General features: G+C 37.5%; 1 protein-coding gene and 1 long non-coding RNA gene across 3 annotated transcripts; both read right to left on the reverse strand.

The window, feature by feature from the left end:
• Positions 1 to 18,062: 18,062 nt before the first annotated feature.
• Positions 18,063 to 110,139, reverse strand: RUNX1 (RUNX family transcription factor 1). Of its 2 annotated transcripts, XM_087721638.1 has the most exons (7): positions 107,739 to 110,139; positions 106,261 to 106,389; positions 100,295 to 100,451; positions 78,244 to 78,348; positions 54,323 to 54,514; positions 23,033 to 23,194; positions 18,063 to 19,162 (listed from the first exon to the last, which is right to left on the reverse strand). In XM_087721638.1, the coding sequence occupies exons 1-7, from the start codon at positions 108,009 to 108,011 to the stop codon at positions 18,669 to 18,671; spliced, it is 1,512 nt and encodes a 503-aa protein (XP_087577764.1). In that variant the 5' UTR covers positions 108,012 to 110,139; the 3' UTR covers positions 18,063 to 18,668. The 2 variants fall into 2 exon arrangements, with proteins under 2 accessions (XP_087577764.1, XP_013922795.1); XM_014067320.2 differs by lacking the exon at positions 106,261 to 106,389 and having other exon boundaries at positions 107,739 to 109,851.
• Positions 93,296 to 94,913, reverse strand: LOC148044398 (uncharacterized). The gene is made up of 2 exons (XR_015697584.1): positions 94,882 to 94,913; positions 93,296 to 93,841 (listed from the first exon to the last, which is right to left on the reverse strand). It is a non-coding gene; the product is annotated as an uncharacterized LOC148044398 (long non-coding RNA).
• Positions 110,140 to 144,179: the final 34,040 nt, after the last annotated feature.

Here is a 144,179-nt window from a genome sequence, read left to right on the forward strand (position 1 = left end):
TTGAAAGAGTGCAGAGAAGAGCAACAAAGATGATTAGGGGACTGAAGGATAAAACATAGAAGCTATTGCTGGAATAGGGTATTTTCAGGTTAATGAAAAGAAGGACTAGGGGTGACATGATAGCAGTATTCCAATATTTAAGGGGCTAACAAAGAAGAGGGAGTCAAGCTATTCTCCAAAGATCTGCGTATAGAACAAGAAGCAATGGGTGGAAACTAATCAAGGAGAGAAGCAACTTAGAACTAAGGAGAAATTTCCTGATAGAACAATTTACCAATGGAATGACTTGCCTCCAGAAGTTGTGGGTGCTCCAACACTGGAAGTTTTTAAGAAGAGATTGGACAACAATTTGTCTGAAATGGTATAGGCCTAGATGATTTCCTCAGGTGAAATCAGAGGTGGATTGCTGCTGGTTTGGCCCAGATCGGGCAAACCGGTAGTAGCGGTGGCAAGAGGCTCCACCCACCCATCCAGACACTTCTGCGCATGTGCAGAAGTGTCGTGCATGCGCAGGAGCAAGCCCGAAGTGGTAATAAAAAAATTAGCAACCCACCTCTGGGTGAAATGATGGTTTACAAAAATATGTCTGGCAGTGCACAGTCACACTTGCAATATTGTTATTATAGCTGTTCTCATAAAAACAGCTTTAGATCTACACGCTATTTCTTAATCTGAAGTATTTTATAGAGTTAACATGGTATAGTTGGCTATACCTGAACAAGATTCAGACATGCTAACCTTCAACGAGCCATATTTTGGCTATAACAACATCAGAGAATCAAAAAGAGAAAAAAAATGAAAGCGTGGGGACTGCCTGGACAAGTTCCTGCAGTTTTCTTTTTTCAGAAATGGTTTACCATTAATTGGTATACTAAATCTATTCTTCCTGGCAGGGCTAAGGCAAAATGACTGGTCCAAGATCACTCAGCTGACTCCAGGCCCAGAGTGGAGCTGGAACTCATGTCTCCAGTTTCTTGCCTGATGCTTTAAGACTACACCAATCTCTCATATTTTCTGGGCTTACAATACTCCTTTGTCGAAAGGAACAAACATCAAGGTAAAAAATAGCTATAGGTCTCTTCAGTCCAGGGATGAGTATCTGCCCATGTTACTGCCAGTTCGGTGAGTGCATGTGCGTTTACATGTGTTGCCTGTAAATAGGTCTGCGCATACACAGAACATTAAGAATGTCAAAAAACCATGCCAGCGTGACCAGGGAACTGGTTTGGGGGCGTGGTGAGCCTGCTGTCCCTACCGGTTTGGCGACCCAGTCGCAATTTCCACTACCGGTTCACCCAAACCGATGCGAACCGCTAGCAACCCACCTCTGCTTCAGTCATAATGGCTATTAGGAAGAAGTAGATGGAAGCACTCTGCAAGAATGCACTTCCTGATGACCAAGAGTTAGGACTGAAGACCTGTAGGGTTCAACAGGCCGCTAATGGTTAAGTTAGAAAGAATAGTCCAACTAAAAGTGTACATGTATGAAATGGAAGTGAAAACACTTGAAAAGATCTGTTACCCATATTTTGCTCAATGTACAAAATTAAGGAGATCAATAGAGAGAGTTCACTGTATGTTTCTCAGAATCTGCACATAGGCTACCACATAACTTTCTAATAATATCTTCTACCATCTAATAAAGATTTATTTTTTTAATAAGACAGGCCTTTGGTCTGTTTACCTGATTTTCATTACCCCCCCCCCCCAGGGCTCTAATATGACTTTTAATGGCAGACTTGACTCTGGGATGGGGTCATTAGATTTCTATTTTTTTAAAAAAAAATCCTATGCTTAGTTTAATGTTGATTTATCTTTGCTGAAGGCAGCAAAGCACTGTGGCATTCCTATAATTTTGTATTTAGTTATTTAATAATATCCTCTTCGGCACAAGTACATCACTCTTAACTTTCCAAGAACGCTCCATCTTTATTAAAATAGCTTTATGGCACTTGTTTTCTTCAGCTTTCTCCAGGCATTATGTTTAGCTTGATTTGTGTTCCAGTCCTGTCCATGACTTCCCTCTAGAGGTAAAGCAGCAAACTACTTACAGTACTTCTAATAATGAATGATTTAAAAAGACAAGAACTTGGGATGATGAGCAAAATAGGACTTCAAAGTCATCTACATGCCACCTCTTGTTTTTTTAGAGGTAGCAAAGTCATGTGCATTTCAGATACAAAGAAATCATAGTCTGCAAGTATACTAGATTACTTCCAAAGGATCTCCCTGAGCAAGCAAAGATGGTTGCTTTCAAAATGCTAATGGTGTGTACATGTGTCTTTCTGTTTATGGGGGCTGTACCCAGCCCTTTATCTTTAATTGTATGCATTTATCATAAATCAAAAGGACTGTAAAGGAACACAGCAGATTTCCTCTATATTTCCAAGATTGAACCGAATGAAGGAGAATAGAAACTATTATCAAAAAGGAGCTGAAAGTCACTTGAAAGATTAAAATTATAGAGAGAAATGGAATAGGGATATATATATATATATATATATATATATATATATATATATATATATATATATATATATATATATATATATATATATATATATATATATACAAACACACACACACACACACACACACACACATATACAGTGGTTAACACATCTGCCTAATATGTAATACAACCCAGGTTCGGGTATGGCTAGCTGATGAGAGCTAAATAGCTTGAAATAGATCTATACTAGTCTCCCTTTATTTATTTATCAGCACAAATACAACAAAATGTAACAAAAAGGCAAGAGTAAAAATATTGGGTTTCTGCCTGGATGGTCTCTTGTGACGAGCCAAAGGACAGAGAATGGTAGTAGTGATCTTCCTCCCATATTTGGGCATACCGGGGGTTGTAAAAAATCTCTCTCTATATATATATATTACTTTTTAAAAATTTACATGAAATATTATAGCAACTTCCTACATTTTGTTTTGCATACTTTCATTTAGTCTTGTCTATTCATAGTTGTTGTTACTACGTTTTTAAAATAAGTTGGTAACAATCAGAAGCCAAGGCAAGAACTGGCTATAGTCATATGACAAGATATACGGAGTGGATGGGAAATGTCGGACAGACCTGGCTCCATCTCTGAGTCCAATGCAGAACATCCATCATAGCCTTCCCCAGACTTCAGCACTGACCCAAGTTCAATGGTTCAAGGCCCTCCTCATCGTCTGAGTCTGCCTCCAGCTCTACTGGCAGCTGGTGGCCATAACAATAGCTTTCTCTCAACCTCAGTACCTTATCACTCCCAGAGTAACATTAATTTACAAATAATGACTTCTTTAAGATGGATATAACAATGACAGATAATGTATGTGAGTCTGCATACAAATAATCTATATTATTATAGAACAATAACACTGCAGAAGTGAGACTCCTTTAACTGTAAATCTGAAGCAGTAATATGAAGGTTATAGCTTAAATATTTAACTTATTTGCAGTTAACTGAATCCATTCTTTGCATTGATTTCATATAAAAACAAGAATCTTTTCATTTAGTGCTCTGATAGAAAGTGAAAGAAGACGGTTTGGCATATAGCCACCCCAACCTTTCATAGTTGTGCCAAATCTAAATGCAATCCTGCATATTTATCAGCTTCAATAGGCGAATCTGCAAATGTAGAATGGCAGGTTATTTTTCATATTTTATTTATTTATAAGATTTATTGACCAGTTCAGTTGAAAGTGACAGCACTTGATATATAATGTAAAATGTAGAGATAAATGATAGATAGATGATAGCTAGCCAGCTATCTATCTATCTATCTATCTATCTATCTATCTATCTATCTATCTATCTATCTATCTATCTATCATCTATCTATCTATCTATCTATCTATCTATCTATCTATCTTCTATCTATGGTAAATAGGTAGGTAGAGGCAGAGATAGTGATAGAGATAATGATAATATAACAGTAAAACCAACTGTTCTAGTACAAGTGTACAATTAACTTCCAAAGACCTTCTGAAACATAAAGACATGGACCTTCATCCTTATGGCATGTTGCTCCAGATAAGGCCTCTGAGCAGATGGTAGGGCTCAGTCTTTCAAAGCTGATGGATTGGAACTGTCCCCTCCCTCAGAGAGGCACTGACCATTCCTGAATCTAATTTCCTATTCCCTCTCTGGCTGTCCTTGTTCATGGTCAGGAATCCATGTTCATGTGAGGCCAATCTTACCTCACTTCCTTACGACATTCTCAGAAACTTCTCAGGTAGCATTACAAGATTACCTATGTCATCTCTTCATATTCTGTCCACTCAGTTTCCACTTTTAGCAAATATGATCAATTTTACCATTAAATGCTTGTCTGTTAATCATTATCTTGATAACCCCATAGTAATGGCAGTAATGGCAAATAATCCCATTTCTTAATCTTTATCATCAGGAAATATGTGAAATTTGACCAGTGTTCAACAGAATTCGTTTCCAGATTTCTGAGAAAATTCTCAAGGTAAAGGCCAAATTCAATATTTGGCCAGCTTTTTGAGTCAGATCCACGATGACCTAGATTAAGACCAGAGTTGTCATGAGGACCATGATTTCTCAAACCACACCAAGCTCAGATAGCAAACGTTAAAATCCCCCAGGATGATAAATTTATACAAGTAAAACTCAAAAAATTAGAATATCGTGCAAAAGTTCATTTATTTCAGTAATGCAACTTAAAAGGTGAAACTAATATATGAGATAAGACTCATTATATGCAAAGCAAGATAGTTCAAGCCATGATTTGTCATAATTGTGATGATTATGGTGTACAGCTCATGAAAACCCCAAATCCACAATCTCAGAAAATTAGAATATTACATGCAATCAATAAAACAAGGATTGTACATAGAACAATATCAGACCTCTGAAAAGTATAAGCATGAATATGTACTTAGTATTTGGTTTGGGCCCCTTTTGCAGCAGTTACTGCCTCAATGCAGCATGGCATGGAAGCTATCAGCCTGTGGCACTGCTGAGGTGTTATGGAAGACCAGGATGCTTCAATAGCGGCCTTCAACTCTTCTGCATTGTTCGGTGTCATGTCTCTCATCTTTCTCTTGGCAATGCCCCATAGAGTCTCTATGGGGTTCAGGTCAGGCGAGTTTGCTGGCCAATCAAGCACAGTAATCCCACGGTCATTGAACCAGGTTTTGGTGCTTTTGGCAGTGTGGGCAGGTGCCAAGTCCTGCTGGAAAATGAAGTCAGCATCCCCATAAAGCTCATCTGCAGAAGGAAGTATGAAGTGCTCCAAAATCTACTGGTAGATGGCTGCATTGACCCTGGACTTAATGAAGCACAGTGAACCAACACCAGTAGATGACCTGGCTCCCCAAATCAACACAGACTGTGGAAACTTCACACTGGACTTCAAGCATCTTGCTGTGTGTGCCTCTCCATTCTTCCTCCATCCTCTGGGTCCTTGGTTTCCAAATGAGATGCAAAAGTTGCTCTCATCAGAAAAGAGGACTTTGGACCACTGTGCAACAGACCATGTCCGTTTTAGCCCAGGTAAGATGCTTCTGATGTTGTTTGTTGTTCAGAAGTGGCTTGACAAGAGGAGTATGACATTTGAAGCCCATGTCCATGATTTGTCTGTGTGTGGCGGCTCTTGATGCACTGACTCCAGCCTTAGTCCACTGCTTGTGAAAGTCCCCAACACTTTTGAATGGCCTTTTCCTGACAATCCTCTCCAGGCTGCGGTCATCCCTGCTGCTTGTGCACCTTTTTCTTCCACACTTTTCCCTTCCACATAACTTTCTATTAATGTGCTTTGATACAGCACTTTGGGAACATGAAACTTCTTTTGCAATTACCTTTTGAGGCTTTCCCTCCTTATGGAGGGTGTCAATGATGGTCTTCTGCACAACTATTAGGTCAGTAGTCTTTTCCATGATTGTGAGTCCTACTGAACCAGACTGAGACCATTTAAAGGCTCAGGAACCCTTTGCAGGTCTTATGGCTTAATTAGCTGATTAGAGTGGGACACTTTGAGCCTAGAATATTGCACCTTTTCACAATATTCTAATTTTCTGAGATTGTGGATTTGGGGTTAATAAAAATAATTTTATGGTGGAGTTCAAATATTAAACGAGAGGAAAAATTGCACATTACCATTCCATGCATTAAATCTCTCCTCTACTATCTATATGTGTCTGAACTGGGCCAAGGTTCTCAACTGAGAATGAACTTTGTTTAATTCCTAAGTGCCTTATCTACCAATCGTGAAATGCTGTTCAGATTCTAAGACAACGACCATTATTTTTTATTAATATGGCATTTTGTCAATATAAAAATTAAGGGAAAGCTTTCCTGAGAGACTGAAATTAAATTTATCATGAAAAACTGGCATTCAGAAGGGAAAATGCTGACATGTTGAGAAAGAGATGAGTTTTATTGCATGTTAAATCAATGATACCATGATTCTAAAGTCGGAAACCAAACATTTTTTGTCAGATTAAAAAAAAACCTTTATTTTAAAGTCTGTGTTTTATCCCTTTATTTTACCTTTTTTCTTATAATTTTTGCCATTCCCAGACAATGACTCGAACTGATTAATAGTAGTCTGAGAAACTCTTGGTCTCTGCAGTTTTAAAGAAGAGAGCAAACTTGTGAGGTCATGAATAAAACATTTCCAAAGCTAAACTGCTTATTTAAATATGGCAAATGCTTCAAATGCAAGTAAGCATTTTTCTGCTCACTGATTTCAATGAGAGTTAAGTACAGACACCAAAGTGAGAAATGTAACAATATAGTTAGATGGAGAAATGCTTAAAAGATTCCAATATATAATTCTCAACCAACCACAAACTGACTACGTAATGTGGACAATCATTAATTTTTTTGCCTAAACTACCTCACTAGCTTGTTCTGAAGATAAATTGGGATGCAAAATTGTTGCAGAAATTGCTCATCATAAAGTGAGATATTTCTCTCTTCTCCAGGATTTTCAATATGAGCATTATTATTATACAATTGTATCACAGCGGCCAGTTGTTTCGCCGGATTTGGCATTGGTTACTAGTCGGGCCCCACCCAGGGGCCTAGGACGTCGTAACGTATTTTCGTAATATGCGTGCAGATCCAAGCAGTGCGGCTTTTTGCATTTGACTGATGGTGATTTTGTCAATTTTTAACTGTTTTAAATGTAATTCCAGTGCTTTTGGAATAGCACCCAGTGTGCCAATTACCACTGGAATTACCACTGCTGGTTTGTGCCATAGTCGTTGAATTTCGATTTTTAAGTCCTGGTATCTTGCGATTTTTTCATGTTCCTTCTCGGCGACCCTGCTATCACCTGGTATTGCGATGTCTATGATTGTGACCTTATTTTTCTCAACCAGTGTGATGTCTGGTGTATTATGCGCCAGTATTTTGTCGGTTTGTATACGGAAATCCCACAAGATCTTGACCATCTGATTTTCGGTGACTTTTTCAGGCTGATGTTCCCACCAGTTTGTTGCTGTTTTAATATTATAATTTTTGCACAAATTCCAATGGATCATTTGTGCTACTGAATTGTGCCGCAATTTATAATCAGTCTGTGCGATTTTTTTACAGCAGCTGAGTATGTGATCAACAGTTTCATCAGCTTCTTTGCAAAGTCTGCATTTGGCATCATCAGAGGATTTTTCGATTTTGGCCTTAATGGCATTTGTGCGGATAGCTTGTTCTTGCGCAGCCAGGATTAGTGACTCTGTTTCTTTCTTTAATGTACCTGTTTTTAACCATAACCAAGTTTGTTCCCTGTCCACTTTATCTTTTATTTTTTCCAGAAATTGACCATGCAGTGCTTTGTTCTGCCAACTCTCCATTCTTGATTTTATCACATCTTTTCTGTATTCTTGTTTTGTCTGTTGGGCCTTCAGTAGATTTTTGTTCTTTACTTCGATTAATAGATGTTCTTGACTTTCTTTTAAATAATCAGCCAGTGCATGTTTTTCCTCTTCAACTGTTTGCTTCACTTGTAATAATCCTCTGCCACCTGATTTTCGGGGCAGATATAGTCTATCAGTATCACCACGTGGATGTAAACTGTAGTGCATTGTCATTAGTTTCCTGGTTTTTCGGTCCAAAAGGTCCAAATCAGCTTGTGTCCAGTTAACTATGCCAGCTGTGTATCTTATAACTGGTATTGCCCAGGTATTTATGGCCTTGATTGTATTTCCACCATTCAATTTAGATTTCAAAATTTTCCTAACTCTGTTGGTGTACTCTCGCCTGACAATAGTTTTTACTTCTCCATGCTTGATGTTATCCAACTGCAGAATGCCTAAGTATTTGTAGGCTTCATTTTCTTTGCATTTAATTAGTTGGCCATTGGGCATTTCAATTCCCTCAGATGCAGTGATTTTGCCCCTTTTTATGGATACAGTGGCACATTTTTCCATGCCAAACTGCATTGAAATATCGGTGCTGAATACTCGGACTGTATTTGTCAATGATTGGATTTCTATTTCTGACTTTCCATAGAGTTTCAAATCATCCATATATAGTAAATGCGAAATTTTTTCAGCTTTTTTGGCTGTTTGGTAGCCTAATTTCATTTTTTTTAAGATTACTGATAGTGGGATCATTGCGATGATGAAGAGAAGAGGTGAAAGTGAATCACCCTGGAAAATTCCTCGCTTGATATTAACCATTCCGTAGCTCTCATTCCCTACTGCCAACTCAGTTCTCCTTTGTTTCATTGCCTTTTCAGTAAAGGATGTAATATTTTTGCTAATGCCAGTTGTTTCTAAGCATTTTATGATCCAACTATGTGGCAGTGAGTCAAATGCCTTTTTGTAATCAATCCAGACCATATTCAAGTTCGTTTTTCTGTTCTTACAATTTTCTAATATCATTTTATCAATTAGAAGCTGATCTTTTGTGCCCCTGCTCCTTCTTTTGTTGCCTTTTTGCTCTACTGGCAAGATGTTGTTTGTTTCCAAATAATCCATCATGTTATCTGCAATAATGCCTGTGAGTAATTTGAAGGTTGTTGGCAAGCATGTTATTGGTCTATAGTTTTCAGGTGTTGTTCCTTTAGTTGGATCTTTCTGAATCAAGTATGTTTTTCCAGTTGTCAACCATTCATCAATTTGGCCCTTTTGTAAAATTTCATTCAGTTGCCTGGCTAATATTGCATGTAAACTGGTCAGATATTTGAGCCAGAAACCATGTAATTGGTCCTTTCCAGGTGATGTCCAATTCTTTACCTTTTTAACTCGATTTTTGTATCTAAACTACCTCACTAGCTTGTTCTGAAGATAAATTGGGATGCAAAATTGTTGCAGAAATTGCTCATCATAAAGTGAGATATTTCTCTCTTCTCCAGGATTTTCAATATGAGCATTATTATTATTATTATTATTATTATTATTATTATTATTATTATTATTAAATACTATCACAGCGGCCAGTTGTTTCGCCGGATTTGGCATTGGTTACTAGTCGGGCCCCACCCAGGGGCCTAGGACGTCGTAACATATTTTCGTAATATGCGTGCAAATCCAAGCAGTGCGGCTTTTTGCATTTGACTGATGGTGATTTTGTCAATTTTTAACTGTTTTAAATGTAATTCCAGTGCTTTTGGAATAGCACCCAGTGTTCCAATTACCACTGGAATTACCACTGCTCGCTTGTGCCATAGTCATTGAATTTCAATTTTTAAGTCCTTGTATTTTTTTATGTTCCTTCTCGGCGACCCTGCTATCACCTGGTATTCTTTGTATACGGAAATCCCACAAGATCTTGACCATCTGATTTTCGGTGACTTTTTCAGGCTGATGTTCCCACCAGTTTGTTGCTGTTTATTATTATTATTATACAATTGTATCACAGCGGCCAGTTGTTTCGCCGGATTTGGCATTGGTTACTAGTCGGGCCCCACCCAGGGGCCTAGGACGTCGTAACGTATTTTCGTAATATGCGTGCAGATCCAAGCAGTGCGGCTTTTTGCATTTGACTGATGGTGATTTTGTCAATTTTTAACTGTTTTAAATGTAATTCCAGTGCTTTTGGAATAGCACCCAGTGTGCCAATTACCACTGGAATTACCACTGCTGGTTTGTGCCATAGTCGTTGAATTTCGATTTTTAAGTCCTGGTATCTTGCGATTTTTTCATGTTCCTTCTCGGCGACCCTGCTATCACCTGGTATTGCGATGTCTATGATTGTGACCTTATTTTTCTCAACCAGTGTGATGTCTGGTGTATTATGCGCCAGTATTTTGTCGGTTTGTATACGGAAATCCCACAAGATCTTGACCATCTGATTTTCGGTGACTTTTTCAGGCTGATGTTCCCACCAGTTTGTTGCTGTTTTAATATTATAATTTTTGCACAAATTCCAATGGATCATTTGTGCTACTGAATTGTGCCGCAATTTATAATCAGTCTGTGCGATTTTTTTACAGCAGCTGAGTATGTGATCAACAGTTTCATCAGCTTCTTTGCAAAGTCTGCATTTGGCATCATCAGAGGATTTTTCGATTTTGGCCTTAATGGCATTTGTGCGGATAGCTTGTTCTTGCGCAGCCAGGATTAGTGACTCTGTTTCTTTCTTTAATGTACCTGTTTTTAACCATAACCAAGTTTGTTCCCTGTCCACTTTATCTTTTATTTTTTCCAGAAATTGACCATGCAGTGCTTTGTTCTGCCAACTCTCCATTCTTGATTTTATCACATCTTTTCTGTATTCTTGTTTTGTCTGTTGGGCCTTCAGTAGATTTTTGTTCTTTACTTCGATTAATAGATGTTCTTGACTTTCTTTTAAATAATCAGCCAGTGCATGTTTTTCTTCTTCAACTGTTTGCTTCACTTGTAATAATCCTCTGCCACCTGATTTTCGGGGCAGATATAGTCTATCAGTATCACCACGTGGATGTAAACTGTAGTGCATTGTCATTAGTTTCCTGGTTTTTCGGTCCAAAAGGTCCAAATCAGCTTGTGTCCAGTTAACTATGCCAGCTGTGTATCTTATAACTGGTATTGCCCAGGTATTTATGGCCTTGATTGTATTTCCACCATTCAATTTAGATTTCAAAATTTTCCTAACTCTGTTGGTGTACTCTCGTCTGACAATAGTTTTTACTTCTCCATGCTTGATGTTATCCAACATTATTATTATTATTATTATTATTATTATTATTTTATATAATAATTATTATATAATTATAAAACCAGCAGTGGTAATTCCAGTGGTAATTGGCACACTGAGTACTATTCCAAAAGCACTGGAATTACATTTAAAACAGTTAAAAATTGACAAAATCACCACCAGTCAAATGCAAAAAGCGCACTGCTTGGATCTGCACGCATATTATGAAAATACGTTACCACGTCCTAAGCCCCTGGGTGGGGCCCGACTAGTAACCAATGCCAAATCCGGCAAAACAACTGGCCGCTGTGATACAATTGTATAACAACAACAACAACAACAACAAATAATCCCATCTAAACATCTGTTTAACTGTGTGAGCAACCAAAATAATACAAATATGCTGCCTGATATCCAGAAACTGTGTATAGTTTACAAATTACAAGTTATAAATTACAAGATAAAACATTAAAAATAAAAAAATAGCAAAAGACAAAAATGAAGAGTAAAGATGGCAAAAATGACAAAACCTGTATGGAACAAAGAAAAGCAACTCACACAATCTAAAGGGGGCTTCAATCACTTTCACCAAAGGCCTGGGGTAAGAACCAGGTCTCCAAGGCACTTCAAAACATAAATTGAATGGGGAGTCACCTGGATCTTGGGGGGAACCTCATACCAAACAGCATTCCAAGTGTGTTGCAGAGAAGGTGTGCTTCCAGTGTCCTGATATATGGCATTGGTTAATCCAGGGGTCGGCAAGCTTAAACACTCAGAGAGCCATTTGGACCCATTTCCCAAAGAAAAGAAAACACCAGGAGCCACAAAACCCTTCCTGCGCCTGACTATTTCCTGAGTGCCACAAAACTAGCATATGTAGTTGAATTAAACGTGTTTTCTGTTTTCTTCTGAAACATTTCTTTTCTTGGATTTATCCATGGTTGACCTACTGGGAGTTGAAAAGCTCAATAAATTACATGCTGGTAGGTGTCACACATTGGTGGTTATGACACATATTTTGAGTGACAGGGAGCCACAGCAGAGGGATGACAGAGCCACATGTGGGTCCAGAGCCATGGGTTGCTGACCCCTGGATTAATCAAAGCTCCTACACTGGTGTGCCAACTTTCACAGTATATACCAGAGGAGACAGACAATCCCTCAAGTAACCAATGCCATGCAAGACAATGTTTATAGACAATGATCAGCAGCTTCAATTTCATCTGGAAGCAAACTGTCAACCATGTCTCACAGGGCTGGGAAAGGCAGAGCATAACCCATCACTTGAGGATACAAGGGCAGCCCAGCTATTGGTAGAATGTAGCAAATGTGCAAAGTTGAGTTGAGATACTGGGAAGTCAAGAAAAAGTATTCATGGATATGTATTCCCATAGAAAGATACTTGTGGATTTTTCTGTTTCAGGTGTCAAATCTTGGGAACTATAGGCAAATTCTGGACTGATATGAATCTGGTTATTAAGAGCACATCCTGAAAAAAAATTACAAGAAACTTTAGGAAAGGGATATTTGAGCTTTTTTTCTAAATGGAAATTTAAACATTCTTTGGACAGCAAGATTTTCATTTTTCTGGGAGTTTCCAAACTTACGATGAATAAGAGATTGACCTTCTCTGTTGTTCTGGGGCTCTTGAAAGTGCCAGAACAATTAGCAGAAATTGGTTTACCAGTGAAATAAATTCCCTAGAGAGATAGTGAACTTCCTTCATTGGCTGTGTTCCAGTAGAGGCTAGACACCATATACGTATGACACTCTAGTGTGCACTGCAATCAAAGTACCAACCTAGCGTTCACAAAGTTCAGTGAAATAATGAAGCAATTTGATACATATACTTCTCAAACAGTTTATTTGTCATTGATACTAACTGTAATATTGAATGTACAGAACAGTTATGGTACAAAGAAAGCAAGTTTCCAGTAGAAGTAATGCAACAGTCCAGCTGCTCTGCATGCTACTCACAATAAATTCTTCTGGACACATTGACCTTGTTATGTGGAAGGGCCTATGCAACTAGAGACTTAGTTGAGTGGGTAAAAATGGACTGTTCTCCCCCATGGAAGAAAACACTATTGTTTGGGGAGAACTCCTTCTAAAAGTGACCCATATAACCAGATCAGGAAAAGGTGTGGCAATTCTTGTACATGGTATAAGCTGATCATAAATACACTCAGGAAAAGTTGAATTCATGTGTTCTAACAAAAGCAGCCCAATTTGCTATTTATGTTGTTCACTCATCAAATTTACCACTTTACATCTCCTGAAACATTTCACTTTTATAACTTGGGTCTGCTACTTTTCAAATACCACAAATAACCCACAGTTGCTTGCACATTCTCCTACAACAAAAAAGCAAAGATATTTCAGTGTGCCACATAAAACCATGCTTTAACTGTTTACAAAGTAACTAAAAGAGTTCATCTCAAAAACCTAAAATAATTAAGCTGGAAGAAAGTTCTCTACAGTATTTAAGAAAAGTGAATTCAGAAAAAGGTGTTGTAAAGGAGGAAAATGTCAAATACTTACAAGCATTACCAATATGTTCTATAAAGCTTTTAAAACTTATTTACATACATAAATACAATTAAGTCTCATGACAACCTTTTTATGACAAGTAAAACAAAATAATTAGTGGATAGTATTGTCCAAGGGAAATCAACAAAAGGTTGACAGAATGGCAAAATGTTAGAAACAAAGGTTGGATTCTTTTTAAAGCAATTGTATCAAAATCTTCTGGAGACAGTAATGAGTACTTTAGTTATAATTATGTGTCATCTGTTGGAAATCAGCTTGGCCTTTTAATAGAAATCTTAATATGCAGAAATAAATGAGAACCATTTGCTCCACTGAATTATGACATAGGAAAAATGTTATTTCAACAGCAGTATCATAGGGTTTTTAACCCCAAACATGCAGTGATTAGAAATAAATCTTACTTTTTCTTTTTACAGATAAGTATGTTTATAATCTCAGTTATGGAACTTGATAGCCCAGCAGGTTTTTTTTTTTAATCAGTTCAATTCAATTTCAATAAAGCAATCACTATTTGCTATTAAGCCAGGTACTTCATGATCTGTTTTACAAGATGATAATATTGTTGAACTGGAGGGGAAAAAATTGTCAGACAGAAAAATAAAGCAAATTGCTGTAAAAGGAATAGCTGTTTTTCGGGTTCAAAAGGAATTCCAATGTATAATTGATTTGTATAGAATATAGAAAAGCTGATGCTCTCCAATTTTTTTTTTACTTTGATGCCCAGCACTTCTGATCATTATTGAAATCAAGCACATCTTCAAAACCCCTGATTGAGAAAGGCAGTGTTAAAATATACCTTTCACAGGTCTCCAAATGAGTTTTACTCTAATATATAATCAGCTTTACCAAGTTTGATTCTATGTTTTAGGAAAACAAAGCCCTTCAAGCTTGGGACCAATAAGTCCTAAATTAAGTCTACTCAACTATGTTTCATTAAAACAGGGATATTCCTCTGAGGTGGCCACTTTGACAGATTAAGTATAATCTGGTGTCCTTCAGCTATTACATATAATCTCCCCAAATGCTAGGTTAGGGAGGGCTGCCATATAACATTAGGGAAGGTTATTCACCAAAGAGTGCTTCCATATTTTTTCGCAGAATACAGTCATAAGGACCATTGCCCCCAAAGTGGAAACATTACAGTGGTTGCAAACTATTTAAAGGCAGGCAAAAACACTGCATTATAAGTACATCACCTTGCAATTGTTCTTTCTGAATGAGATCCAACAGAAACTCAACAAATTTATTATCATGTTATGTCTGTATATTTGTAAAGCTCTACCTTTAGGAGTAGCTTTGTTATAGCATTTCTAATTACACAGCAATATAAAATCAAATGTGATCAACGTCTCATAAAATTAAAGTCCAATGAAGTGCTCCCCCCCAACTACTGAAAATATTTATGAAACCATTACAGTTTTTCAAAGTGGATGGGGATGATGACAGATGAAATCCAACACATCTGGAAGATATCAAGTTAAAAAAATGTAGATTCTCTGTGCCTTGTGGTCAAGTTCATACTTGAAATCTTGAATATACACTTTTAAAAGTTCATTGGCATTCATTTGTGACTAAATTGCCTTTCAAATTCTAATACTGACAATGTCATGAGAAAGACAGTTTGGAAAAGCAAATCTGGTTAGTTTTCAAAGGGGGGAGGAGGTGGAAGGCAATGAATTAAATATTAGGTAAAGAGCCCACCAGGGATAATAAAGGATAAATATAATAAAGTAAGAAATAAGTAATTGTTAGTACTGTTACATTTTAATCTAGGGAGTGCTATATGAGTTTACTTCCAGGAAGATATTGAAAGGTATGAAAAGATAATAGGTGAAACATTAGATGTAGTGCTCTCAACCTAAAACCTTCCTGCATTACTGCACTGTATTCTGAATGTTTACGATAAACAGTACAAAAAAAGGATAGAATGGAACGCATGTAAGTGGAAACCAGCACACCTGCAAAAACTGAGTCATAGCTCACTGGTGAAGCACATACTTTGCATACAGAAGGACCTTGGTTTAAATCGCTTGCCAACTGAAAGGATGGTTAGCAACTATTGTGAAAAAACATCTGATTGTTATTGATAGCCCATCAGGCATCAGCAACAAGCTGTCTATAAGTAACATGGTATCTTCTAGACCCTCACAAAGTAATTTTTGTTCAAATTAAAGCAATATTTAAAATTGTTGAAAACTTCATGAGAACCCTGTGAAATTATAATAACATCATAGGAGAGTGTTAAGATTTTGCCAATGGTGCTCAATGCCAGAAATATTGGCTGATTATGAAGTAGATAATACCAGGCTATGTGAACAACTAGCCTGGTATAAGGCAGCTTCCCTGATTCTTGTGAGTTTAGTGCATTCTGAATACATGCAAAGTGCTTACACATGGCCTTTTGCAACTTTTCATCTGAACCTGGCTGACATCTATAACAATGCATATGCCAACCAAGCACTTAAAGCTTATTGGCTTCTCCAGAATCTTACCCAACTCAAGCTCAGTGCTTTTTACTGTACATTCGCATAACATAGAGTGCTAAAATGGATTTAATCCAGTCTGTTTCTGGAAGAAGCTAGTGAATTGTGTTTATTGGGGCTTATTCTCAAGTAAGTATAGAGAGTACTTATTTCTGCATAAATTGGAAGAGAATTGTGCTATTCATTATTCATGGATGTACCTAGATATGAATTCTTCTGATAGAGATTGAGAGCATTGGGTGGTCTTAAGGAGTACAACTGTACCTAGATCCCACATAAACTAGTGCTGCTTAATTTAAAGTGACATCTTGTATGTTTGAGATTAGAAAACAATGGCATTTTTATATAAGCTATTTTATAAAATCCAAATAAAACCAAACAAAAAAGCACACTGAGTTACAGGGTGGGATACACAAACATAATCACACATACAGATGTGAGGTCCACATTCCAGTTGTTCTTCAAGGGTTTGTTTCTGGACTGTAAGCATACTTGGAAGCCTGCAAGTTTGAATATTGGAAAGATGTCAGGGTGGGGATGCTTAGGACTTAGAATAGAATAACAGAGTTGGAAGGGACCTTGGAGGTCTTCTAGTCTAAGCTGCTGCTTAGGCAGGAAACCCTATACCATTTCAGACAAATGGTTATCCAAACTCTTTTTTAAAACATTATTACTTTATGCTGTGCCTCTATCTACTTATAGAAAGTGGAAGAGTGGGGTGCTTTTCCTAGAGAGAGAAAAAGTATCTACATTTTTCTTTCTATGTTATGAACATACATTTGTGTGTCCAAAAATTATACTTTAGTTCCCAGGTGGTTGTGAAATTGCTTCTCTGCAGTGGTAAATGAGGTTTCTTGCTCTTATTTTACCCATTTGGATTGTTCTCGCTTCCCCCAATGCACTTTAAATATAGCATATTTTTATTAATTTTCCTCTGAAAATCAGAATATCTAAATATTCTGAATATAGGAATTTTAGTGGAGACTTTGGGAGTTACTCGGGTGACCAAAAACAGGTTCAGTAGTCTCAACGTTGCCCACACCTCTCTTTTATAAGGGTGCAAAATAGCTAAGGATGAATCAGTGAATATATGCCTAGAATGAAGAATCCCACACTTAAGTTATTATTTGTTTGAACTTCAATTATGTAAGATTGCTAGAAAATCCTTTGGATTGTGTGTCATGTGGGAGGGAGGGACCACAATGAACTTGGTTCTTCAAAATTATGGTTAGGATACAGCCTTAAATGAATTTTTGAATCTCTTATTAGGGCAAGGGAGAAAACTGGGATGTATTGTATTTTGACCATAATGTGGAACTTAATAGTCATTTAGAATGCTAATATTTAGTTGTATTGTTTGATTTTTCCCCCTTATGTTGTTTTTAAGAAAGTTGATGGAATATAAATATCATACTGTACTAGGAATTCCAAAATATATACTTTGAGACAAATCTTTGCTTCCAGTGCCCAAGTCAGCATCCAAATGCAGCAAATACAACCTAAACTTATTCAAAGAATAACATGATATTCATCATAACATTTTCAAAGAAACCTGGCTTTTCAATTGGACAAAGTGACTTTGTTTAAATTATTGATGAGAATGAAATGGAGCGAAATGTAAACAATATTTCTAAATAATTAAAAGTCACATTATCCATAATTATTCCAGCCATTTTATATGTAATAATTTTAAACTTTGGTTGCTACAAAATGTATATGCTTATTTTCAAAGCAATATTTAAATAAGTGCATCACACACAAAAGTTCAATGCAGAGTATAAATATTGAGCAACTCATCATGTACTTTTTCAGTAGTTGAGAAGGACTGTAGGTTGTCACTCCTTTATAATAAAAAATTAAATTACTTTTCTAAAAAAGAGGCTTTTGTAGATGCACTTAGCTGACAAAGTACAAGAAAAGCGAGCACATTATAAAAAAAGGATTAAATCTTTCTGCAGATTTTAAGGTGCCAATAAAGGAAGATGATACACAAAGAAGGATGAGTTGCAAGCTGAAAAACATAATAAAAATAAAAACAATTCCTGTATTCTTTGGGATATACAACTTGATTAAAAAATTATTTCCAGAATATAAAAACTCTTATTCACAGCATTGCTAAATTAGAAGCATTCACAGTTTCTCTCTGAGAATCGTTGTATACTTCCTTTTAACTTACAGGTCAAAATGATTGATTAAATTATTTAAGATTGTGTAAGACTAAATCCCTCAGCACCAAATGTCAAACAAAATACTTTAAATTTCAAGGTCTGAAACTCTGGACACATACTGAGTATCTATCCTTCTCCATATTTATAGCCAACATGAGTGAACAAAACTACAATCTTAAAATGTTGTTATTTTCTGAAGTTCAAACTTGGAAAAAGTCTATGGGAATGTAATCACTTCATTGAGCAAAATCATAGCAATATTTCCAGAAATACTGACTTCAGAACTGATTGTTATTCTGTGTGAAAGATAAACATGGCAGTGCTCTCATTTGTCATATAAAAGCATGGATATTGCCAGAATAGACACCTGTAGTAATAATTCAATATGGTCGCCACACTGCTTCTTCTAATCTTGCTGTGGTTCCCATATTGGTGGGGGAGTTGCTATGACTGCCTTCAGTGTCCACAACATCATTTTGGTTTGGAAGGTTGGGATTGAGTAAAGTAGATCCGGTGGAAGCATTAGTGCAAGGAGGCAGAATACGTGGGGGAGACCGATCACCACCAGTCATCATGGAGAATTGGTAAGATCCTGCTGATGTTCCATAGTAGAGATGATACGAAGGAGAACTGGTCTGAAATGGGCTACCTTGAGCCTGAGAAGAACCTGGATAGGGAGGTGGTAGGTATGTGTGATATCTGGTGGCGGTGGTCATGGCAGACATGCCAATTCCTATTCCTGAGCTGACTGGGGTTGGAGTATAGGTGAATGCTCCAGGATAGTGCATACGAGGATCAGAAATGGAAGGAATGGCAGAAAATGGACGATCAATTCCTACTCTTGGATCACTGAATGCTGTTAGGTCTGAAGCACCTGGTTTGGGAGAAAGGATATAAATAGAAAATTAGATTTGACAAACGTAAAATAGCAAAACAAAATATTGGCTATTAACAGTTAAGCCTTTGTAATGCTCTTGAATGCTTTTGAAATGTATGCCTTAAGTAAAAATAAATTAGCCATGTTCTCTAGGGTACAGGATTATTCTCCATAGTGTGTTTCAGTATACACAGTATAGAAAATTAAGTATATATGTCGTTATCATTGGAAATATGAATAACGTTTTACCAATCTTGTAATAGTTGTACTACAGAGGTGTTCTGTTTCTAAACCTAAAGTTAAAGTCTTTCATCTAACCACCCAAACCATAAATTTAACCTTAGATCTCTATTCAATAATCCTGCTTAAGATCCAATTAGTGAGAAAACTGTGACTTTGTTCCATGAATGTGACAGCTGCTTTTGCTTTGTCCCACTATTCACAAGTCCTGTGTCAAATAGCCATTTCTTTGCTACAATCATCAATTGGGTTCAATAATCAACATTTTGCTTGATATAAAATCAAATATATTCCCTTAGCAGCAAAAGAAAAGACCAAGAATGACATTTGATTCTCTTTAGGAATTTTTATTTATTTATTTGCATAACATTATTCAGATACAATAACCCTTGGAGATCCTGCTTGGAGAACCTCCATTTATCATGTAAAATGTGGTAAACCCAGAACTCAGAGTTGGATTTTGAGCTTTAAGTGAAAATAAAGAATGATAAATAGATTATGGAGTGATAGCAGCAAGTGATAGAGCACTGTGATTGTCATATATTTAGTAAGAAAGAAGCAACTACGAAAAAGATTTCAGTGTTAAGGTTTGCAGGTCATGTCTGCTTTGTGAAAACAAAGAAAAGTTTTATCTTGAACAGTTGACTAAAATGTTTGAGCAGTTATTTAGGAAACTGCTGACTATTCATTTCCGTCAGTATTCCAAGCATGGATAGAGTGTTGTTGGGAATGTATAGCTTGAAATATTTCACCTCGGTCCCTGTCACAAAACCACCACTGAGAATTTATCTTATTTTTGCTTTCAAAATAATGATAAAAAAGGAAAAAGAAACAAAACAAAAATCTATACATTGTAAAAAAAAAACCAGTGGCTTTTAAAGTGAAAAAATTAAACTTAAAAGAAAGTATATTACTTAGCAGTCTATAGCTATTTAAAGAATTATTTGAATGCATATATTTTCTAATATAATACATCTAATATAGCATGGTTTTTTTACCTTCTGTTATTTTCTAAAAGTTAATTCCTTATTTCATTAAATTTGTCTATATGAAGTCTATCTCTGTAAGCAATCTACTCATAAGTGGCAAATGCAATCAGGTCTCTAATCCAGTGAAAGGGGCCATATTATCTTTTCAATGCTGCAATATCAGCCTTTTGGCCCACTAAAAACATAGTTGCTTGGAACTACCATTTCTTGATTTCTTTTCCTTTAGTATATTTCAATCCCGATGCATTTTGTAAATCGGGTAGTTAATGGGAAGTATGGAAATATTTAATTAGTAGGAGATGAATCGGGTTTCTCTGACAGTTTGGTCACACTGAAAAACAAGTGAGGCTGAACCTTTCCACACATCCACCTTTCACCTCAGTAACCCTAATCATGAAATGTAGGAGAAGAGAAGCCAAGCTAGTCCCAAACAAGCAGACACTTTGCAGGGATCATTTAAAGATTGTTAGCTATATGTATGTGCATGTGAGAATGAGAAAGAGAAGTGGGGAAGGGGGAATCTCTCTCTCTCTCTCTCTCCCTCTCTCTCTCCCTCTCTCTCTCTCTCACACACACGCGCGCGCACACACACACACAATTTGTGAACTTCATTCCTTTACTCCTTTCATCTGGACTACATAGAGTACTGGCTGCTTGGTCAACATAAATTCACAAAGTTTATAAATTTAGGAACTACTAAAAGCATTTTGAATAGCTTGTTCCCCATTTGAAATAATGAACTTCAGCTCCCTTCCTCTGCTGATTGAGGAACTCTCATTTCCCCTCCAAAGCCTCCCCCCTCCCACAGATGAAAGATAATGGCCTCTTAAAAGAGAGCTAGGAGACAGGCTCCAGTTAACAGAGACTTTGGCTCCCATTCCTTGCCAGCTATTACAAGGCATTAAAATAACAATAAAGCAACCTTTCCTCATGGCAAGCCCTCCTCAGACACAGTGTGGAGTCTGCCTAAAAGGAATGTGTGCCTACAGAAGGGAAAGAGTCAGAAAGGTGGAAGAAAGAAAATAAAAACAGTCTGTTCTGCGACTGGATTAAAAGGGTGCTGCAAATATAGTGTCAGATTCTGAAAGCTTGTCAGCCGGCAAACCAGACTTCTTTGATATCCTTCAACAAGTTTCTCAGAAGGTTTCTGTGACAGCCTATAGTCGAAATTTTGGATGTGCCATATATAATCACCATCTGCCTTTCTTCTAAACAATGCTACTGAACACCTGGAAATGCCTCCCTTGCAGATCAGATTTCAAGCCTAAATGCCAGTTGTAAAGAGGACTGCCACTTTTTCCCTGAGAAGGTTTCTGCTTGTGGTAGCTGTGAGAAGCAGAAATTCAATTGGTGAGGCTGTAATGCAGCAGGGAAATATAGTAATAGAAATGTCATGTGCTGAACATCTGATTGCCTCACGTATCTGTACCAAGGAGCTATGATGTCAGTAATGTCATTGTTTTGCATCCAGATGCACCTCTCAACAATTGCAACTGTGGCTATAGGTTGCCTTGTAGAAGGGAAAGAGGAGATGACAATGCTTGAGCCCAGAGGATAGAAGATGGGGAAGGCAGAATTTCAGGCGTTTTATTCATAAGTGCGGGGGGGGGGGAAATGATATGCATTTTTAGGGACTGAAAAGTGGGTTGAAAGATTACAATGGTGTGGATGAAATCTATAAAATAAACCAAGCCTTAAATTTTAAGTAACAGAGGGCAGGGTAAGGAATGCGAAAATAGCCAGCCTCCAAGCCATACAGAACTGCTGCATTGGAAATCACAAAATGGAACTTTTGCAATTTGAGCTGAGCTGTATCTAAGCCAAAAGAGAATTGGTTGTGAGGTACACAGGGTCGTGGGAAAATAGTGCCCATGACTGGGATATATCAGGATGGGAATTTCCCATCATGCTGATGAAATGATGGTGAAACAAGCCGCTGGCAAGCTTATATATTCTTATATCATGCAACAACAATAATTAACAACTCTTATCCAGGTGTGATTTATTCAAGCTGAAGCTACTAAAAGTGCTCCAAGCTAGCATCTAATTTTAGGATTTTTGGGAAAACAGACAAAGTTTTAGGTCATATTTTCAAAATATTGAAAATTCGAAAGGATTCACAAACATTTAAGAACCACTGTATATCCCACTTTTCAGGAATTCAAGGCAGCATGCATATCATTCTTTTTTCACAACAACCATTTGTGAGGTAAGTTGGGCTAAGAGAAAGTGATTGGCCCAAAGTTACCCAATCAACTTCTGTTCTTGAGAGTTGACTATAACTTCCACCACTACCCCCAGTGGTGCAATATCTTAAACTTGCTGGTTTCCTAACTTAGTGTTTTAAAAATGGGACTAAAGTATTATTCTTCTAATATTACATTTCTGACTAGCTACACTAATGTCTTGGATCTGAATTCTTTTCTATACATTAATTTGTTCATTATATATTTATCCCAATCAAAACACAATGTTTTTTTGTTCTGGAAACTATCAGAAGAATTGTTATGGATGGAACAGGAAATCCAATAGGGTAAAACCACATTTCTGGAATTATATTAAAGCTTGACACCGTAATTTATGCAAAAAGCTGCAGCATTTTACTTGTTCAAGGGACAAGATTCTCCAAGTCACTTACTTGTTAGCCGGCTTGAAAGCTCTGCAGAAAGGGAGGTCATTCCACTAGCCCTTCCAGGTGAAATTGGTGTAGCTGGATGAACAGAAGAAGTTGCAATTGATCCCAGGTATTGGTAAGATGGGTCATAAGGCCAGGGAGGAGATGGCTGAAGTTGCCTTGTATCTGAAATAGGGAAAATAGATGTGAAGAATAGTAAAATACATTTCTTAATCTAACATTAACCATAGAGCATCAGTTCATGGTAAATCATCCAGATGTGATTTATTGCAGATTCTTGCAAGGATGGTTGCAAAATGTATGCCCTCTGGTTGTTGTGTTACTATAGGATACAGCAAGGCAGTTCTTTTATAAATGTCACTTAGTATAGTATAAATACTTTAAATTCCATGAGTAATAGATCACAAAACGCTAAAATCAAATTGGCTGAATGGAACACAATAGCATTTGTTCTCTTTGTCAGAATAAGGATTAGGGCCTCAGCATTATGTCTCCCTCTATGAACCTGCCTACTGGTTTATATAAGCAGTAAAGGCCCCTTCAAGAGGGGTAGGAAAAGATTAGGGTAATGAAAAGACATAGAGTGCAATGCTGGGATGCAAACTTTACCTACATGAGACATGCATCATGATATACAATTACAAAAAAGTGCAGCTTGCTCAATGGCACCACAAAGCACATCTTATTATTTTGGAATCTTCAACAATGACCAAAGATAAGTATATTTCTCAAGTATCCTGTGGTCAGAAGGTTAGCTTTGTGACCCACAAAAAAGTTTCTCCTCCTCCTCAATGGTCCCCAGACTCTAGAATGCTTTACCAAGGGACACATGTTTGGTTCCAGCTTGCCCAACATTTAGGCAAAGGGAAAATGTAGCCCCTTTTGCCTAGCTTTGAATTAATTAATTACAATGACCTTAATTTTAATTTCCTTGGTTTTCTGCCTTTTATTTTTTGCATTTTGTTTTGCTTTTGTAAGCTAAAACTCTATTTGCAGACAAACTGATGGTTTTGAGGAAGCAAGGAAAGATTACAAGAGTTAAATATCTGTATATTAAATTATTATTTGCTAATTTAGGACATCATTTCAAATTACAAATGATCTTCATGGTCAGACTGCCAAATAAGTATTTATACTTAATTTATGTATTTAGTGCAGGCATGTCCAAAGTCCAAAGTCCAGCCTAGGGGCCAATTGTGGCCCGTTTTCAAATTTCGAGTGGCCCTCAGCCTCTTCTCCCTGCCTGAGTTATTTGTTCAGTCCAGTGGTAGTCAACCTGGTCCCTACCGCCCACTAGTGGGCGTTCCAGCTTTCATGGTGGACGGTAGGGGTTTGCTATAACTCTGCTTTATAAATTTTATAAGTAAAGTTACTTCCCTACTTTATAAATCACCATTACTGTGGAACCGGTGGGCAGTTAGAAAATTTTACTACTAACAGAGATACAAAAGTGGGCGGTAGATATAAAAAGGTTGACTACCCCTGGTTTAATCTTTCACAAAATAGTTCCTTTGCATTTAACGTTAATGGTTCAAAGAATGTCAGGCCGAATGGTCGGCCCCACACATTTTCCCCTCACCAAACCTGGCCCTCCTTGCAAAAAGTTTGGACACCCCTGATTTAGTGTTACTGAATTATCTAGATCAAGAAATCTTGACCATACCCAATAAATCCCACAGATCAACAACTTATGTAAAGCTTCCTGGAGGAGGGCAGGTTATAGTCATCCAATTTTGTACCATATGCTTGTTTTATATACACATTTATTTATTATTCTGGGTTTCTCATGTAAATTTCTAGAAATAGACAAGTTAGTCTTTAGTTTTAACATCTGGATTCCTAACATATTTTCCTATTATGAGTTGGGGGGGATTTAAAAAACATCATTGCTAGAAATTGCATATAGAAGCTTTATAATTGGGTACTAGCAAAAGTATCAACAAATGCCCTCTTTCAAACGTATTTTTTTTTAATGGGAAAAAGCTCTGAGCTATTTTCATGCATCTTCTGAACATGTTACCCAAATATAAATACTGTGGCTGACCGAAGAATAATTTGACAATTTATCTACTGTAATCAGCTAAAAGAGATCTTCAGAGAAAAGCTGTACCAGATGCACAAAATTTCCTGTCCCATATCAAATGAGATTAAGTACCCTATACTTCTGATTCTACAATTCTTTCTTCATTTTGGTGTATGTAAGTTCACCTTTTTCTATTTTAGGACAGAATGGTGAATTTCCATTTACCCAACTGTTAAATCTAAATGTTAAAAGTTTTCTATCAAAATATACCAGTATGTGGAAAATTCTGCAGCCTTTGGCTGTATTCACACCATGTACTGAAATAAAAACCCAGCCAAGCACATCTGTGTTCAATAAATTTAAAAAAAAGAGTTACCCAAATGGAGCATTATTAGTTTACTTAAATATTTACAGTAAGGACTTAAAAGCAGTAAATGAGTAATGCTAATACAAGAACACATAACCATTTTCAATTTCTGAGACCAAAACAGAATGAAGCCTGGTTCAAATCCCCACTGTTTTTAGCCCTATTAAAAGATCGGTCTTTACCCAAGATTGTGTGACATGCAGTCACCATTCACCTGCACTTTAGTTATTTAGAAAAATATTCAGGCCTATAAATCCAGAAAGCTGGGAACTATGCTATCTTTGCAAATCACATAAGTGGAAACAGAACCTATTTGGACAGATATCAAACACTGGACTGTCTCTAGAAGTCTGGCTTGCAAGACATAAAATTTTAGTGACAGCTGAGACCCTGCTTTGTGTTTCCATTTGTTAGCACTTCTGTACCACTTGAAGTGATGAGACAATGACTGCCTTTTGAGAAAACCAAATGAAAGGACCATGACTTGGCTTTGTACTTAGCCTAGTTGCATGCAACAAAAAATATGGGTATGCAAAGACATATATTTAACTAAACAAGTTCTTTTTATCTAAAGTCCTTTGTGAGGAGGTGGAGTTCGTAACCACTAAAAATATCAGGCGAAGATCAGAATATGAGAAGTTAGAACAACTGTGAATAGCACCATATGAAAATGAGATGCTATACCAGTTTTGTCTTTATGAACCTTATTAAAAATCACCAGCTGCTAAAGACTTGGTTGATGAACTCAAATCAATATGTGAAGTTTCAGAGAAGATTCTATTTCTGAATTGCTTTCACATGTGCTCACCTATATGTTTCTTCCATTGCACTTTACCATTAATCTGCAATGATACACACATAATCTTTATACATTTATATAATTAGTTTAAAATATTCATTTTATATACTATACAACATATTTCAAAAGTTTAGATTAGAGAATTCTATTAGAATATTTGAAAAGTGCAAACTCAGTAGACAAATGATAATATGCACATTACATCAGAAGGTGCATATCAGATCCCTCTATAATAGAACTGACAAAGATTGAATTCTTTAAGCACTCCTCAAATTCACCTTCCCACCATGAAAGTCCTGATAATTTTCAATTTTCTTTTGCCTCTTAGATTGCCTGCTGCTTTATTTTCCTCTTCTCCTTAACCTAGTTTATTTTTCTCCAAAGTTTTCATTTGCCCCTATTTATTTTGTTTCCCTTGATATATTTTTTTTCAAACCATGTCCCTTATCTTTTCAGAAACAGAGAAAGTCAGCCAACTGGTGACACATTTTTTCTGATTATCCAAGACCTGTGTAATGGACAAGCAATTATGCCAACAACTGCTGAGCAGCTTCATAGTAACAGATGAGAAGATATCAGCCTTCTTCAACCTGGCAATCTTCTGAAGTGTGGGACTGGTGTGCCCATGTGTGTGTGTGCCCATATGTGCCCAGTGTACATGGGACTGGTTGCCCTTGTGTGTGCACATGCATGTGTTTATGTACATGCATCTCTCTCTGTGTGTATATGTATGTGTCGGGGGAAGAGGGGGGCAAGAGGGAGGGAGGGAGGGAGGGAGAGAAAGAGAGAGAACTAGGTATGGAGCTTCCGAGACAAAGTTATTGACACTAATTCCAAGATCAGAGATTTCCCAATTCCGCTGACTTCAATAAATGTGGAGTATGTTGTTCCCACAACTTTGGTGTTCTTCCCAAAACTTCATCCAGTCCATCTATAATAACAGGGAATTTAGGAGTTTTAGTCATCATACATGCAAAAGCTACTAGGTTAAGGAAGCCACTTTACTGAATTATGCAATTACAATCTGAAATAAAGATATCTGGTAGCAAAATGAGGTTTCAGTATTTTTTAGACAGAACTAAAAGGAACAAAATGAAAAGGATCATCTTGATTATTCTACTATCAGTTTAGATCATTTGCACATATAGTGCTTTTTACTGTAACAAGTACTATTCATTTCTGCATTTTATAGTGTGAGAAAGTATATGTAAACAATTATTGCAACAAAACACTTCAGGGTGGGAACTAAACTACAATAATTCACAATGTGCTTAGTTAAACTCATGTATTCATGCTGCATGTGTCCAGCTTCCTGTCAAGCTAGCTATTAGATACAAAGCACTGTACCATCATTCATGCCCCATCATGATTTACAGCCACAGAAATTTTGTGTTTGGTTTCTTAAACAATAACAACCCGACAACCATAATTAAACAGGGCGTACATTGCATAATATTTAGTACTTTCATACAATAAGCTTTGGAAACATATTTACATCTATAAGAGAAAACATATGGATTAAAAATGGGTGAGCTAAATGCATATGAAAAAAGAAGCTCCACTATTTGCCATTTCTTAGAAATATAGGGATTTAAACAATATATCAGTATGTGCAGCAATATGGACCTTATAATTGGAGGAAATGTATCTTCCAAGAAAGATACTTTTTTATATACTGACCATTGGGTGGCAACAGAGAGCTTCTTGCATAGTCTTTTAAGTACCTAATGCTCAGTTTGATTCCTCAGATAATTAGTATAATTAAGTTCTGGGGCAACTCCGTACTGCGATAGATTATGCTGATTTATTCTACAATTTGATATCTTAGTTTCAAGAATACATAATGTGCCAAACCAGACTCATGTGTAAATTATCTCTGTAACACAAGAGTCCACCATTCTAAAGACGCAGATTGCTGTATAGATGGCCGAGAATAGATCTAGATTTTGCAATAATGCTTTGTAGTAAATCACAACAAAGATTATCTAACTCTCAGTCAATATAAGTTAAAATATCTGTAGAATCTGAGAAATCTGTAGAAAATGAGTATATGATATTGTCCAAAACAGCTGTAATTCAATCCATAGCACATAGAGCAAGGAAAGTATTTTCAATTATTCAACAACTGTGGAAAAGAATATTTTAAACTACAAAATCTAATTTTTCATCCAACATTATCATGTCACTCTGTTTAAACATTTGTTCTTTAATAATAATACATTTTGTAAGGAAAATGTATAAGAATGAAATTAAGAAATGTGCATGAGCTCTTACACCTCTGTTTCTGTTAGGAACTGTGGTTGGTTCTGATCATATCTGGAAGATCTGATGGGGATGTTTTTGTCTTTAAGGGGGGCTGGGGTGAGGGGGAGAAAATCTAGCTTGAAAAATAGGTGAAATTTGGAGGTGTTATTTCTATGTTCCAACCTACAGCCTTTACAACCGGAAACTACTGCCCTTGCAAAGAAAAACAGTGAGTGAACTCTCACAATGGCAGCTTGCCATCCTTTGGAAGCACAAGGCTACCTTTGGAAGATAACCATAATTGCACAAGCCAACCCAGAGTTCACCAGAGGTCAGATATTGCCATTATTTTCAGCTTGGTGGCATTTAAAGAGGCTGGATATTACAGTGATGCAATGTGTTGCTGGAATCATTTTTGAGCAGGATGTGAATCAGTAGTGAAGATTATATGTCAGTAACTGCCAAGATAACAAATACTTTTTTGTTATAATACAGAAACCCACATCCCTGCAAAGAGTAGTAGCTAATTTTATTTCTCTTTTATATTAATGACTTTTTAAATAAATAAATAAATAAATTTACAACTAAAGGCATTATGGGAAGAGACAATACAAATAGCCACAAATTAATTTGTCAGATATTAATTAGTCTTCTTGCTAGTATGAACCACTCATTGCAAATCTATTTTTGTCATTTTAAACCAATAACTATGATATGACAAATACAACCCACCAAGGAACACAACTTATTATCATTTTAAAATAAACATTGCAAATAATATGAATTAGAAAACTATCCAAAAGATAAATAAGCACAAATTGAGTTATGTGGCAGTGAATCTATTACAAATTAAGATGACGGAGACCAATTCTGAATAAAAGTGTCTACATCAATGTTTTTTTCTGGAACTTTTCCTGCTTATTTTTGAGCCAAGGCTCTTAACTAACATTAGTAAATAAAAAGGAAAGAAAAAAGTATACAACGTATTATGTGAAAGACCATTCACTATTTTTTTCAATTTCTTAATAACCATCATCCAAAATGAATACATGTTTGGTATACATTACTATTGTAGAGGTAATACATACCAATCTAATTATAATTCAGCAAGATAATCTAGAATAACAGAGTTGGAAGTGACCTTGGAGGTCTTCTACTCCAACCCCCTGCTCAAGCCCAATAATTATTTTAACTGATACCACACACTTCATTTTCATTCTTAACAAGTTGTTGAAATAGGTATATAAAAAAATCTATAACACAAGGAAATTGAAGCTTGAAGAATCCATTCCCAAGAATTTAGGAAGAGTCTCAAAATAAACCCAAGAGTTCTGGCTGCATTTAATATGAGAGATTTATAAAATATATTTTATAAAATATAAAATAATATTAACAATATTGTTTGTTTCAATAGCTTTACATAACTTTAAAAAGGGAAAAGCAAGGCATGGCAAAAGACATATTCTTATCTCCACCCATTATGTATATGTGTCATAAAAACAGTGTGCACTGTGCGTTTGTCAGTTTGATTTTGCAGGTACAGCACTATGGGTATTTTATTTTTCCATATTACATATGTTTACATATTATCACACCAACAAAACTTGTTAAATGCTTAAATCTCTTTATTATCTTGCACCTTTGTCAGTTTAATTGGTTTACTTTTTTAATCCTCTCTTTAACATTCAATCTACCTAGGCTTCCCACTGTTTCCTCAATATCTAAAATCCACTGGTAGACAGGTTTGTCCAGTACCACGTTCTTGCAAGTGTTTGTGGACACAGTATGCACTCATAACACATCCGTTATCTTAATTCTAGCTCTGTGTCCTAAATATAGGGATAGGTCAATTGAATTCTTCCAGTAATACATTTTAATTAGCCTACCCATCCACAATGTAGCCTTTGAAGGTATGTGTTTAAAAGGTCTTCCATTAACCCCAACTAGCTGTAATTTTTTTCTTTTCTTCATATTTTCCTTCTATACAAATAGCAAAGCGTGACTGAATCCTTGCCTAATGCTGCTTTTTAATGACAGTATCATTTCCTGGTAGCTGGATTATTCAGGACATTGAAAAAGGAGGAGTTTACCAAAAGACAACTTCATCACTATGAGTAGCAGGCATATAACATAAATATTGACTTATCTTTGAGAACACCAACATAAGAAACTGGAAAATTACAGAGGAAATTGTACAGTTCTATCACCAGCTATTTCATTATGAAATTACTTTTACTCAAAGGAGCTAATAAGAGAAAGAAGTGCTTGTATTTTATTTTTTTATTTTTTTAAAAAAAACTTATTTTTTTAAAAATGAAAAATGCAACAAAGTTAAAAGAAAAAAAGTATAATGCATGATTTTAGCAATAGTTTCAGATGGATTTGATATAAGATTTTGCAAATAATTATATGAAATCTTCCCTTGGAATGATTGAAAAATTGAATGAAAGTTACCTGATGTTTTCACACGTATCAGTTCAATGATTCCTAATAACTGAAAAGAGTTAACAATTTCCAAAAGTGGTTAGAAAAGGCATTATGTGTACTCAGTGTCCTTTTGAAGGTACTGACTATGGGTTCCTCCCTGAGATCTTTCCCTTTTCCCTTTGGCTTTCCTTCTGGGTAGTTTTTGCCTTCTTTTGGTCTTTTGCAGACTCTTTTCATATTCATTCTTTACAAATTATTTGATTTCATTTCAAAATCATATAATGGAAAGTGTCTGTCTGTCTGTCTGTCTGTCTCTCTCTCTCTCTCTCTCTCACTATTGAAGCATCCTGGTCTTCCCTAACACCTCAGCAGTGCCACAGGCTGATAGCTTCCATGCCACGCTGCATTGAGGCAGTAATTGCTGCAAAAGGGGCCCAAACCAAGTACTGAGTACATATGCATGCTTATACTTTTCAGAGGTCCGATATTGTTCTATGCACAATCCTTGTTTTATTGATTGCATGTAATATTCTAATTTTCTGAGATTGTGGATTTGGGGTTTTCATGAGCTGTATGCCATAATCATCACAATTATGACAAATCATGGCTTGAACTATCTTTCTTTGCATGTAATGAGTCTTATCTCATATACTAGTTTCACCTTTTAAGTTGCATTACTGAAATAAATGAACTTTTCCACCATATTCTAATTTTTCGAGTTTCACCTGTATGTTAACTTCAAGGAATCCTGCCGTTCCTCTGTTTCTAAACCCAGAAATTAAGTTAACTAATACAACAAAACTGGTGTTAAAAGTTGTCACCAAGCAACAAGCAGCTTGTTGCATTTTGTATCAATTGCAGTTTCCAAATCATATTTAAAAGCCACTCTAAGTCAAGTCATTGGAGAATAGTGTAGAACAGTGTTAAATCTTAAATAATCTTAAAGTTGCCAAGGTTGTAAAACACTGGTCTAAAGTAACGAGGGCATGAAGCACTATTGCTTCAAAAAAAATTGTCTGATGCACCAAACAAAGCTGTGCAAAGGCTGCTCTGGCCATGACTTCCAACATCTCATGTTGTAGATCCTTTCCTTGGCGGAACCTCCTTCCCTTCTAGGGAGCTGAGAGGGAGCCAGATCAATTTTGGACAAACAACCCTTTTAACTGCATTTTCTCATATAACTAAAAAGTACACAGTTATAATGCACCTAAGGTTTCAATATCATTGTCAAAGTTACTTAGGTTCTTTAAAAAGACACAAGTACTTTTAAGCAATGCCCTAATGCCCTAATGTTTGCTTTTAATTTAGAGCTTTTGTGGTTTTACTGAGGCATTAAAACCATTTAAGAAGTTCTAGAGAAGCTTGGGCCTTTGAAATGACTTTCACAGGAAGCTGAGATTAGTCCATTTTACATTATATCTCAGATTGCAGGCCTCAAGACCTAAACAGCAAGCAAACTGTAAGTGGTAGGTTGCTATTTTTGTAATAATACTGAGAACTCTGCAGTATTTGAAAATACTTAATGCAAGCATTTTAATTGTAGAATTTATATAGTTTTATTCAACTATTTCCTGTGCATGAGGAGAAAAATTTGAAAACCTGATTCTATTGCATCCCAAAAGTTCAAACCCAGTTTTAGACTAAAATATCATAATGTTAAAATCATAAACTATGAAATAAGGTTAGTTTAATAGTTCCTAACAAAGAAGAATCCTTACCACAAATGTTGACAAATAATGACAAATAGAATGTTATTTCAAAATAATTAAGACATGAAATGAAATTTAAAAAGGGCTATGCTCAGATGTGAGAAACTACAATTATTGTTGGGAAGAATTTCTGTGGTAAAAATGAATTTTCTGCCTAGAATGATGTCAGACAATGCTATTTTGAGTACTGATGCACCCTTTAAACGATGGCAAAAAGACATCTAAGTTTATATGGTAAGGGGAAAACCCATGAGTTAAATATAATGTATTATAAAATGTGTTTACAAAGTGTTGGAAGAAATGTCCTTCTGGGTTCAGCTCCAAGTGGGGAAAAAGACACTGGAGACATGGAGGCTGCTTGGAAAGATGGTTTTAATGGTGGACAGGACCACATGGCTTGAGTCCTGAACAGAAAAGGTGATCACATGCTTCAATGTTGGTGGAGAAGAGAAGGGAGGAAGAGAAGCTGAGTCCCTGGTTTTATCCCCCCTCTGGCCTTTGATCTTGAGCTTGTGTTCTGATTGGTTGTCAGACTCCCATGGGCCCATCAGGGGCAACTCTCTAGGCTGCGTTTTAAATCCAGGTTTGGTTGAGATCTCAGGTGCCATGTGGTGAGTTGGGTAAAGGGCCAATATTATCATGCATTAATCCCATCACTCTGGAGCTGAAGGGGAGAACTCTTTATTATGTAAAGTGGACTAGCTCAGGCTTTAATGGCTCTTTGACAAGGGGGATGGGCAGGAAGCTGCAGGCAGCTATTCTGTTTTTTAAAACATGTTTCTTCCTTTTCACATCCAGAGAAATATTCTGCCTTTTCAATATTTCCTAGGATATTTCATTTTTTTATGGGAGAGGGCTGGGTGATAACTTCCTACAAAAGGAAAGAGGAGGATTGAGTCAGTCACTTTGTCTCAGCTCACAATGTCAGGCTCAGGCAATAAGTTGGTCAGTTGATTCAATGGATCAGCACAAGGCTGATCTGAAAAAAAAAGTGGACCCAGAATTTGCAGGAAAATGCTAGGGAGAAAAAAATGGTACACTGGATATTTCAGTATATACTGCATCAAAAATAGATTTACAAATAGGAATTACAGCATATACTCTAGCTGCATGAAGAAAAATGTGAAAGGGGAATCTGTAGAATCCTAAAAGAGTGAAAGATAAAACAAGACCCCGCACCTCGACATCTATGATCTCCTAGCAGCGGATCAAAAGATAGAAGGTTTTGGACCTAAGATAGTAGAATCGAAGTCTGCTGTTTGTTTTGGGCTGAAAATAAAACACATTTTTCATTTTGTGCATAACTCTACTATATAATTTTCTTGGCAACAGTGTAGAAGAATTTTCCTCTTGCTTTCTTTCTAATGTTATTTCAACTTCCCTATTTAGTCTACTACTTTGGACATTCCTTCCAATCTTCTATTCAAGTATTAACTAGGTCCCCCCACAGTTACACAAAGTCACTCAAGTTTTGCCTCCTGCTTAATCTAATCTAACCAGCACCTGGATTTTCTGCAGTTTTTTTTTTTTTTTTTGCTTCGGTCTTTCATTATTAGTAACTTGATAATACTGTATAGCAAATGAGCAGAACACTGGAAGAGATTCATCAACAGCAAATAAAGTAGCATACATAATTTTTTGGAGAGCTTGCTTATTTACTATTTACATTATAAATTAAGAGAGCTCTCCAAGAACCCATCCAGGCTTCATGGAGTAAGGGGTTTACTGATCTGTAGATTATAGATAACCCATAACTGACATATACTTAGTTTTGTTATTGCAGAGATTTTTATATTATATTTGATAATAGCAAATCCAGAAATAGTTATCACTTTATATAGCGCACTGCAGTTCTTGCATTTAAATAATTGTAAACTTTTAACCACATAACAACTGCTTTTTTCTTAGTTCCTTGTTAAAAATACAAGCTAACTAAAAAACTGTTAGCTTCCCATCAGATTAAATCTAAACAGGTATGCTCCCCACTCCTTCCTTTCAAACTGCTGACGTACCTGAATCTGTGAATCTTAGGTAATACTTGGTGAGATACTTGAAGGCAGACTTAGACAATTACCATTCTTTGCAAGCATTTAAAAGATTTGGGCCTTGAAGCAAAATACTGTTTACTGAAGAATGAATATGCCCTTATACTTAATACAACCAACTATGTTTAAACACAAATATTCTGGATACTGGCCATCAATGGACTCTGGGAAGGGTTTATAGGTATGAGATAACATCAAACTCCTATCTTTATTTCATTACTCAAAGCTCTTTGTTGTGCTTTAAAACAAGAAAATGCAAGTTTCAACAAAGAAATATTATTACAATTTTTAAAATATTTACCTATTGCAGAATTTAGTCCCTATTTTGTTGCTGTCATCATTACCTGTGTGTTCCTGGCTATTCTAACAAGATATATATATACTCTATTAAATGTTAATTTAATGTCAGTGTCAGAGTTGTGCCATTTTTAATTGCTAAGAATCTAGATTGCTACTTTTGGTTTGGTTGATGAAATGCAACTCTTATAATCATTGGAATAGTAAAATTCATGAAATTGCTAATGGTTTTGTAATTCCTTATTTCTGTAGGATTCCCCCACTCCCAAACTATGCCACTGATGCTTATAGTTTTTTTAAAAAAAAGTATATATAGAAACACTTAAAATGGTCAATGGAGAGGCCTACCTGGCCAGATGCTAGGTAGTTATATTCTCCATGGATCAAGGAATAGAAGCAGCAAGCAAATAAATAAATCTATAGGTATATCTTAAGCTAGCCTTTCTCATAATTCAATGAATAAGCTACAAATGGGTGGGTTTATTCATAAACCTAATTTTTAAACCATTCTAATAAAACAATGGTTGGATTCAGGTTAACCTCAAACCTTTATTGTATTATATTAAAGATAAGTGATATATAAACCCTTCACCATGTTAGTTTAGGGATTTGGGCTGAGTTTTTCATTTTCCAACAGAAAGTTGGTTTTAAGTGGTTTGCAGATAGTTACTCTATAGTTATTAGCCACAGTGTGTTAAACATAAATCTCATTCATAAAGATACATGTTCTAAACACATATATTTTAACTAATCCAACAGTCACCTCTCAACAGTGTCGATTCTTCAAATAAGAAAATACTGCAGAATAAGCATTTCCTCCATTTCCTTCTTTATAAGCTTTCCTTATAACCCTTTAATATGTGACAGGTTTGTCTTCTTTTTTTGTTCTGGAAATGCAGCTAACAAGGCCTTCATTGTTTCAGACAGGTGTGAAACTGAAACTGATTCACAGCCAACAAGCTGGTATCAGAGCCAGTTTTTAAGTTAAAAACATGCACCAGCTATCTAGAAATACCAACACAGCCAGTCACGGATCCAACAATTTAAGGCTTAACACACACATATACACACTGCCACCACCAATCAGATGATGAGGTGCCAGCCAACCATTGGCATCTTCAGGAGATTCATGCAGCCTGTAAAGATTAGACCCTGCCTGTTTGGGTTAATGGTAGCATTGTCCCCCATTCTGAAGATGAGAGACTAGGTGAAAAACTAGTCCAGACACATTTTTGTTGGTCCTATCTTGCCTCATTCATTTTTTTATGAGTCTTTTTTCATGACAGGTATGGCAGAAAGAGTTTAAGGTCTGTTAAAGTAACACTTATTCAAGCCTATATTCAAATTTTGGGCTTAGGCCCAACAAGAACTAATTAAACAAACAAATGAAAAATCTTCACTTTATTAATCTAAAGAATCAGTTTGATGCAGACTAGAAACTGGGAGACTTTGAGTTCTAATCACCCTTAGGCATGAAGCCAGCTGGTGACTTTGGGTGACTACTCTAGGAAGGAGGCAACGGCAAAGCTCCTTCAAAAATATTGCCAAGAAAACTGCAAGGCAGTTACCAGGAGTCAATACTAACTCAAAAGCACATACACATAAAAAGCCTTAGAGTAACGACACATATTATAGCAACAAAATGTAGATCAGTTCAAAAGGCCAATTCTACATTCAAAAATTGTCTAACTCAAGTCTAAGTAATTGGCTAGATAATTGGTCACCCTCTAGTTCAATAGAGATAACTAACTTTACCATCTTGAAAAATGACTCCTGGGGAAATAAGTGACTGGCCTTCCATATGTTGCCCTTCCCTTTGCTGAAGTATGAATGAAACCAATAAAGGAGAATATTTGTAGGTCAGGGTTGAAATGAGGGGTCCTTGATGCTCTCTAAGCTTGTCTGTCTTCTTGCAGGTGTTTCATTACCCATTTCATTACTTGGTTGTTTTCTTGCAGATGTTTCATTGCAGATATTTCATTGCAGACATTTCATTACCCAAGCTAGGTAACATTATCAGCACTGATAATGTTACCTAGTTTGGGCAATGAAACATCTGCAAGAAAACAACCAAGCTCAGACAGCAGCAAGGACTCCTAAATATGAATGAAAGTCCAAAATGTGTATTTCCTTGTGAAACCATCCAGGAATATCATGACTCTAAACTAATCCATCCATCAGACATTAACTGAGTGGTCCAATTGGGATTAAATATGTAGACAGGGGAGAAGGACAGTGATGGGTTTCCATTTTTTTTACAACCGGTTCGCTTGCTTGCGTGATGCTTCTGTGCATGCGTAGAAGAGTCTGGATGGGTGGGCAGAGCCTCCCACCGCCGCCACTACCGGTTTGCCCGATCTGGGCCAAACCCAGAGCAACCCATCCCTGGAGCAGGAAGTGCAGGTGGAGCCTGCCTGGTAGCTGATTAGTAGAAGACAGGAAAAACATATTATTCTGGATCATGTGGAGGGTCAAAGGGCACAGCCTAGACTAATCCCAATGGAGTAATGTAAGTAGCTCCAATAAATTGAAAACAAAGAAGCCCAAACTGTCTGGTTTGGTACAGCAACCAAATAGGACATGTAAGACTCCAGTGGATGGTCAAAACTGCAGAAAGAGTAATTGCAACCATCTTGCTTTCCATAGATGACTTCACATCCTGGAGGGGTCTGCAGATATCTTTTTTCCTTCAGGATGGTGCAAGAGGGGGCAAGACAATTAGACAAAGGAACAGTTTTTTCCCTTGTGCCATCACTCTGCTGAACACCTAATTCTTTCAGTTGACAAAACCATAGAGTGTGGCTGCAATATTATTTATCCTTTTATTACCTTTCATTTCCCCCTTCTACCGGTTGCACATTTTTAGTAGTATAATTGTAGTACTAAAAGTCAAAGTCATTATTATTTATTTTCTCCTTTATTTTGCATTGGAGACAAATTCCTTGTGTGTCTAACCACACTTGGCCAAATGAAGTATTCTATTCTATAATAAAGTATTCTGTTCAACAACAGGATACCCACTGGAGGATAGTCAGACAGTTTTTTTATTGTTATATATCTGTATCTGTCTATTTGTATTGTGAAGCATTAATTATTTGCAACTACTTTCTTGAAGATAATACCACAAAAATAAAACATCTTTTCATTACGTTGCTCAGGAAATATTGTGGGAAGTGTGTGTGGGGGGGGGGGGGATGATGCTTTATATGAATACAGTTGAATCCAAAAGAAAATATGACCAGATTCAAAAGTGCACATGGACACTCATTCTCACATGAATCCTCATCCCATTTTTTCCTATCATCCTTTCTTATTACTTCCCAGCAATAGGTTGCAGGGAAGGTAGTGCTTGTCAGAAGATAATTTCTTGATAAGGAAAAGGAAATTAAGCATATCATGCACAGGGACTAATAATTTAAGCACTGGGATTCAAATGTCCTTCTTTCTTTTCAAGTTTTCCAAGTTGCCTTTCATATATTAAGTCTAACTTTGTTTCTTCAGGATAGAAAAAAGCAATGAGATCTGGACTTTGTATAAATATGGAAATAATTAAACATGCATATACACCTCCCAAAATTTTCTTTTCTTTTCTTTAACTCAAAGTTTGAGAGATTGGTCTCCATAAACTCTGAAAAATTAATCTTGTTCATCATTAATTAATTCAATGAATACAATTCTTAGAATGAGCATTTCCTGATAATCCAGGTTCTTATCAAGAGTTTAGAGGAATCATGGAAATATATTGCTGTAGTTTGTAGGATGTTCTAGGCAAGATGGTTTTCTGGAACGGCAGTAGTATCAAGCCTGGTTAAATTGTGACTTACAGAGCTTAAATTAATATTCATACATACTCTTTTCTCTTCCAAAGTCTTTCAGTTTCAGTTTTCAAATCCTGACATCGTGTTACTATTGCATTTGTTGCTGTTACTAGTTCTCCAATTTATCAGGTTATTTGTTGTCACTTTCTCCAGTGAAAGAGGTGATTCCTGTCTTTCCCAATAGCAGAATAACATGCCCACAGCTGTGTGGTTTCATGACATGAGATTCAAGAATGCAAGTAGCAAGAAAGTGTCATATACATATGGAGGCATGTAAGCAGGTTACAATCTATGAAAGGTGAAAGGAGATATATAAAGATGTGTGGGTGTGGCTGAATGTGTGAGTATGTGTGGTTGGTCTGTCTGTCTATCATCTCTATAATCTTCTACAGTTTATAAGCCAAAGCAAATATATTTGGACTATACAGTATATTTAAATAAATTAGACCTAATGATAAAAATCTAACAAATATATTTTGATGACATACCAGAACAATGTGAATCATTCCAAAGGGTTAGCATGCATAAAGAAGCCCTCTTGAAGACACTGAGGCACTATGAAGCACCCATATTCTCCAGAAGGTCATCTCTACTTGTCTGCACCTGCTCAGTTGCTTTGTTGACAGCCCTAGAAGTATTGACTCTGCAAGCACTTGCATATGCAACATAACTAGGCAAAGGCTTTGAAGCAGCCGCACTGAGCTCTGCATGAGCTGCAGCTGCCTTAGCCCTTCAAGGAGAACACTATGCTTACACCAACATGCTTTGTGAAGTGGAGTGGTCCTTTGAACGCCTTGTATAGCTCTGTTACACACAGAGAGACATTCTCCTTTCTTCCATTATCGGAACTCAACTACATGGTTTCATTATAATTCCATTACAACTTTCTTTTACTGTAGTCAGCTGTTTTAAGTTAAAAAACATATTTAATAACAGATCTTATGACAAATTTGCAATTTAATCTCAAGTTTTTTAAAAACAGATATTTTACAACAGATCTTATGACTAATTTGCAATTTAAGTCACAGAATCAGCTTTGTTTTTGAGGCCTGTAGAGAAGTGCCAGCCCCAGTCTGGCTCTAACAGTTTTGGAGACAGACATCAATTATATATCAGCAGATGGTAAACTACCAGTTGACTTCTTGCCTTGCTTCTTCCTAACGCAGACAGAGATCCACTTGAACAAAAATATGTGTCCCCAAAATCACTCTTGCTTTGGCTTTCCATCCACCTATTTTGAACTTCATTCAACTTTAATGTCAAAATGCTCCATCTGGGAATAATCACCATTCCCAATGACAGCTGGAATGGTTTCACAATGCTCGTAGCACAATGTATATCATTGTTCATAAAAAATCTTTTATATAGAAAAACCTTTCCAACAACTTTCATGTATAAAATATCATATTTTTGTTCATACCTGATTTTTTGTATGTGGCACTATTTCAATTTGTCTTTTATCTATTCAGAAGTTATACAAAAGCCTCTCTATCATAAATACATACATATATACATGACGTAATGATGCCAAAATGTTCATCATGACATCAAGGTGCAAACACTATTATTTGTATTTTGCAAATGTGTACCAGGAAGGGGAAGGGTTTTTCTCATACATTTTGTCACTTGCCTCTTCCTCTTTTCCCTATGCAAATAACTACAAGGCCACATGGGCTGCTACAAACTCTGGATCATGTTTTTTTAAAACAACAGAGATTAGAGAGTAAGAGTTCATAGAGGTGGTATTCAGCTGGTTCCGGGTGAACCAGTAGTGGCGGCTGTGAGAGGCTCCGCCCCACTGCCCTGATATAATGCGTGACTTTCTGCACATGCACATAAGGTGGCACGCACAAGTGAAGCAAGTGTGTGTGCAAGTGCGCTCACATTTGCAAACCAGTAGTGAAGATAAGTGAATCCCACTACTGGTTTATACAATATAAAACTATATGTATGATTAAGCATATCTACAACTAATTCCTTCCTTCCTTTCTTCCTCCCTCCCTCCCTTCCTTCTCTCCCTCCCTCCCAAAGAAACAATATCAGTAACAATATTAGTGTCTCTAATATTAGATCAGGACTGCAACAGGTAAGATTCCCTTTCCCTTATAACTCATCATCCCTCCTCACAGCTATAATTTCCAGCAGAATCTCCTACACAATTTTAATTAAGAAGTAAATCACCAGAAATATTTCTATATGGAACCAAGATTTGTACAACCTCTGTGGTGGTGGTGGGGAGTAAAAACAAACATTTTCTATACAATATGATGTTTAAGACTGTTCAAAATAAAACTTTTTGGGATGCACTGAATTCTTTCCAAAACAGCTAAATTTCATGTCCATTTTAAATATTTTCATTTATTTGTTCAATATATATAACTTCCCACCTAACATACATGATCTGGGTTGAAATGTGATATGATGTGATGAAATCTCAAAATATATAAATCCTGTCAACTTTTCAAGCTTTTACTAAACCAAAATACCTACTCAGATAAAAGGAAGTCACATAAACTACCTACTCGGATAAAAGGATATCACATATTATTTACGGTAATATACAAATCATAATTGACTAAGTATTCTGTAATTATTTTTAAGTCATCAGTCCTTAATTGGTGAACCAACATTCATAGTTACATTACTTATCAATCAGGCTAGAAACCAGGAAGCAGAGTTTTAATTGCTCTTTAGACATGAAAGCCTGCTGGGTAACTCTCTAAGTCCACTATGTCAGACTCAGATGGCAAGTTGGTTGGTCTATTCCTGTTGCAATCAATGGATCAACCTTGATTAAAAAAGAAATCCAAAAACTGCAACTGTGGGAAATATGCTAGAGGGGGAAATGCAAATTGGGGCTAAAGATAGTTTTTGCTATAGCAAGTCTATGTTTAACACACAATCTTGTACATATCTACTCAAGATGTAAGCAAAATTGAGTCAAGGAGAATTATTTTGGGATAAGTAATATAAGATTTCTTTGTCCACATTTCTGGAAAAAAATGAAATCCATCTGCTTGAATTCATCTTTTCTTTCTTTATACTCTCCAAATACATTGGTCTATAATTCTCATAGTATTAGTTGGGGATAATAGGAGCTATAATAGAATGGAATACTGTAAAGACTGTGTTTATTCACTCTATTGGCCTCAATCCAGACAGATCCTTTGGAAACATCTTCTTAAGTGAAACAATGAGAAAATTTGACTTTTTCGTGTTTTCCTTGAACAGCACTTCCAATGGTCCTGGCGATCATCATGAAGTGCAGCTCCTGGTTGCTTTTAGAAACTAAAGAAATCTAAGATATTACAGAGGCCACAGAACTCATAAGCTGGGGTGAGGTTTTTTTTGGACTATATCCCATATAACTAAAGATATGCATGTCACTGAATGTGTATCAAACTAGTGTTTGCTTTTAAGGTAAGGCATTTTTAAAGTTATTTTTGTTGTATTTACCATGGGAGGTAATATGAGCTCCGTTATCAAACAATGAATTGTTCTGCCAAAGAAGGGGATTATAGTGATTTTTTAAAAAAAACTATAGGGAGAAACTAGATTTGTCAGTAAAAATGATGAGAGATTTTATTTACCAGAGTTTTGCAACCTGCACCTTTAATCTTCATAACAACTGACTTATTCATAGCCAGTGATGCTTCAAAAGCCAATGAAAAAGATTAATAATGCTGGCACAAGATCTCTGTTCTGATGTGTCCAAACCCCTTTGAGTATGTCTGCAGTCCTGTATAAGAAATACAACATTTCAGGTTATCTTTATACTGCAAGTAAACTTCACATGCTTTTTCTAGTTTGTACTGAAGCATCTCTGCACTGAATAATATATTCTATATATTCCTCCCTGCTTCCTTCCTCCAAGGAGTTCTCCACCACCATGTCTACCATAATACAGTGACTATTTTTTTTAACTTTATATCAGTCATATGCTGTGGGTTAACAAGTGGGCCAAGGTAATCCTATTAGCTTCCTGCAGAAGTTTAGATTTTTGCAGTGTGTTCCAAGGGCGTTCATTAGACTATATTTCCAATCAAGTCTGAAGTGTTGGAATAAGTAAGAAGAAACTATAGCCACCTTTGTCTTCACTGGGGTGGGAGTTGAAAAGAGCGAACAAAACAAGACAGATGATTTCCCTTTGGGGTAAACTGTTGCAAATTTTGGGTTTGAAAAGAACAGAGGAATACCTGTTTTGAATCCTACTTTCACTTTTTTCAAGGCTGCATTCTAGCAATTTCTTCAAGAAAAAGCTATGTCCAATTGAGCAAGTCAGCAAGCAAGCAAGTAATGGAGTGGTGATTAAAATTAACTTTCTTTGTTACATTTGGTAATACTGTATGTGTAGATTTTAATCTGGAATGGTTATTTTAGATAACATATTGGCTAAGAAAATAAATTATATGCTTTTAAGTTTTTTAAAGAAACAATCTGACTAGGAGGTCTTAGACAAGCCTATCTCTCTTAACTAAACTCCCATTCTAATATTGTATTTTACACTCACTAATTCTATTCCATAGAATTGTTGTTGTAAGGATTATTAAAATAACACATATAACAAATGCTTTGAGTACTTAATTCACCTTTATGCTGATCATGTCATATTTGGCTAGCTTTGCAGATCTGGTTGTTTCCTTTCCCAAGCCTTCAAGATGATTTGGGGATAAAAAGTATTTAAAATAAACTCATTTTGCTTAATGTATGGTAAGCATCTCATTCTCTCAGTGGTAGGGCTATTTTTATTTGTCCAGTTTTACTAACCTTGAAATGTTCTGCTAGGTGGCAAAAAAACATTATTTTCAGACACTCTGATTACATGATCTAATGTGGTCTAAATACGACAGAAGTGTTTTATGGTTATTTCCATGCACACGGAACATGCAGAACTTTTCTCTTCTATGCAGTAAATGATTCCATATCCATAGAAAGTTAGCAAATCTGTTCTCTAGAGTTGTCTCCCAGACATCATGTGGTTTATTTAGGTTTTTTGCTTTATTCCTATTCACAAATTCATCCATTGCGGTTCTTTCTTGGATAGTTGCCTTTATCACACTATGACAAAAAAACCAATTAGCTAAATTGTTTCTATTGTTATCCTTGTTTATGTTGTAAGCTTGGAGTTTGGCAGCCACTAAATTGAATGAATGAATGAATGTGTGTGTGTTCAATAAGAGAGAAACTGATTGAGCAGTGATACCATTAGATCTGAAATCCAGGGTTGAGCTCAATTATATCCCACTGAAATTTAGTATAGTCCAAATTACTGGCAAATGTCAGGTAACAGGAACAGCAAACACAAGGTAACCATCAAATTATAAATTGATGTGAATAGACTGACCGCTAATGAAACTGAGAAATACATCCTTTCCCTCATGTTTCTAAAGATAATTTTATTGTCAAGGAACACTCTCCTAGTCACATGGTATAGCATTAGGGATAGTTTCATGATTTTTACTTTACAGAATTATTTGTGTGTGTGTGTGTGTGTGTGTGAGAGAGAGAGAGAGAGAGAGAGAGAGAGGGAGGGAGGGAGGGAGAGAGAGAGACAGAGAGACAGAGAGAGATATTCAAAATAGGGTCATAAAGTTCAGAAGTTATATTGATGTGTTAGGTATGTGTTTGACCTCAGAGCGCCAGGGTGTGTATGTGTGTGGCTGGGGGTGGGCACGGGCATGGTGGGCATGGCTGGAGTGGGCAAGGTCAGGGAGGGCGCTTGACATGGGCTCAGGATGCATTTTCCCTTCTCCTCTTTCTTTCCACAGTTCTTTACTATACCATTTTCCTATCTCTTCTACCAGACATTACTGGCAAACATTTATTATTTATTCTTCATACCCACTAAACTTTTTAGTTCTAAATTTATACCCTATTGTTTAATAGTCAATTGCTTTTCCAGCCAGAAAAGCTCATTATACTATTGTATTTTTATTATTCAACTAATAATAAATATACAATAGCATAAATAACATGATGATACAAGATCTAACAGCAGAGGTAAATTTCCAGGATAATAAATAGAAATGTCTGTCAATTTCTATTAAGATTAAATGGACCTACAGTATGTAAAATCTGGCATTAAACTGTAGTATTAACATAGAATGTTTGTTTTCTATGCTGATCAGGCACTTACTTGAGGCCACATAATTTTAATCCAGTCCAATCCAGTCCTCCTGCAGTTCTCTGCTGGCCAAAAACGGGCTGCGTGGAGGCCCCACACGGCCCATTTTTTGCTGGCAGAGGCACCATGGGCTACTCCTTTCCAGTTCAGCCCCATGGGCCAGATTTAAGCACCCCACAGACTGGATCTGGCCTGTGGGTCTTGAGTTTGATACCCCAGCTCTAGCTGATACAATGTATATGCCTAAGAAGAAAACAGAGTTCCCTGTGAAAAGCATACGTCAGACTATATCAGAATATCTAAGAGCAAAAGTGCATGAGCAAGGAGTTTTTTTCTAATTCAATTTTCCTGAATATGTTTCTTTGGATTTAAGTGTTCTACCTGCAACAAGAGACATGCTTGCTTATCTCTCCCCACATTAGTTCACGTTTAATAGCTTGTAAACATGTACAAAAATTGTTCACAAATTGTTCATAACACAAACACATTGAAAGTGATGATTACTATTTGCTAGTTAATTAAAAGTTCTACACAATGATTGTAGTGACAGAAAGCAGCTGGAAGGAATCTTTTTGAGGATTTTATTGTTTATTAACAAATAATAAACAACCTCTGCAACATTCTGAATAGGTGTCACTGGACAAAATCCAATGTTGCATGAATGGCGGTCTGTTCAGATCACAGTATTTTCTCTCTTTCTCTTTCCCATCTACAATTTTTCTTCCTATGAGTTAGCAGTTTTAATCTCCCAGACCAAAGTTTGAAGACATTTAGAGGATTAGAAAAGATTTCCCCTGTCTTGTTCCAATGAGGGAAATGATTGTGTCAATGGAAAGACTATGGTGGTTTCCAAGAAGCATGATTTTCCACAAGTATCAGGAGCATGAAGCATAGCTATGACAATGCTACTTTGATCCTTGCTGTGCCCTAATTTCTAAAAGCAACAAATGCAAGTTGAGGGAAGAATTTCAAGGATGCAATCCATTTTTAATGTCTCATACACATCTAACAGAATAATGTGTATTAACATTTATTTTCACTTGGTTTTATGATTTTATTTCATTTGTTTTATTTTCATATTTATTAGTTTTGTATAATGCCATGATCAGTGAATCCTCCTGGTAGTTAACATCATAAAGACAAAAAAGATGTTACCAACATGAACATAAAAGTCATAAAGAATATTTCAACCAATCACCACCAAAACACAGATAGCAACAATACACTGTTCCATACATTTTCTCTGGAGAGTACAGTTTTAGTAAACTACTAGTTTGGATTATCACAGAAAAGCACTGATTTTAGCCCCAAACTCCCTATAAATGGATAACTGCTACTATCTTCTACCACAAACAACTTACTGGATGTATCAATTCTATTTGGAGGTGATAGTCCTGAAGATACCTATAAGCCAAATTATAGAAAATTTTATAGATGAACATCAACATGATGGACACTTTTAATATATATATATATAAAAGTGAAATACCACCTACACAGCACCACAAAATCTCCAGAACTGTAAAGCCTACAAACTTGAAATTTGGCACATATGTTCCTCTTGGCTTCTAGATGCTTGCTAAGAAAGGATTTTTTGAAATGACCATAAGATCATTAATATTTCTTATAGCAATAGCAATAGCATTTAGACGTATATAGGCTTCATAGTACTTTTACAGCCCTCTCTAAGTGGTTTACAGAGTCAGCATATTGTCGCCAACAATCTGGATCCTCATTTTACCCACCTCGGAAGATGGAAGACTGAGTCAACCTTGAGCCGGTGAGATTTGAACTGCTGAAGTCAGCTAGCAGTCAGCTGAAATAGCCTGCAGTACTGTACTCTAACCACTGCACCACTTCAGTTCTTCTTATATTATTATTACATGCTCTGATGCTAAGATGTTAGATGTTCTACTCCCACTTCCCACCTGAAAAGAACTCTGTTCCAACTGTTGCTTGGGTGTGGGCGTGGCCAGCATGTGGCTCATCCAGCCTGTAGGCTGGCAGTTTAGACATTCTACTCCCCCTCTCCACCTGAAAATGCTCTGATGCTAAGGAATTAGACTGAGGGAGAGAAGGGGATAAGATAAGAGACGCCTCTGTGGGGCAAGCCTGAGGGAAAGAAGGGGATAGAGGATCAATGGGGCCAGACTGAGGAAGAGAAGGGGATAAGAGAGGCCTCTATGGGGCAAGTCTGAGGGAGGAAGGGGAGAGGAGAGGTCGATTGTAACTACTCATTAATTTTCAAGCTGTATGTGTCAATTTATCAAGTCTGATCACATAGTTTCATAGCAGTGCATGGGTATTCAGCTAGTCATTAATAAATATACAGCTGCAGTTGCAACTGCAACTGCAGTTTTGAATGGTCCTTACAGACAGCCTCAATTACACTGTATTAATATGGGATTATTTGGGTATAAATAAGTATTGCCAAAAACTGGTGCATCAGCTAAGGCAACTAGTGCATCAGCTAATCATGGTGCCATGGCTTCCTCTTGCCTATCCAGCAGTAGCTTTAAGGCTAGGGCAACAGTCCCCATCTTTCCGACTCCATGGACAAGCAGCTGTGGTGATGAAGAGGGAAAGGTATTTTTTCACACACACACCTGCCACTTGCGCAAATGGAGCTTCATGGATTCACCCGCTGCTTTGCATGGCCTGGTTCCCAATGGACCGCAGACCAGCCACTGTCCATGGACTGGGGATTAGGGACCCCTGGGCTAGGGAAATCCACAAGAGATAAACATGTTCCTTCAGGAGAGGTCCAATGTTGTACAAATTTAAAACCATTGTTGACTAATTGTTGTTCTGAACATCTAGTAGCATGGTCTTGTCAACTTAGTTTGTCCCATATAGTTCACAAAACAGCCTCCAGGCATCAAGATCTCCATATTATCTCTGGCTCAATCAGAGATAATCTTCAGTGTAGGGAAGATACAGGGATACATGTAGGGAAGGGGTGACCTTATACAGTAGTTTCATACAAATATTTTAAAAAGGAATGAATGTTAGGGCACTCGACAAGAGAACATTAAACTAATGTCTCTTCCTTCATCGACTAGAATGTCCTGCTCAGAAGGAAGCAAGATCATTGGGAAAAAAATCCAATTCCCAACTCTTGAAAATAGCATAGAACGGTGTTTCTCAGCCTTAGAAACTTTAAGACCTGTGGACTTTAACTCCCAGAATTCCCCAACCAATCAAGTTATTTACTTCAATGTCCATATATCTTAAGGTTGAGAAACACTGACCTAGAAGTTAACATAGTTGAAGATATAAAACATTTGCAAGAGGGATGGCAACGTGTATAGTATAGACAAAGTCAAGTCCAGGGAAGGCCTCTTGAGGAAGGAATGCTCACTCTTCCTTCAAGATGATCAGCATCACTTTGTCCCTTAAAGATTTTTTGAATACAGGCATTTATATTGCCCCAGACAACTGAAGGAACTGGATCCATTGATCCAAGTCACAGGTATCAAGGTTCATCACTGAAAGGAAACTATACACATGCTCAAAGATGTTTCAGATAATATTCAATCAGAGGTGGGCTGCTATGGGTTCACCTGGGTTCAGGAGAACCCATAGCTAACGTTATGGCTGGTTTGGAGAACCTCCAAATCCCACCCCTGGCTGGGAAAAGTTCCCATGGCCTGATGGTCAGCTTTCTCAATCACTCCCAACAGGAAGCAGACCACACTGAAGAATGTTGCTGTACAATAATTTGATGATGCAATAAGGGTGGAGAAGTACTAAAATGCCCTTATTACATTGAGTTGAGTCAGATTCTCTTGTCTAACTCCATTGGCAATCCACATATCACTTCAATTGCTTCATCTCTGGGGGGTCCTTAGTAAATCAAGGAATTTCCCAAGATCTTCTGACAAAAGCTGCTTCAGAGCAACATGCCAAATATCTGGGTGGTTTTGTAATTCTAGAGGTCAACAGGCACTTAGTGAGTAAAGTCTACCAGATTGCTAGGAAAATTCTCAAACGCCATCTGGAAGGCATCCAGATTCATAAGACATCTAAGGAAGTACTATTTTAATACACAATTTTAACATGAATTGTAATCTTCGGTAAGATCCTTTGGATAAAAGGAAAGCTATAAATACTTTTAAGTAAGTAAATCCACTAATAGCAGTGGCTCATAACCACCCATAAGACATAAGAGAAAGATGAAACCCTAGCAACAAACACAGTCTAAAAAGGTGGGGGAGTAGTTGCTGCTGACAGGAATTAATTTACAATTTATTTTGGGAAAAAGTTAATATATTTTTTAATTGAAATGACTTTATCAACATGCCAATGTGGTTTTCTTGGCAACAGTATGAATGTAATTTGCCATTAGCTTCTTCTGGGTTGCTTATCAACACTCTAGTCTAGCTTCCCTGTGGGATTTCCTTTTGGTCTCTCATCATGGACTAAATACTAAGTACTAACTAAGTCCAACTCTCCTTAGCTTTCAGAGGTCAGTCAACATTGGTTAAACTCTATCACCACAATATTTTATCTTGAAAAGATTAGTTACGAGAAGTCTGGACTAAATGTCACTATATCCTTAAAACACTGGTATTAACCATTTCTATAAGATCCAAACAGATTTCAAAGTTAAAATATCTAAGTCTATCAGACTATGGTAACAATACTTTTAAAAATTTCTTTATGCCAGCATGGTCCTTCAGTTCATGAAAACTATGATAAAGATGGATGTTTTCAACAAAAAAATATGATAGCAAAGACCTTGAAAACATCTCTTAAACAAAGCTTTTTACACCTGGAAGGAAACAAGAAAAATATAAGTATAAACTTTCCTCTTTTTCTAATAAAGTGATCAACAAATAATCACCTTATTCTTTTAGTAAAATGCCATTTTAGTTCTTCTTGTGGAAGTTCTGGCAGGATTTTTTGAGTCAACACTCCTTACAAAAGGTTTGGTTTATCCCTTTACATTCCTTTACAATAAAAAGAACTAGGGATTAAAATTCATTTAACATAACAGGGTAGGGAGGAGTTGTTTAATGTACTTATTCTTAAAGTCAGTAGGTTGTTAGTTGGATATATTTTCAGTTCACTTTCTTCATGTAAAAAAATGACAAACATTTATTTAAAAAGGAAGCGCTGGAATAATAGATTTAAAAAATGATTTTGGAGCTTAGAAAATGCTCTATCTCTTTCTCTCCAGTATCAGAGTAATATTTATGTCTGAAATAAAAGCAAAGCATATAATTAATCCAGTTTTTTATAGAGTACTTTAGGCTGGATTCTGTATCACTGTCATTCAGTTAAACTTGCTGACCTATTCCATACACAAACATAACATCCATAAACAAAACAAATATAAAATAGTTGGAGCATCCATGAAAGATTATTATTACCCCAGAGTAAGTAATCTAATTTACACCAATATCTTCATAGCCCTTTTTTAATAAGACAAATTACTATTTTTCCTGATCCGTGTAGTTGTTTGTAAGCTAGTAAATGTTAAAAATCTATTTCATAAGCAAGGATACTAATTTTCTTTCTCCTCTGTGAAGCTATAGTCTTTAAATTTCTAAATACAGAGAAACATGTCCTCCTATGTACAAAATGAATTGTATTTGTGGAAGTCAGCAATATCTGGTTATTAAGCTGCATGAGCCTATTTTTATAATAAAACTAAACTAAACCTGTTAGAAATCCAAAGTTTTTTTTTACATTTTGTGGTATCAGTTTCCCAGCTTGTGAAAGACCAGAAGAAAAAGATTAAAAAGCAAGTAATACACTCTCATAAGATCTTTCTGCACTTATAACCAACCATGGCACAAATATTCCTCTTTGTTCTGCTATATCTTACAATGTTCTTTCATGTTATTCCCAGTCTCTTCTAGATGCTAGCTAGTTTAGTGTGAAAGTGTTATTCTGATATAGTTTTTGCCAACAATACACATTGGCATATATAACTAACCACTTTGTCAGCTTGTAATCAGAAGATTCCTGGTCCATTGAGAAGTTTAGACTAGATTAAGCATGTCTTGGTATAGTCCCTAGACCTGTCCTCTAGGGCAGGGCAGGCTGGAAAGTGGGGGAATAACCAGTCTGGTTTTGAAGAGAAGTTGCATTAACAGAGGGATACAATTAAGATCAAGGGAGATACCAATACCACTCGATAAAGCCTTAGTAAGACCTCACCTAGAGTACTGTATCCAGTTTTGATCACAACACAATAAGAAAGATGTTGAGACTCTAGAAAGAGTGCAGAGAAGAGGAATGAAAATAATTAGGGGACAGGAAGCTAAAACATACAATGAAAGGTTGAGGGAACTGGGCATGGCTAATCTAGTGAAGAAAAGGACCAGGGAAGACATGATAGCAGTGTTCAAATGGTGTAGGGTCTGCTGGATGGGGGAGTGGACTAGATGACCTGCAAGGTCCCTTCCAACTCTGTTCATCTGTATCTGTATTAATTTGGATCAGTCCAGCCATCTAACCAGGAGGAGGAGAGTGGGGGAGGAGGAATACTAACCTCATGGTGGGTTTATGGGAAAGTCAGAAGTCTCTCCATCCCTCTATGCTATGCAACCTCATCTGCCCTCATTAGCTGGAAGGCTTAACAACTATAAATAAAGTTATTTATTTATTTAGTGTATGGCATCTATAGAGGTCATGCAATCACTGATATACAAATTTAGTTTAAATAAAGTATCAGCAGAAAGAAAGAAAGAAAGAAAGAAAGAAGGAAGGAAGGAAGGAAGGAAGGAAGGATGGATGGATGGATGGATAGATAGATAGATAGATATATGTGGATGATACAATATAGGAGATAAAATATTAAATTAAGATGAAACTCTAATTAAATCAGGGAAACTGCCTTCCTAGAAATTGTTTTGTTGGATCTGTGTAATCTGTTTGGTTATGATTATTAAAAATTGTCCATCTTAATCAACATTCTTCATCTAGATCGTAAGACTATGTTATCCCAAATTGGTTTCCTAGACTTAAGCCTGGTGAGAGGTAGAGAGTACATATTTTTATACCTATTTTATGTATTGGAAAATCTCCAGGAGTTGATAGCATATTTATCTTATACCACTCTTGGACTGCCTGTTCTTGTCACCTGAGATCAGGAGGGGCAATGTTAGAAAGAAGAGCCATGAAAGCAGCGTGGACTTAAGGGTTCCAGATATTATTCTCATGGTGTCATTAAGGTGAACATGAATCCTATTGGTATGACAACTTCTTTCCTGTACAGGTGCACAGAAGGCAAGTGACAGAAGAGAACAGCTCTTTCAAAATGCCATCTCTGATGCCAAGGATCAGCTGATTCATGAGATCAGGGACCTGTTGGATAAGGCAACATACTGCTTTCACTTGTTTCCTCTTCCAGCTCAGTCAGGTAGCAGAGTTGAAGTTGAACAGGACAACTGGCTTTTGCTTGCTAGGTCTTTGATGTGCAAGATCAAAAGACTATTGAGAAAGCTATTGTATCTTCCCTTCAGTCCACATAGGCAAAGACGAAGTGAATTCTGGTTTAATTAAACCTGTGATTACTAAGCTAGTAATTTAACTTGATTTTAGTTCTGTGAACTCATCACTTTTTGAGCAGACAAGAAGGTGGGGGGATGCAAATTCTGACAAATGGCTGCACCTATAGTTATTATAGTATAGCCATGTACCATTTACCAGTATACCCATTTACCATAATGACTGCAGATCACAGCAGCCTATGTTTGGTGTAGGGTTCTTGCAGACCCGTGACAGTCAAAAGAGGTTAGGACAGATAAGTCAGAGTCCTATCAGTATTCTATATTATCCAATACAGCAAATGTGCCAACACTGATTTTTATCTAATGATCAGAGGTAGATTCCTAGTCCCCAGAAAAGAGGCCTTCTGTTTTTCAGTGTGTTCTTCCCCATACTTCAGTTCAATATTCTCTACCTATTTTTATGAACTGGTACAAAACTAAACCAATATAATTTTTTCTGTGTCAAAGGATGAATCTTGTTCCTTTCATTTTTGTAAAAAACATGCTATCCTTATTACAAATTTGTTAATCATGTATATGTTTAATAACTCTGCAAATTACAAATTCAATATTAGGTTATGTAACATATTTATTCATCTATTTAAAGTTTTAAAATTGCTATTCTATAAATATTTTAATTTTTATACATTACTATAGCTTCAGGGAAAACCTGATTGCAAAGACAATAGCTAGATAATATATGAATATATTCTTAGATATAGAACATAATAAAAAACTAGAAAATGAGTTTTGTTATTAAAGCATATCAGATTTTCACCAGATTTATAGAGGAGTAAATTTCAATAACATCGGTGGATTTTAACTGTCAGATAAATACAACTGAAATTAAGCTGTTGGCATAGTACAGCAAGAAAGTGATTGATTTGATCAAGAGTAAAAAAAATATCTGGTTCTCCTTATATTTTGAACTATAATTCCAAGTATCCCTCATCATTCACTATGCTGAATAAAATTGATGAGTGATATTTAGCAACAACTGGAGCACCACAGGTTCTTTGATCAAACATTTTTGCTTTTACTGCATATTACCTTCGCAAATTATGCTTGCATATTACTACAAACAAAGCAAGTTGCAATCCAGAAACTAAGTAGCAAAAAATGTATGTTTTTTTGAAGGAAACTCAAATGTACAGCGAATGTACCGGTTCTTTATAAATTCAAATTTATTTCTTCCATTAAAATGGAATACCTTTAAATATACATTCTAAATGAACAAAAATAAAATATTAATTGGCACGTATCCATTAAGGATGACACTTTCCAAACCAAAGAAAATGTTTTGAAAGAATTCATAGTTCTTCTGAAGCATTCTGAAATAAAGCAGATTGTAAACCAAAGAGTATAGCACTGAGAAAGTCTAGATGTGAATCTTCAGATTAATCCCTGTTTACAAACAAATTATGCTCTAAAGACCACTCCTGAAGTTTAAGAGAAATGCCCAATATATATATTTCACAGCCACTGTGAACTTCCCCCCAATGCAAATCTATAGACATGCCTCCATTATTTGTACATGGGAAGATAAAAATCTACACCCATAATCTAAAATAATATGCCATTGAATCATAAGGATGACCATGAGAGTATGGGATCACCTTTGAATTCAGTAAAATATATGTAAAACAATATGTGAATATCTTGTCTGTCTGTTACTATTCTTAAAACAATGCAATCTATGATATGAATACTCACCTTTTTATTTAGAAATATTTTGTTTTTATAAAAATAATCCTCAAAATATTGAATTAATTAAAAATAACACTGTTGAGCTACTATATTAAAAGTAAAAACATTAACTTCCTTTTATGTACAAATGCTTGAAACAAATATTTGATCACTCCAGATCTTTCTGAAGTGAAACAGCCTTTTAAAGAGAATTTGGAACTGGTGATTGGAATTGGAATTTGGAATGCTTACCCTGAATCTGACTCTGAGGTTGAGGATTAAAAGCAGTTGTGTGGTTCAAGGAAGCTCTTGGGTTAGGTGCCGGGGCTGGATGATGTGGGCTAACCCTTATAGCTGTGCGACGCAACTGTTCCAGTTCACTCAGGCGCTCTGAAAAGGACAAACTTCCGGTCTTTGTCTGCTCATCTAGTTTCTGACGATGTCCTATTATGGAAACATTGTGGGTGGAGAGAGAAAATGATATTTACAGAAATTGTCTTATTGACATACACAACCTGAAGCTGTATATAATTATCCATTACAGCACTCAGAAAACCAATGGTCTGTTCCACATTACATAGGCATGATATCAAACAGTCTAACTAACATCCTACATTTCAATGGAAGTAAAACTAATTTAAGCTGGATTGGAGTAGAAAACTTGATCCTACAGATAAATGCATACATAACTCAACTCACACTGTACATTATAAAGGGTCTAACAAAGACTACACACACGTACTTATCAGGTGATAATAGGCATTTTGTGATTAAAAAGATAGTAAATTGTCATGTGAAGTATGAGACTTTCATCTCTTATCCTCTCTATTAATTTATTTAGTCTTTGCTAAACATTAAAGACATAAAGTAATATATATGGGATTCTTGTCTGGCATTATTTTTTTATTCCATACCATTCTGTTTTAAATGTATTTCTCACAGTTATTAATCTTCATCAGGGTAGCTGGGGAAGACTACTACTGTACTTCCAAGAGATAAGTCACATTCAGGTTTTTTGTGAAGCTCAAGAAAACATCATGGAAAACATCAAGAATCTTGCTGATTCATGTGAAATAAATTCATTTTATTTCATTCTTTTGCCCATTAGATTTTTAATTCAGATTTAAGACTGCAAACAATTATCTGTAAAAGTTAAACATATTCCGCAGGTCTGGGTTGCAAAAATCTAAACCTTCATTAGGGTTTCAGAATTTTTTAACCCAATAGAGCTATTCTTTCTCACACACACACACACACACACACACACACACACACACACACAAACACAAAAACACAAAAACACAAAAACACAAAAACACAAAAACACAAAAACACAAAAACACAAAAACACAAAAACACAAAAACACGTTTTCATGAAGATAAGAATTTAGCAAAATTGAGAAAAATGTACTTAAAAGCAATGTCTAGTAATTGAAATTAAATTTTACAGCTTGTGCTGAAGTTCCAAATTTGAGCAATGTATCTCTTCTTTGTTCTGCCAGACTCTTTGGCACAGTCTGCCAGAGATAGCATTATAATGAGCTATCAATTATTTCTGGAATGAAAGGAAAGCAGGACATATCCAGAACTGGAAATGAATTTAATATTGCATCCATTAATTTATACAACTTCCCTATTGCTCTTGTAAAAAAAAACAAAAAACAGCCCAGAGACAACCTTTTCTTCTGTTAATTTTGGAGTTCAAATGGAAATCATCTTCATTATGTATAGCATATCCAGAAACACAAATCGGAATTTTAACTCAAGATTTGGGTTCTTCATATAATTGTCTGAATGTAAATATCTTTATTAATGTACAAGTTGTGTACATATACTCATGGTTAAAAATAAAAAATAAGTTAGTAAGTACCTTAGTTAAAAATAAGATAGTAAGTACTTTAATAAAAAATAAAAAAATACAACAATACAGAGTTTATTACCCGTGCTAACTTTTGAAAGGCATACATAACCTGATATTGTTTGGTTTCTATTTCCTAGCTTGTACATACCCTCTCTCCTTCTGTCTGTCTGCAGTCATCCATACAACACGTGGAGCATACCCAGCATAGAATACACAGTAGTTAAGATAACGTTAAGATATTTTTAAAAACATGAAGCACTTCTAATGGACTTCTTGACAACATTTTTCACAAGGGTCCTATGTCTGTGCAAGTAAAGTGTATAAATGTGATATATGTATTGATGAGAGGTGGTATTCAGCAGATTCTAACCAGTTCTGGAGAAGCGGTAGCAGAACTTTTGAGTAGTTCAGAGGACCAGTAAACACCACTTCTGACTGGCCCCGCCCTCATCTATTTGCTACCTCCCAAGTCCCAGCTGATTGGGAGGAAATGGGGATTTTGCAGGAACCTTCCCCTGGAGTGGGGTGGGAATGGAGATTTTACAGTATCCTTCCCCTGGAGTGGGAAGCGAATGAAGATTTTACAGTAATGTGCATGCACAGAACCGTCTGGGCAGGTGGGCAGAGCCTCCCACCTGTGACCCGTCAAAAGCGCGGACGGCAAAAGCGCGATCGACAAAATCGCGCCTTTGACGTCATCACAGCGCGACGAAAAAGATCGAAAAATTCAAATAAAAATTAATAAAAATTAAATTAAAGCAAGCCGATTCACATAAAGGTAAGGGTTAGGGTTAGGGTTAGGGTTAGGTTAAGGGTTAGGGTTAGCTTTAGAGCGTTAGCGTTAGCGTTAGGTTAAGGGTTAGCGTTAGGTTTTTCGTTACTTTAACGGTTAGGTTTAGGGTTAGGTTTAGGGTTAGGTTAAGAGTTAGGTTTAGGGTTAGCTTTAGGGTTAGGTTTGGGGGGCTTAGGGTAAGGTTTTCGCTTTATTTTTACATTTTTTGAACTTTTTCGTCGCGCTGTGATGACGTCACAGCGCGCTTTTGTCGAGCGCGCTTTTGTCCTACGCGCTTTTGTGGTGGAACCCCTCCCACCACTGCCACTACCGGTTTGCCCAATCCGGGCTGAACAGGGAGCAACTCACTTCTGATTGTAGTACCTTGTTACTATCCTTTCAGTGCTTACTAATTTTTCTTCAGTTTGCAAGGGTAAAATATTTTCTTTTAAATAGCAATCTAGATATAGAAACAATACTATTAAAAAGTCATATAAAGCAGTGAAGTATCCTTTGAACTCAGTTCCTAGTGGTTACATAGATAATGTCATCTCCACTTTCATTTGCTTTTTTTTTTTTTGCAGCTAGTTTGCCATAGCCTGATTCCACTGGATTTGTTGGTAAAAATAATGAGAATTCAATTTAAGACAATTGTGATAATGACATATTCTGCAATATATACATTACAGAACTTTGTTTTTTAAAATAACAGTCTGAAATCCAAAATTACATTCTAAACTAATCTACTCCCTGTCAAGCATGCCTCCCTCAGTAACCAAGAAAGAAACCTCTTAGTCCAATAGTTGTGGAATTAAAAGTACTTTTACTGGTTATGAATAGTGAAGTAAAGTAAGGTCTGAGATAGAAAAGCACAAAATCATACATATCAAACTTTTGCCCAGCCCCCTCCCTCCAACAACCCCCACCCCATTGCCCAATTTGCATCTCCCTTAGGTGTCATGTGGGTTGCATCTCCAAGTCCATCATCAGGTTGGTATGCAGGACGGTTGGCCTTGACCGGGTCCAAACATCGGCCATCAGCATGTGCAGACGATGGTGAGAACAAAACTCCCTGGTTGACAAATCCTCCTGTACTAATTATTCCCATCTCAAATACCATGCCCTCCTCCCCATTTCCATGGCAGCCGAAAGCAAGCAAGCAAAGCAGAGGCTGACATCCAGCCCTCCTTCAAGAGAAATATCACCCCTGCAGAAAAAGAGAAAAGGAAAACAACAATACAAAACAAGAATATATTAAATCAAGGATAACTGGAGTAGAATTTCCTTAAAAGTCTGAGCTCTAATATGAGATTTTTCAACCTATTCCGCCTGAGAAGGGGGAAAATGTTTCCAGGATACCAAATACTGAATGCGACCCCTATGTTTTCTGGAGTCCAACATTTCTTTAACCTCAAAATATTGCTCTCCCTCAATAAGAAGAGGGACCGAAGGTGAAGGTTGAGGCGAATGAAAAGAAGAAGTGTGTTCGGGTTTTAACAAATTCACATGAAACACAGGATAAATTCTTCTAAGGGTCTTTGTTAACTCCAATTTTACCAATACAGGATTTATGATTTTCACAATGGGGAACGGTTCTACATACTTTGGGCCCAGCTTCTTCAATTTTTGGGTGGTTTGCAGGAAATTAGTGGATAAAAACACCCTATCCCCAACTTTGTACTCTCGGTTCAGTCCGTTTCTTATCCGCCTGTTTTTGTGAGCCTCATGAGCTGCATCCAATGATTTGCGGGTCATGGGCCAAAATTTCCAAAGTTGATCAATCCAGTCAGATAAAGACAAAATTTGTGGTTTTTCTTGAGGCAATTCAGGAATCGGTACAAAGTCTTGACCAAACACAACTTTGAAAGGGGTCATGCTGGTACTGCTGTGAACAGAATTATTGTACGCCACCTCTGCATGTGCTAAAAGTTCAGCCCAATTATCCTGTTGATAACTGATGAAATATCGGAGGTACTGCTCCAAAACCGAGTTAGTCCATTCATAAGCTCCATTAGCCTGAGGATGGTGGGCGGAGCATAGCCCTTGGGCGGAGCCAATCAATTTCAGGAATTCTTTTCAAAAGAGGGAGGTGAATTGAACCTCCTCTGTCTAAAATTATGCGTTCAGGTACACCATGTAATCTATATACATGTGAAATAAACAATTTAGCCAACGACTTCGCTGATGGGATCTTGGAGCAAGGCACAAAATGAACCTGTTTGGAAAACAAATAGGTGATAACCCAAATAACGGTATATCCTAGACTTTCTGGTAATTCGACAATAAAATCCATTGATATCTCCTTCCATGGGGCTCCAGGATGGGCAACACTTTGGAGGAGACCCTGGGGTTTCTAGATGGTCTTTTTACGGTCGCAAAGGCGGGACAACTGACTATGTAGGACTCAACGTCTTTTTTCAATGAAGGCCACCAAAACTGCCTCTTAATCAACTGCAAAGTCTTTACAAATCCAAAATGGCCCGCCATTCTTGAATCATGGGCCCATTGAAGGACGACCGGTTTCAGGGTAGTAGGAACATACAATTTAGCCCCCACCCAAGCCAGTCCATCCTTCATGGTGCATTCATCAGAATATTTCTTGAACCAGTCATCGGATTCAAGGCCCTCCTTGAGTTTGTTCATTAGGTCCGTAGTCACATCCAAGTCAACAAGGTTTTGGCTTCTAGTAACCATTGGTGTGGCCAGATTCTTAGCTGGGATGACCGGATGAACCACGCTCAGTTTAGTGCTGTTTTACTGGGGAAGCCTAGACAAGACATCAGCCATAAAGTTCTCCCCCCACCCAGGATGTATTTCAGGGTAAAATTGAACCAGTTGAAGTGATGTGCCCAACGCACTTGTTTAGGTGACAGTTTAGGTGGGATTTTCAACGTTTCTAATTTTTTATGATCAGTCCATATCTCAAAAGGGTGTTTTGCCCCCTCTAGGAAATGTTGCCATGTCATCAAAGCCCATCTGACAGCAAAAAGCTTCCTTCTCCCATATGGCCCATCTCCTTTCTGTCTGTGTAAGCTTACGGGAGGTGTAAGCACACGGTAGCAATTTACCCTCAGTGTTTGTTTGAAGCAATACCGCTCCCACCACCACATCACTGGCATCAGCCTGTACCACAAATGGTGCATCCATATCAGGGTGTTTCAAAATCGGTTCTGCTGCAAAGAGTCGCTTTAATTTCTCGAAAGCAGCTTGACACTCCAGTTCAAAGGTTTCCCCAGCCTAGGTTTTGCTTCTCCTTTTGATTTTAGAAGATTTGTAATGGGCAGAGCAATGCTAGTGAACGAGGGAATAAATTGACGATAAAAATTTGCAAATCCCAGAAAACTTTTCAATTGCTTGCGGGTGCAAGGAGGTGCCAATCAGTAATGACCTGGGCTTTCGCTGACTCCATCTTGATGCCTTTGTGGGAAATACAATATTCCAGGTAATCGATCTTCTCCTGATGAAATTCACATTTAGACAATTTGGCATAAAGTTCAGCGGCTTGGAGTTTCTTGAGGACTGAGCGACCAAAGTCATGTGTTCCTCACGTGTTTCCATGTAGATAAGGATGTCAGCAAGATAGACTAACACACCCTTTTACAGATGCTCATGCAAAACTTCATTTATTAATTGCATGAAAACTGCTGGCGCCCCCTGCAGACCAAACACGAGTACCCTGAATTCGAAGCATCCCAAAGAGCAGTTGAAAGCAGTTTTCCACTCATCCCCTTCTTTGGTTCTGACTCTGTAGTAGGCCTCCCTTAGGTCCAACATCGTAAAAATCTTCCCCTTCCCCAAATGGGCTAACATACCCTTCATTAGTGTCAGAGGGTATACATTTTCCAAGCAAATTCCATTCAGGTTTTTGTAATTCACACATAAACGAAAGGAGCCATCTTTCTTTTCTTTGAACAATACAGATGCGGCCACCCGTGGCCTAGCTGGTTGTATGAAACCCCTTGTTAAGTTTTTGTCAATAAACTTGGGCAATTCCTCCATTTCACATGGGGTCATCAAGTAAATATGGGATTTGGGGAGTTTTTCTCCTGGGATGATCTCGATCTTGTAATCAGTAGTGTGTGTGTGGGAGGCAATTTGTTGGAAGGCTTTTCACTGAAAACTTCCTTGAGGTCCCAATATTCCTTAAGGATTTTCTCCTCCCCTTCAATTTTGTGTGTGCTGCAACTGCTAGGTTTGGTTCAGCCTTAGCTATGTGGGAGACCCTCCCCTTCCCCTCTGGGGGTTTAGCAGAACAGATGCATAGCCACCCTTTTCTCTAATTCACATAAGGGTTCCATTTACATAGCCAGGGTAATCCCAGTATGAGGGGCCGATCCATCCCTGGGGCAATGCTGAAACTCAAAGTTTCTTGGTGATTCCCCATCCACATTTCCACTGGTTCCGTTACAAAATGGGAAGCCCCCCCCCCCCCACAAAAAGCAATGGGCGTTTTCAAAGTTCTCAGTGTCAATCCCATTTTCTCCACCACTTCCGGGCTAATTACGCAACGTGTGCATCCAGAATCCAAGAGGGCTAGCATTTTCTCTTGGGTACCAGTAGAGGGCATTTTAAGTTCTACTGGCATGGTCATGGGGCCCACTCGTGGACTTACCAAATGGTTGTCATTGGAGTCAGCTTCACTTTCTCCAGAAAGAAAGGAGGGTTCTTCTTCCCCTTGGCTGGGCGGGAAATCTTCAACAGGTTCCACCCCTTTCATAGTGGTGTCCTTTCATTTCCCCGGTTGTTTGTCTGGTTTCCTCCCACCCACAGCAGTGGGTTTCAGGCCAATTTTTGAGTGGCAGCTAGCTGCACAGTGCCCCTCCTTTCCACAACAGAAACAAGCAGTAGACCGGGGCTTGCTTGCGGACCAAGCCTTTCCTCTTGGAAGGGTGGGAGGGGGACTTTTACCTTTCTCACATCTTCCCTGTATTTATCCCTGGCGAGGTCAATCTCAACATCTGCTGCCAACTCGTACCAACGTTGTAGGTTGTGTGGGCCCCTCTGTTAACACAGTTCTGGTATATATCCTTGTTCAAGCCATCCATAAAACTCTCCATTAAAGCCTCCTCAGACCATTCCCACATGTATACCGATAGCTCACGAAACTCTTGAATGCAATCAGCTACCAGACTTCTTCCCTGAGTAAGTTTTCATTTTGTTTCTCGCCTTACGCTGGGCTAGCGGGTCCTCAGAGTGGCCATAAATGCATTGTAGTTCCTCAGCAGGGGGGGGGAGTCATCATTATGCAAAGTGACCATCCAGGCTGCCGCCTTATTTTCCAATGCCATAGTCACCACTCTCATCTTGGCTTCTTCATTGGGGAGATCTTCTCCAAACTGTTGCATGAAATTCCAGACCAAGACCAGGAAAAATCCTAGTTCCTTGGAGTCACCTCCAAATTTCATGCCAAGAGGAAGAACTTTTGCCATTCGGTGTCTGCGGGGGGCCCTCTCCCCCTTGGAGGGGCTCGTGTGGCTGCTGCTGCTGCTGCTTCTGGGGCTCTCCCATTCTGATCAGCTCCATTGTCTGCCCCCAGACCCGCCCCCCAGGATGAGATTGGTCCTCCTCACGCTTTTCTTCTTGATCAGGAAAATCAGCTTCCTTCTCAGCCTGGCTCTCACAAAAATGACACTTCTCCCATGCCTCTTGGAAGAGTTTCATAGCATGGGACATCATGAGATCATCCTCTTCAGCTTCCTGCCAGGCAGCTGTAGGTCGCCGGCGTCGGCTGGTGGTAACTCCGGCAGGAATTTCCTCAGGCTCATATTTCTGCCCCATTCCCAACGACCACCTAGAGCAAACAAATCTTTCCTCCAAATTCAGTTCCGCCATATGCTCTGTCTCCAAAGGGCATGAGTCTCCTGCAGCCAGCCATTTGTCCTCCTGGCAACTGCCTAGATTGGACATTTCTTTGGAGGTTTGGGTTTTTATTGCACTCCCCTTGGAAGGTGTTAGCTCCAGGATGAGTGTGAAAACAGACCTTGCTTAATGTCGAGCATGCCTCCCTCAGTAACCAAGAGAGAAACCTCTTAGTCCAATAGTTGTGGAATTAAAAGTACTTTTACTGGTTATGAATAGATAGCAGTGAAGTAAAGCAAGGTCTGAGGCAGAAAAGTGCGAAATCATACATATCAAACTTTTGCCCAGCCCCCTCCTTCCAACAACCCCCCACCCCATTGCCCAATCTGCATCTCCCTTAGGTGTCATGAGGGTTGCATCTCCAAGTAGCATCATCAGGTTGGCATGCAGGAGGTTTGGCCTTGACCAGATCCAAACATTGGCCATCAGCATGCGCAGATGATGATGAGAACAAAACTCCCTATTTGACAAATCCTCCTGTACTAATTATTCCCATCCCAAATACCATGCCCTCCCCCCATTTCCATGGAAGCCAAAAACAAGCAAGCAAAGCAGAGGCTGACACTCCCCCACAAATTAGGTATTCTGAAAAATAAAAATGCTTATTCAGTTTATGAAATCCAAAAAGAATGTCTCATGTAAATGTAGTGATTAAGATACTTGAGTGCTACTTTTTCTCAGTTTGATCTAATTCAAGGGTTGCTGTTGCAAGGATTAAATGGAGGGAGAAGCCCATTAAGCTACCCTGAGGTCTTGGAGAAGAGTTGGGCTGTAACATTTTACAACAAATAGCCAACTGATTCAGTAAAATAAAAGTTGCACATTCACTTAAATCAAAGTTGTGTTAGTAGGCCTTGGAAATGTCTAAAAACATATATTCACTTGACAGTTAAACTAATTTCCAAAATTCCTCTCTCTTCATATACGTAAAAGATTTTACCTAAAGCAAATATTAATACTAATCAAATTTAAGTATATGTTGTATCACCTTATTCTACTCACTAACTGTATAGCTACAAAAATAAAAAAGACTATAAAAAGCAATCTGTTAACAATACTAAAATTCCATCTGAAGAAAATTGTTTCCTTTTCAGCTTCTATCTATCCTGTTTCCAGTGTTCAGAGTATGGTCCCCCTCTCTTCTTGGAGAGCTCCCAAACTCAGTACTACACACATTAAAAAAGGGGTGGGGGAGCAGACCTGTCTAATTGCATTTTCCTCCTTCTCTTAGAAACCATCCGGCGAAATAAAATTCCAGGCAGACCTACAAGCTTTGCTCTCCATCCAAACTCTAATAATCCATTCTGGACTTCTCCCTGCAGACTATTAGCCAAAATGCTACATATTTTATATCAGCAAAGTACTATATCATCCATAACATTACCGGTTTATTGCCAGTAAGAATTTCCACACCACCATTTTCTTTTCCTAAACTTTGAAAAGCTGTTTGTTTTATCGACGCTAACTTGAACTGCAGAGAACAAGGAGCCAAATTCTCAGTTCCACTAAAGCAGCTGCAGGTTCTATAGCACCAAAAATCCTCTTACATTTTTGTCCACTCAAAACAACACCCCAGCAGCCACCCACCATTTTGGGTGTATTGAGTGGGTCAGAGGTGGGTTGCGCCCAGTTCGGCTGAACTAGTAGTGGAATTCAGGCCTGGATGACAGAACTGGCAGTGACCCAGGCCTGTCCGCCCCTGAACCGGTTCCCTCACTGCCGCTGGGCCACCGCCATTTTGGTTTTTAGTGACTGCACATGCAGTCACTGTAAATTGTTCTGCGCATGCAGAATTGTTCAGACTTTACAGGAATTCAAGCTCAGGAGTTAAGGGGAAAGGTGCAGCAAGTTTTCTATCCCCAGAGCAACAGCATTGTAAAGCAAACAAAAATACAAAACAGGAGGCAAAGAGTTCCTTTACAGCAGTGTCAATACAGAGTAGCTCTTGGAGGTCTTGGAGCAGAAGCTGCTCTTAAACTAGAAAAGAATCCCCATGTAGAAATGCCCATAACAGCAGTCATAACAGTAGTGCTAACATCAACAAGATTGAGTTAATACAGAAAACACAAAACCTTCTGTAATCTGTGTGCACATGTAAACACATGAAATAAATTCCAGCATGCAGAATTTTATGGAGGCAGGCCAATTTCCCTGATGTGAAATCCTTCAGCAGATTGCTGACAAACAGCTATTCCTCATCTTTTATTTATTTATTTGATATATTCCCTGTCTTTTTACATTGGGGCCACTGATGTCAATCATTGTGATAGATATATATCTACAGCTACCCTTAATAACATAACAGAAGTACTTTATTTCCAACCTGCCTTTGAGGAGTTAAAACCAGTTACTACCCAAACTGTGTTAAATCAATAGGCACTCTAGTAATGAAAAGATCCTCTATTCCGTTGCTCATGCTTGCCCTGAGTCATCAAAACTTTGCTTAACAAATGGGATGGTGGGAAGAAAAGTAGATTTTTCTTTTGCTTGAATGTTTACCCTTACAACATGAACCAAAATAACCTTGTGATAAAACTAGTGACCTTTCATTTCTTTGAAATAAATGTGTTTACATTTAAAGTCTAGAGTGGCTTGTTTAAGAAAAATAATTTTCAGTCTTTTCACTGTTCAAACACTTCATTAGAGACAAGCAAGACTTCAATTTTATTCATTTCTTTAATGGTTCTGTTTAATCTTAAGCAATATTATACCTTTCCCTGCCTTTTTCTTTATAGCTGCAAGGAGATATAGTAAGCTACTATATAGAGTTTTTAAAGCAGAGTCAGAGGAATTTCCAAACAGCATACAGGCAGTTATTCTTCCCCTTATTTTTTTTGGCTTCATATGAACAGCACAGAAGGAGTCAACTAGTATTAATTTTCAACGGTGAAGTGGTATGGTCAACCCAAACTGTCAGTAGCAAGATTGAAAAGACAGGATGAATGAGTAAGAAAAAATAGTTTAGATTGCCATGCATGGGATGAACAATATGTTTTCTATTTTGTCAATACAAAAATATTATTTCTTACTAACTTATTTTAGAAAATCTGGTGAAACTATTTCTCTTGAAAATGCAGGTGATGATTCATAAAATCTTGGGCAGCTGGCCAACCAAACTAAAAGAAAATTACTTTCATCTCCAGTTTTACCACAATTTCCATTGAGTTCCTAATCTCACCATTTATGTGCTATGTTGGTGGTTCAAGATGGCAGTTTTGGTAATTTACATTTTACTAAACTCTGCAAAGCTATATATGTCCCAAATGTATGACATTTTCCCATAAAGGCTTATTTATAGAGTAGAATAGGGTAGTGTAGAGAACAGTACAGAGTAGAACAGCACAGAACAACAGAGTTGGAAGGGACTCCATAGCCCAAACATAGCTGAACTATTTGCTGTAGATCCAGAGGTCAATGTGGTTTGCACAAGACCTTGAAAAGTATACTCTTCCCCTATGAACTGAGCAGATATTTCCTCTGTTCACATGAGATGTTTTGCTGAGTTGAAGCTGAGGAGGTAATTTCACTTGAGGAGATCATCTACAGCTCAAAAAAGAATGTGCACATTCTGTTTATATTTTTCATGTTAAATTTTCAGTCTGATTGAAAGACAGGATTTATTGGGGTTTCTTTTGCATTGAACTTTGGTTAGGATGAGAGTAATGTCTTGGTTCTAAACTTTCTTAGGATTTTAAGTGAAATAATAATTGTGGCAGTGTGAATTTGTTAAATTCTGACATTTGCTTAGCCACCTGAAATCTGACACAACGTCATGAATGGAACTTATTTCAGGATACAAGGAACAGGATAACCTGAGCAAATGATGAATGAGTTGCCTGAATCATTCAAGATGAACTGAAGGCACAGTCAGCACATCACATTATAAAGTTAATAAAGTTGTAATCATGATCTCAGGTTATACCTAAGGTGGGTTGCTGCGAATGCGGCCCTCTATGTCCGTACTGGTAGTGGCCAGGAGCAACTGAGAGTGTATGGTGGCTCGTTTGGTCCACCTGCCCGCTCGCGCTCTATAGCTGTTTTTATGGCAAACAGCAAAGTGCGCATACATGCAAAGCGCACGTGCACAAACAGAACGGGTAAGCGGGTGATCAGCATACCAGTAGTGATAGTAAAAGCAACCCACCACTGGTTTATACAGTAACAGAGACACACAAATCATGCAACTATTAGGCTCTTTTTCCTACTTATCTGTAAAAAAGAAGCAACACAGATACAAAAGGCCTGCATCATTAACAGAATAAAAGAATAAGGTGACCAGACGTCCCGCTTTTGGTGGGACAATCACGATTTTAAATAATTTGTCCCGTGTCCCGCAGCGTGTTCAAAAACTCCCAATTTTCCAAAAGAAAGAAAAGAATTTTAAAAAGGATGCCCTTAAAAAAAAGTTTTTCTTTCTCTGAAGTGTCGTTCCCAATGTGGCCTTTAGAGGGCAGTGGTTTTCCTCTCTCCGCTCAGCTTGCTCACCGCGACCGACAAGGGGCAAGTCTCCCTCCCCTCCTGCGCGTATGTGTGCCGACACATGCCATTTTTCTGCAGGGAGCGCGGCAAGGAGGAGGCTCAATCCCGGGCCAAGCAGCTCAGCCGTCGGAAGGTGGTTTTTTTTGCCTGCTTCTCTCAGGCGCCCCTCTCCCTTGGAAAGAGGAGGTGTGGGGCAGATAGTGGGATCGCTGTTTTCTGAACTTGGTGAGCAAGGATGCCCCACCCCACCTCCTCTTTCGGAAAGAGGAGGTGTGGGGCAGATAGTGGGATCACTGCTTTCTGAGCTTGGTGCAACAAGGATCCCACTATCCTACTATTTCATTTTTCTTTATGTACACTGAGAGCATATTCACCAATACAAATTCCTTGTGTATCCAATCACACTTGGCTAATAAACTATTCTATTCTACTTTACTCTACTGTACTCTATTCATTTCTATTTCAATTCTAACAAGGAGTTTAGCTTCTCTCTCTTGAAAATGTAAGCTAGCATAAGGCATTATAATGCAAGCTAGCCTTAACTTTCAAATAGTTCATTTAGTGACCAAAGTTACAATGGCATTGAAAAAAGTGACTGATAACCATTTTTCACACTTAGCGACCGTTGCAGCATCCTCATGGTCACGTGATCAAAATTTTGATGTTTGGCAACAGATATGTATTTATGATGGTTTCAGTGTCCTGGGGTCATGTTTGACAAAATATAAAATTTTTAATCAAGCCCCCCCCCCCCCCCGGTCAATGGTGTCCCTCTTTACCAATCTGAAAATCTGGTCACCTTATAAAAGAACAGAATAACAGAGTTGGAAGGGATCTTGGAGGTCTTCTACTCCAACCCCCTGCTCAGGCAGGAAACCCTATACCACCCACTTCAGACAAATGGTTGTCCAATCTCTTCTTAAAGAGATTAACTTCTGGAGGCAAGTTGTTCCACTGATTAATTGTTCTAACTGCCAGAAAATTTCTCCTTAGTTCTAGATTGCTTCTCTTCTTGATTAATTTCAATCCATTGCTTCTTGTCATGCTTTCAGGTGTTTTGAAGAATAGCTTGACGTCTTCTTTTTTGCAACCTCTGAGACATTGGAACACTGCTATCATGTCACCCCTAATCCTTCTATTCATTAAACTACATATACACAAACTGGGTATGTGTACCAGTTCGTGTATGTGTAACCTTTTAATGTGTTTTAATCTCCAATCCCTTAATCATCTTTGTTGCTCTGCTCTGCACTCTTTCCAGTGTCTCAATATCTTTGTTACATCATAGTGATGAAAACAGGATGCAGTATTTCAAGTGTGGCCTTACCAAGGCATTATAAAGTGGTATTAACACTTAACGTGATCTTGATTCTATCCCTCTGTTAATGCAGGCTAGAACTGTGTTGGCTTTTTTGGCATAGTGATTGTCCATAGGACTCCCAATATTCCTCTCGCAATTATTATTATTGAGCCAGGTACTACATATACCGAACATGTGCATTTGGTTAAAATTGCTACTAATCTGTATCCCAAAGTATTTGGCTTGTACAGACTCTTTCAAAATTGTCCAAATGCTCTGTCTCAAAATCCATTGCTTATTATTTCTCTTGAAAATGCCACTAGGATCTATTTGGACTACTTCATTGTGAATCTGTAGAGCCCACAGAGAACAAACAGCCAAACAGATAGTCAAACAAAATTGTCCTTTTTGTCAATAAGCTTGGAATGGAGACCTATCAGTTAACAATTTCTCAATTACTAGCCAATAATTGAGTCATCCTTCCACACTGATGGTTTCACACAAAAACGTGAGCCCTGTCCCTCTTTAAAGATAAATAAAATAGCAAACTGTTACTGCTTCTCCTTCACATGGTGAGAAAGCTTCTCATGACAACAACCAATTATGTAGACTGAGAAATTAGGCATGCAGAAGGAGATGTGCTAGGCATTTCCTCCAATGACAGCACATGTCACCCACTGATCTTAAAATAAAATGCTGCCTTGCTTACAGGTTTCTTTTATCACAGGAAATAGATTATTGGAGGATCTAGTATTAGCGGAGAATAGATTGTCACCATTATCAGGATATATTAGGAATTGTTCAGGATGATAACTCTGGACAGAGTACCCAACTAGGGATGGAAGCTCAGCTTGATTTTGTATTAGATCTGCATTTCCCATTAACAAGCCCTAAAACTTTTCTTGAAACAAAATGGAGTACAGACACCTTTTATGTCTATGCTCCTTAGTACAGTACTTTGCCTTTTGTATACATATATATTTTAGTATATATTTGTACACACACACACAAACACACACACACACACACACCAGCATACCCACATACAGATCTGTTCAAATAGCCACAACAGATAGCCCGTTTCATTAAAGCAGGGTTTTCGTCTTTTTCCAACAGAGGGCACACAAACATTTATGTTCGTTGATTCTTAATTTTGGTGACGATGCAGTTAAGGACTTGTACACGACAATCTCCTATTGGTTAGCTGAGGGCAACTATGGACATACATTCTCCTCTAACCATTGAACACAGCATTCCACTTTTGGTTGGACTGCAGGAAAGATCTAACATATTACTATTACAGAGTAATCTACCTATGTAATGCTTGGCCCATGCTAGTTGAAATGTCACTCAGGGATTATGCAGATTATACAGTCTCCTTATATACCTCTTTATATATATGGGTATTATGTATATGATATACTGCAGACTAATAAACCTTTATTAAACATATATTCAATTGTCTTTTAAAAGACTAGTAGATCTTCTGTAAAACAATGGCTGCCAATTGATTTAAAAACACAAAAGCACAAAACAGTGGTTTTGTTCAAATTAGTGTTTTCATATGGTTGTGATCCCTACTTGTAGGGCTTTACTATCCAAAATGAATCCAGAAAATTCATGCTCTACATGCTGAATAACAGTTTTGTCATTCTTACTGCAATATTGAATCAATAAAAGAGGATTTTATAATTATTTAATTTGAAAATCTGTCAGAAGAAACTATTCGTAAACTGTATATTTTTGATCTAGATAATAAAGAGATGCAGATGTGCTTGCATAACTAAATGTGTTATGTTATGTTTGTTATGTTTATTATACTTGTATGTCGTCCTATTCCTGAGGGACTCAGGGCGGCTAACAAACAAGTGGGGAAGGGGGAAATACAAAAACAAACAAGACAAAAACAAGATACAAAAAACAGATTAAAAGCTACACAACAATCACAGCAATTCAAGTGGGGCTGGGAACTCATTAGCCCCAGGCCTGCCGGAACAGCCAGGTCTTGATGGCTTTGCGGAAAGCTTGAAGGGTGGTGAGGGTCCAAATCTCCACGGGGAGATCGTTCCAAAGGGCCGGAGCAGCCACAGAGAAGGCCCTCCCCCGAGGGGTCGACAGTCGACATTGGCTAGCTGATGGTATTCGGAGGAGGCCTAATCGGTGGGATCTAATTGGTCGTAGGGAGGTAATTGGCAGGAACTCTGACCATACATTAGATTCTTATCTAAAATCAAGAGATTCAATTCTTTTAAGCAAGGCAGCTTCTGAATGCTCAGTCATCCTTAGGGTTATAGTGTACTTTACAGCTGGGGTAGAATATCTGTGTTCATGAACATATAGTGATAATAAAGGCAAATATATATCTTACTCAAATGAATGAACCTATATACAGTATCTGTTTTATTTGAGCTTTATATAAATCTCAATTTCAATTCTGCAATGTTTAAAATTTACTGACCATTTTCTGATTGTTCATTGAAAGTAATATCCTGTACATTGCAAAAAGAGAATAGGCTAATTGATGTCGCTGTACTAAAGTAAAACCAAGAAAGTGGGATGAATAGATGGATGGATGGATGGATGGATGGATGGATGGATGGATGGATGGAAGGAAGGAAGGAAGGAAGGAAGGAAGGAAGGAAGGAAAGCCAACCATAGTCCTTGACCTTCTGTATTCCTTATTATAATTTACTAAATTCCACTGCCTAAAAGTGAGCTTGAACTAGATTTTTGCCATGATTTCTATTCACTGCTATGCTACACAGAGCCAACTTAAATATACAAAGTTTGAAAATATCTTAAGAACAGCATTGAGGGAAAATTTAATTAAGTTTGCTGCAATTTCTTTTTGAAAAGCACATCAGATCAACAAAACAGGTGAGCAATTTGGGCCTAGAAAAATTCCTTTTTTCATCTAGGTTACGTCTTTTCATCACACTAAATAGGGCTTATTGGAAAATGCAAGCACTTTCCCCCTCTAGCTCTCAATTTCTAAAGGCATGCAATCTTTCTTATGCCTCTCACAAGGGCTAAATAAAGTTAGAATCTGACAGAAGAAAACTTATGAGATTATGAAAATATATCTCCCTTGCTGGCTGAGCAGACTTCATAATCTTACATCTTTCTAATCTTCCCTACCCACTGAAACCTTTACCCGTTTACTACCACAATGTTTCTTTTTCTCCAGTTTTTAGCATCCTCACCAGGGGTGGGTTGCTCCTGGTTCGCACCGGTACGCCCGAAAGGGTTCGTCAAATTTACCATACCTTTTATGACCCATTCATCCAGAGGGACAGTACCGGAACACTCCCTCCCGCCTGCCCCCCTCGCTCACTCTCCCCACCCATCCAGTCACTGCTCACTCGCTTCTCCTGCCCATTCCCTCACTGCTCTCTCTCTCCCTCGCCCATCAGCACCAAGCTTGCCCCACCTGCTGCTCACTGATTGGCTGACTCACCAATCGCCCTGCCTCTAAGAGCCCTATTTAAACCGCAGTGCAGATGGCCTTTTTTCCTGTTTGGCTCTCACGCCGTCACTCACTACCTGATCAGATCCTCGCTTGCCTTCCCTGCTGCTATTGCTGCCTCCCTCAGGTAAGTAAGCTGCAACTAAGCATGGGGCATGGGGTGGCAGCGGCAAGCTAACTGGAGCATCTTGCCATGGTCCTGCACTATAAGCAAGTCCGGTGAAGTTTTGCAGCCTTGCAAGGATCCCAGGCTCGCTTATAGTGCAGGGCCGCATGGCTGGGAGTAAGTGCAGGGGCGCGGGGCAGGGGTGATGGCGGGAGGTTAAGCAGTGCGGCCAGCATCTTAGGCAAGTTCGGGGACCTCGTGAGGTCTTTGCAACGTCCCCGAACTTGCCTAGGATGCCTAGCAGCCAGTAAGCATGGGGATGGCAGCAGGGGTAGGAACTTACATGGCATGGCCGGCGTCCTCGGCAAGTTCGGGGACTTTGTGAGACCTTTGCCCTGTCCCCAAACTTTCCTAGGATGCCTGGCCGCAACTAAGAGCTGGGGATCCCTGAGCTCTCCTAGATGGTAGGACCGCCTGGCACTTGGCTGAGGCCTTTCTTGCCACACCCCCACCCAGTTTCCAGCCTCACCTGGCTGGCTAAGCCTGCCAGGCCAGCTTACCTGGCTGCTCCCTGAATCCATCACATTGGAAAGCTACTGATTCTGCCTGCTGGTAAATGACTCGGGTTTTTTTCTTTATGCTTTTAATGTTTTTTTTAAAGGATATTTTATTTATTGTTTATAGAATTTTTTTAATGGTTTTTAGGGAGGGAATGGTATTTTTAATTATTGTTTATAGAGTATCTTTTTTAATGATTTTTAAGGATTTGTTATTATTATTTATAGATTTTTTTTTAAATTATTTTAGGGAATTTTTATTTATTTATTGTTTATAGAATTTTTTAATGGCTTTTAAGGAGGGAATGGAATTTTTAATTATTGTTTATAGAGTATGTTTTTTAATGATTTTTAAGGATTTATTATTATTATTTATAGAATATTTTTTTAAAAATTATTTTAGGGAATTTTTATTTATTTATTGTTTATAGAATTTTTTAATGGCTTTTAAGGAGGGAATGGAATTTTTAATTATTGTTTATGGTATGTTTTTAAATGGTTTTTAAGGATTTTTTAATTATTTGTAGAATATCTTTTAAAAATATTTTTAGGGAATTTTAATTTATTTATTGTTTATAGAATATGTTTATTACAAGAAATGTTATTGCTTTTTGCAAATGTTTTATTTGTGATGCAGTATGTTGCTTTTAAGTGTGCAGATTGGTGCATGGTTTATGTGTCTCAAAGTGGCTGCTTTTCTATGGGCAGGCCAGGTTGGTGCCAGGCAGCTTTGCAAGACTTTGTGTGTTTCTGTGTGATACCTGGTTGTTTAGGTAATTGTGAGGTGGTTGCTGGTTCTATGAGCTTCCTGGAACTGACCTTTATAATTTCCCACAATGCCTTGATAGTTTTTATTCCAGTGGCTTTGTCTTTCGGGTTGTCCTTAGGGATAGGGAAAAAAACTGGTTTCATCTGCAGTTTTTTGGGGGGAAATTGTTATTCTTTTGGTGTTTTCCTGGCACTGTCATAGTTTGTGTGTGTGTGTGTGTGTGTGTGTGTGTGTGTGTGTGTGTGTGTGTGTAATGTCCCGCAAGTATCTACACATTAATAATGATCAAGTACTAATAATATTTCCTTATACATTTTAGTGACCTTTTCTTACATAATTGGTGTTTTCTTTCATACTTTTAGATTTCTAATTTCTGTTTCTGTTAGTTAGCAATTGATAAAACAAATTTCACATGAAAAAATATTCAAAGCCTTCTTGATTTTAATTGTCAATTTATTCATTCCTGCACATTGTAATGTTTATTCATTTTCATATCTTTGTTTTTCCACTGTGGTGCAAACACAATTCCAGCAGCTGTTAACATGTGTAAAATTAAATATTTATTGTATTCCCTTTGAAATACCCAACAAAATATTACTGGTTTTAAATCCATATTTTGCTTTACCATTGCTTCTACCCAAGATACCACTAACTCTTGAATAGCTACTTGGTCTGTCCTAAGTACTGAATCTAATTCATATATTTTAGTTCATTGACACTGCCATTCTGCAAACAGCCCAGGGAAAGGAAAATATCTGTGCAACTTTCTGTATTTGTCAGTTGGAGTTTCTAGTCACTTTATTTAGTATTTTCAGTTAGTGTCACTTTGAAAAACTTATCAGATACTTGTGATGAGGAAGAGGGTACTCAAATGAGGACACATAACTAAACCCTGTTTTAATAATGCAAACTTGACAGCTTACATAAAGAAAAGCATCAGTTAATGGTTAAAAATGGCCCGTTTTTAAAACTCCACTTTCCTGTATATAAGAAAAAGATGTTTCACTTTCCTCCTATCTGTTATGCTTGTTCTGTTATTTTCATTATCAAAGATAGTTTGGAAAGATAGAATATAAGTGATGAGAACAAGTTGAAATAAGGGATTTAGCTTTTAAAGAACAAGGTAGGATGTCCTCGGGAAGAGGACAACATTAATCTACAAATGAAAATATTGTGAATTTTACTAAATTCTGTCCCCAGCATAGGGCGTCTATAAATTAAAACAAAGAATATTTTCCCCAATGTATCATCAGCTTGAGATCCAAATGCCGGTTATTTGTATCTATTAAACATCTATAAAATTAACATTTAGTTCAGAATCTGTATGTACACTAAGATGACCAGATTTTCAGATTGGTAAAGAGGGACACCATTGACCGGGGGAGGGGGGGGGCTTGATTAAAAATTTTATATTTTGTCAAACATGACCCCAGGACACTGAAACCATCATAATCTGTTGCCAAACATCAAAATTTTGATCACGTGACCATGAGGATGCTGCAACGGTTGCTAAGTGTGAAAAATGGTCATCAGTCACTTTTTTCAATGCCATTGTAACTTTGGTCACTAAATGAACTGTTTGAAAGTTAAGGCTAGCTTGCATTATAATGCCTTATGCTAGCTTACATTTTCAAGAGAGAGAAGCTAAACTCCTTGTTAGAATTGAAATAGAAATGAATAGAGTAGAGTAAAGTAGAATAGAATACTTTATTAGCCAAGTGTGATTGGACACACAAGGAATTTGTCTTTGGTGAATATGCTCTCAGTGTACATAAAGAAAAATAAAATAGTAGGATAGTGGGATCCTTGCTGCACCAAGCTCAGAAAGCAGCGATCCCACAATCTCCCCCACACCTCCCCTTTCCGAAAGAGGAGGTGGGGTGGGGGATCCTTGCTCACCAAGCTCAGAAAACAGTGATCCCACTATCTCCCACATCTCCTCTTTCTCCCTCTCATTCTCTTTTGGGGGGGAAGGAGGAGAAAGGACGAAAAGGAGAAAGAGGGAGAAATGGCTGCAGGGAGAGCGGCGCCCGAGAGAAGCGGGCAAAAAAAAAAAGAAAAACCTTCCGACGGCTGAGCCACTTGGCCCGGGACCGAGCCTCCTCCTCGCCGCGCTGCTTGCAGAAAAACAGCGTGCATCGGCGCACGCACGGGCAGGAGGGGAGGGAGCCTTGCCCCTTGTCGGTCGCTGTGAGTGAGCCGAGCAGAGAGAGGGAAACCACTGCCCTCTAAAGGCCACATTTGAAACAACACTTAAGAGAAATAAAAACTTTTTTTTTTAACGGCGTCCTTTTTAAAATTGTTTTCTTTGTTTTGGAAAATCAGGACTTTTTGAACACGCTGCGGGACATGGGACAAATTATTAAAAATCATGACTGTCCCGTCAAAAGCGGGATGTCTGGTCACCTTAACGTACACTCATATGCTACCTGCCAGTTTTCTTCCTCATAACAGTTTTTGTATTCTAGTCCAGTATAGTGGATTATGATCAAGAGGTTTAGAATTGTGCTGATTAAAAGAATCAATGATACAAAATATATTTTAGTAATTGAGAAATGATGTAATTGGAATCAGTGGGAGAAATAGCTAAATAAATCTTGTGCATCTGCTAGATTCCTTGATTTAGAACGTCTTTTACTTCAAAATATTAATCATAGAAAACTATCATAAAATCATAGAAAACTCTATTGAGAGAAAAGTAGCTCCATAACTTTACTACCATGGAAAATAACATCATTCTGACAATTTCTCCAACTCATTCATTCTGTTTGAATGAATGCAATTTTATATGTTTTCAAAATGCACTTTCATTGAGGAAAAAGTGTGCCATGGGAGAGCTTCTAATAATTTTACATAAAAAGTATTTTAGTTTTGAGTGATCATTCAGTGAGCAGAATGGTCAAGCTAGGACCTACACCTGGTCTCAGTCCAAGTGCAATATTTTAACTATTACACCCACTGGCTCTTCTGTTCTTAACTGTAATGTTGTCATTTCCATGAGCACTCACTTCTTTACTCTGCTCATTTTGATTTATCTTATGCTATAGTTGCAACTTCTGCTAAATGTGAGGGAGGAGCAAGCAAAGAAAACCACGAACCTCAACTTACAAGAAGATGTTTTGATTCAAATATGACCATTCTACACTGAAGTTAATTATTGTCTTGGGTAATAACAAGGGAACATTGCATAGGCTCAGCAATGTATTGACTGGGAGGGGGGAGGGGGGTGTTCTAACACTGTGCTTATGTATTTTCTGGATGCATCCCTTGAGATATTATTTATTATTTACTCATTCTTAATTTGGCAGGCATGACTGAGAAAATCTGTGCCTCAGCGGAATAAATTCCATCTGTCTCCTTGAAGTGCTGCCTGCCCTCAACAATTACAGTTTTCTTAACTTGCAGGAGAGACAATAAAAGCAGCTGCATGTTGTCTGGCTCCCTCACTTCTTCCTTCAGTTCTGTTCCATTTGCTAGCTTTAAGGGGAGCACAAACAGGGCTATTTTGTTTGTAAAATTAAATTTCCTATGCAAAGCTGAAAGCAAAGTGAGCAGGAAATGCTGAATAATGTGCATGGTTTTTTTTATTCTACAACTTCAATTTTTTGCATGCAGTACAGAGCTTATGGTGAAAAGTTTATCAGATTTCCCCCATTCCCATCCCAATATAAGCTCCCCTTATATTCTTCTCCATAACTGTGACACATTTAGAACCTTGTGACAATCATTGGTGACTGCCCTTGGAGACCTACAGAAAGTTGCCAAAAATTGCAATATTATATGTCAAAGAAGACTATGAATAGTATCCCTATTACCTTAAATCAACATTAGTTTTTTCCTAGATACATGACTTTTAGGTATACCCCTCCAAGCATAGTATTCAAAACATAGCTGCAGTTTTAGCATATAAATGGCTGGTTTTCCAATTTCTATACACACAACTGAGTAACAAGAATTTAACTCTCTATGTAGATTAAGTGCAATTAGCAACACACATATCTCTACTCAGAAATATGATCCATTAAATTCACAGAGCCTTTGTACTAGGTAATTGTGTATAGCAATGTGTTTAGCACTTACTGATTTAAACACATTACTGAACAGAACATAATATTGTACTGTACAGAATTCTGTGGCCAAAATCCTCATCCTATATTTCCTCTTCACAAAATTCACCATGAGACTGAGAACTAAATGCATGCCCTGACTTTTCTTCCCTCACTCACCAGTACTCTTTGTCCATAATATATATGCAGGATGTGTGTATTTAGTATGGAGCTTTCTCAAATTATGTAAGCTTTTATTATTTTTAGAGCTCTAATCTTTATTTCTGAACTAGACATGAGCCCATTGGCTCATTGTTTCAGAGCAATTTATTTATGATTAAGGGTGGACAAAAAACCCCAGTGGGAGCAGGAGTGTTTTCTGAATTCCTTCTGGTTTGCCCATTGAGTGTGATTGTGGAACATTTGGAATTTTTCATTCCCTTCCCTTCTGGCAGGTAAATGGCTACTGCTGGGTGGGAGAAGGAGTGAAGGTTTGCAAGACTAGCTGGGAAACTGTCACAGAACATTGAAATTGAAGACTGGGTGACTGCAGCAGCAGCCCAGCAGTGCAACAGCAGCTAGTAGAACTGCAACAGCCATAACTTCCCCAAATTTAATTCCCTTGGGAGCCATAGGTCCTGGATTTGGGACACAATCTATAAGTTATTCCATTTGAGGTACTTTGGTTCAAAAACTGTTGCCCTATGATGCGCTGTTTTTTCCCCGTTGCAGATCATGACAAGAGTTTTAATAGTATATAAATAGATTACATGGACAACCAAAATAACTACAGAGCCCCCTTGATGTAGATATTCTGTTTCAAATATTGAGAGGCAAAAATCTGCTAATGGGCAAAAAAAATATAGAGAGATGGGATCAACAGGATCATTTCTATCTTCCATACACTGTATAAAGCTTGAATAATTGAAGAGAGCACCAGTGTTTTCTGAATACTTACTTCTTGGTTCTCGAGGCCCATCCACTGTTATCTTGATAGCTCTGTGGTATGTGGCTACTTGTGGAGGATTCGTGAAGACTGTGATAGTCAATGTGAAGCTCTTCCCTGAAACAGGAAAGGAAAGTTTCTATCATGTCTGATTATAATAAAGCATCCTGCACTCTTAATAAGCAGTTTCACAAAATATTCTTCATTCAGAATAACTGGCTTGAAATTGAAATGGCCTCTTTCTACCACAGATGACGATTCTAATGATGTTTTTTAAAAGCTTGAAATAACTCTTTCAGATTGGAACAGCATTGGAACAACTAATTTTACTCATCTTTAATTTTAATGTCTTTAAATAAAGAACTTTCCTATGTTCCCACATATATTTGGCTTTTTTCTTATAACTTATATAGGTATTATATACTATACCTATAAGCCACCTTTTGGGGTCTTGTTGCGTGTTTGAAGTCCCAACATGAAATATAGAAGATGACAGATTGGAGGCAATTAATTTACTTATTACTTAATTTAATCATTATCAAAAGTTAAAGTAGACTACTACCTTAGCACTTATTGCAGGCTTAAAGTGATATCTTGAAAAACTTAAAATGAATGTTCATAATGATTTTCCCCCAATGCAGAAGTGCCAGACTGGTTCAGCCGAGTAGGTAGTAACTTGGCCGGCCATGCCCCAGAACTGATTCTCTTGGTAGCACCATAGGCGGCACCATCTTATTTTTTGTTTCTGCACATGTGTAGAACCATTTTTATAGTACTGCGCATGCGCGCATAGTGCTTGCGCGCCCGCAGCACATCCCTGAGTGAACTGGCAGTAGCAGCAGCCAGAAACCACCCCTGCCCCAATGCTAATGTATTCCATTGCTATGTATACAAACTTGCCCAGGGAGGTAAAGTTTAAAGTTTTAAGGCTCAAATCTTACCCTGCAGTTCTGTAGTATTGATGATAATAGTTTTATGTCTGCTATTTAATTTGAAAATTAACTTCACCATTATCCTTTGTCCACGCTTTATGTTAATCAAGACTATCTTTTTCTGGATCATGCACTAGCAATTAAAGGTGTCCATTTTTTGCATTTGCTCATATTTGTTATTCACTGAAAATAGATCCCAAGTAATCTGAAAATATCATATCCGTTCCAATGCTAGAGATTGAGGATAGGGTGCTTTTTAAAGAAGATATATTTCAATTCCTGATATGTGCAACAATATTAATTAATGATATTAATTTGCTGGAAAAATTACAGCATGTCTAGCACCCTTGGCCACTCCATAAGTCTCTTATTTTATATAATGAAATACACTAATGCAATTTAACAGTTTGGATCCATAATTCAATCCTTATTTGCATGAGTATTATTTATCAGTCACTGAAACTTCAAAAAGTATGCAACCCCCCCCCCAATGTCTTAAGGCATTTATGCAAATACAAAATTTCTCCCCATACCCCTGGCAACGCAAAAGCAGATTCTCAGTTCCTACTATTCTGCTTTCTCTATAATTTCCTTCAGTGAAACAAGTCGTTACTTGCAAAAATAAAGGCGAGAATGAAAGTTAAACAATAAAACTGTAAATATAAATACCATGGAAAGTAGATTTCAAGACATGTGGATAGTACCTATTAGGGGTAATAACTTAAGATAGCAAAACCAGAGGTGCATAGTTTTCTTTATGCATGATTACCAATGACTACTCATTAACCACATGCTGGATAAATCACAAGACCACAAAACTTTAAATTTACATGTCAGTTTGATTTTTTTAGGGTTTTTTTAAAGTCAGAGTCTAAGACCATTTCATTTTTAACTATGTCTAATTACATATTAATAGAGTTCTACCCAAGATAGGTTTTACAACATTGAGCCAATGAATTCCCCCCCCCCCACATTGGCTAGGGGGTCCTATTTAATAGCTGCTGAAATCTCTACTATTCTTTGGGAATTCTGCTTCAACTTAAAAAAGTTAGATCACTAAAATAATTTATTTTAATATTTTAATTGTGGCAAATGCTATGAACTAGGCACTTTTTATACCATTCTACCATTTGTTAATAGAAAAGCAAGTAACATAAAAGCAGAATTTTGTTTAAAATCCATATAAAATTACCAGAACTCTCAAGTTTAACAGACCACCATATAAGCATATGAACAGGTCAGTCTAGCTTCTGGCTACAGAATTAACTGTGTGGCACAAACATCTTTGCCCTCTATCACTTAATTACATTTCCTGATTTCCAGTGTCTATTACCTGAGGGAACTATCTCATTCTGCCTAAAGGCAGGGCTGGTTATGCCAACAGAGGAACTTTTGTGAATTCCTTTAAAAATTCAGACAAGCTTATGCAGTGTTTTGGAAGTCTGTAGAAAATCTAAGGGCATTGACTTAGATTCATGTCTAGAGAACTACCGAAATGACGTTGGAGAAAGAATGCAATGGAGGCAGTTAGGAAAACATGAATTAAGCCTAGGAAAGGAGGAAAATGTTAGAAGGAAAGTGAAAATGATCGTGCTTTGACGTGCTTTGATCTAAGAAGAAAAGAGGCAATACTGTCAGTCTTTCTATATTCTGTAACACAGATCAATGGTGTTGTCCACCAGTTGTGTCCTTAGTTGGATCGTGAGTCCCTGCACCCTACTCATTTCTCATCTGGATTACTGGAATGTGCTCTACATGGGGCTATCCATGTATTTGCAAGCTATACACAGTCCTGGGAATCCCTAGGGCCATACATCTAATGGTACTGTGTGAGCTGCATTGGATACCAGTTTGTTTCCAGATCCAACTCAAGGTGCTAGTTGCTACATTTAAAGCTCTACATGGCATGGGTCCAGGGTATCTAGAGCCAGTTTGATCTAGAGCAGTGTTTCCCAACCTTGGCAACTTGAAGATGTCTGGACTTCAATTCCCAGAATTCCCCAGCCAGCGAATGCAAGTTTCCAAGATTGGGAAACACTGATCTAGACTCTAGCGATTAAGGCACCAGGCTAGAAAATGGGAGATGGTGAGTTCTAGATCTGCCTTAGGCATGAAAGCCAGCTGGGTGACCTCTGTCACTCTCTGTCAGCTCTACTCATTTCACAGGGTTGTGGTTGCTGTAGGGAAAATAGGCGGAGAAAGAAGTATTAGGTATGCTATTTATAAAAAAAATAAAGGCAGGATATAAATTAAAAATGAAAATAAATATATGCTAACATATTGATTATACATCTTTATTTCTGAATATATTTTAATCTAAAGATATAACTCAATATACATAGATTTAATTTTGTTTTAGGCTAATAATTTTTTAAAAAAATAAACAGTTGCACTTGCAAAAATGCCAATTACCGTAATTTTTCTTTTATAGAACTACGAAATCAAGAAACATCTTTATTCACAAAATTGAAAGTTTATAAAGAGTTCCAAGGAAAAGTGTTTAGGACTAAGCTAAGAGTTACTTTTTAAAAGCATGCTTAGAAAGAAAGATTCAAGTATGCTTCTTTGATAGAAAGATAAACACACCTGGGCTTCGTTGTAGCTGTCAAGGGCTCTTTTTTGTCAAAGGTTAATTAACCCAGGAACAAAAAAGGAAAAATCCAATATTTTAACTAGCCCTTCTGATACAGTATCAGAACATAAGAATCTGCATTACATCATTATTCTATTTAAAACAACTGTATTTATTCAATTTCTATAGCCACCCAACTCAACCAAGGGACTCTGGATGGCTTACAATTCCCAAATTTTAAAAAAACACAATTTAAATCAATAAAATAAATTTGGTTTAAGTTAAATAAATAAATTACCAAAATAAATGCAGGTGTCAAAATCTATCCACTTATCCTTGGCAAAACTGAGTCTGAAATTAGGGCATCCTACAGATAAATCATGTATTCTGATCTAAACACTCTTCCCTTTTGTTGCCACCAAAAATCAAAAGGTGGGTCCTTCTTCTACTCTCTTTTTGGACACCACTAATGAAATGGAAGGGTTCAGTGACTAAGAAGGGATGTAGTGGCTAAGTGGTTAAGAAGGTGGCTCAGTGGCTAAGACGCTGCACTTGTCGATCAGAAAGGTCGGCAGTTCAGTGGTTCGACTCCCTAGTGCCACGAAACGGAGTGACCTCCTGTTACTTGTCTCAGCTTCTGCCAACCTAGCAGTTAGAAAGCGTGTAAAAATGCAAGTAGAAAAATAGGAACCACCTTTGGTGGGAAGGTAACAGTGTTCTGTGTGCCTTCAGCCTTTAGTCATGCTGGAGACATCTTTGGAAAGCCCTGGCTCTTTGGCTTTGAAATGGAGATGAGCATCACCCTCTACAGTCAGGAATGACTAGCACATAAGTGCGAGGGGAACCTTTACTTTAATGAAATGGAGCAGGTTATTTTGCCCCTCTGTATCCTTTTCACGGACAGCCATTTGTGACAAGTATTTTTTTTAAATAAAACATGAAAATGCTGGGCAGAATGGAGGAAAAAAAATGAAATTTAGTTTTTATATTTAGATAAATATTTCTAACCCCAAAACAGTTAGTCCTTAACAACCTCAACTGAGCCCAAATTTCTGTTGTTAAGTGAGATATTTGTTGAGTTTTGTCTCATTTTGCCCTATTTTATAGCCTTTCTTGCCAAATTGTGCATTACTGCAATTGTTAATACAGAAACATGGTTATTAAGAGAACCTAGTTTTCCCATTGGCTTTGCTTGTCAGAAACTCACAAAAGGTGATCACATGACCCTGGGACCCTGAAACCATTATAGATATGAGTCAGTTGCCAGTATTTGAATTTTAATTACATGACGATGGGGATGCTGCATCGGTCAAAAGTGTAAAAAAACATCATGTCACCTTTTTCAGTGCTATTACAACTTTGAAATGTCACTAAATGAACTGTTGTAAGTCAAGGACTATCTGTATTAGAAAAACTAAGGAAGCATCCAGGAATAAAAGAGTTTTTAAAAAAGCTTTAAGTTAGGAGACTGGATGATATACGTCAAGCATGAAACTAATTACTTTCTTTGCTGAAAGTAATTTTCATGTATAGTTTCATTTCCACACTGAGGCCATTTCACTTCTCAATATCAACCTGTTAGCGGGATGACTGTATCCTCCTTGATCAGTCTCATGAAAGATCCTATTTTTGCCAGCCACAATTGTTTATATTATCTGGCTAGCTGCTCTATAAATGCTGCTGTTGTCATCTCCATTAGAACAATGAGGATAACAATAGCATCTGTAGGAGAGCTAATCAGTTAATTTAAGCAAATTCTTCACTTTGAAGTATTGTTTTCCTATTTCTAGAATTGCCCAGTTCTTTATTTTATATCAGGGTTTCCCCCCTCCAACCTATGAGGTATACTCCCTTGCGGAAATGTGGAGTGAATCCAAGGGAGATGTGATGAGAACCAGCTAGCAAACCCCTATTTTATATCAACTGGGTAAAAATGACAAGGCACGATTAAAATGGATATGTCAACTAAAGAACATTAATTTCATACAGTATATATATGTAATGCCTGATTAATAATCACTAAAGTAATTGAGGGTGACACTGGACAGATCACTAGCCTTCTGACAACGGCTGTTACTTGAAAACAACAGCTGCAAAATGGAAAAGCTGTAACAATTTATTGAACAGACTGGCTGGAACATCCTGGAGTGCTGATGCTAACATCCTAGGAACAATAGCCTTGATTTTGGTTGATTCTGCAGCTGAATATTGTGCCAATGTGTGACTTAACAATGCCCAGTTGATTTCCAACTCCATCAGACAATACATTTAATCTCTGGCACATTGCATCACACCTTTGTGCACTAGTTACCAGTATTTAGCAATATCATACCACCCCACATTAGAAGATAATACACTCTCATTAGGCTAAGGTCAAGAATGCTAAACAACACCTTCCCTAATCACCAGGACAATTCATAGTCAATCAAAAGATTGAAACCCCACAGGCCAGCATGGAGAACAGCTATTCACTGAACATCTATCCAGTTTAACCCCGAGAATGCCTGGAGAGGGGAATGATCCAAGATGCCTTTTTGTGGCCTCGCCATTAGTGAGCTCTCTATCAAACCATCTGGTTTTGGACTTGCCTTGCTCTCTCTGGTTGAAATGGAATAGAATTGGGTGTGATATTGGAAGAAGTGCCTGAATTGGACATTGAGCTATAAGGCCACTTCCATAACCTTATAGAAGTTTTATTTATTTAAATAGAACATGTGAACTGTGTATATATATTTACTTGTCTTCTGTCATGTTCTCATCATATAGTAAATAATAAATAATAAGCAAAACAGTACAATAGGAAATACCAGACCTGATATGCTAAAAAATTAATATACTGTAAATTGCATGTCAATATAGAAATGCACATGCTCAGTACTTTTGATATTGAGTTCTTTTTACAGAAATGAAAGTCCTTAGCCCACATGTACTTTCAGTTACTTAATGCCTATGACAGAGCTTGCTTATTTCCTGAAGCTCAGATGCTGGGAAAAAACTTAGAATCTAAGGAATACTGGCTGAGCTTGCACAGTTCAGAGCTTTTTAAGTCCAAAGTCAAGCTGAATTACCTCATCCTTAATTCTGTGTCCCTCAGATAGAAACTACTGTCAGAAGCAACTGTTAAACTTCTCAGGAACTTGAATCTGATGACAAAAAGTATCAGAAGCCACACCTAGCACTCTCTGACAGTTAAACGGACTCCAAGAGGACCCATAACTGATGATTCATCTGTCCTATTTAATTCTTTCTAACCTCCATCTTATTTTCTCACAGTGCCATGGAGTAATAATCTTTCAAAATTTACAACATTAAAGGAAATATAAATGATTAAAACCAGACACTGGTAACTAAGCTGACTAGAATTCATTCACAAAGTCCATTAGAATCCTTTAAATCACAGAACTAATACTAATGTATTAAACATTATTGTAAATACTTTATTATTTCCTAAAACTATTTGTACTCAGACAACACACTGTGTAACTGAAAATGGAATTTTTATATGATATATGATATATGATATATGATATATGATATATGATATATGATATATGATATATGATATATGATATATGATATATGATATATGATATATGATATATGATATATGATATATGATATATGATATATGATATATGATTGATATATGATATATGATATATGATATATGATATATGATATATGATATATGATATATGATATATGATATATGATATATGATATATGATATATGATATATGATATATGATATATGATATATGATATATGATATATGATATATGATATATGATATATGATATATGATATATGATATATGATATATGATATATGATATATGATATATGATATATGATATATGATAGATAGATACATACATACATACATACATTCATACATACATGCATACATACATACATACATACTCCTTTAAATCTGGCAAAGTCTAGGAAACCTGAAAAGGCATTCAAATTCCCTTTCACCTGGCATTGGTTTTTAGGGTTCTATGTCCTTCATGATCATTAGCTGAAAATAAATGTATACCTTTATATGATAACTCTTTCTGTGTGTATGTGTATTTGTGTGTGTTCAAAACTGCACCATATTAAAACATGAGCATGGTGAACATGAAAGACAACGTGAACTATGCCCCGTCCTGTCCCAAAAAACTATGGAATAGGGAAAGATTGTTAACTGCAGTATATCAACTATCGAGCTGCACGAAACCAATTTTAAATACTGTAATAGCTTCTTTGGCGAAAATCTTCATGCTTTTAGAACTTAGCTGATTTTCCTATTTAATATCTACATGAAGCCGCTGGGTGAGATCATTCGTTGGCACAGGATAAAATACCACCAATATGCGGACGATACACAGTTGTATGTACACAACTCAATGTATGTACACAACTCAGTGAAGCGGTTGAAGTGATGTGTCAGTGTCTGGAGGCTGTCAGGATCTGGATGGGGATGAACAAGCTTGCACTCAATCCCGACAAGACCAAGTGGCTATTGCTGTTCCCTCCCAAAGATTGGCCTTGTACTCCATCTCTCAGGCTGGGGGGTGAAATTATACGCCCCTCAGACAGGGTTCACAATTTGGGAGTCCTCCTGGACCCACAGCTGACTTTAGAACATCATTTGTCGGCTGTGACCAGGGGGGCATTTGCCCAGGTTCGACTGGTGCACCAATTGCGACCCTACCTGAACTGGGAGGCCCTCAGAACAGTCACTCACGCCCTTGTGACCTCAAGACTGGACTACTGTAACGTGCTCTACATGGGGCGGCCCTTGAAGAGCATTCGGAGACTTTTCCAGAATGCAGCCACATGAGCGATTGTGGGTGCACCTCGGTACACCCACGTCACACCTATCGTCTGTGAGCTGCACTGGCTGCCTGTTGGTCTCTGGACACGCTTCAAGGTGCTAGTCGTTACTTTTAAAGCCCTATATGGAACAATTCAAAGCAGGATGACCCAAGAGAAGGACAAGTGAATTGCAGCAGCCTTGTCTTGTTAAGTTTGAACTTTCTCAAGTTAAAAAGTCCTAAAGGCTGGGGTGAGCTGCAATTCTAGGTCTCCCTGTCTTGAGTTATCTTGAGTTGAATTGTTCCATGGCGAGTTGTCCCATGGCAAGTTGGCCATGGCGAGTTATCCCATGGTGAGTTGGCCGTATCAAGATGGCCACGAGTTGTCCCATTCTGCTCTATATGTTGGAACAAGCTTTTTCTGAGAATGATTATAGGGCACTTTCAAAGGGATTTTTGTTTTGTTTGATGCAGCAAACAGTCTTTCTCTCCAATGAGCAGGCTGCTGGGAAACTCTGGGAGTTGAAGACTACCTATTTTAAAGTTGCCAAAGTTGAGAAACTGCTATAGATTGGGCTGATGAACTAGTTTGAGGATGTTTATTTTCTTCCTTATTTACATAATCCTGACTAACAAAAAGTAGTTGCTGGATCTTAATCTCTGAGTAGTCAAAGTGTACTTTCAGAGGCATTCATAAATTCCTGTTGCTTTTTGTCAGAATGACAAAGCAGGAATCTTATTCCTCACCAGAAGGATACTTTTAAAACTCTGCATTCCGGTAAGATCACACCAGAAAGCCAAAAGATCCTGGCTGAGTGTCTAGGGCTGCAGGATGTTTTAGTCTGAAAAGTCCAGGCAATTTATCTTTGAAAGAAGGTTCTGAATGAACTGTTCTTCAGACAGCCTGCCCATACCTAGCCCCTTGAATTATATCTGTCTATTCCCACCTTTAGCCTCTGTTTTTCAACTTTTTGATCCTTGTTGATCCTATACTGGAAATGAGCTTCTAGAAGAGATGGAGTTCCAGTTAAATAAACTAGCAGTTTAGTCTTTCTCAAATTCGGAGAAGTATGTATTTCAATGTAAGAAATATTATACAATTCCATAAACAATTTATGCAAGTGTATGTGTTGGATGGGTTGGACACAACTTCACAACTAACAACAACAACAATAACAACAACAACAACAACGTGTTCTTTTTAGTAATGCAGTAACTTATTTGAACCATGCAATTGTCCCCACACAACCTGAGTGCATTTTGGCATGGTGGTGGAATTATATAAAATTCCATATAGTTAAAATAATTAAAATAATTGTGATTATTTAACATGCATTGTTTATGTTGAAATCATAATTAGTCTCTTTCATATCATTTTTAATCTCCAATAAATGACACAGTGAATATTTTTTTATTTATTTCTTGAATAAACATTGATGGCATTATCAGGAATTAAATATAATAGCTTCACTGGTTGTTAGTTTACCAGAATTAGGTTGTTACATTGTGTTCTTAGCTCTCTCTCTCTGTGTGTGTGTGTGTGTCTGCAATTGACTAAGAAGCACAAAGAAGTTAAGTGATGTACTGCAGGAATGATTCAAACACCTCTGCAGCCAAAATACTAATTATTTTATCAGAGCGGTTCTATTTTAACTTCAGAAGGACAGCAGACTCTAGGAGAACATTACTTTCCCCAGCAGATCAGCTTTACAAAATGACTTCATCTAAAAAACGCGTAGCTCAGAAGGCACACAAAGCATAGATCAAAAGTAGGACCTAAAGAAGCCGACTGGTTAAGCAAACTATATTTTGATTCAGCAAGGTAATTTCAGCTGTTAAAAATTGCTAAGTTGTGCAGTTTTCATAACAATACAAACTAAGAAAAGAGTTGAAAAAGCAGTATGCACGTTCACTCTTGTAAATCATAGGTAACACAAATCTGCAAGGACAGGTAGATTTACTATAACCGAGCAATAACTCAGCATTTGATATGATATTTGTAGATGGGGCAAAGAGAGCAACCAAAAAACTTTATAAGAACAAAAAGTTAATTATCAATGTTTACTTATTGGATGTTTTAAGAGCACTCTAGGAAATAGGCAACAGGGTCAATATATACAGTATATTAAAAGCATTTTAAAAACACAATAATATTAAAGTAAATTAATATTAATATTATTTTTTGGGATAAGTATTGGCTCAAACATCCTTTCCCCATCCCTATTCAATATTCTAATGATAAATATTTTGCCCCAAATGCATCTGGGACAGGCTGAGTTAAAAATTACTGTTGCAGAAACAGGAAATAAACACCAATTTAATCAACTTTTAGTCCTCTAAAAGAGCAATTAGTGTCATAGCCCATGCTTATATCTGTTTGATGTAATCTGATTCATGTATAAATTGTTATCACAAAAATGTCTTTTTATCTATCTATTTATCTATTATTGTTTGTCTCTTGTTGATGTTTCTTGGAAATGGGGCTATCTTTTTGGATCAAATTTAAATAATGAAATATTTCCATGGTGGCAGAGATTTCATATGTAGTGCATTATATTTTCAGTTCAAATAGCCTAATTGAGCTACAGTATATCATTTAGACACCAATCAACAATTTCTATTAAAATTTTGGCATTGTCTTTCTTACTTGTCTTTATAGGCAGTTATGTTTGCCCCATTTTAAGATATCCTTCATTAGAACTAAAGAAAATATGAAACATTTAGTACAGATAACACTCTTATTTTAGTAACTTATCAACTTCTTTTAAAATACAGCAAATGATATCTTTCTCCCATTATCTCATCTCTTATGTATAAATAAATCTTTAAAATCTTTAAAATTATTCAGTTTTGGCTAGCATCAATCCAATATGGGTTACCAGAGGTAACATATTCATTTTAACCTTGATAAAAATCATCATTATATTTCTTCCTTTTATTTTTAGCATTCTTGATGTTCAGTTTTTTCAAATAAAACCTGTTTTTTTCCCCAATCTGTATTGATCATATAATACTTAAATATGCAGCTATCTCTTTCTTCCTGATTACACAGTCACTGAATGAAGTCACTGGTCAGTACAGGTTAGCCATAGTATGCCAGTGATATTCAGTTATACATCACAACCCTTGGCCATTATAGCAGTGTTGTTGAAACACTATGTTAGTATCTGGAGGATCATTCTAGATGCTATATAATAGACTCAAACTCAACTAGCAAGACTGAATGGGTACAGATTTAGTGGCTATTGAGGTCCACTGAATTTCCATCTTTGATTTTGGATGAGCTGTTACTATTCTAGTCAGATCTAATATTCAATTTGAGGGTCCTCTTATATTCATGACTGCTATTTGAAGAGCACATGGTAGCTGTGACTTGGAGATCCTTTTCACAATTCCATCTCCAACTGTACTGTTCTAGGAAGACTTAATCATAATCACTCTTACCTTAGTCACCAACTTGTCTGATTTATTACAATGCTACGCTAAACTATATTACACTAAAGACCACTCAGAAGCTATAGCTGGTCTAGAAACTGATGCTGTTAAATACTTACCAGAAACAGGATGATGATGATGATGATGATGATTGGTTGCAGAGTCAACTAAATGTTTAGAGTGGCTATGGCATTTTTATCCACTATTGAATCCTGGACAAGGACCTGAGACAGGCAGATGATGTTAAAGATATTCTGCAAGATGTAGGTTGTTCCAAGTAAAGCTGCTCATTTTACCTCTATTTGGGTTTTTTTGTACTTTTGTATTCCAGATTTTTTTATTCAATTATTCTATCTTCAAGTGCTTGTCTGCTTAAATTTCCAGAGCACTTTAGTTTGTTTACCTTGTCTATTTTGTTGTCCCACCATTTGTTGCTTGCAGAGAAATGGTATTTCTTAAGATCATCTTATTGCCATTTTGTCATGTTGTAGCTTGTAGTCAGTCTATATCAGAGGTGTCAAACTGGCAGCCTGTGTGCCAGATGCATCACATGCAGGCCACTCCCACCACGACTTTGCAAATGGAAAAAACATCATGACATGTCATGTGACATCATGTGAAGTCATGTGACATGATCAAGTTTGACACATGTAGCTTATATGATTTTGCAACAGCTAACTAGGTGATCCACTATTTCTTCAGCTTCTTTGCAAAGGCAACATCTTCTGTCTGTTGATGTCTTCTAAATTCTGGCTTTGTATACAGTTGTTCTTAATTCTTGGTCTTGTGTTGTTGATACTGTGGAGTAATTATGGCATATCTCAGTGCGCTCATATAATAATGCTGCTCCATGAACTGCACTGTTTACCAACATGCTTCTGGATGCAATTTAAAGTTGCCTATAAATCACTTCAAGGTACAGGACTTGGGTTATTTGCAACACTGCCTCTCTCTGATTACTTCACCCAGCCAATAAGCTCTGACACAGTGGGCATGTTACAATCTTGTCATTCAAGCAATGTCATCTGGCAGGAAATGTGCCTTCTCTTTCAGAACACCTGTTCTCTGGAATATCATTCCTGAAATCCAGATGGCTCCAACCCTACCTGCCTTTCAGAAGGCTCTTAAGATGCTGTTTTCCCCCCAAGGGTGGTATTTTGCGAGATTCTATATTTATTGCTTTTAGGTTTTATGAAGTTGCATTGGGAGTATGGTTTCATTTTTGATGTTTTCTTGACTTCTAATGGTTTCTTTGTGGCTATTCATTTTTTATTTATGTACATAGAGCCGAGGTGGTGCAGTGGTTAGGGTGCAGTATTGCAGGCCACTTCAGCTGACTGTTATCTGCAGTTCAGCAGTTCTAATCTCACCGGCTCAAGGTTGACTCAGCCTTCCATCCTTCCGAGGTGGGTGAAATGAGGACCCAGACTGTGGGGGCGATATGCTGACTCTGTAAACTGCTTAGAGAGGGCAGAAAGCCCTATGAAGCGGTATATAAGTCTAACTGCTATTGCTGTTGCTATTGCTACACTGACCTCGATTCTAAGATTAGATGACTGTATAACTGGGCTTAATAAATAATATTGATTTATAATAAATAGTGTATGATTTTCTACTTTTTGACCATAAATGGTAGCTAGCAGTATACAAATGTAATGAATAATATATAAAGTATTTCTGACACCATACAATTGCATAGCAGCTTTATAAGAAAATAAGCACACCTTTGTAATTACAAACATTAAGTTTCCTTCCTATTTGAGTGCAACATTACACTTCAAAGCTTATAACTTGAACACAGCTATACTTTTAATAATTCTCCTACTCTGGAGCAGAAGAAAGTATTATGCTTTGCTGATAAATTTGGTAGGAGTAGAGTTTGATTCAGAGATGTTTTATCCTGTCACACCAAAAGTTAATCAACATGAAACAACAAAAAGTAGATGGCTGCAGCTGTGTTTATTTTTCGTTTAATTATTATGCATTGATTAAAAAGGCAAAAGATAATTGCTCATCAGCCTCTTTAAAAAAAATCCATTGGGTGGTAAACTACCTGTTCTACAGTTTCCAGTTGATTATTTTATACCCTACAAACTCTTGTTTCTATCTATGAAGACAGTCACTAATATCATGATTTTTGTAGAAAGTCAACTTAACAAACACTGATTACCCAAGAAGAGTGAACGTATGCATGAGAAATACCATATAGTTTGATTAAGAATTATGTCCCATTACCATTAACTCCCACTGATTGACAAATACATGTAACAAGGGCAGGACCTGAATACAGGTTGCATTTCTCTATTATGTTAAGTCAGAATTTTGACAGCACAAACAGCCAGTACTGCTGCATACACTTAAGCAATCTCATTAGGTTTTTGCTGCAAATGGGAATAATTAACAAACATAATGGAAGTATTTTCTAAGATTTTGTTTTTACTTTAAATTGAAATTCCTGCCTTTTCTGTCCAAAACAAATCAAAAATTTTGGATGGCAAGTATAATCTAAGGAATCTAATTTTGCCTTAGGGAAGGATTCATATGTGGCAATGAACAATTAATGGTACTTCTGCAGCTTCTATTTTCTCTAGCAGGAGAAGCACAGCAAGGCTTATTAAGGAATATATAGTAACGCACTACTATTTCAAGCAAGATTAAGTTTTGAAAAATTCTGAATTGTTGTGCAAACTCAAAGTATGGAGAAAATCAATGACCAGAATCTCTACTATAAATCAGAGGTGAGTTCCTGCCAATTCGGCCCGGTTCGGCCAAATCGGTAGTGAAATTCAGATTTGGGTCACAGAAGCGGCGACGACCCAGGCCTGTCATGCCCCCAAACCGGTTCCCTCGCTGCTGCTTGGCCACTGCCATTTTGGATTTTAGTGAACTGTGCATGCGCAGTTCACTGTAAATTGTTCTGTGAATGCATGCAGAATAATTTACATTGAATAGCATATGCACGCAGAATGCATCTGGTGCATCGGGATTGTGAACCGGCAGTAATGCTGGCAGCAACCCACCCCTGCTACAGACTCAGACTACTGTTTACAAAGGTACAATTGTATCATCCAAATTTCCTGGAATGTTTGACAAACTAAAGATTAAAACTATGAAATACAGGAGGGAAATCAAATAAGCTTCAGAACACAACCTCCTGATCTATATATGTAAATATAATAGTGGGTACTTTCAGGTAGACTCGCCTTCAAACTTTTAATATGTTTAGGGCTTGAAAGGTTAATACTAGTTATTTTAATTGGTTCTGGAAATAGATTGAGGAATATGACAAAGAACTGACATAATATGATTGTGAGACAACATCAGATCATAGAAATGGATTTATTTTTTTCAGTAAGACTCAAATATGCATTACTATGTTTGACTACGTCAAACATTTATGATGCATACTGCATGTAAAGTTTTAAAAGCATGTACCAAAAAAAGTACTCAATTCTGGAAATGGTCCAATACCTTTTGGCTATAAACACATAATAGATATTTAAATTGTCAAATTCAGCCAAATACTGAGCACAATCATGCCTCTGATGATACACCATTGTAGAATAAAATTCAGCATGTTTTAATCAAGCATATTCATGTAATATACAGGATGTGGGGTGGGATTTTTTTTTTTACTTCATAGCAGCTTTCGAGTATAATCACTCAATTTAATATAGCAATAAAAGATATTCCTAAAGTTCATATTTCTCATCATATTCATTTTACTCACTACTCATGTCCAACATACTATCAGAGGACAGAATGTGTACAAACCGGTAGTGATGGCGGTGGGAGGCTCCGCCTACCTGCCCGGACTCTTCTGTGTAGAAGCACTGTGCACATGCGCGAGTGAGCGCACGAGCGAACCTGTAATAAAAAAATGGAAACCCACCACTCCTATGTAACTAAAGAAAAACAGTGGGTTCAATATATTTCACTTTCCATATGGTGACTGGAAATATATTAAAGATATTACAGTAAAAACATATACACATATACAAATTCCTTCTTTAGGAGAAAAACCATAAATGTATAATGTGAGATGTTACAATTGAAGAATATCTATGAAGTGTTCCATATTAATCTCTAGTGATTGACCCTTTCTCCCCAAATTATAGTGGGAATATGAACATTTCATTCTCCTTCCCTTAACATGTACTCACAAGCTTCAAAAGCTAAAATCCACAATATTAATTACCTAAAGCCAGGCCTATCATATCTTTGAATTATGCTACAAGAAACAACATAAAATGTTTTCTATCCCAAATAGGCATTTTATCCACATTCTACAACTTTCCTTTATACTGGAGTTACTAATCATAATAATCAGTGTATAATACATAGGTAATTAGACAACACAGAGATTATTCTTCATTTTAATTTCACTTAAAGATGCTTGTAACAATTTTAAAGGTGTGATTACTGGGGATGTGAATCTATAAGAGTGTGTGTGTGTGTGTATGTGTGTGTGTGTGTGTACGTGCCAGTGGTGGGTTCTGGATCCCGTTGCAACTGGTACGGTTACAACGGGGCCCGGGGTCCTCCACATGAACGTGCGCAGCACGCACATGCATCTTACCATCCGGCGATGCCTCTGCAAGCCTCCATGATGCTCCAGCTGCTCGGCAAAGCATCACGCAGGCGCTGTATGTGCCATGCGCAAGCACTGTATGCACCATGTGCATGCATGGAAGCGCCAAAGGGTTTAAAAACAGGTAAGGAGCGCGGGCAGGTGGGTGGGCCCTCTGGAGCACCGTACCAGAATGTACCTGGTGCTCCGGGCAGGTTCCGGTATGGCCGTACTGGGGCGTACCGCCTGCAACCCACCACTGGTGCGTGCAGACATGCTAAGTTGTTAACAGTAAATGTGAAACAGACTGTAAAATGCAACAATAAGGAAACTCTACCTTAAGTTACCTTCAGGTAATATGTGCTGCCTAAAAATTAAATAAATAAATAAACAGAAAGTATTGATGATCAAGGTGACTATTTTGACAATGAAAATCAAGTAAATAATTGGAAGTAATACATACAGTAAATGTAAAGAGCACAGCAATTCAGATTAGTAAACAAAGGATGCTTTGTGAGGGTCATGCTTTAGAGAGGACATACTTCCTGTAATTGTTGATATCTCCTTAAAGAAACCATGCCTTTTTCTAGTTTCACAGGATAGTTGGGTGCTCCCAGAAAAATACAGGTTTGAATTAAGGAATTAGCAACAGTGTACAATGACTCTCTTTCATGTGAGCCAGGAAAGGGTCTAATTTCTTTAAATATGTACTAAGAGGTGAAACAGGGGTGTCTCCTCTACAGAGCATTTTCCCCTTTGGATCTGATTTGCAATATATTCCTACATAAATAGCAAAAAACAAAAACCTAGAACAAGGAGATAATTACTGCAAAGTTAGTAAAGATGGGAAAATATATGAAGAAATTTTAAAAAGTTGAAATGCTGGAACGAAAGTGGTGGTTGGTATGTTTCTACAAGAATATTCAATGCTTGTGGGGGAGAAAGTGAAAATAGCTATACTTTAACTGTGTTTCAGCCCACTTTGTTGTATGCCGTGAAAAACAAAAGGAAGTTAGATGTGAGTGGACTGGGGTATTCAAGTAATGTATGAGATAAAACAAGATAAGACAGGGTAAAGAATGAATGTATGCTGAATGAAAGCAGATTGAATGCAAAACTGAGTGACCAGCACTAAAGACATACTGTAAGTCAAAATGATTTAGTGACATAAAATGTTGAATGAAGATTGAATCACAAAACAAATTGTTCAAGAGAGAGTGTGGTTGAGACGAAGGAGAACACAGAGGTATTTTGGATGAAGTTAATAAAAAAGATTGAGGTGAGAAGTGTAAAAAAGCCATATATGGATACGATCAAAATATGATCAAAACAAGCATGCTTGTAAGAATAAAAAGGCATGGGAAAAGGCAGTGAATGGTTTTGGTGTAAACTATTTATTTATTTATTTTATTTAGTTTGTCACTCATATACAAGATAACAGGAATAAGAATAAACATGAATAAGAACACAGGAAATGGATACAATTAAATGGGGACAGTAGGACAGGGATGTTAGGCACACTGGGGCACTTATGCACGCCCCTACTAAATGAATCTATATTTCTTTTTCTTACTCTTAAGAAAAAGTAAGTACCAGTGAAAACAAACTATACTGTTAAAACTGCAGTTTTATTCACAGGTATTTAGCACTCTCTTCCATTCACCTAAATTTATTTATTTTTAGATATTTCTATGTTGGGCTATAAAAGATATTTATAGTTTTCAAAGCTAATCCAACAGAAGTATTTAAACTTTCAAGCATATACATTATTCTGTATGTATATACCTTTGAGAAGGAAATAACATATATTTAAGCTTTAATGAAATTGCTAATGAGACACATATTAATGAACAGCATAAGTGTAGGGCTGTTGCAATCTTTTATGTAAATTGTGCACCACCGGGGGCACCATATGAAGGAGGATGCCAATAGCAACGTAAAAAAAAACCAACCCAATGTTTATAATGATGGTTCAGGGCACTTTGGCACAGCAAAAATATTTAAAAAATAAATAAATTAAATTTATACACAAGGGCAGCTTGCATGCCAGCAGCATCCTTATCTATGGAATTGCTTGCTTTCACTCTCTTGCATTTTGTGTAGAAATCAGTTTAAAGGACATAGAATAACTCCATTCCATGTTGATACATAAAAAAGGGAATATTCACAATGTCTAAGAAAAATTCAGGTGAAAGATCTGCTGCATGAAAATTATCACCTTTAAAGCGGACATTGAAAAAAAAAACCCAGAAAATATCTAATATAAAAATAGTACCACAGCACTAAACTAGTCATTTTCTATTACCAAGCTTAATTGTTTTGGTCACATTTTGGACCAGGTACTTAATATGGTTAATTCATATTATCACTTTTTAAGTACTAGCATTATGTTTAAAGAAGCATCAGACGTTTCTACCAGGAGTTAATTTTCAAGTTTTGTGACCTTTGTTGCAGCTACCTGGTCTTGACACTTTAAGCCAATGCAATAAAAGAATACCAGAAACCATGCAGTCTAATGCAAACAACCACACCTTTGGGAAATAGTTCAGAACTGTATGAATAAACAAAAGCATATATTACTCACTCACTCAAAATTGGTAAGGTCCATGGAAATTAAACTTTCAAACTGAATAGTAATAATGAACTGTTCCCCAAGATTATCCTTTCTTTAAACTTCTGTTGACAAGTACAGTCAATCTTTATTTGAATGCATGCTTTTGTACTTAAGCAATCAGTATAAGAGTTATTGAAATGAATTAGGATAATGTTTTTTTTTTCATTTTCATCTGAACAAGTCCTATTGGCTGGCATTCTGAAGTTAGCAATTGTACAGACTATGATTTCTAGTTTAACATTGCAGAATCAACTATCAAAGCACAGGCCTACTTTTATTAGCTTATCAAACACTCTGCCAGCTCTACATTTAAATCTTCAAAATGTTTTCTAAATACTCTGAATCATAATGAGAATTCCATTTACTGAGAAAGTGCAGCCTTTCATACAAGTAAATATGTTTAATGACTGATCCTTTTATATATTACAGCATCACTTGTGTTTTCAGTAAATGGATACAATTTTGTCTGCTTTACCCTATTATTATTATTTGTTAGCCTCGCCAAGCTACAGTACCAATTGCAGAAATTTCTTCCCAGCAATTATCTCACGAAAGCAGCCAGATTTAAAAGCCCTCTGCTTCTGCATATCAAGGTAAAAGGCAAGGAGTACATTTCAGAAAAGAAATATTGCAGGAAAGTGTATCAAAAATGAAACCACTTGAAAAAGTCAGCTATAAAAAAATCAGAGGACTAATTCCAATGTGATCAAATGAGTTTCATTAGCAAGAAGCATGAATAGCCTAGCTATCTAGTCTCCTAACTTATATGTGTAGCTATATTTTTACTTTTCTTTTGGTCATACAGTATATGCAGTTCTGGTTTCTCTAGTCTGGGATAAAAGTGATGCATTCAACAACAAAATGTTTTTCAATTGAGGACAGGCAGTCCTCAACTTACAACAGTTCATTTAGTGGCTTATAATCATTGTTCACAGTTACAACCTTTGGAACATCTCCATGGTGATATGATCAAAATTCAGATGCTTGGTAACTTGTTCGTATTTGTGATGACTGCAGAGTCCCAGGGTCATGTGCTCACCTTTTGCGACCTTCTGACAAGCAAAGTCAATGGGGATTCACGTAACAACCGTGTAACTAATTTAACGACTGCAATGATTCATTTAACAACTATAACAAGAAAGGTCATAAAATGGGGCAAAACTCGTTTAACAAATGTTTCACTTAACAATTTTGGGCTCAATTGTGGTCATATGTCGAGGACTCCCTGTATCTACAAGTCAACTATAAAACCTGGTAACTATACAAATACATCCATGCAGTTTCTTGGCAACATTTTCAGAATTGGTTTGCCACTCCCTTCTTCCTAGGCTGTGAGAATATGGCTGGCCCAAATCCCACACATTGATTACTGTATCAAACTTGGTTTCTACCATCACTGTACATATTGAACATAAACTATTTCTTACTTCAATATTAGTGACTTGATTTTGTCACTTATTTTAGGAGAAAATTGTCCTTAATATGGGATAAGTTGTCAAAATTGATTTTATATTACTTACTACATTCGGTGGGTTGTATGCTTGCTTCTCTACCACACAGAACCAAAGTGACCTAGTTTATATATAACATTAGGTGCTAATGTCTGAGTTTGCATATCCTTCTGATCCAATCTAAGAATTGTTATTATAGTTTAGTTGTATGTGTAAACTTGTCCAAGATAATTTGTAGTGGTTTATCAGAAGAAATTCTACTGGATATTGGAAAAATAGATTGTAACAATAAAAAGGTTTGATATTGGAACCAATTACCTCAAAAAGTGGTAGACTTTATTGAATATGTTCAAACAGAACCTAGATAGACATCTGTCACAAATATTTTATTTGGATTTGGACACTGAGAAGAGGGGGTGTCTTGATTGCTTAATTGATTCACTTATTAAACACATTCATACTGTCCCAATTCAATCATAGACATAATTTATAGCAATAAAACATTGCATATAAGGGGAAAATGCATTAAAAATAAAATACCCACAAAAAGCTAGATTATATTTAAAATGAATCAAATCAATTTCAACTGTGCTATTAATTCCAAATACAAAATAAACAAGAATAACTTTTAAACTACTTTGTAAACTACTCAAATGTCACCTTTCTTCAAACAAATACAGCAGCCCAATGAGGAAACCTACATTGTTAATTTCATTTCTTTTGTACATATATTCACAGAGACAAAATAATATAAATAAATATAACTAATATAAAATACAAGGGTAATAACTGGGCATTGCTCTAGCTAGGCGAGATTGACTGAAACAAGTTAATGATTACAAAAATAAGCCACATATTCAATTATTTTTTCTAAATCTGAATCCAGGCTCAAGATTGTGCATTAATCTTGTATGTGTATTAGGGAACAGGATCCATAGAAATCAACACTAACGTATCTAAATCAACAAATGTAAGATAAGTTGCCAATCTGCCATTATATATACTTTCACCCTCATATCTTTGCAATGACTCTGAGGTATCTATAATAATAAAACAAAATTTATTCATTTATTTGTAAAATTTATTTGCTGCCCATCATACCACAGGGTAACTCTGGGCAGATTAAAATCTTGAAAAGATAAAAATATACAAAGCCTAAAAGACATAAATAAAATAAAGATCTAATAACTGAGCCCCAATTTAAAAATGGGGAGAAAGGGAGTAAATTGAGAAGCGGGGGAGGTTGGATCTGCTATTAATGTATCAAAACACCCATGTGAAACCCCTCTGTTAGAGGCATATGACAACTGGCAGAGCCAGGGTTTTAAGCTCTTGCAGAAGGTTAGCCAACCTCCATCTGGAGGGGCAAGATGTTCCAAAGAGCAGGAATTATATTTTGATATTTTTAGATATCACCATATTTTAACTGCAACCTTTTATTATATATTATGGCTAGTCATCTTTGCCGGATACATATTTTGAAATGTGGAAATGATGAATATGCTACATTAATCTGCAATAATTCTATCAGCCTCGTACATGCTGAAATCCTCAAAATTGTACTGAAAAGAAATGACAAATAGAAGATCGTGACTTGACACCTGCAACAAAGGGCTCCACAAATAGAGGATCTCAATATTTTTTTAAGCTAATATTTGATTTTAAAACTATAAAAAACTTCATACCTCTTCCACTTCTGCCGACAAATCTTAGATCGTTGAATCTTGCTACTTGATTCTTCATGGCAGCAGTAGCATTTCTGAGTTCTGCAGAGTAGTTTTCATCATTTCCAGCCATAACTGTGACCAAAGTCCCATCAGGGACATCTCCTAATGCAACCACCTAAAAAAGTAAATGAAAAAATACTAAGTTTCTTTTAAATAATTTGAGTGTATAAACTGTTAAAAAATGAAAATGAATTAGAATCACTTTGTACAAAATAAATATATAGAGATGCAGGAGAAATCAACTAAGCAAAGTTCATTTTGGGCCAAGTGCAATGTGGTTTAAGTTATGCCTAGCATTACAATCAATATATTAACACATTATTGTGTTAATGATTCAGCAGATAGCACTGCATACTAGATATAGCTCAAGAAAGAAGCATCCTTATTGTGTAGTCTCCATTTATATAAATTAATTTAAACAAATTGTTTCAAATAAATAAATACCCTTACTATGTAATTACTGAGTTGGAACCACATCTGAAGTACATATAGAGTAAAACCCCTGATTTTCAATTAGTTTCTTCTAAGCAAGATGAAGCCCACATTCATATAAAAGAAATTGGCTTTGAACATTGACAGATGCAAAAAAGATAATACTATTGTATTTTTCTTTTTGTTTCCTGACTAATAATCAAAGGAACTTCCAAACATTTTCAGACAAGATCATAAATTAGAATCAGAACTATCACTTCACGACATTCAGACACTCACTTTATTTCTCATACACTTTTTATCACTATATTTGGATCTTCTGAAACAACTCTGCAAATCATTCTGACCCATTTCCAAACTAAATAAAGGCTAGGTGCTCACACAATATTATCATTTAATGTTTTGTTTGCTTTTGCCTAAGCATGATATATAGTTCCAACCATCATGGTTTACTGCTGTGAATGAGTCATACTCTAAGACATACCCACCTATCCATGGTTTAAAAATCCTAATTTATGAGAATGTGTAGACCGTTTGAAAGTACATTACCCTGTTCTATAAGGCAAGAAGAACAACAACTTTAAAGGTTTTTACTATTAACAATGTAGTACATGCATCACATCAACTGCAGTGAGTTGTTATAAGGAGACCTTGCTTACATAAGATGCTTACTTACATAATGTGTTAATGAAAAAAGTTTTATCAAACTGTAGCTCTGGTGATTTCACTCTATATTTCCTCTAGATGTGATAAAGAAAGTTTGCATTTTCATTTATGTTCGATTATAAATAGTCTTATGCATAACTTGCTATAACAATAACCATCTTATTATTGAACTTACATAGCCACTTCTTTCGTAATTTATCCTATATGGTATCCAGCCATATGCCCTCCAATTATGCAGAATTTTAGTTTTTTACTTTTGTCATTTTTCTTTCTTTCAGAGTGTTCTATTATCCCATTGTTACTTCTGAGAGTTTATCACAGTTGTACCTAAGCACTAAGTACTAATAGCTTAGTTCATTCACTTTTTTCCATTTATATTTCTCTGAATTGTGACAAATTTCACTGAACTGAAGCTCATTCAAAATCAATGTAATTTAGTATAACATAGATAATTAGAACTAAGACATTGGATATCATAAAACTCAAAGACCTGCAAATAAAAGTGGCAAAGGAAATCAAAGATAGCCCCAGTAGTTATAGGTACCTTGGGTGCAATCCAAAAACATCTATAGCACTACTTGAACACCATTAGTATTGACAAAATCACTATTAGTCAATGGAATAGCTTGCATCCTGGGACAATATCTTTAATATTATTGAACAAAAACACCTGCCTATTCTGGGTTCTTCAGAAGCCGTCAATAGGTGGACAAAAATGCCAGATGTAGTCTAAACATCTGGTTGACTATGGGACCAACCATAATTTATTAAATGCAGATGACTCCTGCTGATTCAGGGCAGTTTTAGAAATATTTTCTCTTCCTGCATCAACTGAAATCTATTTTTTCACATTTGCTTGCTACTACTTTTGTCTTCCTTTTTAACATATTTGGGGTAATAAAATAGTGATGTAAAATTAAAAAAATCAGACAATTTTAAGGAGAAATTAATGGCAGAAGAATTCCAAGACAAATTCAAAATTGTTTATTGCAAATGATGGGAGCTGTACAATAATCAGAATGACCATTCTGGTTGGGAGAAATGAGAAGTCTTATTTAGGATTGAAGGCTATCTAAGGATATTATAATCCTGTTGTCAATATCTGAATGTAGTGTGTAAACTCAGTCATTCTGAGGTTAAATGTACAGAAATAAAAAAAAATCATGCTACCTCCTTAATTCATTATTTAAAGTTTTATTTCCATCCTCATCCTCATATAATAAATATTAAATATTCAAAATCTTCTAAAGTAATCCAAATATGCAAGAAAATCTGTAAGCTGCACAGAATGGACAGGAGTCAGGCAGCATATATATTTCATAAATTTATCACCATCACCATCATTTTAGCCATTGCCTATCCACTGCAGGATGAAGGTCTCTTCTGCATGTTGTCAACTTGCATGGTCCTGTGCTTTCTTTTGCCCGCAATATGAATAAATTATTGTTGCTATTATTAGATTTGGAGCTTTTCTAGCTGAAACTTTTAGATATTTCTAGCATAAAGAATTCAAGATATATTAGACAACATGACATCATGTTTTTTCAGGAGTATTCCTCAAGTTACAATAATTTATATTTTCAGTGATGAAAAACAGTTAAACTAAGAAAATTTAGCACAATATTTACAATAATTGGAAAATATTCTAGAAAATATTAATACTCTGCATGTTTCTTAATATGAGTGTTATAGCTTTAAAAGATCTCAAGCATATTTTTATGCCTTAAAAGTACTCAGCATATTTGTTAAACTCACCATGTTTATTACATGGTGAAAAATTTCTAGTAAGGCCTTAGCAAAAACAATAAGAAAAGATCTGTAGGCCCAGGAGAATGTGACTGGTAATTAAAGCCTGTAAAAAAGTCAAAGAACACAAACATTTACATTATAAAACAGACTAAACAGATAAGCTAGAACTTGCTGACTGGAGATAGTTAGCATTTGGATTGCTGAGTTTACAAAAATGGTTTTTACGCAAACTGGATGGAATATCAGATGTTTAAAGCAACCATACTATTAAAGGCTACTAATTGGAATATTAAGTTCTCCCTTTAAGACATTTAAGGCAAAGTAATTTTGCGAGATAATTCATTGTTATCAAATCAAGTAAATAATATTGCCAGAAAACATTTATCCTTAATTCTAATTAAAAGCAAAACTAATTGAATATTTGATTTTGAAATAACTTTTCTACAAATAGATCAAGAATTTATTTTACATTGTGAAATGCTTTGCAAAACATTGGCAAAAAGCAAACTCTTATGGATCCAAGTTTTTGAAATAATAATTTCACATTACTAACTTCTTCCTTATATTATTCAAGTATTTCTGGTAAGTCTCCATCAATCTTGGTAAAGGATTTGGTTATGACTCTATGAAGGAGTTACTCTTAGGAATAATGACAGGTGCAGTCAGAAACAATAATCAAAATGATTTGATGCTGAATCTTACAGGACAGCTGTTTGGAGTACAAAAATCTTGAAAAAATGGAATTGAACATTTCCTTGTTTCTCACTTTAGCCGCTGCTTAAAAAAAAAAAAAACCAGGAAGACATTCCAGCCAAAATATAGTGATTATTTAAGAGCTGTGCTCAAATTTGAAGATAAAAGAGGAAGCATATTCTGGCGGTTGTCAGCCGGTAGGGAAGTGAAAAAAATGAAGCACAGCCAAAGGTGGCGGTGGGGCGGGGAGAGATCATTGCCTTTTAAGAGCCTCTTGGAAGGGAAATATTTTGTGAAACATCTGACAACTACACCGCGGTCTTCTAACGAAGTCGCTTCTTCACGGCTCTACTTTTAATCGCCGCTAAGATTGCACTGGTGGTAAAAAGGAAAAATAAGCAGTTTTCGGAGACAGTGACTTACATTTCTTAATGGAAAAAAAAATCAAGACGCTTCGGTCTAAGATAAGCGGGACTTGCTAAGCTCTAGGTGCAGAGCAAGAATTTACAAAGATCACACGTGGGACCAGCCAGGAAAAAGGCTACCTAGCGAATGATTAGCCACGCGGTTGGATCCGTCCTAGCAAGATTGGGGGCACAGTTTACACGTGTTGCAATTATTCGGACCACATTCTATCCTGTGCACTAGCCCGCGATTCTCCAAGAGATAGCTGCACAAACCACCGTCGCAGAAAAGTGGAAAAGGTTTTTTTAGACAACAGAAATAATTAATCCATCCAAGACATTTCAAAAGAAAAAGAGCAACGGGGGTGGTGGGAGAAGACACTTTTCGGCCAGTTAACGGGCTCAAGTAGCGCCTGTTCTTTTCCAAGTGCATTCAGTACGACTACAAGCACGGTGGCAGGAAAAGTTCACGCTCCAGAAAAGTGTGAGGGCACAAGTGAGAATCGGAGAAAAGGCAAACAAGGCGCAGGCCTTGATTGCCTGATGAGACCGGTTCCAAGTAATTGGTCAAAAATGATTAAACCAAAAGGCAAGAAATCGGAGTCTTCCTTTGCTAAAAGAAAGGGGTGGAGAAGTACACGCGAGTGAATGCTGTTCCACTGCTAAAATACCTATCAACAGGTGCGAGCCCATGAAATGATTAGCGGAAGGTTTTTAAATCAAAGTATACAGGATCTGGGCACGTTTCTCGTTGTTAGTCTCGCACTTCCGCTTTTCAGGAGGAGGCCGAGAAATCATAGCCCCCAGAGCAACTCTCTGAAGAATACCGAACGACTACAAAGTCGTTATTTTTGGAAGAGAGCTACGGCGCTTTTCTGATACATTTTTTTTTCTTTTGAGAAGCCCCTCCGCCGGATTTGTCTAGGCACGTTGGATTTATTAACAGCCTTAACTCATCTGACAAGATTCTGTTTATCGCCTTGATGGGTCACTGATTAGACACGTGTATTAGTAGCTGCTGGCTAGGAGATTGGTGGGACTTTATGTGAGGTCCACGTAGGCTTATAGGTATCAGAATTAAAACTCTATGGGTAACTCTTTTTGAATTGTTACTCAGTACTGAATTCCCCTTTTCGTTCTTGCACCTAGAAGCTCGTTTGTCAATATATACGAGTATTTATTTCTGAATCCTAGAATGTGCCTTCTGGGTCGCCTCAATTTTAAGTTTAGATAACGCACCATTCGTTGAATCAAAAGGAACAAAGCAAGGTCCCTGCACCGCGGAATTATTGATTGCTTTAGGGAAGTGCGGCTTTTGCTACAAGAAGTCTTGGTTTTTAGTTTTTAACCAAATTGCAAATACTAGATACTCCCCAGCTTTGGGATACAATTCTCAGATATTTTGACAGATGGGCAATTGGAAAGGGTGGCCGTTAATTGTTTTGTTTGTTCGTTACAAATTCAAGATGCAGAAAAACATGCTCTAGACCTGTCCCTTTGGTGGAATTGGATCCTAACATCAATCAAAAGCCTATAATTTTCGTAGTTCAAGCATTAATTCTTTTATTAGTGTCATTATGTATATTTTGCTTTCTCCAAGTTGATGTAGCTAAAGTCTTGGGCTGAGTTGTTAAATGAAGTGCAACTATGGAGACAGAGTACTTTTAAAGTGAACTTTTCTCTTTTACTCTGATTTTTTTGTACATGGAGGCCAACGTTTTGATATATGAAATAAAAGGAGTTAATACTCACTGCTTGCCATAGTTAAAAAAAATTGTTAACATATTTAGGAAACTCATTTCATTTAGCTTTTGAAAATTACTTTGTAACAAACTTCTAAATTTCCAATTAAGACTCAGACATTTGAATTCAATAGTCTTTAAATTGATCACAGGAAATCTGATCTGCTTTTAGACCCCCAAGTCTGCCTGGAATTCAGATACACAAAGGGCATGTGGCAACTCTGTTGCAGTTACCTACTCCACTTGCAGGTATGTCATAGATATTAAGATGAAAGAGCTTAAATATGACAATCAGTTTATAGATCCCAGTTCTTCTGTTTAACAGTCTTGGAGTTGAAGATACTGGTAGTAATTCATTTTGATGCCACTGTGAGGGGGAGACAGGGTAGAGAAACATTTTGACTTGGCATGAAATCTTTTGATCTGATCCACCTTCCCTTGAAATATTTTCCAAGATAATTGTTATGTCATAATCTGCTTTCCAAGAACCTCTTGGCATGAAATCTTTTGATCTCTCTTGTTGGGCTGGTAGCTGATCCCTGAAGGTACTGATATAGGAAGAAACCCCACTGCATCCACTGATTGCTCTTAATAGTGTCTGCTTTGGATACAATAGTTATAGTCTCAACATCAGGTTGTTTGGGTTGAATGCAGCAAGGTTAGGTAAAAAGGATACTGTAATCTCCACTAGCCAATTGCCATGGTCTCTTCAAGGCCTGCTGATTATTGCAATGCTTGTCCTTAATAAAAAAAAACCTGCATGGTCTATCCTAGCATCCCTCCGACATTTATGTACTTAGGCAAAAGTGCATCTTCATAAGGCTACACAGATGGTGTTGACTATAAAGAGATAAAGTTCAGAGTATATGCTGCCACCTTATATAGTTAAAAAGTAAAAAATGTTTTACAATGCACTGGATCAGTCTAATATAAATTTCAAAACATTAAAATAAAATCTAGACTTAATGCCAATTATAATGGCACCATATGAAATTGCAATACAAGCTTGTTCATGGAAGTGACCCTGTTGTGTTGGCAGCATACTCTCAATATAGTTTGGACCTCATATATCTTAAGGTACATTGAAAACTGGGGATTATTCTGAAAAAAAGTGCATAAGGTTGTGCTGTAAAATTGCAAAATTTGTTTCCGATAGGAGGAAGTAGAATTTATTTCACAAAATATTCTTGGAATTGTTTTTCAGGGTGAGAATGCTTGCACATTTTTTTTTTTAGTAAATCTCACCAATTTCCAGAGCACTTTTCTACAAACATGAAAGGAACTGATTCCTTGGAAATAAGACCTATTGAAAGAAATCAGAAGAAATGACAAATTCTTTTTGCTGCCATTTCTTACCCTCTCAAAACCTAGCCCAAGTCACAAATGGCATAAATCAGTGGTGAAACTCAGAACAGCAACTTGCACTTTTAGCTTGCAAAACTAATGACAGCTGTAGGAGTAAGTGCCATTGTTATCAGTAGATCACACTTGTGATTAAGTACACATAAATGGCATGGCTGCAATCCTAAAGTTATTGAGGATTTATTTGGAATCCTCCCTCAGTATTATATCTTCCCGAATGAATTGGGAGATTGGCTGTCCACTGCAAAAGGTGACAGAAAAATCGCCGTCCCCCCATTCTTCAATATGATTTCGCAATTATACTTCTGTAGTGATCTCTCCCCTCTCCCCAATTCATTGTCCCCACCTTCCTACCTTGAAAGCGATCGGCAGAGTCTTGTTGCACCTCCAATGGGTCGGCAGGACAGAGCAGAGGAAGTTGGGGCTGTCGGTGCGGACCAGTTCTCCCGGATGATCGGCTAAGACATCCACCATGCTGCGATCTGCGTTTCTCAGCTTCCCCACCAGGGCGCTGCTGCCGTTCTCTTGGCCGACCAGCGGCAGCGCGTCGCTCATCTTGCCCGGGCTCAGAGTGGTGGAGGGCGGCGTGAAGCGGCGGCTGGTGCTGGTATCTACGGGGATACGCATCACAACAAGCCTTTTGAGTGAAAAAGGTCCTCAGAGGGCTTCGGATAAAGCGACACGAGCGCAACTCTTCAGCCGGCGGTTCTCGGGAGACCAACATAAAAAGAAAGAGGCTTAGGGTCCCGGTGTAGAAGGGGCAAACGAAGCGAAGCCACTCCAGGAGCGAATTTGGACTAGTTGGACAGAGCAGGGGGACACCGGGGCTCCTGGTCCTGCCAGAATTAACCCAAGCATCCAGTTTTAGGTTGCTCTTCCCTGGAAATCTGTGTGTGTCCTTTAAAAATGGCCTTATAGATTTGGACAAGTTTCTCTGCTCTCCACCCCCTCGGGGAATTACCAGTGTTATTAAAATGAAAGGTCCTTCCGAAATCCCACACACTGAGAAACGTTTTGAGCAGAGGAAATGTTTGAAACAAAACCACCCCCACCACGCATACACCCACAGAAAAGGAGAGGGAAGGACCTAGTCTTTTCAGTAGTTAATTTCCTATTATTTTTCGAAGTTCATAGTCTTTCCCTCCCGCTGCTCCCAAAGGATGTCTAGAATTCAGATCAACGCATCAGTCTTTTGTCGCAAACATGGGTGGGGGAGAAAAACGGTTAAAAAGAAACTGGGGAAATAGGCTGCAGAGGACGTGAGCTGAGGTTTTCAAAGGTCAACCGGCTATCACAGCATTATATAGTGTACTTCATCAAATATTTACAGCTGACTCTATAGAGAATTTAAACACAACGGAACTCCATTAATGTTCTCCAGCAGCCTCCTTTTCTCCCCAGCCAGAGTAGCCTTGAACCCCAGTGTGAGTAGTCTGCCTCGCGTTGCTCTTAAGCCTCGCTGTCCCGGTTTCGCAATGCTTTGACTAAATTACTTAGAGCGGCTGCTTGAATTCAAAAGACTCTTGTACAAGTCCTGAGATGTCAGTGTGCCAACAATCTGAAGCGCGCCCGGAGGGGAGGGAGAAAAAAAAACACTCTTTTGGTTGGGTTGTGGGTTCTTTCTGTGGTTAATGTTCGCAGCAATTTTAGAAGACACGAGTCTGAAGTCACCCAACACTCTGTGGCCGCTGCGTGAGTCACTGCCAACTGTGGAGGAAAATATCTGAAGTAATATTCCTCCAATTCACCCACAGGGGCCGGCTTCTCAGCTATGGTTTAACCACAAGCAGGTGGAGCTCTGCTTTCGGGACCGCCGTTGGTTTTCCCCCTCATTTCTCAGTCCTCCCTTCGCGCGCCCTCCTTTAACTTCACAAATTGAACGTTAACTCGAGGCTTAGCTGTACTGGTCTGTTTCTTCTCTCAAACAGGGCAAGCAACACGCGCGGTGGCCAGACAAAACAAGACGCCGTTCCACTGTAAAGAGCAAAACAAGACCCTCCCGAAGTACGAATCGGCCAAACACCGGAGCTTCCTCCTGGCAGAATTCGCGTTCCCAAAGCAGAAAAAGTGTCCACGTGTTCACCAGACGCCAACGGCAAGCTTTCCCGAGATCTGCTCCCCGTACAGGCCAGTCTCTCCAGCTGTGTGTGACCTTCTGCGAGGCGCTGTTTGTTTGCTCATGCTGATCTGAAGAAAGCCTGGCTCCCCCTCCTCCCCCTCCTTCTCCCTCGCGCCTTCTGGCCCTATGAATGGAGATGACTGGAAATGAATTTGCTGTTACAGTAAGAGAGTCCAGAGGAATGTCATTCCCTCAGCTCTTTTGCATAGGGGAGGACGCCACCCAATCAGAGCGCTTTCCGGTATTAATCAGGGCGCGGCTCCAAGCCGCGGGGCTCCTGGAATTGGCTTGTGCGCCGCCGCGAAAGCTACTGTAAAAGCCCCAAACAGGCCCCGCGTCTCAATGGGACGCCGCGGTCAACGGGAGGCTTAGACCAAAACCGTGTGTGGTGGCGGCTGTGCTTGGGTTGGGGCTGTGGTGAAAGGCAGAGGTGAGGTGGGAGAAGGGCGCGCGCATTCCTCCTCCCCCTGAGCACGGCTCCTCGAGGGATCAATAAAAGGTCGCGAAAGTAGCACTTAAGGAGCTCAAGTCATTTGAACGATTTGACGAACAAGCGCGCACCGCCCAGGGCAGATCCCCTCAAGAGTCGACGGTCCTGCAGAATCCCCTCAGAGGCTCTCTGAGTGGAGCTACCCGCCACTGAGCTGCTTCATTCCCCATAATTACCAGAGCTAAGAGAGAAGGAAGTGTGGCCGGCTGCGAGCAAATGGACAGCTGTTGCATTTATGCCATAGATATATGGGCTAAGAAAGCTTGCAAGCCTTTCTCTCCGCGCATGAGACCTTCAGGTGGCAAAAAGTGAAAAGGAGAAAGGCTGCTCCAGGAAGAGGGTGATTTCTCTCTTCCTATCTTCCCAGGCCATTTTATTTTGGCTTCCCCTATATAAAAACCAAGGAAATTAATGTGTGAAATGTGACACTGGGCAGTGTGAAAGTAGAGTTCAGGATGTTTGTGAAAGAGATATTCACTTGCTGTATTTCTTCCTGCTATGCAGCTCCTACAAATAATAGCAAGCCTTTTAACAAGCACATTCTTCCTATGTACCATAAGAGCTAAAAATATACATGCATTCGTACTCATTTCAGGATCTATTGAAGATAAAATTCCCATTTTGCATGTTTTTTTAAAGCAAAGCCTCACATCTCTGGAGATTAAAGTCTCATCCTCAAATTTTCCTGACTATCATACGTGTCCTGCTACTTTTTCTAAAATGTCATGACACGTATCTCATCCCCATCGCACAGCTGAAGCATCTTAAGGTCACACATAGCTGATCCAATTGTAAAGTTAGTGCTTTCCTCTTCATCTGATATTTTTTTCACAGATATAACATAGCATATTTCATTAACACTCTTACTGCTGATGAACTCATACTGAGACCTACAGAGTTCCTGTTGGCCAGTTTAGACTGCAGTGGGTTGGAGATCTCTGATCACTGAAATCTGCTCCCAATTACTATTCTAGCTTGGGATGTAGGAGATACTAGGGAATTGATTTTCTCAGAGACATCTGGCCATTTAATGCTTGATTGGTACTTTGCAGTGCCTTTTTCAGATCTTACACAGACTTTTTATAAACAAGAGTGTATTCCTCTTTTGAAAAAAGTGCTAGGTCTTTATTAAAAGAAGCAAAGAAAACAATGCTTTCTTGAAGAATCCTAGTCCCATGTTCTATATTGGTTGATTCTAATTAAAAAAAGAGCTGAGTTTTACCAGCTGTGTTGTTGATTCTGTCACCATTGATACAAATTTCCTGCTGTTCTTGCAACAAAGGATTTAATATGTTTCTGCTTTTTTTTTTTTAAAAAAAAACTTTTTACTAGTTTGCTTGGAAAGGAAAAAGATTTGTGACCATTCTATTTTGGATCCTTTGTTGCCTTTGGGGCAGATCTGGATTTGGAGCCCGCACTGCCATTCCCTTAGTCATTATGGATTGATCCTTCACATTTCATCCCATGTCCTCCAAATTCTGGCTATTTTGGAGCATGGCTTCAGTGTTTTAGAAGAGCATTAAAGCCATGTTCAAAAGTAGCTCCATAGTGCATCTTCTTTGCATCTGTGACCAGTGGCTAGGCCTTCTCTTATACTTACCCAAACCCTGGGTAAGGCAGAATGATGGGTGGTTGTTTTCCTGCTTCAGATAATATATGGTAGATGGAAAAATAAACTCATGAAAATTTACGGGTCACTTCCCTTGATTTGCCTGGGAGTAGAGCATGGGAATCCAGGCAGCAAATTTCGTGCAAACATACTTTTCTGCATTCTCAAGGATGATGCACCATACTTTAATGCAACAATCTGGCAGTCCCATTTGTTCAAATGCTAGGTCACTAACTCCATTCTGTGTTCCTTTGGAGGCATACAAAGTATCTTGCAAAATTTGACCGAAGTCTTTAATCACTGAGACATGTTGTGGCTGAGTTATAAAGATAATGTTATTTTCTTCAGAAAGTCAGGCCTCATTCCAAAAGCTTTTGGCCCAGGACAGAGAGTCATATGCTTTCCAGTGCTTCTCCCTTTTCAGAACATTGAGAACCAAAGTACACAATAAGAGCTCCTGAGTTGAGCTTAGTTTTAGAAAAAGAAATATCTGATTTTCCTATGATATCTCTCTCTTCTGTACCTTAAAGTACAGAAGCCCATCACACTATCTAGTTTCCAGCTGTGAATGAAAGATTCAGGACAACAATGTACACAGCAACCTGTGGGGCTGAGAAATGCAAGAAATTTCCAAAAATAGCTGAGAATATGAATCCAGGTTTCCCAATAAGCAGGACTGCACTCCTTCAAAATTTGTCTTATTTGTTCTGTAGCCCAGCAGTTGCACATTGTTTGATTCTATAGTTTTACAAGTTTACATTTATTTAAGATTTTTGTTTCTCTGACAGTTCTTGAAATAGATAATAATTAGAGTAGGGACTTCCAGATGGGAAGAATTACAGTCATAATTCAATAATCATCTTTTTGGTTCATCCAAATGAGTATCCTAGTCTTTTAGAAGCAGGTTGTTTTATTTCTATATTGTAATATGCTAGGGGATACTTTAAAACATTATAAAATCCTTGGATTTTCATTTGTCTATGTCCTGATATCATACATCAGGAAAGGTTTATAGCAAATTGAACACAGGATTATATATATATATATATATATATATATATATATATATATATATATATATATATATATATATATATATATATATATATATATATATATATATATATATATATATATACGGTTAAATTGATATATATATATTGATATATATATATATCAATTTAACCTCCATTTCACAAAAATATGGTTCCCACAACATATTAAAGAGAAAAATCTTTCACAATAAAAGTATACATGGTTTCATTTTTCTGCTACTTTCCCCATGCTGTGGACACCTGAGACTCTTAACATCATGTGAATTCAAAATGTATGCTGCCTTGGGTGAATCTACTTTGATATTGGTTACATAATCTAGGTTAAAGGGATTCAAGAAGCTGTCTATTTTGACTTCATATAAAGTGATCCTTCAAAACCTGGTATATAAAAGCTAAACATGGCATGTATATGCTATCATTTATTTCACATTTTATCTCAGTGTATTATATGAAAATGTGCCAGGTTGTTGCAAGGATGACAATACAAAACTCAATAGGCCTACATTTAGCACAAACCTCTCTAAATGAAAAGTAAGAAAATAATGATTTTCCAAATAATTGCATAAATGATGTGTGGATGTTATATGCACAAAATATCATTGAATAAATTCTGGAATCCTAAATTAGAAGGATCTGGAATTACAGTGTGTTAACTCTCTAAAGTATTATTAGAATTATTAATGCTGTAAAGATTACAATATCACTCTACTCTTTTTGTTTATAGGACTAATGAAGAGAAGTAGTACTATAAGGCCTATGTATCAGTGGTGGGATTCAAAAGTTTTTACTATTGGTTCTGTGGGTGTGGCTTGGTGGGTGTGGCTTGGTGGGTGTGGCACGGGAAGGATACTGTAAAATCTCCATGCCCACCCCACTCCAGGAGAAGGATACTGTAAAATCACTATTCTCTCCCCACCTCAGAGGAAGGTTACTGCAAAATTCCCATTTCCTCCCAATCAGCTGGGATTCAGGAGGCAGAGAATAGATGGGGGCATGGCCAGTTAGAGATGGTATTTACTGGTTTTCCGAACTACTCAAAATTTCTGCTAACGGTTCTCCAGAACTGGTCAGAACCTGCTGAATACCACCTTTGCTATATATCTTAATATAGTTGTTCAAAACAAATAGCAATAGCACTTAGATACTGCTTCACAGTGCTTTACAGCCCTCTCTAAGCAGTTTTCAGGGTCAGCATATTGCCCCCAACAATCTTGGTCCTCATTTTACAGACCTTGGAAGGCTGAGTCAACCTTGAACTGGGTGAGAATTGAACTAATTGAGCAGAATTAGCCTGAAGTATTGCATTCTAACCACTGCACCACCCCTATGTCTCAACTAAAGGTATACATATGCACATAGCTACTAATCTCTTTTGTAAATACTGGTTGAGGGCATTTTTTAAAATTAAAATAAGAGATACTAAGGGCAAATTACAAAAGTAGACAGCTTAGCACTTACTCTTTTTTTTGCAAAAAGCAAGAATTATAGTCTACTATACCCTTCATCAATCAATATTATGCTGTGGAATCTGCTGCTGTATAAATGGGCACACTTATTATGTGTGAGTTGTATCAGAGCTCACATGTGGAAGGCATTGAGTTGGTAAAAGCAGCACAATTACTTTTGTTCCTCTTATGTCTTTTATAGCAAATCCTGTTAGATTTGGCATACTATCCAAATGATTCATGGTATATCCACGTAAGTAATCACTAACCAGTAATGTGACCTTCAATGGGGGCAGCATTTACATAAAACAGAAACTATTTTATTTCATAAATGAATGAAGTCATCCAATGAATAATAGCATAATGATCATTTTTACAGACGATTAACAAGGAAAAGGAACAAGGGAAATACAGTTCTGCAAAATTTGATGGAGTGGGGGGGGGAAAATGTTCTGTTAAAACCGATTTCTTGCCACTTTATATTACATCAGTCTACAAAGTACTGCAACATTTATTATTATTAATTATTAATTTAAATTTATTGGCTGCTCAGCTCTGTTGGCTGATGCCTACTAAAGCTTACACTATAGCATACTGTATATTTTAGTCTGATCCTGTGGCTCTATTTATACTGCAACAAACTAACTTTTTTGGAAACCACCACTAATTTGGACACTCAAAATATCATCCCTCCTTTCTCATTTGACTAACCTTTCTGAAGCAAGGCAAGACAGTGCCTAGTGTGCCAGGTCCAGGGAAGAGTGAGTCTTCAAAATTAAGGAAAAACTGGTTGAAGGCAATTTCAGCCCATTGCAAAAGGTATACAATTTATATAGAATACAACCCCATACCTCTTTTAGAGGACTGTTATACTGACATTTCATACTCTGTTTATATCATACAAGATAACGATATACTGGCAATGAGAAATTATAAGACCTTTTTCTGTTCATTTTATGAAAGGCAGGACTGAAGACCCCAAAAGACCCTTTGGGATGGGTAGGTGAAGGAAAGCTTGCAAACTCTTCTTCCTTTAAAATCCTTGGGGGGGGCATGGAGGAAAGGCGTGCATGGAAGACGGGAAGCTGTTTCCCAAGAGAATAAAGAAGGAACGTTAGTTTAGCAAACTCCGTTGCATAAATCTGCAACATGGAAGAAACCACAGAAGTCTGTGTGGGGGCAGGGAGGAGGGAGATGGTCTGGTGCAATCTCAAAGAGGAAGCTCCTTTAAAAAAAAAAGCTTGTTATTTCTTGGTTTCTGTAGCTGCCCACAGTTGGATTGAGCAATGGGTCCGGAAACCTCAAGCCAAAGGCGGGTTTGCCTCGGAGAGTCTCTTATTCTGCAGGCACCCGGAGTGGACGCCAGAGGGGGCTCGAAGCCTTTGACCTTCCCCGGCGGAGACAAAGCGGGATGGGCCTTAAAGACAATTTCGGGGTGGTCGGGCAGAAGGATAAGGAGAAGACAATTCCACCTCTTTGGGGTCCCCTCGAGATCCTAGCCTGCATCTGCGTGGATTTAATGGGTATAAAGAGGCGATAATCTCAGCAGAGATAGACTGAATGGCCTGGCCCTGATTTCACTCTGGGATTTCCAGGGCGCGCTCTCTAGCAAAAGCAACCCTCCCGCCTCCGCATAAACTCTTTACCTCCACCTCTGCAGCAGTTAAAACAAGCAGAGCACAAAAATGCTGGCTGATTCACCCGGCAGGACACCCTGGCAGGACAAACTAATCCGAGCGATTAACGGCGGGATCTAATCTTGAGAGACTCAACTTTTCATTCTCTCTCTCTCTGTGTTGACAAACGTTGCAAAGAAGGAAAGAGCTTTAAAGGAACGACGCCTGAAAAAGCTTGTCATCGGATGGAATCAGGCCGTCAGCCTTAGGGCGGGACCAACACTCAAGCGGGATGAACCAGACTTTCCCCGTGAACAGAAGGGGAAAAGAAGAGCATAGCCCAAGGCTCCGGAGCTCTCCTGAAAACAAGCGTGGGACTGAAAGTGCGCACGGCAGTCGAGCGGTGCCTATGGCGTTCGAATGGAGGCGCTGGAGGGTAACGGTTTTCCTTTGGACGACCATAGAAGCCGCGTCGCTGATGATTTTAACTCATGGCCGAATCGCTCCTCTTGCTCCGCCAACTGATTTAAGCCATTAAGCACTTCAAAGAAATCGTCACTGTCCTCCCGAGAATAGCAGGGATTGGTGCAAAGGCCGGTGTCACCCTGTCCTATGGGGCATTCAAAAGAAGCGTTCTCATATCTCCAGCGCGCGTAAAAGCCTGAGGGCAAGACTGGGCCGGTCCCGAGAGTCCTGGCTTCTCAAGAGCTGGGATCACAGAGAATCAGGCGACCCAAAGCCGCGATGCTCCTGGTTCTGCTTTGCTGAATAAACCACAATTGTTTCAACTTGTAACGTGCAAAAAGCCACAAACCATGTTTACCAAACCACAATGGCTGAGATCCCCTATCGTGCTAAACCATGAATCCCAATTTACAAACCACAGTGGTTCACACCGCAAGCTAAAGCAGAACTAGTCAATCCCCAATGTGGGTTTTTTGTGTGTGTGTGTGTCTCATAATACACTTTTTTCTAGTTGTTACAATCCGGAGGTGTTTGGCTACAACTCCCATCCTCCTCATACTTGGCAGAGGTTTCGTCCAACGCATTTGAAAAGGACCTTGGTTTATTCTATGTAGGCCTTGGAAAAGTAACTTGCATTTCAGTCCCAAGCGAAGTCTTTACTTAGACGCAAGCTTCATGGTCCTATGAGATAAGGAAGTGAAAGAGATTGTCACCCTTAAATAGGGACAGGGTAGGAAGAGTGGGGAGAGGGGCTTGTTGAAAGATCCCTAGGAAGTTCATGAATGCCACCCCCGGACGATAATGATCATGCGTAACATTGCTCATCTTCGTAAAATTCGTTTTTAGATTCGGACATGGTTCCCTTTGAAGTATATTTTCTGGCCAGTTAGGACTTTTAGGCTGCGTCGTTCTTCGGGGGTCTGACAAAGAGAGAAGAGCCGAGAGTCACTAACGCAACGGGCCACGTTTGAAGGAGCAAGACGCTGACGAGCCCCTGAAAGCAGCACGGCCTCAGAAAGTGCGCTTGGTTCTCAGTGCCCAGGGATGGGCATGTGGTTTCTGGAGTGTGTGTGCGTGTCTAAGTTCCCTAAAATTAAAGAGAGGCCGGTTGGAACTCAAATGAACCCACCGGGAAATTCAACAGCTTAACAATTCAGGCCATCAAGCCATCGGAACGCATTGGGGCTTTCCCGCGAGAGCTCTGTGAATCCCGAAATGCCTGAAATTGGCAGCCTTCAAAATCACTTTCGCTTTCTCACTGAGCCGAACATTGTTGCAGTGTATTTTTCAGTGTCGTTCACTTCCAATTGATCAAGGAGTTTCTGCATCCAAGTTAACATCCATCACTTATGCCTTGTGTTGGCAAATGCCCTGTCCTGTCTGGAAGCATCCCACTAAATTGGGAGGAGGGTGCGGGGGAGAGACGGAAAGGAAATAGCGAAGTGGGCAACTTTCTCTCCAATGCCCGAAGTAATTCGAGCGCGACTATCTCAGGTTTTGGAGCCTTTCGCTTTCAACCTTGACGTAGGGCTGACGGCTTTAGAAGGAAAAAAGAAAAGATTCTGATAGGTTTGGGGGTGGCAGAGCTCAGACAACTCTTCCTTTATGATCTCAGGTTCCAGGGGTACTTATATTCCCGCTTCCAATTGAATTGTCCTCCGTTCCCCGGGTGTTCAGTGCGGCAACGGCACTTTTTTTTTTTTTAGCAAAACACCTCTATGTTTTTCTCTTTCGGTTATTAGGGAGGAGCGCATCAGTCTTTCGCGCCTCGACGTTATTCGGCTTTTCCACCAGCCTCGATGGCACGCGAGGCCAACCATTTACGTAGAAGGGAACCCAGCTCGGGAAGGACCTTTTCTCTAGGCATTTAACCTAAACGGCAACCCCTCAATCCCTTGAAATTCATATAAAATGAAGTGGGTACTTTAGGAAGCCAAACAAATCATTCCTCTGTTCAAATGCTAAGGCCAACGGTTAGTCAACGTTGCTCAAGGTTTTTTTTTTCCTTCCTGGGTTCCAATAAGCTAGATCAAATCCCACCCTCCTCGGCAGCCGCCCATCGAATCACCGAATTTAGTTTTACGACGGCTGCCCGTGAAATGGGAGCCAACGCTTTGGGGCCGACGCTGTCGAAAGGGGCGCGATGAAATGGAAGGGGCGCGATCCGGAGGCTGTTTACTCAGGCGCAATTCCAGGGGATTTCAGGAGGCGCCTACAAACCTCCCGGGGCTTCAGGCTGAGAAGTAGCGCGACGCGGCCAGAAATCACTTCGCAAAGCGGCGCTTTGGGACACCAGAAAGGCCACATGGTGAGGCGCGGCAGATTGTACATGAAATCTACAGGCCGCGACTTCGTCCAGTAAAATATTGCAACGTATTGCGACGTGCCAGAAGTAGCAAAGCAGAGAAGTCTTCAAACTTGGCAACTTTAACACTTGTAGACTTCAACTCTCAGAATTCTGCAGCCAGCAGAGCTTTCTGGGAGTTGATGTCCACAAGTCTTAAAGTTGCCAAGTTTGGGGACCCCTGTATTAAAAGGACCACAAAATCTTTGTGCTGACTAACCCTGCCCTGAAGTGTTAAACTAGATGACCCCACATGCCCCTTTCCGATTCTGCGTCGCCTCCTTTGTCTTTCCCTCTTTCCCACTCAGAGGTCTGAGTGGATTGAAATTCATTTGAGTCTTTTCCCAAAAAAACAAAAAAAGACCATACCATCTTAGGCAAAGAAAAAGTGACGTCAGAAACCCTTGGCTGATTCAACAGGCCAGCGCCTTCCCGGCACATCCACGAATAAGCGCCCAAAAAGAAAAAGAAAAAGAGGGGGGAGAACTCTGGAGTCGCGAAACTTGATTTGTCCTTTACTTCGCATTTGCACGATATTAACAGATGCCTTTAAGGGCAAAGACAACGGCTTCGAATTACCCACTGAGCATGTTATTTGGGAGCATATAGAGACACGTGCCGATTTTTTAAAGATTGCAGTTGCGCGCACTGTGGAGCAAACAACAGGAGGCCGGTGGCCGGTGGCCGGACTCGCCTTGCAACTTCAGCAACGAGCAAGACGTTGGACCCTCCGGGATTCGCAGGGGACATTATCCCCGTTTACCAGCGCTCTATATTCAGAGATATGGTGGCATTTGCGGCGACGCATGGAAACAAGCCCGTGCAGAAAGAAAATATCTATAGCAATTCTATAGAGGACTTTAGATATTTATCTCATTGTTAATAATCCCATCATTTCAAGCAGGAGCAACGGGAAGGACACCTCAGGCCCCCACCTGAACAGCCGCCGCCCCGGATAAAAATATAAGGGGTAAAAGGAGTGAGGGGTGGGGACACAGACCTGCATAGGAAATGAATTAACAAAAAACGTATTCCAAACACTCAATGGAATTGATACACTTTCCAAAGCAAAAAAAAAAAGCCAAGCCATGCAAACATTTTTAGTAGCAAAACTAACCAAAATTTCCCTGAATTGCCACTTTCATTTGTGAGTCCTCTAGTACTTTCCCTTTTTCTTTGGTTATTTTTTTTAATAGCAAGATCAAATTACAGTTAATTTAAACGAGTGTATTAGGATGACTTTTCTTTCTTTCTTTCTTTCTCTCTCTCTCTCTCTCTCTCTCTCTCTCTCTCTCTCTCTCTTTCTTTCTTTCTTGTTAAAATCCCTTTGCTATTACAAAAGGCTTCTGTCACAGAAGATTACTGGGATGAAAAGCATCTAGTTTTTAGGTAATGTTGTTAAGCAAAACCTTAGGAAATCCGAGAAAACAACAAATGACTTTTAAACCAGGACATATTGTAAAGGGGTGGGGGGAGTTGAAACATGGATGTAACTGAAGCCTCTGTTATGGCATGCCAGCACTGTATGGTGTGTGCTACATTAGAGCTGAGTGATTGGATACCATTAGAAGGCATGTGGTATTGAATAATTTTTTGTTGTTGCTTATTTTGATGGAAGCAATAAACCAATACATCCCCAGTCATGGCTATGGAAACACTAACATCTGTGCATCTATCAGTCCCAACCTGCTTCATCCAGGTAAATCAGATTGCCACTCTCATTTCCATCCATTGTGGAAATTATGGGAACTTTACTCCAGTCTGGATATCAGTCTGGGAATGCTAATGGCTAATATCCATCCATAGCTTCTTTTTTTTGTCAATCATGTTCACAAGGAGGAAGAAGACATTGTTTTCTGAATACCAAAGACAATTTCTTCCCCAAAATGGGCTAAGATTTGAATGAAAAATGCAATAAGAGTGAAGGTATTCCCCCCCCCCCAATAACTACTGATTATGAACTCACATGATTGCCCATTCCAACTGTGTCATATTCACTCTGAAATACAACTCAGAATGGTGTCTGCAAAAGGCAGAGCTTCCATGCAGATAAAGTCAGCGTGTAGACTGAAAACTATGATCTTAAGAGATTACCATTTGGATCTCAGAATATGAACAGGTTGTATGTTGTGAAGCACAATGCTTTCAAAAGAGGCTGTTCTCTCATGTAAATAGAAACTAGATGTGATATATACAGATTACATGTTACATGCATAATTTAACTAAGCAAACCAAACACAGTTTCAGAAGAGTGCAAGATTAAGTGTAAAAGAAAGGAATTACTTCAATAAAAATTAGCCAAAACAGTTAATAATATTCTCTCTTCCATCATATTCCTGTTTCAAATCATCCTTTTCATTTTTTAAAAATAAATTGAATTGTTGTAGATTACAGTTAGTCCTTGATTTACGACCAATATTGAGCCCAAGGTTTCTGTTAAGTGAGACATCTGTTACATGTGTTTTGCCCCATTTTATGACCTTTCTTGCCACAGTTGTTAAGTGAATCATTGCAGTTGTTAAGTTAGTCACATGGTTGTTAACTGAATCTGGCTTCCCCATAGACTTTGCTTCTCAGAAGACCTTGGGACACTGGAACCGTCATAAATATGAACCAGTTGCCAAGCGTCCAAATTTTGATCATATAACCATGGGGATTCTGCAACGGTCTTAAGTGTGAAAAATGGTCATTAGTCGCTTTTTTCAGTTTGCTACTAAGCGAACTGCTATAAATTGAAGACTACTTGTATTTACTCATAATATATGACCATTCTTTCACTTGTGACACATTCCTGACCAATGGAATTGAACGAGTAGTGAATGTGATTGCTCTAGTTGAAACAGAGTTCTATTTATACAGCCTAAAATGTCATATGGTTTTGAAAAAGAGTCATAGTGTTATTTCATGTTCAGAAAGTGAACCACAGGTGGTTTTGTGGTAGAGAAGTGATAGGAGTTTTCTTCACCTGTGGACTGATCCAGATTAATAATTTTGTTGCAGAATGCTAACAGCCACCACACTCTGATTATGCATCAGTTCTGTGTGGCTTTACACTAGCATGTACCTTGTTAAAAAGAAACAAATGCATCTTTTGAATTTCGGAGTTCTATATATGTAATATGATTTGTTACATTAAAAAAAAACCCAAACAATGCCACAAAGAGTCATAAAGTTAAAATTTTGTAAAGGTGTTCAGATTGACCAATGTTTTATCTATATGAGACCTAAAATCCCCCGCAAGATGTTTACTACAACATCAGCTGAACTCCAGATTGGCTAAGAATTTCTGAAATACAATTTCCTGTTAACTATGAATCAACACCAATAATCACTTTTCACAGCAAGAGTTAAAGGTTAGAGTTGCAAATGAATCTTATTGTTTTATTTTCTGCTACTATCTACTTGCAGCTAACAATGCATTTCCTCTGGAATTCTTGTTAGTTTTTTAAAATAGCCATTCACCTCTGTTGGTCAGCTTCACCTCGTTGGCAACAGAACTGTTTCTACAGCAAGATGCAGAAGAGGAACAGAATGTGCAGTTTGTCAAGATGCTGATGTTCATTTTGTTTTAAAATCCTGAATTTTCAGTAGGTGCTACAATTGTTTTCCTGAACTAAACTGGAACTGATTTTGTTTGATAAAGTTACGAATAAATGAATTGTTCTGAATTAATACGATTGAATTACAGTTATGTAACATGAGATTCCTTAGGGAGTGATTTGACTAAACTTACTACACATTTAAAATCATCCATGAAAAATTAATGTATGCTAGGTGTATTAAGGAGAGTCAGTTTTGTGTGAAGGTTAAAGCATTCAGCTAGAAACCAAGATATCTGATTCTAGTCTTGACTATGGTACTAAGTTAGCTGGGTGATGTTAGGCCAATCCCTCTTTCTGAGCCCTAGGAAGGAAGCAATGGCAGACCATTTCTGAAAAATCTTGTTAAGAAAACTGCAGGGACTAGTTCAAGCAGTCACCAGAAGTCAAAAACTGACTCAAATATGTGTATATGGGTGCACACAAACACAAATACACACACAAACACATAAACACACTATGCTAAACACAATTGGATGAGCTAAGTTACAATGGGGATCAATGCACTGTTGGAAGACCCAAAAGACAAAGTTAGGGACAGATTAACATTGAGAAAATCTATCTATGTGATCACCAAGAGTCATCTCCAACTTAATGGCACATAATCAATCAATCAATCAATCAATTAGTCAGTCAGTCAATCAATGTCAAACCAATGGTAGGTTTCAAAAATTTTCACCACTAATTCGGTGGGCATGGCTAGGTGGATGTGGCATGTGACTGAGTGGGCATGGCCAACTTGACATTAGTCTCTCTCTCTCTCACACACACACAGTCACATGAACCCTCCCCACTGGACTGGTAGCGAAAATTTTTGGGACTTTTTGATGCTTTTTTGAGGGGGACCCAGCTGGCACTGCTCAGTGTGCCAGCCATCAGAGGCAAGAAGGGGCGCTCCTCCCATGGCTATCACAGAAGTCACCCAGGTAAGCCGCTCCCCGCCTCCCTAGGGCAGGCCAGCAGCTTGCGCCAGATTGAGATCTCAGCCCAATCCCATTGTCCATCCGGCCAGCAGGAGTGGCAGTGGCAGCGGCAGCGGCACCGGTCAGGCCACCGGCTCTCAAAGAGGCAACTGAGAACACCTATTTCATCAAAGTGAATTCATTACCTACTTAAAATTGACCCTTCTTTAACTGATTCCCCCTCACTCACTCCATCTCCTCCATGTGATTTGGTGCAGGGCATCAGAGCAGCCCCTTTTCTGCCTCAATGCACATTCATAGGATACCTAAAACTGCTAAGGAGAAAAGTCCAGGCACCCAGAGATTCTACAGCACTTTGTCCTTAAAGGTTGCTCCGTGCCTTTTGATCTTTCTAGGGTGTGGAGAAAAGTGACCCTGTGAAGGGATCGAGCCTGCTGCTGAACTTGGAAGCCAAGAGGCTTCTTTTCCATCCAGCCATTGGCCGCAGGGTGCTGAAAAGTCCTCTGGTCGCAGCCGCCATCTTTGCACATGTGCAGCTTTCTTCGCACCAGCTATAGGACTTTTTGGCACCTTGCAGCCAGTGGCTGGGTGGAAAAGAAGCCTCCAATCCTTCGGCACTCAAAGAGGTGTCTGAAAGGGTTCTTTTCCACCCAGCAGCTTCCTAGCTCCAGTCAGCTTGTTGTCCAATGGACGTGTTGGGTGGGCAAGTGAGCAGTGACCGGGGGACCAGTTTGAGGGCATGGCCAGCCTGCCGTCCCTACTGGTTCAATGACCCAGGCCCAATTACTACTACTGGTTCACCTGAACCGATGTGAACTGGTAGAAACCCATCTCTGTGTCAAACACAAATGTGTTAGGGATGGAGGAGGAAGAACGATCTTCAGATAATATATACATTGTGTAAATTTTAATTTCCAAACCTTATATGTTACAAGAACACTATAGTTAACTTTAGAAAAGTTCTTTTAAACTCAGCATTGGAAAATTATTTTGTAGTTCAATATCTCATAAACTTAGCGTACAGTTCATTTATCCAAATGTTTGAATTTGCTATTGGAATCTTAAAGATCTTAAAGACTATAAATATGTACAATGCTGATTTAAATTTTCTTTTAAATTTAAATTCTCCACAAGAATTTTTAATATTCAGCACCAGTCATCTGAATTATAAATCAATTAAATCAGAAGGATATACTTTCATGTTAACTTGAAATGAATGGAACTAGCGTGGCTTGAATCCAAATCTATCCGGTGAGCAGTGATGCAAATTCTGTTTTTAACCTGGTTTCATTTAAATCCATATCAACTCTTTCCTGACTTTGATGGAGCTGGAATTGCAATATTCACAACTAATCTTCTTCCCCCATCTGTCAAAACTACAATCTGTCTGCATGAGTGTGAAGGAAGAGATAGAATCTCCTATGAATGAGATATCACATCACCATTTCTAGAAGGAAGTGAAATACTTTGAAGGAAGCTTAGATGAGCCTTTGTATCTTCTTATCATTTGGTACATTTGCTTCCCAAAATTCTCTGCATATATATGTATAAACATTATTTACGACACAACACATACCTAAGAAACACTACCAAATCTCCCAACAGACAAACTAACACCAACAAAAATGCATCACAGCATTATCACCTTTATTATTTGGAAACTAAAGAACACCCCTGCCTAAGCTTTAACTGAAGATCTTGCAAAGTTGTTCTTGAATAATCTATCACAAAAAGAAAATTACTAAGAAGAGTGATATTAACTGTTTTAATTATAAAAGTGAAGTGTTTCTTTTGTTGGTTCAGTTAAATGTTACAAAATAACAAAATGGACTTGGTCAAGTGATTGCTCCCTGACTGGGACAATTCAGAATATTGCCTTGAATAGTCCAGATATTTGCTAACTTTGAATAAACCATCTTTAATCACATAATATTTTAATATAAAATATACACTCTTTGGAGCAGTAAACGCCATGCAAATTCATGAAAATACGGTACTTCAGGAAAGTTCAGGAAACTCAAGCATAAAATTCTTCTGATTGTCTGAATTCCATCTGTCATTCTTTCTGCTGTTTAGTGAACTTCCTCAGAATTTGCACTACAATTATGAAGAAGTAGAATGCTTCCTTAAAATAACTAAATGAGAACCATCTTGCAGTACAAACACTAGGGCATCTGATTTTAGATTCATTCTATAGACACAGACACAGACACAGACACAGACACAGACACACACACAGACACACACACACACACACACACACACACACACACACCCCAATCAGGAGAAAAAGAAATGGTTGTATGAATTTGATCTGGACATGTTCTGAATGTCATTCATATGGAGAGTTCAAATCCACAAATGATTCACTATATTGGGATACACTTGCTGTCATTGGTAAACACCATTCATAACTAGCAAAATGAAGGTGTAAATGAAAACATTATAAATAAGTCCTATTGTCTTTTATCTGATCTATATGTGTAGCTAAGAGAGATAAATTACAAACAGTCCAAATTCATTTAGTTTATTAAGTTGCAGATATCATGCATCATGAATATTGTTTATAATTTTAGCTCCATTTTGAACTTATTTGAATTTTATACTGAGCAACACAAAATAGTTACCAAATTGAAAACATAAACATTCAAACAGCCCTTATGTTTAAGATAAATATGAATGTAAATTAATTATATACTTGGCATAGTTTTTTACATTCTGTAGTTCACTACAGAATGCAATAAATATCGGTAACAAAACAGTGACCATACTTGTGCTTTGAAAACTTTCTAATTCCTTTTTTCCACTCTTTGCTATAGTCTGTCAGTGTACAATAAAGTCCCTTATATTTTAAGAGTTAGAGGGTTTTTTTCTAGCTGAAATTCATTTTGTTTACATGGTTTAAAATGTAAATGAAAAGGATTTCAGAATGTAGTCTGAAAAACAAAAGTCAGAATCACAAAGAGAACATCAACAAAGCAAGAAAAATCACTCTCGGTCCTCAATGGTTTTATGCATTAAGCAAATCATTCATTGCAATTTCAGTTTTGTCTGGAATGTGTCAAAGGGACCATTTGTGATCTAGAATTCTTATGTTTTGATCCACAAGAAATCTACAGTATATGATTTAAAAAAGCTATATCAATATTCAAGATGAACTAGCCTCACTTTCAGAATAATTATTAGTATATATTGATTTTGAATATATTGAATATATAATTCTATGTATGTTTAAATAATCATTAATTTGCATACAGTAACATTGCATTATGTGTAGAAACCAGTCTATAAGGGAACAAGTTTTTTTTTAAAAAAAACCCAAATCTATCCCGTTACTTCAGTGACATCTAATACCACTCTGGTTTCAAAAGCAACAATCTGATTTTTAGCATACACATACATATGTATTAATATGTGATTGATGGATGATTTTAATAGGAAACATTTTAGAATGGTAGTGCCACATTCAGTCACAGAAAAACAAATCAAATTAGTACCATAATTGGAATGGGATCAGTATATTTTTTTAAAAACTTCAGAATTACTCTTTAGAAGTTTATTTAAAGCAAATAGAAATGAATGACTCCTGAATCTTTCTAAACATTCCAGTTACTAATAAATACGAACTATATTTTCTTTAGTAATTCTCTTAATGTTGACCTGTCCCTAGATCAAACTATTCCCATTTCATATACCAGATAACAGCACAGATAGCTGTCAAACCCATCTCTTTGACTAAGAAAAGAAATAAGCCTTTACCCAATATGCCAGCCATAGCTCTGTTTCTCCTCATCAGGTACATGGCCCAGGATAAGGGCGATGACATGACCTGGTTCATGATCAGATTCAATGGGAGAAAAACCGAGAGCATCCAGGAACAGCAAACGACCAGGAAAAACTAAATAAAAGAGCATAGGGCTCCTTCTTTTCCTCTTCACTTTTCCACTTCTACCCAAGAGATTCTTATTTAACACAAGCAAATTGAAAAATGACAAGCACTCATGCTTACTGTGTTGCTTTTCATTGACCAAACTCACAAGAGACTTCGCTTCTTCTTCTTCTTTTTTGCCTCAGGCATTTAGACTAGCATTTTTTATTTAGTTACTTAAATGATTTTTTTTCTTGCCACCCAATTAAAGTGAAAGAGTTGATGGACTGTTCACTTTGGCAGGTGGAAAAGAAGGGGGGAAAATACAGGGGGAGAGTTTACTTACTTTTATCTGAGAACTTTCTTTTAATAAGTAATATCTTACATTGACGGAGAGTAGGACTGTGTTTCCTTTAGTAATATATTTGCAATTATATAGACTATAATATGGATTATCATAACTGACTGCATATCTCAATTGCATATTTCAGTGAAACAAAAAAAAATTAACAGCAAACATTTAAAACTAATTTAACATAGAAAATATTTCATAATGGCTTTGTTTGTTTTGAAAAAAAATTGTGGACTCTGATCCTTCATTAGTTCTGTGAATAAATCGAGAACCATGTAAAATACTGTATCTCAAAGTGTAACTTATACAAAGCAATTTTGAGGGATTATGAAAGTTCTGGTTTTACATACATGTACATATACATACACACATATGTATAATTTGTTGAACTGTAAGTACTACTACGCTATAACAACATGCAGAAAGTAAATCATATGTATGTTTCAAGGAATACAACTGTTCAGTCATTTGAACATTAATATTAGCTGTGCCCATTAAATGTTAAATGTTAAATTATCACCTATTGCAGTAATAAATACTGTCTTTAATTAACAAAAAATAATTAATTATTTTTTTCTGAAAAAAAGTGATCATGGCAATGATTCAAAGGTAATAATATACAGTATCTAAAAATATTTTATTTTGGTTTGGGGAGGGCATAGCAAGGCGATTACATTTTACCTCAAGAAACATTTTTTTTAAAAATCCCATCAAATGTTATAGAAAAATGGGGACTGTTCATCAGTTGTTACCTTATCTGATAAAGAAATGATATTTTAACTTCTTGAAGTTTATATTTGCTTTTTTTAAAAAATCTCTTTCTTCTTACTTCTAATTATAATTAGTCTAATTCTTTAGTCTAATTCTAAAGAAATACCATTCAGATTCCCAGGGAAGGTAAAGGGGAAGAAGCTGGCATGCATTGTATCACACGTTCTTCACTATCTTGAGAAATATTGCCTAATGCTCTGTTGCAATATTGTTAACTGTAACAAAAAGAGTTATCAAGGCTTAAGGCAAAAGCTTTTGCAACTACATAACAAGATGTTTCCTGGGGTTTTCAGACACTGTTTGAGTGAAGGTACTGTAATAGCCCATCTGGTAAAGGCTAGATAAAGTCTTCCTCAAGAGAACAGTCTTATCTTTCTGATGTCTCAGCAGGCCATGTTCTTGAATTTGGAACTTGAAATTTAGATTTCTTATAAGACTTCATGCTTTTTCTTTGCTTAACCCATCATTTAAAAAATAAAAAATGTATATTTTTTTCCTTTCCTATGAAAAAGTTATGGGAATATTTGTGATTATCCAGATAGCACTATCCACCATTATCCAATTTATATTTTCTTTTCAGAAAGAAAGCTGCTGGTGAAGAATACAGCAATCCCACTGACAGAAGTATCTCTGAATACTTTGTCAGAGTGTTGCCAATGTTACTCATTTTAAATAATAGCTATAAACAGATATGAAATTTAGTGTATTTCTACTGATATTGATAGAGAATGAGCTAGAATTTAAACTATGAACAAACAAACTTTGCTTTATCAGAACTGGTAGAAAATAGAAGAAAATACTTTCATTTATATTTGGTGCCTGATGAAGTTAGCTGCAATGATAAAAAAAATTGGGGCAACATACCTGCTTGTTTGGAAAGTTAACACATTTACAAGAGATAACATGAACCCACAAAATTTGTAGCTACGTTTTTTGTTTATACAATCTAATAGCTTTCAAACCCTGATACTTTAATTTTTTTTGTTAGGTCTTCTTTTGATGTCCCCTTTCTATTGTCCTTACCAATGACAGAAATAATCAAATAACTTTTGTTTTTTCTTTGTTATACCAGTAATCAAATTTTTTTAATGGTTTTTCACATGTTGAATGAACTCCTCCTTGGTTGAACATAAAATATGTAGTAATAAATTGTGTCCAAACAAAATTAGCATTCTCAACATATGCAATTTCATAACAAAACAACTTTTCTTTCATTCAAAAGCAGTATCTTTTATATATATTGGTGGCCTTCAACAGCTACAGGTATGGCAGAAATCATAGCAATATAAAAAAGAAATTAAAGCGTTTTTTCTACATGGTTAGTTCAAAAATATGAATGTTGGAATTTGGTTTTATTCAAAATTGGTTTTAATTGCACATACTTTAATTCATATATCATTTATTTATTTTACACAGTTTTAGGGAAAAACACAGAAGTATCCCAAAAGAAAATATTTAAAAACAGCAAAAGAAACAAAATAACAGCACAAAAAAGGAGGAAAAAAGTTAAACAATTGTTCAAAATTGATTAAAAATACTCTGTGCTTAAATGGGCACATGGTTACCAGGGTTTGGGCCTATTTCAACTACAGCTAACACTAGTTTAGGCACTTTTACATTTTCTTTAAAGAAAATATATTTTTAAAAAATTATCATCAGCAATTTTTTTCACTGAATGTTTATTGGTCTTGGAGGACTCTGATCGCAAAAGCAATTGACTGGGGATGTGTGGGATGGATAACTCATCAAGCAAATGCCACCATGAAGTTACAGATAGCCCCCATTTAGTGATTGCAATTGGGACTGGCAATTCAGTCATTAAGCAAAGCATTTGCAAAGTGAAACTGTGACTATGCTAAATGATCTTACTTCAGTTTTTCTTTTCTCATTTACAGTGAAGTTGTAAATGCCAGACTAGGCAGCAAAGTCACTTTTTCCATCACTGTTATAACACCAAACAGTTCCTGATTGAGACAGTTGCTAAATGAGAACTACCTGGATCTCTTCCTCCTAAATGCCAGAGAATTAAGACAGCAACCACACTTATCATTGCTCTAATGTAAAGATTGTCTGTATTACTGGTATGTCAGAACAGCACTGGCAATGTTATAAATTACCAATCTCTGCACCAAAAGTCCCTGGTGTCAGTGCTGCCTGCCATTCATAGTTTTCATACAAAATGTGAGTAATCTGGAGCCAAAAATATTTTATGCCAAATATTGACAAACCTTTAGGAAAAATCTCATAATAATTTAAAAACAGGATTAAACTTAAATTGAAATTCTTAACGTTTTTTTCCTCATTTCTTGAGGTTAGGATAATTTAGATCAGGGCTCTCCAACCTTGGCAACTTTAAGACTTGTGGACTTCAACTCCCACAAGTCTTAAAGTTGCCAAGGTTGGGGACCCCTGATTTAGATGGTCCATAAATGTAAGGGTGGTAGATTAACTGCATAGAGATTTCAATGATCATTTGATTAGGATTGAGGATCCTATGGCATTTGAGGGATTGTTATGCCAGAGAATGGAGGCACGACTGAAAAGAGCACAGAATTCCTGCAGGGAATTTTTCGTTCTTTCTCGTATCACTGTCTTACTCTCTCATTCTAATTGGAAAAGTGTGCAGGCCAAGCCCTGGGAAAAGAATACTTAATTCTTGACATAATGCATCCAGCTGTTTACAGATTAAGATGCCATGATTTATGGTAACTAGAAAGTTCTGAGTGGAAAGAATTAGTAGCCCTCCTGAATGACAGGTTTGCTGACTATTTATGTACTTGACTTTTGATAGAGAAAGGTTTTCACTCTAAACCTTATGAGAGATTTGAATGCATGTCATGTCTTTGTCTCTCCCATGCCACATGCCTTCAGTTCCATGCAGTCCTCTTTGCTTCTTTTCCTACCCCTGTAGCTTGTCCAGTAATGTTGAATAGGCTCCAGGGCAGAACCAATATTTTGCACTCTCTTCCAGGGCAAAGTTTCAGTTAGGGAGAAAATTCAACCTTACCTTCTTTAATAATTCAGGTGGTTGTATTGTGTAGATACTCTTAACTGCTACTTAAAAGTAATTAATTGATTTTCTGACATATCAGTTAAAAATGTATTGCACTGACATGAAGTTGTGATTTGGCCACCAACTGAATGTTTCACACTCAGTTCAGGAGTTGAATATTAACAACTCTGAAAATATTCACCTCTCAAAGGAAGGAAATGTTAAAGAAGTTTGTTTGTTTGTTTATATGCTCAATTTCTATAGCTGCCCCATTCAACCAAGTGATTCAAGATGGCTTACAATTCTAAAATCATAAAACAATTAAAACAATATAAAAACATTAAAATAACAAAAACATCCACAAATAAATAGATACAAACAGTTCGATTATTAATCAACTAATAGTAAAGTCAAGTAACAGAGGCCTCAACACATTCTGATCCCCAAGCCCCAAAACAGTCAGGTTTTTAAAGCTTTACGAGAAGTCAACAGGGTTAAAAACCATTCTACTCTCTGAGGGATGAATATTATAAGGCAGGGGCTACAGCAGAAAATTACTATGTTCTAGTTTCCACCAGACCACACTCTTTGGCTGGTGGGATCTGCAGGATGCTCTATCTGTTGGATAGGATTGGACAGGTAGAAACTCTTGGAAAATGATGTTCCCTCAGGTAACCTGGTACCAAGCTATGTAGGGCTTTAAAAGTGACAATCAGCAGTACCTTCAATTATACCTGGAAACATATCAGTAGCTAGTCAGCTCACACAGTAGTGGTGTTATATGAGATGTGTAACTGGCACGATTTATTACCACAGAGCTACAGTATATTCAGCACCAATTGAAGTTTCCAAATGGTACCTTCATGTAGAAGACATTACAATAATTTAAATGGGAGGTTACAAGAACATGGACCTCCCAATCCAGGAATGAGCAAACTGGTACTCTACTTGGAAGAGTGCAAAGGCTCTCCCAGTCACAGCTGCCACCTGCTGTTCAAACAGGAGCTGTGAGCTTTGAATCTAGGAGGACACCCCCCTCCCCATTGCACATCTGATCTGTCTGGGGTCGTGCCATTCCATCCAAACTGCAAAGGAAAGAACCTTGTCTCCAGAAGGTCCAAATACTCACAGCCATTCTCTTGGTTGGCTGTCCAGCATGGTCCCTTGGGGAGGGAGTGTACCACTACCTCTTTAAGAGCTGGTGGGACCACTCTCTTTTTGAAGGAGGAACTAATCACCCAGACCCAGTCCCACATCACATATTGCACAGCTTTAATAAGACAGGAAGTACTTCTCCTTCCTGTGGCCCAACTTATGAAACAATATTTGCAATCAGCAATCTGTGGAGTAAGGCCTCTGGATGCCTCCCAAATATCTCAGATTATCACTGCTACCCCAACTCCTTTTCCCTGGAGTTTGGCTCATGCCAGATCTGGAAACCAGAACAGCCTTTTATTTGACAATTAAGTCCTGGATCAAAGTGACTTTATTACTAATCTTGTGTTCATCAGCCACAGCTGACAGCCCAGGACCTTGGCAGCCTGACATCTGGGGCCTGTGGTTGAGAATGGAACATGCCACAGAAACAAGATACATATGGTTCGGTCCCTATGAACAGCACTTTTCCCATCTCCCATCATATTTTTCTTTACCTGTCATTACCATGAATTTAATGCCTGCTTCTATCTCTCCAGAGTCCTTCCACTCCCCTATCCATAGCAATCCATGTCTGAACCTGTGGCTCCCACTTCAAACATATAGTTCAAATGAGGAGGCTCTGCTGCCCATGGTGCTTCTGTCTAGCAATCAGCACCAATGGACAATCAAGTATCCTCTTCAATTTCTGATTACATTTGCTCACTGCTCAGTCAGTCGTCTCTCATTGACTGCTGAACACCTGACCGTTTAAACCAGCAATTCGTGGTACTCACCTGTGAAGGTAGGCTGTTCCACCTGTTGTTACCCAAAATTGTCTAACCTCATTGATTGCAACTGTTTTAATTAGACTACATTGCTATTTATTGTGTGGAAATATTTACATTTCCAATGTTCAGGACAATATTATTTTTTCAACAAACACAAGACACAAGCTACTATTGAGAGAGATTAATTTCTCTCTCTTCTCTTTCTGGTGAATTCTCATTGGGTCTTGTTGTTATGGAACACCTAATGATAGTATGGAAAGCTATGAATATAAAAAAGGGAATATTGAGAATCAAGATCTTGTACAGAGTCTCTAAATCTATGAAGCTTAGAGTAGCAGGCTATAAGAGTTACACAGAGGCAACATGGAACGTAAGTATTACATTGCATCTGTCTGGGATGGAGGTGTATATTTAAGGCTACCTTCCAGGATCTTTATAAGGTAGACCAATATTTGTGGAATATTTTATTCCTTGAACTGTATGGTGCTTTGTTCATTGCCCATGTATCATCAAAGGAAGAATCTGATTGGTTCATTTGATTGCCACTGTCAGTTGAGGAAACTTTTATTTAAGGAGTGAATGATTGCTGCACACTGACCAATTTGCTAGCACTCTTACTGTTGCACTTCAGTCTGTGGATTCTTGTTCTTGCTCTTCACAATGAAACAATGAAGATAGGCTTTCAGTTATAGCTTATACAATTTGGAAAAAGAGGATTTCATGATGAATTTTTAATTTTTCCAGGTAATAATGAGAACTACCTCTCAAAATCTGGAGAACACTTTGGGTAACATTAAGGGTATTAAATCATAAACTGAGTTCATTAATTGCACTAAATTATGTTTTGTTTGCCTTGACATGTTCAGTTATCCAGTTCCTCTATTAATTATAGATTTTAAAGTACAAGTTATAGTTTATTATAATATATGACTGCACTTTATTAAATAAACAGTATAATCATGGTCACTTATATTGTTGTTATTACTGTTATTATTTTGTTTTATATCCTGGCATTTGTAAGCTTCCTTTATTGATTGAAGCAGCATAAAAGCATCTCTAATTGACTAATAAATAAAACTAACATGCATGGGACAGAGTTGACTCTGTCTAGGTGACTGTATTAGCTTATCAGAAATGATGACATATTGGTCATAACAAGATATGCTTGTAGCTGCTGCTCTCATTCTCACATCTGGGAATAATTTAAAATCTTACAATTTACCCCACTGAAGACATAAATCTAATCCAGAATTCAGGTATCAGATATATTCTAAATATGATAACTGGATCCTAGCCAAACTAGGACTTTTTCCAGAGAAAGTGAAGTCGGGGATGAGAGAGAAAGAAAACACCTAGTAATTTGCATGAGTTGCTGATAAATCAATCTAAGCAATTCCAAAGTCTACATGGTTAACATATTTGTCAGAAAATAAAACCTTATTAAACTCAGAGGTATTTCTGGCATAACTACTTATTTGGTTTTTTTCCTGCGCCTACCAGGAATTCTGTTCTTAATAACAATTCTAATAATTTATCTCTAGCTTTCTTGAACTGTATTAGAGGCAAACAGAGCAAGAAAGAAGTAGGATGAATATAAAATACGTAATAAATCAAGACTATTCACTTGTCCTCCTTTTAAACTTGGGCTGTTACAAAGCGTTACATTCCAAGATATGTTATCTTGCCATATTTAAGCGTTAGCAGAAGTGGAACTGGAGACTCCTGGCAACTTCAGTAACTGTATATTTTGTGAAGTATTTAGGTTAAAAATAGGAGGTGTCCTGAAAAAAGAAGAGCAGCAATGAATAATTCATACCCTTTGCAGATGAGAGAAAAATCTCAAGATTTTGCTGAAGTCACTGATTGATTTTCTGACACAACTATTGAAAAGAGGCAGGAGGCCCACACTTGGAGTGTGATATAAGATAGATGATCCATTGTTAAATGGGATTTTTCAGTTTAGTTACTAACACAGTTTCTGTTACATTGATTACAACTAGAAGCACTGCAGAAGCAAACATAAACCAATTTGACAGGCAGCTGTCAGGATCAAAAGTCATCTCATTGCACTCTCTGTGTTTGTGTGTTTGCTTGTGTGTTTACAGGTAGCTCTGCAATAGCAGTGTCACAAAAATACATTCTTTCCTCTTTTGAAGAATACTTGGACTCCATTTAAGACCATATGGATCATAATGGAACTGAATAGAGCAATTGTTTGCTTCCTCTAAATCAGTGGTTCCCAAACTTGGCAACTTTAAGACTTGTGGACTTCAACTCCCAGAATTCTCCAGCCAAGTCTTAAAGTTGCCAAGTTTGGGAACCACTGCTCTAAATCACGGGTGTCAAACCTACGGCATCACATTGCCATCATGTTTTTCCCTTCGCAGAGTTGATGTGGGTGTGGCCTGTGCATTATGCATTCAGCCTGCGGGCTGACAGTTTGGCACCCCTTCTCTAGATCAAAACATATATACTGAGAATTATTCCTCCACAAAATTTCATTCTCTGTTATATTATTTTTTCCTCCATCTTGTCAATGACTTACTGTTTACAACACTAGTGCTGCAAGTAATCAGATCAGCTTCTGACAAAATACTTTTTTGTGTAAGGCAAACATCAAATAATTGTGAGACGGCGTTCAGCAAATGTGTGTTCTAGTATTATTCATTGCAATCAATATGCAACACATACAATATCTTTTTCACAGAAAAAATAGGCACAAGTGTCAAATGTTTCCAAGGACAAATTTAAACTTAAATTACAAGTGAATTGTCAGAATTCATTGATAGAAAACACCATTTAATTAAACTATTACTTTTATCATGTTTCCTCTAAGATGTAATACATTTTAAAATTAAGCACAACTAAAATTTATGGCACTAAATCAGTCAAAACATCAAATTTAAGTGGCAGCAGTAATTTATATCCCTAATTTTGAAGGCATATTTAAAGGTTATGGTCATATATTCCTCTATCCTAGCATCTCTGGGAACAATGTATTAATCATTACACATTATTACTAAAACCTCACTTTGATGAGGAGGAGGAGGAAGAAGAAGAGGAGGAGGAGGAGTCTTATAAAATGTCACTGAAATAATATGTTTTTACAAGCAAGTTTGCCATACTCAAAGATATTTAGCTTAGGAAATAACTGTATTCTCACCAATTTATTTCTTTGTAAAAAGTATTTTAAAATCATTTATTATTATTTTTAAAAAATGTTTTAATATATCTGCTATTACTGAAGTTAAATGAATGCACGAATATATCCTACTATTCCCATTTGAATGTTTCTTTTTAAAAACAAAATTTTAAAGCAACCCTAACCCTAACAATAACCCTAACCCTGCAACATATGCTCAGTCCTGTCTGTAGTCTGAGCTTGAATTGTTCTGATATGAATTTTATTCTCAAATAACAGAGAAATTCAGTAAAACTAGGTAACAACGCACTGACAGGACTATGTTGTTTCTGATGTTCAATTGATGCATGCATGCATGAGAAGGAAAGGAAGAAAGGATGTTTTATGTGAGCCTATTCACTATAGTTCAATATTTCTGGCAAGTGGAACAATCTGCTCCCACTGCCTATTGAAGTGAAAAAAGGGTACACTGATTTGAATGAGATAGTTATGCATCCGTTGTCTGATTTCTATCTACTCCATTTCTATCTACTCCATTCTTTCTTTCTTACATTTAACATACATCTAAACACAGGAACAAGCGTTTCCAAACATAGAGAGTTGATTTTCAAACAACACATCCAATGAAGCTATTCTATGAAATGCTGTCAGTTACGGCTAACCTCTTAACTTCTGCTTTCAGTAAAAGAAAGAACTCCAGTGTTTGTAGATTCATATAATAATAGCAAATGGCCATTACAAGTCCATATATGTGGACCTTGTTGTTTGCAAAGAAACATATGTACTCCATATACCTATGCAAATCTCAAAATTTTATAATAGGTATCTATAGTGACACGATACTTAGATAAATGTAAATCCAGCATTCCTGAACTATACTACAATAATTGAAAGAATTATCATCAAAGTCTAGTTGTCTAGTTCTCGCATGAAAATTAAAAAAACTACCTTATATGAAATATAAACTGATTTTGCTGCAATCAAGGCGTTGCTGGAATATATTTTGTAACTTATTACTGTATTTTAAAAGGGAAAAGCAGCAACAGGAGTAGAACAAAACAACAACAAAAGTAGAACATATATGTACCTTGTGTTGTTTTAATATTTGTATTTTTCATCAACATTTTAAATAACTGTTAGAAGTTATTTTAGGTAAAGATTTTTTGGGGTACTACATTGGACAAAAAATAAAGAGAAGTGTTTTCATCTTAGTTTTGGCTAAAGTCTTTTTTTATACATTTTGACACAAATATTTTAGCCTCTGTTTAGATACCAGTCTTTCAACTAGCTATTTTCAGCCTGCTTTTAGTCTATAGTTGTTTCCAATTTTGGATTTTCATTTACCTCTTAAATTCAGTTTTTCTTCATTATGATATTGCTTCCAGCCTCAAACCGCATTTTTAGAGTGCAGAATTAGTTTCTTGTCATTTAATTGTTTGATTCTCTTAACGGAGATCTGTGCAATTAAACAAATAAAGTAGTATTTCTTCTAAAACATTTAACATGTCTTTTTAGTCCAAAATAGGCAGGCGAGTTATTGGAGGGAGCCACTGCATGGAATTTTTGATCTAATAGATTACAAGTTAATATTACAATATATTTCTGGAATGTCTCTTGACTTCCTTATCAACATCTGATGCTCATAAGGCTCAAATTTTGGTGTAAAGGCAAGGCTTCATAAGATCATATTCAAGATTCAAAGGTGAATCTGAAGATGATTTGTTTTGAATTAGATATTTAAGATCAAGCATTAACAGCAACAAAGGACAAAGAGAAGCCATGTTTTTTTTTAAAAAAGGATTAGGACTACTATCTAATGCACAATGTTTGTAGTAGTCACTTCTTGTTCTGGCCAGAGATTGGAATAGATGGTCACTAAAAAGGTCTTTCAAATTTTACATTCCATGTGTTTCCAGGATCTAGTATTTTTCAGTTAATTATATTGTATGCGCATAAAAAGTGGGGCAAAGCTTGCTATTTTGATACAAATAAATCTTTAATTTTTACATATTTTTCTATACTATGACAATGAAGGTGATACATAGCAAAAACAATACAGTGGTTGCTGTTCATAGCAATGAAGAAAAGAAATATTCAGGTCATCTTTAACTGAAATCAATGGCAGAATTACTAGAGTTTTGAAAGAAATTGGACTATATCCAGAAATATGAAGCTCTTGTCCAGTAGAATGGGAAACAGAATTATGACTGGCTGGTTACAGTATGGCTTAAGTTATGAAAGCTTATATTAATTCTACATTTGTTACTTTATCTGTATATCCTATCTATGGAAAGATTTTGAATTACTTTAATGGAAGCCAGGCAGTGCTATTGAAATGCGGATATGCTTAAAAGGGTTTGCCTCTTTGATTTATGTAATTTTCAGTCTTGGTTCATCTTCACTCAGAATTAATGTGTGTATGTGTGTATGTGTACACACACACACACACACACATGGAGAAGCTCTGCTTGTTTATTTATAAATATCTGATATTTACCTAGAATACTTTCTAAGAAGGAGTTCTCTCATTTCCTTAATATGTTCTCTATTAACGCTTATCTTTGCTAAATTTAAACTTTTCTGGAAGAGAAACCAAAAACATGGTTAACTGTTTAAAGAACAAAATATAAACCACATGAAGCAATGGAAATTCCTGGCACAAAATCTAACAGTAGTGCATGGTAGCAAACTTGTCTCCTGTGGCACAGATGTTCATGATTGTAAATGGAAATAGAATCTGGACTAATGCAGCAGGGCTTAAAGACAGATTTAATATCAGAATGATGCACTGGCCCCAAACCCTGCTTGCTTTTCTGAAACAACTGTTTTAAGTACCAGAAACCTTAGGAAAATCATTTTAAAACAGAAAAGAATTATTTATAGATTATTCTGTTGTAGAAAAGGTCTGTCAATTTCTGTGTAAAAAGGTTAATCTATCCCCAAACCTGGTCGTGTGTGTGTGTGTGTGTGTGTGTATGTGTGTGTATTATGTACCCTTGAAACAATTTCCCTCATTTTGACATGTGACAAAATACAAACCGATTTGCAAATGGAGATTGCTGGGATATGGGGGTGGGGGAATAATTGTCATTGTTAAGACAATCAAGCTGAAAATGTTCAAATTGGGAGGTGGAGTTCTGAATATGAAGCACAGATGAACAATTAATGAGATTCAAAAGAGTATGCTGGGGAAACAAGTCCTTTATGTGTCATAGTTTTTGATGCAACTGGGATTTGAATGCCAGGACTATTTGTGAAGTGAACATGAGTGCCTTCTTTACTTCCCAGGAAAGAGCAGGTCATACCAAAATGTGATAAGGCTTGAGGTGAGAGGAGAGGAATAAGTAGAATAAGTGGAAATTGTCTTGTATTTTCTGAAAAGACCTATGGTAGACTATGGTAGCAAAAAACATTTAACTTCATCTAGATTTGGCACGACTTTCTTGAGCATATACTAGCTGTCAGGCTTGGAAGCCATCTTTTGCATTGGGCCTTCTGGCCTGCCACATTTAATGCTGTGGGAAATTGGGAGAGATTATATGGATTATGGGTGATATATAGTCAAAATAACATTCCTTTCTCAGAGAGTCAAGGACATCTTGCCCTGCACCTGGAAGGGCATGACTAGGAGGCATCTCTAGTTGGGACAGTGCCTGATTGGGCCATGCGATGGACATATGGGTGCTGGGCAGGGACTTGGACTTTAATTTGGGTGGGGAAAACTGGGAAACTCAGATTTGAGTTTTCCCAGATGTGCCAATATGACATCTCAAATAAAATGGAATTTTGAGGAACTTCATGCCTCAGAGTCTTCTTCCGTTGGGGGTGTTACTTGGAACCCTGACACTAGCTAATAATCTAGTACTGCCAAGATAATTTGCAAAGAGAATAAATGGAAGGGATGCATAGCCATTCCATTCACCACCAGGAAAGAAACTGAACTACTATTACACTATTACAGCCCATTACAGCTTAACCATTATTATGGTTAAGATATTTAGATATGCCAGACTGACTTGTACAAAAAAAATCTACAATGATTTTCCAACTGCAATACCCGTGAGAGAGTGAAGTTGGGAATAGTAGCTGCAGCCAGGCAGAAATGCCTCCCACCCCATTTTCCCTCATACATGCATTCATTAACTCACAACTTTACTCACAAGCATCCAAGTCAGGGTCTCAGCTGTCTGTGACAATTGAGCCACACCCTTGGGTTTTCAAGGACATGCTGACATCCAGAGGCAGCCTCATCCCACTTGGGCTCTTAGGTTACAAATGGTAAGACAGAGTGGCAGTAGTACAGGAAGAAAGGTGATAGCAACAACATATGGATGGGGAAGCAGAGGCAGGGTCTGGAGACTGGCAGCTATTACAGTTTGACTTAGAATGTCGGTTGTAAGCCAAAGCATCATGTGATAACTTGATTTTAAGACCTTTTTTTATGACAGTCATAAAGCAAGTCACCACAACTGTTAGACAAATCACATGATTAAGTAAGTCACATGGTTCTTAAGCAAATCCATTGTCATGAATAGAAAGTTTTCAAAACATCACAAATTGTGGTCATGTGACTGCAGAACACTGCAACCAGTCATAAATATGAGCCGGTTGTCAAATGCAATTACAAGATTGTGTATGTGAGCTGTGCTAACTTCAAGAACAGGTCATAAAGAGATTTTTTAATGGTGAGTAGCATATGCTGATGGAAGTCCTGCCTAAACTTTGTGTTTTGCTGGAAGCTCGGTAACCTGAAAAGGACCCACATTGCACTGAAACAGCACCTCATCCCAGCTAATGCAGGAACTTTTGGAAAAAGGCAAAGGTTGTATGCTACAGGTTATCCTTGACTTACAACCGTTCATTTAGTGACCATTCAAAGTTACAATGTCACTGAAAAAAGTGACTTATGACCATTTTCACAGTTACAAGCTTTGTAGCATCCCCACGATCAGCTGATCAAAATTCAGATGCTTGGCAACTGGTTCATACTTATGACCATTGCTGTGTCCCAGGGTCACGGGATCATCTTTTGCAACCTTTTGACAAGGAAAGTCAATGGGGAAGCCAGATTCACTTAACAACCATATTGCTAACTTAACAACTGTGGCAAGAAAGGTCGTAAAATAGGGCAACACTCACTTTACAAATGTCTCACTTAACATAAATTTTGGGCTCAATTGTGATCATAAGTTGAGGACTACCTGTACTTTATAGACTTTAAAACTTTGGTTTCAATTGTGTGTTAACAGACCAAGTATAAAGGACTGAATATTAAAGATATGAACAAACATGAAGTTGTCTATTATTGGGAAAATGTGCTGCAATAAATTATTTTCTATAGATTTGCTATTCTGTGGGCACTTGGTTCTTGGGGAAAAAAGACCCCTCATAGTACCACTCAAATAAGAGAGACTAATGTCAGTCTAGAAAATAACAGATCAATAATGATCTAAGATCATCCAAATATTTTAGACTCTTGGATAACAACACTTCAGTCATAGATCTTACATCACCCAATTTAAAAACAGCTCTTCACCAGTAATTACATGTCACCAGAAGAAATATTGAAGGAAGTCAATACCAGATTCTGCCCCCAATATCTGTATAGGAAATATTGATATCATTGTTAATACATCCTAATAAAATCATCCACAATATGGAGCCATGATTTCCAGCTGATACTGTTGGTGCCAGTCATCCTGAGATAATTATATCCTTATTCAAAATAGATTCTGATGAGAAGACAGATTTAACCTGTATCACTGTCATGTCCCCATCAGAGCCCGAATTTCCATCTGCTCCAGTTGCTGCTTGTCTTCGTCCGCAGATTCAGGCTCTGACGGGGGCATGACAGTGATATAGGTTAAATCTGTTTTCTCATCAGAATCAAATTTTGAATACATTTGACTTGGGAGGAAAATGGGGAGGAAAGGGACCAGGATGATCAAGAGAGGCTAAGCAGTGAACATGAGAGAGAGCTCAGGTAATGAGCAAGGACCACCTCTTCCTGATCCTTGAGAGTGGAGAGAAGGTGAGAACAGTGCAGACTGAGCTGACTCCTCAGGAGGAGAGCACCCTGCCCTCTTCACAAGACACACCTTGGGACTGAGACTTAAGGAGATACTGGGGGGGGGGGGCATTTGTTGGGAACAAATGCTGAATTCATGAAGTGTTGAGTGCCAACATTTGAACTTTCCTGGATTCCTTGCATTCTTTCTGGATTTCTGGATTAATTGCCATGCTCCCCTGCTCCCTGGACCGCCCCTGCTGGATTTTTACTTTGCAGTCATGGTGCTCACAGCATTGGGGTGGACTATTTACAGCCAGACGTTGCTTGAGGTGTGTGTGTGTGTGTGTGTGTGTATGTGTCTGTCTGTCTGTCTGTCTGTCTGTCTGTCAGCACTTTGCTCTGGGACTTGCCCGAAACATGGGAGGGTTTGGGGAAATTTGGAGCAATAAAGGAGCAATTTGAACTGCCAGCTGCTTGTGTTATCTCTGTGCCATGCCCCGGTCATCACAATCACCTAATGGGTGACCATGGGTTTTCCATCTGAATTTTGGGAGTTACATCAGCTGAACCTCCATGGTATAGGAGACCATTATCTGCAGATGACCAGAAACACTTTTCCACAGATAACCAAATGTGAGGCCTTATTAATAAGGCTGAGCTTCATGGCTTGCTCTCTTGGTATAACATATCCTCCCTGCTGCACAGCTTCATCCCTTCCCCAATGCTGGACCACAGCTAGGCTGATGTTGGAATCTACCTCCACAGGGAGCAAGAACCCTTTTGATTGGCCTGTCCCAATGTACCTGATGTCAGCCCTCAGGCTGCCATCCAAGGGGAACCTGTCCATCACCATGCCCACTCAGCCATGCTTACACGCTACTAACGCTGCAACATTGATGTTGGCTCTCTGATGTCGATTGAGCCTGTAGCTGCATGTGGCTTTTCTACTCGATGCAACTGCCTACTCTGATGTAACTCTTTTGCTCGGATGCGGCTAACCAGGAAAGAGGCTATGATGACATTGAGTGGGGATGTGGCTGAGGGTGTGGGTCATGGTGATTGGTGGGTGGGTGTCATCTGGGTGGAGTGGTGGGTGGATCTGTGTGGGGTGTGTGTGTGTGTGTGTGTGTGTGTGTGTGTGTGTATATATATATATATATATATATATATATATATATATATATATATATATATATATATATATATATATATATATATATATATATATATGGGTGATGGTGTTAACTTGGTTAGAACTGACTTGGATTTGATTACCTTTGTATCATTGTCATTTAGTGCTGGTTATCATGTAGTTTCTTAGATAGAGATAGAAGTTTTTCACCAAGCAAACTGAATCTCTGTATGCAACGTGAACGCTGGAATGTGACACCTGATGGATGCACTCGATTTTCAGAGGGTATTTTGAATTTTATGAAGGTCTGATAAGCCATTCTCCTAAGTGTTTGGTTGATTATTACAGGGAACTCTGAAACTGCTCTGAAACTAACATTTCTTTAATAAAGGATGTTTAAAGAATGATGGGTTTCACATGTGGCTTATATCATCTTAAATATTTCTTACATCATTTATAATTAGTGATTTCATTCTGAATATAGGGGTAATAAAATACATTGCTGAGGCAAGTGAACCACATTCCATGTTTAATTGAATAGCAGTGGTAATTTTCTCTTGTGGAAAGAAGATGCATAAAACTGCTAAATGGAGGGAGGGCTTTGGGTTGATTGTAATCATCTCCCACAATTCAGGTGAAACAATACATTTTCATTATGACCTAAATGTAAAGCACCTTTATTGGACTTCTGGATAAAAATTAGGTTTCAATCTAAGTACTGTTGTCAAATGCAAATCACATGTTCTCACTGATATGTAAAACATAATGCTGATTCAAAATCTAAACACTGCTTGCCACACAAAGTCTTATCATATTTCACAAAGTTATTTATTGCAATACCAACAAAATGAAAAACTTTAAAATATAACAGCAGGCCATCTAAGTGTTTATGTGGGTGTTCGTGAATCATATTGCCAGTCACATGATGTTCTATAGTT

Source organism: Thamnophis sirtalis, unplaced genomic scaffold, assembly GCF_051295495.1.
Source record: "Thamnophis sirtalis isolate CommonGarterSnake01/CBP01778 unplaced genomic scaffold, rThaSir2_p1.2 scaffold_8, whole genome shotgun sequence".
Taxonomy (NCBI): domain Eukaryota; kingdom Metazoa; phylum Chordata; class Lepidosauria; order Squamata; family Natricidae; genus Thamnophis; species Thamnophis sirtalis.

Coding starts and splice junctions, on each gene's coding strand:
- RUNX1 (XM_087721638.1), bottom strand. CDS start 108,011: ATGCGTATCCCCGTAGATACCAGCACCAGCCGCCGCTTCACGCCGCCC. Junction 100,452..106,260: donor ATGACATACCTGCAAGTGGA/GTAGGTAACTGC, acceptor TTACTTTTTTAG/GTGGTTGCATTAGGAGATGT. Junction 19,163..23,032: donor GCTTTCAAGCCGGCTAACAA/GTAAGTGACTTG, acceptor CTCCCAAACCAG/GTGCTTCAGACCTAACAGCA.